The sequence below is a fragment of the Panthera onca genome, chromosome D3 (assembly GCF_046562875.1).
Source record: "Panthera onca isolate mPanOnc1 chromosome D3, mPanOnc1 haplotype 2, whole genome shotgun sequence".
NCBI lineage: Eukaryota > Metazoa > Chordata > Mammalia > Carnivora > Felidae > Panthera > Panthera onca.
The window spans coordinates 27698319-27809141 of NC_138350.1; the positions used below are offsets into that span (position 1 = coordinate 27698319).

At 43.8% G+C, this 110823-nt stretch overlaps 2 protein-coding genes across 4 annotated transcripts; both read left to right on the plus strand.

Annotated features, from left to right (window-relative positions):
• Positions 1 to 2256: 2256 nt before the first annotated feature.
• On the plus strand, positions 2257 to 105248 carry CLTCL1 (clathrin heavy chain like 1). Of its 3 annotated transcripts, XM_060612992.3 has the most exons (33): positions 2257 to 2542; positions 13165 to 13372; positions 25866 to 26134; positions 43077 to 43238; positions 45595 to 45708; positions 50040 to 50213; positions 51415 to 51612; positions 52632 to 52832; positions 52933 to 53085; positions 53690 to 53812; positions 55137 to 55274; positions 58791 to 58955; positions 59521 to 59701; positions 61041 to 61204; positions 62560 to 62685; positions 63223 to 63365; positions 63744 to 63978; positions 65986 to 66108; positions 68961 to 69106; positions 79688 to 79871; positions 82000 to 82192; positions 82813 to 82970; positions 88496 to 88660; positions 89999 to 90106; positions 92822 to 92989; positions 93066 to 93215; positions 96639 to 96770; positions 97138 to 97248; positions 97517 to 97687; positions 100614 to 100835; positions 103829 to 103904; positions 104454 to 104493; positions 104710 to 104811. In XM_060612992.3, the coding sequence occupies exons 1-32, from the start codon at positions 2501 to 2503 to the stop codon at positions 104471 to 104473; spliced, it is 4923 nt and encodes a 1640-aa protein (XP_060468975.2). In that variant the 5' UTR covers positions 2257 to 2500; the 3' UTR covers positions 104474 to 104493; positions 104710 to 104811. The 3 variants fall into 3 exon arrangements, with proteins under 3 accessions (XP_060468975.2, XP_060468973.2, XP_078291644.1); XM_060612990.3 differs by lacking the exon at positions 104454 to 104493 and having other exon boundaries at positions 104710 to 105248; XM_078435518.2 differs by lacking the exons at positions 2257 to 2542; positions 13165 to 13372; positions 104454 to 104493 and adding an exon at positions 13656 to 13770 and having other exon boundaries at positions 104710 to 105248.
• Positions 105249 to 105819: 571 nt separating this feature from the next.
• Positions 105820 to 109169, plus strand: SLC25A1 (solute carrier family 25 member 1). The gene is made up of 9 exons (XM_081790755.1): positions 105820 to 106005; positions 106346 to 106453; positions 106613 to 106712; positions 106791 to 106929; positions 107407 to 107491; positions 107633 to 107737; positions 107942 to 108057; positions 108146 to 108219; positions 108438 to 109169. The coding sequence occupies exons 1-9, from the start codon at positions 105921 to 105923 to the stop codon at positions 108550 to 108552; spliced, it is 927 nt and encodes a 308-aa protein (XP_081646881.1). The 5' UTR covers positions 105820 to 105920; the 3' UTR covers positions 108553 to 109169.
• The last annotated feature ends 1654 nt before the right edge of the window (positions 109170 to 110823 follow it).

Sequence of the window (110823 nt, forward strand, 5' to 3'; positions counted from 1 at the left end):
GCCTGAGTTCCAGCTCTGCAGAGGACTTCCTCTAAGTTGGAATATTTCCAGGTTCTTTCTATTCATCCTTGAGCTCTAGGAGTGGTAGCTAATTCCTACACTTGTAACTCCATGATAACTTGGAGCTCTTATTTTACCCTTGCAGTTATTTAATTAATAATTTCATTTCATGTTAACTCTTATTTATATTCAATTCCCTCTGTTCAAATAACTAGTGTGGTTTCTGTCTCCTAACTGGATTTTGACTGATACAGTTCACATCCTTGTCCTTCCTCTATTCTCATTTTACCTCACAATACAATTAGAGAATTTGGGGCCCACTTACAATATTGTACCAAGGCTTTACTGTCCTCTATTACATTTTCCATTTCTAGAATTTCTATTTGGTTCTTTTTCAAGTCTGCTTGGTCATTCTTTAGTTTCAGGTTTCCTGCATGTATTTTTTCCCCACAAGTATTTTTAAGCTGTTGCTTAGCTCTTGTAATATATTGAATATAATAATGAAAAAGTTGTTTGTGATAATTTCATTTTCTCAACTTTTGTGAGTCTGTATTTGCTTCTTGGTCTTCCTGGTTCTTTGTTGTAGTGGCTTGTTTCCCTGAGTGGTTATGTGTCTGGGACTGTCTGTCTGTCTATCTATCTATCTTTACCATGAACTGCTAATTTTCCTTGGAATTTTATTTGTAGGATGAAGGTCTGCAAGAGTAACTGTAAAATAGATACACTTGGTAGAACACTAAAGTGTACATGCATAAATATCACAAAATTGCCCTCCTCATACACTTCCATCACAGCATTATCCAAGTTTTTGACCTGCTGATGAACAATTTATATGCACATATATATGTGTGTGTGTGTGTGTGTGTGTATATATATATATATATATATATATATGTATATGTATATACAGTTATATATGTAAGTATATAATACGTAAGTCACTCACCAGCAGTGAGAGTACTAGAATCCTTAAATCAGAATGTTTAGTTCCTTTAGAAGTATAGACACACAGCGAGGTCCAGACTTATTAACAATCCTTTCATTTTGCTTAACCACAATTTTCTTGAAATTCTTCTAGGATGTAAGTTTTTAGTTTTGACCCTAAGCCTCACCCTCCCTGGGGGGAAGATGGTAGTGTAGGGAATGATACTATTAATGCTAAAGCATTTGGTGTACAGAGTACTTGGGGTCACAGGCATTACTGCCAACATGGAGAGATTTGAGTAGTACTACCCATGGCAAAAGTCGGCTCTATTGTTAGATGATGAGGCTACACAGATGTTGAAAGGGCAGTCTGCAAAGGTTTTGGCTGACACTGGAAAAGAGATTTAATTTGAAAGTAAGCAGTCTGTTTTCTTCTTTAACACATTTTTGGATGATACTAGATTATAAAGCAAATAATTGCACAATCACTGTGTTATTCACGGTTGACTATTAATTTCTTAAAATTACCAGTGAGCAACATGAAGCATACAGGGTATCCATTACACTGTGGGAATGCGTACACGGAATACCAAAGGTTTCCCTTCCCTGACAAACCTCTTTTTTGCAGCTGAGCCATCTGCATGCAAAACACATCGTCAAATGGTGCCTCAGAAAGCAACTGACCCCTGGGCAAAGCAGGTGTGGACTCTAGTTCCGGAACTGCTACTACTATTGCGTGACCACAGACAATCCAGGTGACCCTCAGTGGCCTTGGGTTGGTCATCTGCTGCTAGATGTGATCTTTGCAGGCTCTCCGCACTGATATTCTCATATAGCACTGTCTAGAAACTGCATGAGCCAGGAAAGGTTCCCTACAGGAGCGGGGTACACATACTTCTGAGATTCCTTTCGCGGTGGTTTTGGGACATCTGTGCCTGAATAAAAGGGTGTCTCTCAACTGTCCAGAGTTTGAGGTAGAACTTCCCCCATTGCCCGCCACCCCCTACATATGGTAGGCTCTAGGCAAGGGCAGTCCCGAGTCTTGGTTTACCTGTTTGAAAACCCTATCCCACAGGAAATTTGCTGAGGGCATCCCACGCCTAGTCCCCGTCCGTGCACACCTGCCCTGAGCAGTGGCTTGCTGCAGCCAGAGACTTAGTCGATCTTCCCGCGCACACCCTCCTGGGCACTAGCCAGGGGTTAGCCCGGAACCCCTCCACTTTCCCGCGCACACCTGCCCAGGCCATCTGCCAGGCGTTAGTTTACTACCCCTCCACTCTCCCGCGCACACCAGCCGTAACCACCACCCCAGGGAAGAGCAGACCCGGTCTTACTGCCGGGTTCCGGAAGTGCGGCTACGCGCGGAACTACTTTTCGCGGACCCTCAGGCGGCGGGCGGAGTGATTCCGCGCAGGGGCTATGCGGTGGGGCACGCGTGCCGGACGCGGGCCGGGGTAATGCGCCTGCGCGGCAGCTGCCGCTGCCGCTCGTCTCAGAGCGTGAGGGGAGCTGCCGCCACCGCAGCCACCGCCACCATCGCTTCTGTCTCCGCTGCCGCTTCGGCACCGCGCCCGCCATGGCGCAGATCCTCCCCATCCGCTTCCAGGAGCACTTCCAGGTGAGGCCCGGGCTCTTGACACCGAGGCCGGGCAGACTCCATTGCGGGTCGAGCGCTCCCTCTGTCAGCCGCGCCCCCGGCCACCCCACCTCTCCAGGGACCCGGCAGGAGCCTCTGACTGGCCGGCTGCCCAGACCTCCAGCCCCTGGCCCTCGACCCCTACTCGGGTGGAGGCGACGCAGCGCACAGACTCGGGCCGGCTGGCGTGGGGGGGTGGTGGGGCGGGAGTGCTGGTCGGTGTCGAGGCGCGCCGGCCGGTGCAGTGGGAGGGCGCGGTGGCCCGCACGTGCGGCCCCGCCAGGTGTGCTGGTCGCAGAAACCCGTTATCCGGTAGCGACGATAGTCCTTCCTGGGCGGCTCCGACCTCGATGGCATGCAGGCTGAGAGCGCCGGGTGATGGGAACCGAAGATCTGCCGAAATGTCCCCTTTCAGTGCCTATGGGAGCTTTAACCAGACTGACGAGCGGTGCACACGGATTCTAGTCGCAAGCTTTGTACCACTAAAATCTGTGTCTGAGCCTAATTTCCCCGTTTTTGCATCTCTCGACCCTTACACCTGAGTTTGCGTCTGTTGACTACCCCAGCCACTGGGGTGGTCTCGTGGGGAAGGATGATCAAATCGTGTGACCAAAGAGGAAAAGGGAGCATGGTGTGTTTTCATAACACCTTTTAATGCGATACCCCCTCCCCAAGTTTAGCTTTTTAATGAGGTCCCAGTTTGTTGTATCTTAAGTTCTCCTAATAGAGTTGTGCCTCACGAAAATAAAGATTGGCTGCCTGTGTTTGACCAAGGGTTCTGTACTGGCACAGTGTACATTTCACTCACATCACACGTACATGTCACACCTGTGAAGGCTGATATGATTCTCATTTTATAGATGAGGAGGTGGGGGCTAGATGAATAGTTTCCATTGTCTCTATGCTTTTTGTTAAATCATCACAATCCCATAAGACCCATATGATTTATTTTATTTTCTAGGTGAGGAAATCAAGGCACAAAGATGTCAAATAAGTGGTCCAGTCATTCAGGAAACAAGAGAGGGATTCAGACTCAGGTCTTTGTACTACACAGTGATATTCCAAGGAATGGGGTGGATTGGAAGGTCATGTTTTCACAGCACAGAGCACTTCTAACTCTATCCAAATGGGAAAGGCCCTGATAGTGACAGTCAGATCCTCTTATTATGCAGATTGGAAACTTGATAACCAGAGTATCCTGCTGTGGTCACTTGGTTAGTGATATAGCTGCAGATGTGTGGAGGTAGAAGTCTCCTGAATACCCATCTCCTGACAGTAATGTGAAATATCAAAATACTATCATTGCTGCTCATTATAACGATATAATAATATGATCATTTATTGAGCCATTTCTTTTGTAAATCACTATACTAATGTATTTTATAAATCTCATTTAATCTTTCTCATAACTGAGGCACAGAGAGGTTAAGTAATTCAAGTAAAATTACACAACTAATAAGTGACAGTTTGGGTTCTAACCCTGATCTCTGATTCCAAAGCCTGTGCTTTAGCCACATAAATATGTTCTCTTCGAAAGGCAAGTAAGCTGCAAGGCATTTAAATTCCTGTCGAAGTTCATTTCTTGAAGCGATACATTTTGTTATCTGGAAAATAGTTGTGGCTTGCAGCATACAGGTCATGTAAATGTGGTTTGTGGTCTCCAGCATTAACCGGGTGTTGAGGTTGCTCTGCATTCCTTGTTTTTCTAGACTGTACACTCTGTAGCTGCAGACATTTCAAAATTTCCGCTTGTTCCTTAAATCCCTGATCCTGTTACTCCCCCTTGCTGGCAGCAAATGATTGGAGAAACAAAAGCCATAAACTGAGATATTCCTCACCTTCATGCCTGCAGCCTTACAAACTTGTCTGCAGTCACTCTTTTCTGCCTTCCTTTTATCTCAAAAGTGGGGTTCCTCCTCTTTTCTGTGTTCTAGATCCTACATCCTTCCCCTTTTAGGAGGGCCTTGCTCAGTAGCATCTTCTCTTTCCTATGTTTTCATCCATTCCCTTGTGGTGGCTTCTTCCCTGGTATTGCCTCCATCTTTACGGCAAACAAACTTCTCCCTCTCTCCTATCTCCTTGACGCTCTTACCTCACAGCTAGACATCATGGAAGAATTACTTTATCCTTCCATCACTTCCCTTATATTCCTCAGTAACCTGCAGTCTGATTTTTGCCTCCACTGTTCCCCTGCACCTGTTCTTGCCAAGGTCACAAGTCGTCATGCAAACTTTTTTGTAAAGGACCAGATAGTAGGTATGTTAGGCCTTTGAGGGCCACATATTGTCTCTTGTCACATATTTTTCCCTTTTTTTAAAAATGAGAAACATTTTTTTTTAATTTATTTATTTGAGAGAGAGAGAAAGCATGAGTTGGGGAAGAGCAGAAATAGAGGGAAGGAGAGAGAATCCCAAGCAGGCTGTGCACTGCCAGCCCAGAGCCCGATGCAGGGCTCGAACCCATGAACTGTGAGATCATGACCCAAGCCAAAGTTAGACGCTTAACTGACTGAGCCACCCAGGCACCCCCTTCCTCCTTTTTTTTTAAACCATCTAAAAAATGCAAAACCCATTTTTAGTTGGGCCATGCAAAAACAGTCTGTAGTTTGCCAATCCCTGCTACAAAAAAATAATAAACTCCAACCCCAGCATCACAGACATCTGATGCATTTGACACTGTGCTTTACTGCCTCCTCATGTCCCTTTCTGTATTGCTTTTGGTTATACCACAGTGTCCCAAAGGTTTCTCCTACCTCTGTGCCCACACCCCAGTTTCCTTTGTGGGCTCTTCTTAGGCATATGCCTGGGGTCTTTCTTGAGCCCCTTTATCTTTTCATTCTGTATGCTCTACTGGGTGATTTGTATGTATTCCCATATGCTCAGTGTTTCCATGCAGGCTGCATATTTTTTGCTGAGCCTCAGAGATGCATGTGGGAGAGACAATAGCAGCCTTTGGTGAAAAGCACAGACTGAGGCCAAATGTAAGGGTTTGAATCTGGACTCAGGCCCTTACTGGTCAAGTGAATTAGGGAAATTTTGTAAACATTTTGTGCCTCCATCTCTGTAATTGTAATATAGAGATAAAAGGTATAGTTTTTACCTGATAGAGTTATTGTGAGGTTTTGAGTTAATAAATGTGATAAAATAAGGTGTGGGACAGTGTCAGTACATAATAAAATGTTCTGTTCTTGTCAGTTATTGGCATTATGACAGCTCTCTGTTAGATAAGGCCATTGCATGATCCGTAGGTTCTTCAAACATAACATGTTCCAAAATAGGGTTTTTCTTTCTCACCAAACATGTATCTTCTCCAGTGTCCAGCCATGAACCTAGGAGACAGCCATGACTTCTTCCTAACCTTTTGGTTCTTCTTTCTATTTATTTTGGGCATCATTCTGCCGTTCTCATCATAACTGATATGACCCCGGACTATGCCAACATTCCTCACCTAGATGACTGCACTAACTTTGTCTCTGGTCACCTACCTCAAGTCTTGCCCTCTGTTTTCTAGCACACAGGCAAAGAGATCGCAAAGGTTAAACATCTGCTTAAAGTTCATCAATGAACGCTTCCTTCTTCCAGGATGAAAATGCCAGACTCCCAAATGTCCTGTAAAGCCCTGCCTAATCCAGCACCTGCTCAGCTCTCTTGCTGCTCCCCCATCTTGTCCTCCAGGGCCTTCTCTGGAGCCCAGTATTCTTACCTGTGGGCTTTTGCACATGCTGTTGCCTCTTTCCAGAACATTCGTCCCCTCAGACATTACCCAGCCAAGTCCTACTTAGCCCTCTGGTATCTATCTGCTTGAATGATAGAAAGCTGTCCCTGATTTGTCAGAATTAGGAGCCCTTCCTGTGCGCCCCCATGGCTTTGGGGCTTCCTTCATGATGGAGGTAACTGTATGGTGTATAAGTGGTCACTTTCCTTACTGGACTGCAGGCTCAGGATCTCCTTCTATCTGCAGTTGTATTGTCACTGCCTGGTACATAATAGGCCCTGAAATCTTTGAAGGAATGAAGTCAATTTCATACTAAAATGTTTGTATAGCTGATGACTGATTAGTTAAAATGTAGATTGTCTAATGACAAAGTTGGTAGGCCTTTCTAGACACTCCGTATAGCTCACCTGTGACAATTTACTGTAAGTCTACTTTGTGGAGAGTACTCCTGCCTGTCACACTGACGTTTTGTTTCTGCCCCATTAAGTAATATGGTTTCTGTCTATCACATCACTTAATATTTGTGAATCTAATTGGGTTTTTTCCTGTTTTTAATTTTGGTTTGTTTCATATGAAAATTCTTTAAAAAAATTTTTTTAACGTTTATTTCTGAGAGAGAGAGAGAGAGCGAGAGCAAGCAGAGGAGGAACAGAGAGAGGGGAAGACACAGAATCTGAAGCAGGCTCCAGGCTCTGAGGTGTCAGCACAGAGCCCAACGTGGAGCTCAAACCCACAAACTGTGAGTCGTGACCTGAGCCGAAGTCAGATGCTTAACTGACTGAGCTACCCAGGAGCCCCTGGAAATCCTTTTCTTTTTTTTTTTTAAGTTTATTTATTTTTGAGAGAGAGATAGTGGAAGTGGGGCAGTGAGTGAGGGAAAGAGAAAATCCCATGCAGGTTCCATGCTGTCAGCATAGAGCCTGACATGGGGCTCCATCTCACAAACTGCGAGATCATGAACTGAGCCAAAATCAAGAGTCGGACACTTAACTGACTGAGGTACTTAGGTGTCCCTCATAAAAGAATTATTTTTGTGTTTTGTTTGTAAAACTATAGTTAAAGAAAATTCTTGGGCCAGATTTTCCCCAGAGGAAAAACAATAGTTTTCTAATGGTCAGTGGGAAAGTAGAAATCAGTGTATAGGAACTTTTATTCTACAGTCAATTTTTCAGGAGTGTGCCCAAAGCAGAAGCTGTACTTTTATATCTAATGCATTGTAATAAAGCATTCCTTCCACTTCAGCTTAAGATTGCAGCAATTTATTTAGCTTTATTTATCCTGTCACCCTGGTTTTGAGAGGATGACTAGTTCTGCAGAAATATTTTTCTTGTATTATATGTACTGTTTGAACTTTTTTTTTATGTTTATTTATTTTTGAGAGAGAGAGAGAGAGAGAGAGACAGAGCACAAACAAGGGAGGAGCAGAGAGAGAGGGAGACATAGAATCTGAAGCAGGCTCCAGGCTCTGAGCTGTCAGCACAGAGCCCGATGCAGGGCTCGAACCCACAAACGGTGAGATCATGACCTAAGCTGAAGTGGGCTGCTCAACTGACTGAGCCACCCAGCCGCCCCTGTACTGTTTGAACTTTTTTTATATTCAGATATCTAAGTTTGAAGGTTGTTGCTGTTTGTGCTGAAAATAGAGACAGGACTAGGAACTAACGACACCTTGATTCAGAAGAGGAATGGCTGTAAGAGTTTTGAAATGTGGCACAGCTCAATAAACAGAGAACATATAAACATGTTCCCTCAAGGTTTCAATTATGTAGCATATCTCTGAGGTGATGTTCTTAACGATACAGAGTCTAAATAAAAATAAAAAAACAAACAAACAAAAAACATACAGAGTCTGCCGAGGTGGTCTATTTTACATATAATTTACTTATAGGAGCAAGGTGGTCACTAGTCTTAATCAGTGCTTCCCAGCCCATCTCTGTAGGTGCCTACATTAAACACTAAATCAGAATCTCTGAGAAGTGAGGACTTTGGCCTTTCTTTCCAGATGAGTCTCACACGCAGCTGGATTGAATCAATCTTTAGTCATTCATAATTAAAGAGTTTGTTGTTTGAAGCCTTTTACATGTGAGTAGGAAAGGCAGCACTCTAAAGAGTAGATTGAGCTTGAACTGAAAACAATTCATGAGCACCTGCGTCTGCTGGAGAGACCCCTGGGGAGTCACTCTGAAAGGTGACAGTGTACTCACAGCCTACTACATGTTTGGTTTAGGTTGCCATTTTGTGAAACGGTTTTTGGTACACTAAGACAAACAGCAGGCTCCTTGTGTACTGAAATTGTTGTGCACCCATATAAATGTTTTTAAGGTCTTGTGTAAGCTGTTAAATTTTGCCTGTTGGTAGACTGATGATCCTTGTATTGGAAGTAGATACTAGGCCAATCATTTACCTTCTGACTTTCTTATTTACAAAGTGGTCACCCAGGGTGTGTGGAAGGGTCAGCCTTTGTGAGATTGTCCACAACAGTGGTATGGTAAGTGAGCAAATATTAAACGAATTTGGGCAAGGGGTGCCTGGGTGGCTCAGTCAGTTGGGTGTCTGACTCTTGCTTTTAGCTCAGGTCATGATCCCAGGGACATGGGATCAAGCCCTGCGTTGAGCTCCATGCTGAGCGTAGAGCCTGCTTAAGAGTCTGTTTTCCTCTGCCCCTCTCCCTGCTCGTGTGCTGTCTCTCTCTCTCTCTCTCTCTCCCTGTATGTATGTATGTGTATGTGTATACACACACACACACACACACACACACACACATATATGTATTTTATATATGAATGAATGAATAAAATCAATTTGGGCAAGTCCTCTTTGGAAGAATAAATTATGATCATAGAACATATTTAAATGTTCAGAATCCTTGAACTGCACAAGATTCTCAGTACTTTTTGAGTTTATTGGATTAAAAGAGTTACTATGTACTAAGATCTTAGTCAAGGTCCCTCTCCACCAGTTTCTTAAACATTCTGTAGCTGGGGCAAAGTCTGCTTGGAACAAGTTTTAAAGTAATACATACACATAGGAAGAATAGTATAAATGAAAATTAAACCTTTCTGTTCAAACTTTGGGTCCCTTTTCCCAGAAGAAACCACTATTAAGGAAACCATATCTCTTTCAATCCTGCTATGAAATTCCCTCCTTTTACTTTTGTAACTTAACAGAATTTGAAGATCTTTCTTTTAAGATTATATAAAGATTGCAGCATATATTTGACAGTATTGCTTACTGATATTCTTCTGGGGCAGTAGTTGTTGACACCCTGTCCCCCGCCCCCCGCCCCCCATCCTGTAAGTATTTCATTGCTTTCTTCGTGAATCTGTTGCTTTCAGTCTATTCCATATTTTCTTCTTTTGCTTCTCTTGCTTAAGGCCTGCTGGTGGCCTCCATGCCAGGGAGAGATTACCATAACTCTTGGCTGGCTGAAGAAGGATGCCGCAGAGCTGGGCTAGCAAAGTTCAGTGACAAAATTAGTATTCAAGGAGATCTTGACAGGCAGGCATCCAACTAGTTGACATTTAACACGTATAAATATAGGGTCTTATGTGTTGGTTTTAAAATACAGAAAACCTACATTGGTGTAATTTGAGAGAGGTTCTGTAAAGCACTACACAGATGTAGTTTTTAAACTGTTCTGAACTAATCTAGTCTTAGAATTTTAGGATAGTTCTAGAAAAGACCTCTGTGTCCTCATTCTTCATAGGTCCTCATTCTTCATAGGTCCTCATTTACAAGGCTCCCTCTTTAAGCTAAGAGAAAGCTTGTGGTAAGTTTGACATACAAAATCTATTTTTAAAAATTAAATTATTTTCTTGACTGCCTAAAACTAGTAACTTCTTTACTAATTAATTATTGAATGTCCACCTGATGGGCACTGTGATAAGGCAGTGAATGAGCCTGAGGAAACATATACAGAAGGAGAAAGGACTAGCATCTTCAGAGACAAGAGACATGAAAACCTGGGATATTATTGCAACTGAACATTCTGGCTCTTTGGTATGGTCAGTTGGTGTTTTCACCAACAGCCCTGTATAAACACAGCTGCAGCCTTCCCAGTCATACTGTTGTCCCTAAGCCCCTTAAATATAGAAACCACAGAGTTGTCGGATGAGTAATTTCTTTTTATGTTTTCCCCAGTGTCAGATTTGAATTTGGATTCATTTAATTGCAGGTCTTAAGAACTGAAAAAGATTATTAAATAATATCTTGTGTACTTTTGCTTAACTTGTATATACGTTGTTTTAAATGTGTAGCTGTGTTGCCTTTCAGAATAATTATTCTAGGAATCAGGAGTCCTTAGTTGTAGCTATTAACTAATGAGAAAACATGACTTTGGGCACACCACTTCTCTGGGACTCTGTTTCTGCATATAGAGTAAAACTCAGTGGTATTTGCTATTTTATATGTAAAAGTTCTTTTTTGTGGGATTGTCCTGTGTTTGGCATGCCTGGCCCCAGCCCACTAAATACTAGTAGTGTTCTCTAGTCATTGTACAATTCAGATTGCCCCTGATTGTTTCCAGAGACTGCAGGATACTGCCCCTGGTTGAGAACCACCTTCTTCCTTCTAGTTCTAATAGCCTCTGACTTATTTTTGGGTACACTGTTCTCAGCTGTTAAAACAGCGTCTTCCTTTGTGAGGTACTTTTACCTTTTCCAAGTACCGTGAATGTGTGTATATGCTTTTGTGTAAGGAACTGGACATAATCATTAATATTTAAGAACTTACTGTACTCAAGAGATTGGGTACAAATTCTTGATGATATTTGGAGTTGAAATCAGAATGTTGCCATATTAACCCAACATCCCCAAACTAAGAATAAAGTGAAAATTTAGAAAATGTAGGCCCACTTAAGTGTATGGCTCTGAAATGTAAAGATTTTTTTTTTTTTTTTTGAAATGTAAAGATTTAACAGTGTTGGGTGTTGGGTGCTTGAGTGTTAGGGGGCTCTCCAAATGTTACTATATGCTTATATAGTATAATGCTTATTTAATTAAAAAAAAAAAAAAAGGAAGACTAGGTAGGTCTCCTGGGAACATTCTTTCACCCTGTTGTTTCTCTCCCTCTCTCTGCCCCCAAAGGAACTTTTCATTGTCTCCCTATCAGCAACTTCATATAGTTCAACCTACTGATAATTGTTAGTCTCCATGGTCTGTGGGCTCTGGATGGTGTGACTATATCTTATATATCTTACTGTTTTCAGAGTTAGTGATTAGCAGGTAGCATGCGTTCAGTACTCATGAAATTAATGTATGAAAATTACTTGCTGTGAGAAAGTCTCAACTTTGATTCACTATACTACTGCATTTACTACATTAAGCTCCTGCTTCAGATGTGTGAAAATAAAATGTGAATTTCAAACAAGACAGTATTGTGGTTTAGAATACAAGCTTTATTCACACCTGTCTCCATCATTAATCAGCAGTGTGGCTTTGGGAAGATTTCTTAACCTAAAAGTCTTGTGTTGTACTAGTGTAAGTTGTGCATAGCATACTTCCCTCCTGGGTTAGCAGAAAGGTCAGATAAGGTGACCTGTTGTCCTGCAGCCTGCTCAGCAGCTGGAATATTAAATATGTGCTAGAATCTGTACCACAAGAGACAAATAAGATATAATCCTTGCTTTTAAGGAGTTCATTGGGGAATAAAATGTAGAATAAAGAATTATACTGGCAGTATGAATAGCCTTATTTGTGCTTCTTCTAAAGACTGATCATTATTTTTAACAAGTGGTTCCCAATCTTTGTTGCTAGCATAAACTTTTATACAAGATCACACAGGGTAACTAAGAGTCTAGTCAATAGCAGTAAGGTTTGGGTTGAGCAGAAAAATGTTTAGAAACAAAGGTGCCTTGTAAGGTAAATTGGGGCAGGGGAATTTTATAGATATAAGCATGGTTCTCTTGAGTGTGTGTTTTCCCAGGGTTTTTCATTGAAGTTTATCTCATTAATAAACTTGGTTCTTATTTAAACCAAGCACTATGTATAAAGTGACCTTTGAAGAAAGGTGCCTGATTTAAGTTTTACACAAGGTCAAGCAATCCATCTACCTCCAAAGATGTACCAGACCTGTTGACTTTTCCTTGGACATGCCAAGAAATATTTAAACTGACTGAGAAATTAAATCAAATATGATATGTGGGGTTGCTTTAAGGAAAAGAAAAACTCTTGGCTAGATCTTTGTTACTGTTTGCTTTTGGAGAAACTGGTTTTTGTCTTCTTCCTTTCCCCTCTTTTCCCCTGCCTTCACCTCTCCAAGACCACCTTCTTGCTGAGGCTCTCCTCAACTGTGGGTTTATCTGTGAGTTATTCTTTGTGGGCTCCTCCACCCCCTCCCAGCTGATGTCTACCTGTCTGTATTGCTCAAGGCATCCTTCCCTCTTCCTGGCATTATCCTTATTCTTGTGTGTTTTCATCAGTCTGTATGATTATAAGCCCCTTGAGATTTGACTCACAGCCTCCTGTTGATGCATTGCCTGTACCTATTAAAGGTATAGAAATACAAGTCAATGTTTGCCTCAGTTATTTAATGACAAGTTTTTTCTAAACTCCTTTTCCTTAAAAAGTTTATTTATTTTGAGAGAGAGAGAGAGTGAGCACAAGGGAGGGGCAGAGAAAGAGAGGGAGAGAGAAAATCCCAAGCAGACTCTGTGGTGTCAGCGCAGAACCTAACACAGAGCTCAAACTCATGAACCATGAGATCATGACCTGAGCGGAAACCAAGAATTGGACACTCAGCAGACTGAGCCACCCAGGTGCCCCCAAGTTTTTTCTAAACTCTTGTTTTACTTTTCTTCCTTCTATTAGACTTTGCTAAATAATGGACTAGATATACTGTGTTTCAGAGAGGAAAAACTTAATTTTAATCAAATGTTTTCTTTTTCTCTTTAGCTCCAAAACCTGGGAATTAATCCAGCCAACATTGGATTCAGCACACTGACCATGGAATCTGATAAGTTTATATGTGTCCGAGAAAAGGTTGGTGAGCAGGCACAGGTAGTGATTGTTGACATGAGTGATCCAATGGCACCAATCAGACGGCCCATCTCTGCAGAAAGTGCCATCATGAATCCAGCCTCTAAGGTGATAGCTTTGAAAGGTAAGCCTGATAGTATTTTCAGAAAGGAATTTTACCTCACTTTACCTGATTTGTTACCTTACATATCAGACGGCTGTCAATAAATTTACAGCCAAGTGTCATCGATAATACTAAACTTAATTATCGATAATACTAAACTTAATTACAAAAGTTTTAGCCAAGGCTGTTTTGCATACCTTATTTAATGAGAGGCCCATGAGCACCTGGGCTTTTTGTGACATCATGCATACTGCTACATACATGAGGGAGTGCATGCCCAGTGTCTCATCCTCATGGCTGCTACATCTGGAAAGGCCAACACTACTCTGCACATGTTTACCAGTTGGGCTATGTGGTGCCCTTGACCTCATAATGGGCTGCTTTACAGTGGCGCTCCAGGGATCCTAGAGTATGCCAAGGTACTGCTTCTCTTGTGAAACACATTGAGGACAGTATAGTTGTTGATAAATAGAATTTTACTTCCCCTGAACTCAGGGGGATGTTGGATGCTTGAAATCTTCTAGTTACTTTGAGAATATAGAATCTATGATTTGGGAAATTGAAAGGATTATGTATATAGTGGACTTGTTAATATTTAATGCAAAATGTATTATCACTTACCTTGAAAAGTGAAAACTCTTTCTGGAGCTAAAATTTGTGAATGCCAAATATTAGCTTTGCCTGTGCTTCTGTTTTGTTACAGAAATAGGGTCTACTTTGTCCTTTCAGTAAGTAAATGGACATATGGGAGTTATAACCTTTCTATTTAAAAAAAATAGCTAAATTTTTTTATTCAGATGACTTTTTTTCTGTCAACTCTATTTCTCATCAAAGTATTTTTTTGAACATGTAGTGTAAAAGATGTAAACTAATTTTAATTGAAGAAATTGCTAACTTTTATGGATTTATTTATTTATTTATTTATTTTTAAAAAGTTTATTTATTTGGAGAGAGAGAGCAAGAGTGCCCCTGGTGGAGGGACAGAGAGAGATGGAGAGAAAGAATTCCAAGCAGAGCCCAATGTGGGGCTTGATCCCTGAACTGTGGCATCATAACCTGAGTCAAAATCAGGAGTCGGATGCTTAACAGACTGAGCTACCCAGGCACCCCTATGGATTCTTCATGATTGTTTTGGTTCTTCTGCATTTTCTGTTTTGCAGTACTTTTTTTTTTTTTTTTAGTTAACTAATTTTTTAAAAGTAGGCTCCATGCCTAATGTCAGGCTTGAACTCATGACTCTTGAGATTGAGAGTCACATGTTCTACCAAATGAGCCAGCCAGGTACCCCTATTTTGCAATACTTTTGAGAGACCTTATCTGTTGTGGTGTTTGCTGTTTGGTATACTAAGCGGGTCTGAGAGACAACCAGCAATTTAGTCTTCCTGGTCCTCTAATATGATTCTCTATACCGGTGTGCACTGTGGATCTCCTAGAGGGAGTTGTTGGAGTGTGGTAGGAGAGTGGAGAGAACTCGGTATTTACATGCTCTCAATCCCTCCAACCGAAGTGGCAACACACCCGAAGTTGAACAAGTTGGGTTTACTACTTGTTTAAGTGAGAGAGAAATCACACCATGGGGAGCTGGGAGGTGTCACAGTATTAATAGAGAGTGTTAGAAAGAAACTTTTGTAGGATTTGGGCTTCAGTTGGGTGATTTGGGGGATGGTCTAAGGAAACAGGAGTTTGCTATAGATTGGATGTTGTTAGGGTCACCTAGGTGGCTCAGTCAGTTAAATGTCTGACTTCAGCTCAGGTCATGATCTCATGGTTCGTGAGTTTGAGTCCCGAATTGGGCTCTGTAGTGATAACTCAGAGCCTGAAGCCTGCTTCAGATTCTGTGTCTCCCTCTCTCTGCCCTTCCCCCATTCTCTCTCTCTCTCTCTCTCTCTCTCTCTCTCTCTCTCAAAAATAAACATTAAAAAAAGAAAGATTGGATGCTGTTAGAAAGTGGGGGTAATTTTATGATTAGGTGTCTCAGTAAATCTTACCTATAGGGGAAGGGCAGACTAGAGTGAGGATAAAGCTGGAATTGGTTAAAGAAGTAGCAGTCATGCATTTCAGCCAAGAGAATGGCTGTTTGGTATTTTGTGGGTTTCCCAGTTACCTTGTTTTTGTCTGTACTTAGATAAGATTCTGAAGCAGCCTTGCTTTGTCTCACTTTATCATGGTCTCAGAGGGACTTGTCTGAGGTTGGTGTCCTCTGAGATGGTTTATGTCCACTAGGAGAGCAGTATGGTTTGACTGTGAGGTCTGGCCAGCTTCCTGATGGCAGGCGCTGCTCTTTTTTTTTTTTCTCATTCTCAGTGTTCATATGAATTGCTTCATCTATGGCAGTTGACTGCTATTTTCTTTTGCATGAGGAAGTGTGAGCTGTGGAACCAAAGTTATATAATTTTAAGTATTTATTCTGTTTTTATTACAATCTTGTGGCTGTTAGGATAACCTTGGACCCTTGTAGTACAAATTTTTGGCAAGTGTTGGTGGTGTGTTTCAAAGACCCTAGACCAAAATAAGCAAAAGTGTCTTAAAAAAAAAAAAAAAGATATTTGTACAATGGCTAAATTTAATTAAATTAAATTTAAAAATTAAATTTAATTTAATTAAATTTAAAATTTAATTTAATTTAATTTAATTATAATTTTATTGTTTCACATGACTTAGTTCCATAGGTGCCAGTGTGAAAGCATGAAAGTGAAGTCAAGGGTCCTGGTCTTAAATCTCACAGACTACCCATTTTGGCTGGTGAAGTCTTGTGATAGGAAAAGGGCTCTTCATGAGATGTACCTCTTTTTTAAAAAGGTCTGCCTTGGGGCACCTGGGTGGCTCAGTCGGTTAAGTGTCCGACTTCAGCTCAGGTCACGATCTTGCGGTCCGCGAGTTCGAGCCTCGCGTCGGGCTCTGGGCTGATAGCTCAGAGCCTGGAGCCTGCTCCCGATTCTGTGTCTCCCTCTCTCTCTGCCCCTCCCCCATTCATGCTCTGTCTCTCTCTGTCTCAAAAATAAACGTTAAAAAAAAATAAAAAGGTCTGCCTTTGCAGTCTGTCCTTTTATCTGGCTGAGAGCTCCTGAGGTCCTCAGCCCATGCCACTGCCCATCCTTCTGGAGAAGCCTGGAGCAGATTCACTTACCCACACTTTCTTCAGACTGTCTCTACTGATGCTTTTGTAGTGAATATTTTAAAACCAGAGATACATTTTTACCCTTGACAGGAAATGGGGGTAGAATTCCTCATCTGTTGCTCATCATCTTAATGAAACATTAACACTCTAAGTGAGGGATAGGTAACCTGTTGTTTTTGTACAGCCCCAAGCTAAGAATGGTTTATATATTTTTAAAAAGTTGTAAAAACAGACAAATATGTGACAGAGATCTTGTATGCCCCTATAAAGAAGTTTCCTGACTACTTGCATTATTGGCCCGAGTATATTTCTTACTGTTATTATGAAACATAGCACTTTGAGTAGTCATTTGTGTTTCTTTTTACAAACTCTACCTTTTCCCCTTAATTTTTAGAGGTAGATTGAGTATAGGCTATACAGTGCCAGCCTAGCAGTTAGCACTTGACCCAGGTCGGGAGGGGAGAGGTGGTGGGATGGTACCCCCTTGCGGTAGCACATTCTTCACCCTGACAATTGGAATCTGACAGAGGATTCATTCCCAAAGGAGGTTGGTCCCTTTTATTTTTTTTTTAATTCTTTTTGTGTCACTAAATATTTTGTACCTCATGTAAAACAAGTCCTTTTTAACCAGTCTAGTGACAACTTGACAAGTTTTTGAATTAGAGGAAATTTCTTATATGATCCCCGGCTATTTGAAACTAAAAGGTACCTCTATCCTATAGTTGAACTTCTAATCCAGTCACTTTTTTCTTTCTTAACCATTTTTTTCAGGTATAATTTACATGCCAGGAAATTCATTTATTATAAGTGTACAGTTCAGTGACTTTTAGTAGATTTATTGAGTTGTCAGGGTGCCTGGGCGGCTCAATTGGTTAAGCGCCCGACTTTTGATTTCAGCTCAGGTCATAATCTCATGGTTGTGAGATCAAGCCCTGAGTTGGGCTCTGCACTGAGCATGGAGTCTGTTTAAGATTCTCTCTCTCCGTCTCTCTCTGCCTTTCTCCCAAGTGCCTGCACACGTTCTCTCTCTCTCAAATAAATAAATAAAAGTTAGAAATAAATAAAAAATAAAAGTCAGTGTTAAAAAATTTATTGAGTTGTGGAACTATCACCATGCTCTGGTTTTAGAAAATTTCTGCTATCCCAAAAAGTTCCTTTGTTCCTGTCTGCAGTCATTCTTCACTTCTACCTTTAGCCCTAGGCAGCTACTGATCTGTTTTCTGACTCTGTGGAGTTGCCATTTCTGGACATTACAAATAAAGGAATCATACAATATACAATCTTTTACATCTGGCTTCCTTCAATTAGCATAGTATGTTTCAGGTTCATCTACATTGTAACTTGTATCAGTAGTTAGTTCATTTTTATGGTTGAGTAAAATTCCAACTTTATTATTCCATGGATATATCGCATTTTGTTTATTCATTTATCCGTTTAGGGACATTTGAATTGGTGCTAGTTTTTGGCCATTAAGAATATTGCTGCTGTGAACACTTTCCTACAAGTCTTTGTAGATGTATATTTCCATTTTTCTTGGGTAAATACCTAGGAGTAGAATTGCTGGATCATACAGTAAATTTTTTTAGTTCTTTAAGGCACTACCAAACTGTTTTCTAGAGTGACTGTACCATTTTACATTTCTGCCAACAGTGTATGAGGAGTCTAGTTTTTGTAACATGTATGCAACACTTGATATTGTCTTTTTTATTAAAGTAATTCCAGAGGCTACCTATGGATACCTCATGGTGGTTTTAATTTGCATTTCTGTAATGCCTAATGATATTAAGTGTCTTTTCTTTTCATGTTGTTATTTGTCATTTATATGTCTTTTTTTTTTTTTTTTTTGCCATTCATGTATCTTGTTAGAGAAATGTCTTCAAATCTTTTGCCCATTTTTTAAAGGTTTTTTTTTTAAGTTTGTTTACTTATTTAGAGAGACAATGTGAGCACAAGCGAGGGAGGGGCAGAGAGAAAGAGAGGGAGAGAGAGAATTCCAAGAAGGTTCTGCTCTGTCAGCATAGAGACCAACTCGGGACTCATTCTCACCAACTGTGAGATCATGACTCACTTATTGGGCTCACCCAAATCAAGAGTGGAATGTTTAAACTGGCTAAGTCATCCAGGTGGCCCTGCCCATTTCTTAATAGGCTTATTTGTCTTATTATTGAATTTTAAGAGTGCTTTGTATATTCTGGTTATAAATCATTTATCAACTGTGTGATCTGCATATATTTTCTCCTAATTTGTAGCTCTTCTTTTTATTTTCCTAATATATCTTTTGAAGAAAACATTTTTTATTTTTGATAAAGTCCGGATTACCACTTTTTTTCTTTAATGGATCTTGATTTTGGAGTCTTACCCAGGAATGCTTACCCTAGGAGTGCAAAGTCATGATGATTTTCTATATTTTCTTCTAATGGTTTTATGGTTTTAACGCTTACATGTAGGTCCATAGTCTGATTTAAGTTACTTTTTGTGTATGGCATGAGATAAGAATGTTAGGTTTTTCTTCATTTCCTCCTCTTCTTTCTTCTTCTTTCTTCTTTCTTTCTGTTTTTTCCTTTTCTTTTTCTTTTTTCGGTGGAGTAAGGGCATTCAGTTGTCCCAGCACCATTTGTTGAAAAGACTCTTCTTCCCCATTGAATTATCTAGGCAACTTTGGTAAAAATCAGTTAACCATATAAATAGAAAGACCTATTTCTGGACTCAGTTCTATTTCATTGATCCATATGCCCAACCTTGTGCCAAATACTTGATTACTATGGTTTTATAGTAAGTTTTTTTTTTTTTATGTGTATTTATCTTTGAGAGAGAGCACAAGCAGGGAAGGGGCAGAGGGAGAGGGGAACAGAGGATCTGAAGCTGGCTCTGTGCTGACAGCAGCAAGCCCAGTGTGGGGCTTGAACTCATGAACCGCGAAATCATGAGCCTAGCCAAAGTCCGGATGCTCAACTGAGCCACCCAGGTGCCCCTATGGCTTTGTAGTAAGTTTGAAATGAGGTAGTGTTGGTATTCCAACTTCATATTTTTCAAAATAGTTTTTGAAACTATGAAACTAGGTCCTTTTAATTTCCACTTAAGTTGTAGGATCAGTTTCTACAAATAGCCTGATAGGATTTTGATAGGGATTGCATTGAATTTATTAATCAATTTGGCAAGAATTGCCATCTGACAATATTGAGTTCTCTAGTCATTTAACATGGAATGTCTGTTTATTTAGATACTCAGTCAATGATGTTTTACACTTTCTTTTTTTTTTAATTTTTATTTTATTTAAAAACATTTTTTTAACATTTATTTATTTTTGAGAGAGAAAGAGACAGAGCATGAGCAGGGGTAGGGGCAGAGAGAGAGAGAGAGAGAGAGAGAGAGAGGGAGAGGGAGACACAGAATCTGAAGCAGGCTCCAGGCTCTGCCAGCACGGAGCCCGATGTGGAGCTCAAACTCATGAACTGTGAGATCATGACCTGGGCTGAAGTCAGACACCCAACTGACTGAGCTACCCAGGTGCCCCGAATTTTTATTTTATTTTAGAGAGAGAGTGAGAGAGGACACAGGGGAGGGGCAGAGAGAAGAGAGAGAGAGAATCCTAAGCAGGCTCCATGCTCAGCCATGGGGCTCTATCTCACAATTCTGAGATCATGACTTGAGCCAAAATCAAGAGTTGAACACTTAACTGACTGAGCCACCCAGATGTTCCTGTTTTACACTTTTGGTGTACAAATCCTGATATAGTATGATACACATAGTTGATACACATTACATTAGTTTCAAGTGTATAACTTAGTGTGATTCCACAAGTCTGTACATTATGTTGTGCTCACCACAAGTATAGCTACCACCTGTTACCATACGGTGCTATTATATCATTGACTGTATTCCCTATGCTGTACCTTTTATCCCTGGGACTTATATCTTCCATAGCTGGAAGTCTGTGTCTTCTATTCCCCTTCACCCATTTTGATAACTGATTTTTATATACACATCTGTATTCTGTACAATTGCTAAACTTCTTTATTCTTAGAGTTTTTAGTGTGTTTCTTCAGATTTTTGATATACCACATCATGGTTATCTGCATATAGACAGTTTTACATCTTCCTTTCTCATCTGGATTCTATTCAGTTTATTTCAACATTGCATTGGCAGAATAGAAGTGGCAAGAACATGAGTGCCTGGGTGGCTCAGAGGTTGAGTGTCTGACTCTTGATATGGGCTCAGGTCATGATCTTGTGGTGGTGAGATCAAGCCCCACGTTGTGCTCTGTGCTGCCAGCAAGGAGTCTGCTTGGGATTTTCTCTTTCCCTCTCTCTCTGCCCCTACCCTGTGTGTGTGCATTCTTGTCCTCCCTCCCTCCCTCCCTCCGTCTCTCTCTCTCTCTCTCTCTCTCTCTCTCTCTCTTTCTCTCTTTCTCTCTTTCTCTCTGTCAAAATAAAAATAAAAAAAGAAGTGGCAAGAACAGACATCCTTGACTTATTTCTGAAATTGGGGAAATAATTTAGTCTTTCATCATTGAATATGATGTTAGCGGTAGGTTTTGGATAGATGAACCCTTTTTTAAGTTGAAGAAGTTCCCTTATATTTTTATTTTGTTTAGAGCTTCTATCATGAGAAGGGGTTGACTTTTTCAAATGCATTTGATGCATCTGTTGAGATGATCATATGGTTTTGGGCCCTTAGAGTGTAATATATTATGTGAATTGACAAACCAACCTTGCATTCCTAGAACGAATCCCTCTTGGTAATCGGGTATAATTGTTTTTATGTATAGCTAGATTTGGTTCACTCATATTTTAAGGACTCTTCCATTTTTGTGATAAGTGTCTGTGGTTTCTCGTGATGACTTTGTCTTTGGTTAGTATTCCCTTACAGAATGACGTGGGAAGTGGTCCCTCTTCTGCTTTCTGAGTTTGTGAGAGACTTCTTATTTCTATTATCTTTGAATATTTGATAAACCTTAACAGTTAAAGGCTTCTGAGTTTGTGTTTTTCTTTGTGAGATAATTTTAAACTAAGAACTCAACTTCTTCACTTGTTGTAAATCTGTTCAGATTTTCTTCCTTGTGTCAGTTTTGGTAATTTATCTTACTAGGAATTTATATACAAGTCATCTAAGTCTTCTAATGTGTTGGCATAAAATTGTTCATACTCTTCTTGTAATCCTTTTAATTTCTTCAAGATCACCAATGGTGTCCTCTCTTTTATTCCTGATTTTGGTAATTTGGGTTTGTCTTTTTTTCTTGATCAGTCTGAGGTTTGTCAGTTTTCTTGATTGTTGTGAAAAGCCAACTTTTTGTTTTATTGATTTTTCTGTATTACTTTCCTGTTATTTTTCCTTGATTTTTGCTCTACTCTTAATCTCTGTATTTTTGTTCCTTTGGGTTTTGTTGGCTCTTTCTGTAGTTTATTAAGGTGGAAACTTACTTGATTTGAGATCTTCTTTTGTAAGTACATTTTTAAAAAGTATTTATTTAAGTACTGTATCTGTACACCCAACATGAAGCTCAAACTCACAACCCTGAGATTAAGAGTTGCATGCTGAGCTAGCCAGGAGCTGCTGAGGTCTTCTTTTAAGATCTTGACATTTAAAACAGTATATTTGCCCTAAGGGTTATTTACATGTGTGTTGTTGAATTTCCAGAATTTGGAAATATCCCACACTTTTTTTTATTATTGATTTCTAATAATTCTATTATAATCAGATAATTTATTTTATATGATTTCAAGTTTTAAAATTTCTTAAGACTTTTTTATAGCCAGCATATGATCTGTCCTCAAATATGTTCCAGGTATACTTGGAAAGAACATATTTTCTTGTTGGGTGATGTGTTCTAAAGATGTCAGGTTGAATTGGACAGCAGTATTCAAATATATTTTTCTGTTTAGTTGTCTAATTATTGAGAGTGGGGTATTGAAATCTCCAACTTTTTTTTTCAATATTTAAAAATTGTGGCTAGATACATATAATGAAATTTATTATATTAACCATTTTTTAGTGTAAGCACATTCATATTGTTGTATACCCATCACTACCATCCACCTCAGAACTATTTTCCTTTTGCAAAACTGAAACTCTGGACCCATTAAACAATAACTGGGAGAGGAAGGAATGAGGAACTTCCTCTCTCAGTCCCTGGCATATACCATTATACTTTCTGTCTCTACAATTTTGACTACTCTAGATACCTAATATATGTAGAATCATACAATATTTGTCTTTTTTTGACTGGGTTATTTCACTTAGCATGATGTGTTTCTTTGTTTGCAATTTTTTTTATTTAAAGTTTATTTTGTCTGAAATTAACCACCCTGCTCTCTTTCAATTTTCATGGAGTATCTTTTTTCATCCTTTCACTTTTGACCTCTTTGTGTCTTTGGATCTAAAATGAGTCTTGCTAGATAGCATATAGTTGGATCACGTTTTTGTATCTGTTTTGTCAGTCTATGTCTTTTGATTGGAGAGTTTAATCCATTTACATTTAATGTGTACTGATGAAGGACTTCTGTCATTTTACTATTTGTTTTCTACATACTCTATGGCTTTTTTGTCCTTCATTTCTTACATTACTATCTTTTCCTTATGTTTACTTGGTGTTTTTTTGTTTTTGTTTTTGTTTTGTGTGAAAACATTTAAACTCCTTTCTTGTTTCTTTTGTGTATATTCTACAGCTATTTTCTTTGTGTTTGCTATGGAGACTATATTTAACATTCTGAAGTTATAACAATCTAATTTGAAATTATACTGGCTTAACATTTTTTATGCAAAACTTTTATTTTTTATCTTTTTAATATAATTTATTGTCGAATAGGCTAACCTACAGTGTGTAAAGTGTGCTCTTGATTTTTGGGGTAGATTCCCATGGTTCATCACTTACATACAACACCCAGTGCTCCTCCCAACAAGTGCCCTCCTCAATGCCCATCACCCTTTTCCCCTCTCCTCCACCCCCCCCCCATCTACCCTCAGTTTGTTCTCTGTGTTCAAGAGTCTCTTATGGTTTGCCTCCCTCCCTCTCTGTTTGTATCTATTGATAACATACAAAAACTCTGTTCCTTTACATCTCCATTCCCACTTCTTTTATTGTCGCAGAATTACATCTTTATACATTGTGTATCCAAAAACATAAACTAATTATTATTTTTTATGCATTCATCTCTTGAGTTATGTAGAAAACAAAAAGTATAGTTACAGACTAGTACAATAATACTAGTTTTTAGACTACTCATTGATTTTTTAATATTGGAGTCTATTAAATCATGTTGAAAACAAAAGATGGAGTTACAAACCAAAGTTACAATAATACTAGCTTTTATAATTACCCATGTATTTACCTTTATTGAGATCTTTATTTCTTCAGATGGCTTTGAGTTACTATCTAATGTCCTTTCAACCTGCAGGAATCCCTTTAGCGTTTCTTATAAGAGTGCTAGTGGTACCTGACTCCCTTAGCTTTTGTTTATCTTGGAATGTTTTAATTTCTTCCTCATATTTGAAGGACAGTTTTTCTGGATATAGGATTCTTGATTGAGAGGGATTTTTTTTTTTTTTCCTTTTTAGTGATACTACAGTTCTGTTTAAAATTTTATTTCCGGGGCGCCTGGGTGGCGCAGTCGGTTAAGTGTCCGACTTCAGCCAGGTCACGATCTCGCGGTCCGTGAGTTCGAGCCCCGCATCAGGCTCTGGGCTGATGGCTCGGAGCCTGGAGCCTGTTTCCGATTCTGTGTCTCCCTCTCTCTCTGCCCCTCCCCCATTCATGCTCTGTCTCTCTCTGTCCCAAAAATAAATAAAAAACGTTGAAAAAAAAATTAAAAAAAATAAAAATAAATAAAATAAAATTTTATTTCCAAATTGTTTGCTGCTGGCATCCAGAAATTCTGTTGGTATTTTTGTATATTGACCTCATATCCTGCAGTATTGTTATATTCACCTAGTAGTGCTGATAATGCTTTGTAGATTGGTAGATTCCTTAGGATTTTCTTTGTAAACAGTTATGTTGTCTGTGAATGAAGGCAGTTTTACTTCTTTTTTTTTTGTTTTTATGCCTTTTACTTTTCTTGCCTTATTGCATTAGCTAGGATATCCTGTACAGTGCCAAAAAAAGCGGTCAAATAATCTTTGCATTGGTCCTAATTTGGGGGGAAGGAGTATTTCATGTTAGTTCTAAGTTTTGCATAGATACAAAGATCAAAACTGCGCTTTTTATCAGAGGTGGAAACAATATGAATCTCTTACCAGAGGATGGATACTAAAGCATGTTGTCTAGAACCTAGTTCTAGCTAGGGTGCTACCCACATGAGGTGGTTTAAATTTAAATTAATTAAAGTTAAATGAAAGTAAAAATTCATTTTCCTTAAATGTGTCTTACCAGACACATTTCAAATGCCTAATAGCCACATGTAGCTAGTGTCTTCTGTACTGGATAGTGCTGGTACAGAACATTTCCAACATTGTAGAAAATTCTATTTAACAGCACTGGTCTAGAATTTAAGATTAAATGACCCTGTTATGTGGACAAGTTGTTTAATTTGAAGGGATGATAGTATTCTTTCCTGAAAGTTGGAGATGCCAAAGAAAGATTGTCTTATTGTTGTTGCCTTATCCTGAAAAATATTTTAAAACTAGAAAAAATCAATTTAAAACTGATTCGCTTGATAGTTGCTTCAAAAGAACTAATTTCTGGGGCACCTTGGGTGGCTCAGTGAGTTGTCTGACTTTGGTTCAGGTTATGATCTCATGGCTTTTGAGTTTAAGCCTTGCATTGGGCTATGTGCTGACAGCTCGGAGCCTGGAGCCTGCTTCAGAGTCTGTCTCCCTCTCTCTCTGCCCCGTCCCCACTTGCGCTTTGCCTCTCTCTCTCTCAAATATAAATAAACATTAAAAATAAAAAACAAAAGCACTGATTTATGATTGTTATTCATATATTATACATTTACACACTTTTACATTCTTCTGAAGGAGGCTCTTCTCAATATTGAGACATCAAGGTGTGGTTAATTACTACTCAGGCAACTTTCTTTCCCCTCTTAATCAGATTAGCTATAAGTTTTACAACTTAAAATAATATTAAAAGGATTCAGAATTAAGAGTATAAGAATATGGGGGCTCCTGGGTGGCTCACTTGGTTCAGCGTCCAACTCTTGGTTTCAGCTCAGGTCATGATCTCACTGTTCATGGGTTTGAGCCCCATATCTGGCTCCATGCTTATAGTGCTTGGGGTTTGCTTTCCCTCCTTCTCTCTCTGCCCCTCCTGTGCTCGCTCTCTCTCTCTCTCTCTCTCTCTCAAAATAAGTAAAATAAACTTTAAATAAAAATAAATTAATAAATAAATAAGAGTGTAAGAATTTGTCTTTCAAATTTTCAATTTATCCTTCTCTAATCTCCATCACATCAAATACTAGCTGGAAAGACACTTCAAATCTTTAATATTGAAATGAAGAGTAAAATGAAGTCTCATACCATGGCAGAAGAGGTGATTTTCTGGAAATGGGTCTCTGTGAATACTGTTGCCCTTGTGACTGAGACAACAGTCTACCACTGGAGCATGGAAGGTGACTCTCAGCCTGTGAAGATGTTTGATAGACATGCCAGTCTGGCAGGGTGCCAGATGATCCACTACCGGACTGATGAGTATCAGAAGTGGCTGCTCCTCATTGGCATCTCAGCTCAGGTAAGCTTTTGGCTGCCTTCAGGGACTGGTCTGATGGAGTGTAAAGGTGTAATATTAAAATTGGTATAGGTGTGAGGCAGAAGAAATAGGTCCCAGCCTAAAAGAATTAGAAATTAACAAGAAATCCAAACTTTGGGTCATATAAGAATTGTAATTTAACTTTGGCCCATTAACTATACTGTATTCCATTGGGTTACTGATATTCATTCTATAAACTATTTCTGGCACAGTTTTGAGAAGTGAATTGTTGAGGAATTTGGTAGAGGCACTTGGAATTTATAGGTTTATGGGAAGTAGTTTTGGGGCTTTTTTAGGGCTTTAATGGAATGTTACTAATTCATATACTTTTATAATGAAAGCAGTAACTTTCTGCTGTGCTTCCTTTTTTCATTCCTGGGGGCTAATTCAGTTACCAGATACTTGATACTATAGGATGTTGGTCTTAGATCTTTATTAGCTAATTCTAGCCATTGAATGGTCTTCCTTAGCCTAGTGGGGAAAGTATAAATGTGGAATTCTAGCACTTAGAGAACTGTCAGACATTCGAAGAAAGTGCTGTGGGAGCTGTAAGAGAATACCTTAAGTCAGAAAGAGCTCATAACAGAGGGGGCCTCTAAGCTGCATTTTGCCGGCTATAAAAGTGCACTTGAGAAGGAAACTGTGTGCAAAGGCATGGAAGTGGAAGAGAATGGCTCTTTCTGTGAGTCCAGGGTCATCCACCTTGGCTGATACCTATGGGATGCATAAGAGACAGCTAGAGGGGCAAGGCTGAGAGATGGGTGGGGGCAAGACTGAGGTACATGCTGCTGGCAGTGGGAATTGTGCAACAGGTTTTAAAGTGAGAGTGATATGATTTATTTTCCTTCTCTGCAGCGTGTTGGGATAGAAACAATGCTGTCAGTGATATTGAGGAGGGACCACCATGAAGACTGGAGGCTGGGAAGCTAGTTGACAGGCAGATACAGGAATAAAGCCATGTAGTGTGTTCTGGAGTAAAGACATGTATGAGAAGGGTGAAGAGTGAGCAAAGCTGGAAGGAGTACTTCTCTCCACTTTGGAAGTCTCCTCCACTCTGCAACGCCCAGAAGAAGTGAGCCTAGAGATGAACTGGAGATGCAAGGGCTGAGATTTTATTTTCATTTTTTGTTTATTATTTTGCTAAGTAACCTCTATGCCCAACGTGGGGCTTGAACTCACAACCCTGAGATCAAGAGTTGCATGCTCTAATTGACTGAGCCAGCCAGGTGCCCTGAGGCAAAGCTTGAGATTTTAGAGATAAAATGGCTAGAACCTGGAGGTGCATGAGATGCCTCTCAGGGAGAGGAGAGTTGGATGATGGCCTAGCATTTGTCTCAGAATGAGGCATAGATGAGGGAGAGTTGAACCTCTGCTCTAACCCTTCATCTTTGTATTACACTGACGGGTTTGTCTCCTCAGATGATCTGGGGGTTCTTTGGTGTAATTTAAGGGACTTGCTTAGCCACAGAGCCTTTCCGTGATAGGCCCATGGCTTCCATTCAGCCCCAGTTACTTCTGGTTGTCAGGGCTGAGAGTTAAGCTGGAATGACAATATTATTGGTAGGAAACGTCACAGCACATCTGGAATAATAGATATTCCCATTGCTTCTACATGTGATATAACATTATAATAGTTCACCCATAACAGTTTGTTTGGGTCTAATTGCCCAGATTCCATAAAAGGAGTAATTTTACACCTAGGTCATTTTCTGTGGTGTATCATCTATTAGCTGGAATTATTGCCTCTTGGGAATTTTACTAACCCTAGATTAGATGCTGTTTATGGAGTTTTTCTCCTTTCTGGAAACTCTTCCTTTGGCTTTCCACTGAAAGGATTTGGATGTTGCTGACCCTTATGGGGGGCAGAGGTTGCAGACAGCTCAGGTGTTGGTAATGTTTGTGATGTGAGGTGTGAGGAGTGTACCTTACACAGAGCCTGCAGATACTGAGATGAATTGTGAGAGAGTCACGGACAGGTAAAACCTATATGACACATGCTGTCATGGTAAATTTCCAAGATGGTATTGGCATGAAAAGAAAGAATTGGCAGTCTACATATTCAGTGCAATCCCTATCAAAGTAACACCAGCATTCTTCACAGAGCTAGAACAAATAATCCTAAAATTTGTATGGAACCAGAAAAGACCCCGAATAGCCAAAGCAATCTTGAAAAAGAAAACCAAAGCAGGAGGCATCACAATCCCAGACTTGAAGCTATACTACAAAGCTGTAATCATCAAGACAGTATGGTACTGGCACAAGAACAGACACTCAGATCATTGGAACAGAATGGAGAACCCAGAAATGGACCCCCAAACGTTTGGCCAACTAATCTTTGACAAAGCAGGAAAGAATATCCAATGGAATAAAGACAGTCTCTTCAGCAAGTGGTGCTGGGAAAACTGGACAACGAGATGCAGAAGAATGAACCTGGACCACTTTCTTACACCATACACAAAATAAACTCAAAATGGATGAAAGACCTCAATGTAAGACAGGAAGCCATCAAAATCCTCGAGGAGAAAGCAGGCAAAAACCTCTTTGATCTTGGCCACAACTTCTTACTCAACATGTCTCCAGAGGCAAGGAAAACAAAAGCAAAAATGAACTACTGGGACCTCATCAAAATAAAAAGCTTCTGCACAGCGAAGGAAACAATCAGCAAAACTAAAAGGCAACTGACAGAATGGGAGAAGATATTTGCAAATGACATATCATATAAAGGGTTAGTATCTAAAATCTATAAAGAACTTATCAAACTCCACACCCAAAAAGCAAATAATCCAGTGAAGAAATGGGCAAAAGACATGAATAGACACTTCTCCAAGGAAGACATCCAGATGGCCAACCAACACATGAAAAAATGCTCCACATCACTCATCATCAGGGAAATACAAATCAAAACCACAATGAGATACCACCTCACACCTGTCAGAATGGCTAACATCAACAACTCAGACAACAACAGATGTTGGCGAGGATGCGGAGAAAGAGGATCTCTTTTGCATTGTTGGTGGCAATGCAAGCTGGTACAGCCACTCTGGAAAACAGTATGGAGGTTCCTCAAAAAACTGAAAATAGAACTACCCTATGACCCAGCAATTGCACTACTAGGCATTTATCCACGGGATACAGGTATGCTGTTTCAAAGGGACACATGCACCCCATGTTTACAGCAGCACTATCAACAATAGCCAAAGTATGGAAAGAGCCCAAATGTCCATCAGTGCATGAATGGATAAAGAAAATGTGGTATATATATACAATGGAGTATTACTCGGCAATCAAACAGAATGAAATCTTGCCATTTGCAATTACATGGATGGAACTGGAGGGTATTATGCTAAGTGAAATTAGTCAGAGAAAGACAAAAATCATATGACTTCACTCATATGAGGACTTTAAGAGACAAAACAGATGAACATAAGGGAAGGGAAACAAAAATAATATAAAAACAGAGAGGGGGACAAAACAGAAGAGACTCATAAATATGGAGAACAAACTGAGGGTTGCTGGAGGGGTTGTGGGAGGGGGGATGGGCTAAATGGGTAAGGGGCATTAAGGAACCTACTCCTGAAATCATTGTTTCACTATATGCTAACTAATTTGGATATAACTTTTAAAAAATAAAAAATAAAATTAAAAAAAAAAGAATTGGGGGTACCTTGGTGGCTCAGTCAGTTAAGCATCTGCCTGTTGATTTTGGCTCAGATCATGATTTCATGGCCATGGGATCAAGCCCCGCTTTGGGCTGCATGCTGGGTGTAGAGCCTGGTTGGAATTCTCTCCCTTCCTCTCCTTCTGTCCCTCCTCACCCTCGAAAAGAAGAGAGAAGAGAAGAGAAGAGAAAAGAAAAGAGAAGAGAAGAGAGAAGAGAGAGAGAGAGAGAGAGAGAGAGAGAGAAAGAAAGAAAGAAAGAAAGAAAAGAAAGAAAAAGAAAAGAAAGAGAAAGAAGAAAGAATTGATTTACTCTCCCTTTGTGAAGACAGGAGGGGAGCTGGAAGATCTCTCTTCGATAGCCTTTCATGCTATTCAAGAGTCAGGGGGAAAGTTATGCATTTTGAACCTTTATGTTGCTTTCAGAAAGAGTACCCTGGAATTATAGGACCTCAACCAGAAACAAAATTATTCACAGTATAGCCTTTGTTACTCTTCCCCTAGTTGCCCAAAATACTTTTGTTTTTGAATTTCCTTTTTATTCCATGAAGCTCAATCTTTGTACTGAATCTGATCTGGAAATGTGTTTGTTTCCCCAGAAATGATGATGTCTGAGGGGTTGGAATGAAGCTTTGAGCTAAGACTTATAAAACTAGATCACAGTTCATTCATTCCACACTTTATACCTGCCTCTAATACTTTCTCAAAAGCCTTTTGCTCCAGTTTGACCAGAGTACTTCAAGTGTTACTTTATTCTTTTAGCCAGAGGTCAGCATATTTTTTTCTATAAAGGCCCAGATAGTAAATGTGTTTTGCTTTGGGGGCCAAAAAAATACCATCTTTGTCACAGCTGTTCAACTGTGAAGTTTTAGTACAGGCAGCCATAGACAGTATGTAAATGAGCATGACTTCATGCCAGTACAATTTTATTTACAAAAACAGGTGGGACAAACTATACAGAAATAAAAAGGATTAGTGAGGGGAAAAAAAAGGATTAGTGAGGAATACTAAGAATATTGTATACAAATAAATTTGATAACTTAGATGAAAGGACTAATTCCAGGAAGACATAGATTACTGACATTGACTCAGGAAGAAATAGAAAATCTGAATAAGCCTATACAACAAGTTAAGACAGTCAACTAGTAATGAAAAAACTACCCACAAAGAACAACTCTGACCCAGATGGTTTCACTGGTTAATTCTACCAAATATTCAAAGAAAAATTAGTACTAATCCTTCACAAAGTTTTCCAAAATGTAGAAGAGGGAACACCTCTCAATTCATCTTGTGAGGCCAGTAGTACCCAGATAAAAAACAAAGACATCACAAGGAAAGAAAACTTCAGACTATTATCTCCTTTGAATATAGATGTAAAAATCTTCAACAATATACTAATAAACTGAATCCAGCAACATATAAAAAGAATTATATGTCATGACCAAGTGGGATTTGTCTAAGAACACAAGGTAAGGTTTAATATCCAAAAATCAATTAAAATAATGCATAATATTAATAGAATAAAAGACAAAAACCATATGGTCATCTCAGCAGACACAGAAAAGTCATATGATAAAATCTAACACCTTTCTTGATAAAAATGTCCAACAAACTAGGAATAAAAAGGAACTTCCTTAACCTGATAAAGGGCATCTGAGAAAAGCACACAGCTAACATCTTACTTAATAGTGAAAGACTGAAAGTTTTCCCCTAAGATCAGAACAAGACAGAGATGTCCACTTTTGCCACTTCTGTTCAACATTGGACTAGGAAGTAGCCAGAGCAATTAGAAAAAAAATAAAAGGCATTATGATTTGAAAGGAATAATTGAAACTATCTCTGCAGATGACATGATTTTGTATGTTGAAAATCCCAAGGTATCCAATAAAAAAACTCTAGAAGTAACAAGTACAGTAAGGTTACAGAAAGCGAGATCAATATACAGAAATCAATTGTGTTTTTATACACTTGCAATGGGCCATTAAAAAATGAAATTCCATTTATAATAGCATCAAAAAGAATAAAATACTTAGGAATAAGTTTAACAAAAAGTATGTATGACTTATATTAAAATTATAAAACACTGTTGAAAGTAATTAAAGAAGATCTAAATAAATGGGAAAACATCTCATGTTCATGATCATAATAGTTAATATTTTTAAGATGTTAATACTCCCCAAATTGATCTGAAGGTTCAGTGTAATCCCTATCAGAATACCAGCTAACTTCTTTGTAGAAATTGATACAAGCTGACCCTAAAATACATATGGAATTGCAGGGAACTCAGAACAGCCAAAACAGTCTTGATGAAAACAAAACAAAGTAAGAGGAGGCATACTTCTCAATTTCAAGGCTTGCTACACACAGTAATCAAGATAGTACAGTACAAAGATAATAATAGACATATTAGATCAGTGAGATAGAATTGAGAGTCCAGAAATATACCTTTACATTTATGGTCAGTTGATTGTTTTGGTAAGGATGCCAAGACAATTCAGTGAAGGAAAGAATAGTCTGTTCAACAAATGGTTTGGCAACTCTGGATATCTGTATGTACAAAAGCATGAAATTGAACTCCTACCTCTAACTGAGAGTGGATCAGACCCAAATGTAAGAGCTGAAGCTATAAAACTCTTAGAAGAAAACATAGGAGCCAATCTTAGTGACCTTGAGTTAAGCAGAACCTTTGTAGATACAACATCAAAAGCATAAGCAGCAAAAGAAAAACAGATAAAACAAAATCTTTTGTGCTACAAATAATACCATCAATAAAGTGAAAAATAACCATTTGGAGAAAATATTTCAAAATCAGATATCTAACAAGGGACTTGTATCCAGAATATATAAAGAACTCTTACAACTCAATAATAAAAAGGCAGATAATTCGTTTTACAAATGGATAAATGCTTTGAACAGGTATTTCTCCAACATGCTATCTACATGGCCAGTAACACATGAAGAGATATTCAACATCATTAGTCATTGTGGAAATACAAATCAAAAACACGATGTGAGGGGCGCCTGGCTGGCCCAGTCACTAGAACATGCAACTCTTGATCTCAGGGTCATGATTTCAAGCTCCACATTGGGGGTAGAGCTTACTTTAAAAAACAAAACAAACATAAAATGTGGTATCACTTCATACCTACTAGGATGGCTATGATAAAAAAGATCGACAATAACAAATGTTTCCAAGGATGTAGAAAAATCAAAACCCTCATAACATTACTAATGGAAGTGTAAAATGCACAGCATAGTTTGGCAGTTCCTCAAAAAGTTAAATGTAGAGTTAACATGTGACCTAGGAGTTCCACTCCTAGTTGTATACCCAAGAGAAATGAGATATACATCCACACAAAGTATTATACACAGAACATCAGGTTGGTGGAGAAAGGACCTTTGAAAATCTGCTCCATAAAAGCAGTGAGAACACTGGCAAAAATTCTCAAGTCAACTTTTTCAGAGTTCTGGAAGTTAACCACAGGCTTAAAAAAATCCAGAGAACTTTTATTTAAGAACATTTGCTGTATCTCAGAACAGCAAGTGTAGTGACATTTTATCTTGTGCTATTCCCATTCCCCTCTGTACAGCTTTCTGTTGATAGCCTTGAGAACCAATAGCTCCACAAATTGGTGAAATACAGCAATAGCTTCTAAAGGAGGCAAGAATGGTTTAGAGCTCCCCTAAAAGCACCTTTCCCAGATAAATGTCCTTATTTGACATGTCTAGCAATTTCTTGGAAATCTCCATTCACAGACCTTGTCTTTTATTTCTTACTCCGTGCAAACAGCCTTATCTCCTGGGACACTTACCATACACCATCAGTAGCAATTGTTTAACATCCAGCTGCCTGTGGGAATGATAGTAGTTGAGGCAAATAAGAAGCTGACTAAAAAATTAAAAAGAAAGAAGGCTGTGGAATGAGGTGTTTATAGGGGACTTTCAAAAGCTGCAGCATATATTCTTGGGAATCTGGAAGACCATATACATGCACAGGGCTGTGCACCTTCCCAAGAAAGAATTGACAAGGGCCTAAGTTCTCACCTCTGGTTGATCTCGAGGCTCTGTACAGGCAGGATGTAAAGGCTAAAGTAATATTGTAAGCTGCCTGTCAGAATATTGAAGACATGTCTCAACCCACACACACAATCTCAGCAAAGGCTGAGACTCAAGGCATTTATTTAAAGAATCTCTTTCAAATTATTAACTGACCAGTAAACTGAGTAGAGACCGCAGTGACCACATATGACAAAGAATACAAGCTTTACAGAATCAGTTCAGAAAATGTGCTGAGCAAACAACTACAGTAAGCCCAGGAAAGGGGGAATATCTGATTTCCAGAATTGTTACTTTATGTTATTTAAAATACCCAGCTTGCGGGGTGCCTGGGTGGCTCGGTCGGTTGGGCGTCCGACTTCAGCTCAGGTCGTGATCTCGCAGTGTGAGTTCGAGCCCCGCGTCAGGCTCTGTGCTGACAGCTCAGAGCCTGGAGCCTGCTTCGGATTCTGTGTCTCCCTCTCTCTCTGCCCCTCCCCTGCTCATGCTCTGTCTTTCTCTCTCTGTCAAAAATAAAAATAAACATTTAAAAAAATTTTTTTAAAAATACCTGGCTTGTAACAACAACAGCAAAAATGAAATGTGCAAAGAAACAAAGTATAACCCATACTCAAAGGAGTCAATAGAGACTGTTTTGAGGAAGCCCAGGCTTGGAGTTACTTTCAAAAAGACTTTACATCAGCTGTTTTAAATATGTTCAGAGAACTAATGGAAAGCATACCCAAAGAACTAAAGGAAAATGTGAGAACAGTGTCTCCCCACATAAATCATAACAATAAATAACTAGGAAAAACACATAACATACAGACTTGTCAGTTACTATGTTGTACACCTGAAAGTAATGTAACGTTGTGTATCCACATTGTATATTCATTATTGTGTATTCATCAATAACACTGTATTCAAAAAAGTGAGTTTTACAGTTGCATCAAAAATTTTAAATAAGAATGAATCTAAAATGAATATGTGAGCTTTTGCGTGCTCTCTCTCTAAAATAAAATTACAAAAAATATTGTATAATAAAAAAAAAAAACAGCCTAGAGGTTGCCTGGCTGACTCAGTCAGTAAAGCATACAACTCTTGATCTCAGATTTGTGAGTTCAAGCCCCATGTTGGACATAAAGCCTGCTTTAAAAAAAAAAGACACATAGATTTGTGGAATACCACTGAGTAGGCTAACATAAACATACTGGGAGTCCCACAAGGAGAGAAAGAAAGGGGAAGAAAGAGTATTTGAAGATATAATGGCCCCATACTTAGCAAATTTGATGAAAACCATTAATCTATGCATTGAAGAAGCTCAGAGAGATCCACACCCAGATATATCATAACTAAACTATCAAAAGGCAAAGAATCTTGACAGCAGTTATAAAGAAGTAAACTAATCTTGTACAATGGACTCTCAATAAGATTAATAACTGATTTCTCATCAGAAACTATCCAGGCCAGAAGGCAGTGGTATGATATAATCAAAGTGCTTTAAAAAATCAATGAAAGATTGGGGCGCCTGGGTGGCGCAGTCGGTTAAGCGTCCGACTTCAGCCAGGTCACGATCTCGCGGTCTGTGAGTTTGAGCCCCGCGTCAGGCTCTGGGCTGATGGCTCGGAGCCTGGAGCCTGTTTCCGATTCTGTGTCTCCCTCTCTCTCTGCCCCTCCCCCATTCATGCTCTGTCTCTCTCTGTCCCAAAAATAAATAAAAAACGTTGAAAAAAAAAAAATTAAAAAAAAAATCAATGAAAGATTGTCAACCAAGGATTCTATATCTAGCAAAATTATTCTTCAAATAATGGAGGGGAAATTAAGGCATTTCCAAGTAAACAAAAACTGAGAGAATTTGTCTCTAATAGATCTGCCCTATAAAAAATACTAAAGAGAATCTTTCAGGTTGAAGTGAAAGGATCCAAGTCAGTAATGCAAACCCACGAATAAATAAAGAGCACTGGTATGAATAACTATATAGGAAAATATAAAAGATTGCATAAGTATAGTTTTTGATTTTGACTTTTTTTTTCTTGTGAGTTAAAAGCCTACTAAAGCAATGATTATAAATCTGTGTTAGTAGGTATATAAAATATATGAATAATGTACTTTGTATGACAAAACTAAGAAGGAGGAATGGAGCTATAAAGATGCAAAGTTTTTGTATACTATAGATATTATATTGATATTAATCCAAATTAGATTGTTATAAATTAAGAGGTTAATTATAATCCTGAGGCAACCACTAAGAAAGTGATCTGTAAAAATCGTAAAAGAAATAATGAGATAATCAAAATGACCCACTAGAAATTATCTATTTAACACAGAAGAAGGTAGTAATAAAGTAATAGAGAAACAAAGAAGACCTAAGACAGAAAACAAATAGCAAACTGTCAGAAGTAAATCTTACCTTATCAGTAATTGCATTAAATGGATTCAACACTTACAGGGCAGAGATTGGCAGAATATTTAATGTTTTTTTTTTTAAGTTTATTTATTTATTTTGAGAGGGAGAAAGAGACAGAGCATGCAAGCAGGGGAGGGACAGAGAGAGAGAGAGAGAGAATCCCAAGCAGGTTCTGCACTGTCAGCACAGAGCCTGATGCAGGGCTTAAACTTACAAGCTGTGAGATCATAAACTGAGCCAAAACCACAAATCAGATGCCTAACTGACTGAACTGCCCAGGCTCCCCAGAGATTGGCAGAATATTAAAAAAATTAATAAAACAATAACCCATGATCCAACTATTTATGCTGTCTACAAGAGACACAGTTTAAATTCAAAGATACAATGGGTTGAAAGAAGAATGGGAAAGATACACCATGTAAATTGTACCCAAAAGAAGCTGAATGGCTATCTTAATATCAGATAAAATAGACTTTAAGATAAAAATTGTTACTAAAATCTAATATACAAATGTTCATAGCAACATTATTTATTTTATTAAGTTTATATTTAAATTCCAGTTAACATACAGTGTTATATTAGTTTCAGGGGTACTTACAGTACAACACTTGGTGCCCATAGCAAGTGCACTCCTTAATCCCCATCACCCATTTTACTCTCCCACCACCCTCCCACCTCCCCTCTGGTAACCATCAGTTACAACATTATTTATTTTAGCCAAAAGGTGGAAACAGCCCAGATGTTCATCAACTGATAAATGCATAAATAAAATGTATATTCCATACAGTGTGATATTTATTTGACAATAAAAAGAAATGAAGTACAGTTGACCGTTGAACAACATGGGTTTGAACTATAAGGGTCCACCTATACGTGGATCTTTTTTAGTAAATACAATATAGTACTGTAAATGTATTTTCTCTTATGATTTTCTTAACATTTTCTTTTCTCTAGCTTACTTTATTGTAATGAATGCAGTATATAATACATATAACATACAAAATGTATGCTCTTTGACTATGTTATTGCTAAGGCTTCTAGTCAACAGTTATTAGTAGTTAAGTTTTTGGAGAGTCAAAAGTTACAGGTTTTTGACTGTGTCAGGGGTCCATGACCCTAACCCTCACATTGCTCAAGTGTCAACTCTACTAATATATGCTATACTGTGTTTAACCTTGGAAATATTAAGCTAAGTGAAAGATACCAGCACAAAAAAACACATATTGTATGATTCCATTTTATGAGACATTCAGAATATTTATGGAGATCAAAAATGGGTAGGTAGTTGCTTTAACTGGGGGTGGAATGTGGGAGGTAGGAATGGGGATTGACTGCTAAATGAGGTTTCTGTTAAGGGATGAAAGTACTACAAATTACATTTTAGCGATGGTTGTACAATCTTGTAAATAAACTGAAAAACATTGGATAGTATGCTTCAAATGAATGAATTATGTGATATATGAATTATATCTCAATAAAGTTGTTAAAAATACCTTTAGGAATCATACTTATTTATAAGGAGATCATCATGTTTGAGAAATATTTTAAAAGAAAAGATTGTGGGACACCTGGGTGGCCTAGTCAGTTAATCGTCTGACTCTTGATTTTGGCTCAGGTCATGATCTCTCAGTTTGTGAGATCAAACCCCATATGGGGTTCTGCGCTGGCAGTGCAGACCCTGCTTGGGATTCTCCCTCTCTCTCTGCCCCTCCCCCACTCATGCTCTGTATCTCCCTCAAAATAAACATTTAAAAATAAATAAATAAAAGATTATAAATCACAATGTTACTTATTTGTGTTTTACTGGCAAAAATAAAAACCAACAAATAAAAAAATCCAACCTTCTACTCTCACTGTACTTCTGACACCAAAGATGCTAGCTTTTCTACACCAAACAGTTCTCTAATTCTCTAATTCTCTGTGGACATCAGCTAGAGGTCCAAGAATTAGTACAGACTCCACAGTTTAAGGGTTCAATCTCATAAGACTGCCCCCATGTCTTCAGATGCCAGCCTCAAGCCCAGGCCACCAGTACCTCTGACCAACAAGCTGTAAATCAGGGGTTCCTGCAACCTTAGGTTTGATAATTTGCTAGAATGGCTCATATAGCTCAGGAAGTTACTTTACTATTACTGGTTCATTAAAAAGGATGTATATTAAAAAGGAGCTCTCTGAACTCTAAAATTCAGGGGTTTTTATGGAGATTTTCATTGCTCATTGGTGATTAACTCTGTCTCCAGACCCATTCCCTTTCCTGGAGGTCAGGGTGGGGTGAGGCTGAAAAAACTGTTAAGTATGCCTTGGTCCTTCTGGTGACGAGACCCCATCCTGAAGCTATCTAAGACCCCCCAGCCACCCAGTCATTCTCATTAGCCTACAAAAAACACTTCTAATCACTCTGGAGATTCCAAGGTTCTTAGAAGCTTTTTTTCTGACAAAGACCCACCTATCACTCATATCACTTAGGAAATTACAAGGGTTTTAGGAGTTGTGTCAGGAGCCAAGGACAAGGACTAAATATGTATTTCTTATACTACTACTCACACAAGCATTCAACAACAACAACAAACCTGTGGGCATAAGGATAGACATGTAGACCAGTGGAATAGAACTGAGAGTCCAGGAATAAACCCATACATTTATGGCCAATTGATTTTTGACAGAGGTGGCAAGACCAGTCAGTGGGGAAAGACTGTCCTCTTCAATAAATGGTGCTAGGATACCAGGATATTCACATGCAAAAGAATGGAGTTGGACTCCTACCAAATACCATATATAAAAATTCAACATGGATCAAAGATCTAATATAAAAGGCAAAACTGTAAACCCTTGAGAAGAAGTCATGGGAAATGTTCATGACTTTGTATTTGACAATGGATTCTTAGGTATACCACCAAAAGCATAATCAACAAAAGAAAAAATAGGTAAATTGGACTTAATCAAAATTGTCAAGAAAGTGAAAAGACAAACCTACAGAATGGAAGAAAATATTTGTAAATCATATATCTGAGAAGAGTGTAGTATCTGGAAAATATAGAGAACACTTGTAACTCAACAATAAGATGTCCCAATATTAAAATGGGCAAAAAGAGTTCAACAGACATTTATCCAGAGATACACAAATAGCTGACAAGCACACAAAAAGATGTTCAACATCAGTAGTCACTAGGGAATTGCAAATCAAGACCACAGTGAGGTACCACCCATTGGGATGGTTGTAATTTTTTTAATGGGAAATAACAAGTATTGGCAAGGATGTGGAGTATTGGAATCCTTGTACATCAGTAGTGGAAATGTAAAATGATTCAGCTCCTGTAGAATACAGATTGATGGTTCCTCAAAAAATTTAACATAAAGTTACCTTTTGACCTAGCAATTCCACACCTAGGCATGTACCCAGGAAAAATAACGAAAACATGTCCATGCAAAAACATGTCCATACACAGATATTCGTAGCAGCATTATTTGTAATAGCTAAAAGATGAAAACAACCCAAAAGTTCACCACAGGATGAATGGATAAATCAAAATCTATACAGAAATGGAATACCACTCAACCCTAAAAAGGAATGAAGTACTGATACAGGCTACAACATGGATAAACCTTGAAAACCTCACTGAAGTGAAATAAGTCAGACACAAAAGGCCACATATTTTATGATTCCATTTATATGAAATATTTAGGTATCTACAAGACAAAAGATTAGTGGTTGTCAGGGGCTGGGGGGAGGGGAGATGGTCCCTAACTTTTAATATACACAGGGATTTTTTGAATAGTGGAAATGTTTTGAAACCATATAGAGGTGGTGGTTGCACAATATTGTGAATGTACTAAGTGTCTCTGAATTGAACTCTTTAAAATGGGTAATTTTATGTTATGTGAATTTAATCTCAATAGTAAGGAGACAGGAGGAGATAGGAGGGTGGATTTTGGCCCACATGCCATTGTTTGCCTACCCCTGTCTAAGCATTTGCAAATACTTCCCTTTGTTAGAGCTTTTCTCTTCGCCTGTGACCTCTTACTCCAGCCTCCGTGTCACTAGGAAGCCTTCCCTGACTCAACAGACTGTGTGAGGTCACAGCATTTCTCTCTATCCTGGCTCATAGTAGTCAGCACCCTGTATTGCTTGCTTCCTTGCTAGAAACTCTTATCATGTGTCCTTAAGGGAAGGGTCTGGGTCATACTTTCCTTTTTTTTTCTTCTTTTTTTTTCCTTTTTTTAACTTTTTAATGTTTATTTTTGAGAGAGAGAGAGAGAGAGAGAGTGAGTACAAGCTGGGAAAGAGCAGAGAGAGAGAGGGAGACACAGAATCCAAAGCAGGCTCCAGGCTCTGAGCTATCAGCAGAGAGCCCAATGTAGGGCCTGAACCCACAAACCATGAGATCATGACCTGAGCCAAAGTCCAACACTTAACCAACTGAGCCACCCAGGCACCCATATTCACTTTCTTATCCTTAGCCCTTCACATGGTTCCTGGCACAAAAGAAAGCATTTTTGCATTCAATCTTTGTCAGCTACAATCCTCAACATGCCTTTTCCCAAAGCACACATAATACTCAGCACCCCCATGAGGTAGACTTTACCAGGCAGGAGCCTAAGCCTCAGAAGCAGGTCACAGACCCAAGGCTACACCTGGAGCCTCTGAGTGGGTCCATGAGGACAGGCAGTGCAGGAATCCAGGTCTGTCTTGATCTGAGGTGTTCTCTCTGCTGCTTCTTTTCTTCTTCGCTTTAGTTTAGTCTTCTCTAGCATTGGGACTCAAAGGCATTATCTCTATATCGTCTCCAATCTTCCCACCCTCCCCTGGGAGGGTGAGTCTTATCCTATACTTACTCTCATTTAAAAATTTTCTTGTTCATTCTGTTGTTAGAGTGTACACATTTGTATTTATCTACAAGTTGCTCCCCTACTTCTCCCTCTTCCCAGCCCTTGGCAACCACTGGTCCACTCTGTCTCTGGATATTTCATATATGGAAATCATGATATGTGGCCTTTGTGAGTGGCTTCTTTCACTTTGCATGTTTTCAAGGTTTATCCATGTTGTAGCATGAATTGGTATTTTGTGTAGTACTTTCACACAAGTCTTCCAGTAGAAAAGTACAAAGGAGGGGCGTCTGGGTGGCTCAGTCGATTAAGCGTCCGACTTTGGCTCAGGTCACGATCTCGCGGTTCGTGAGTTCAAGCCCCACGTCAGGCTCTGTGCTGATGGCTCAGAGCCTGGAGCCTGTTTCAGATTCTGTGTTTCCCTCTCTCTCTGCCCCTCCCCCGTTCATGCTCTCTCTCTGTCTCAAAAATAAATAAACGTTAAAAAAAAATTAAAAAACAAAAGTACAAAGGAAAGGATCTTTAAAAAGAAAAAAGTTGAAGCCTTTGTCCCCCCTCCCTTTTTGCCTTTGTTTCCCTTTTTAAGGAATGGAGGTGGGTGGCAGATACACTAAGGATCTGAATTTTACCCAGATTGCATGGGGCTCATTTGGCTGGGGTGGTTATTTGAATGTTGAGGTCTAAGAGCTTGAGCTGTGGTGCTGTCATGTCTCATTTACTTAGCTTTTTGAGCACTTGACATTGGGTACAAATGTATTGAAATTCTTTGCTAGAAAATGTAAGTTCTAAGTTTTATGAAAGATATTAGCTTTATTGGGTTTTATTAAATACTATTTTTGCTATTTATAAATTTCAGAAAACCCAATTTTCAAAATTAGCCAATAATCTCCTGATTTAATTACTCTTTATACTTTAGAGTTTGTCCTCCCAAGACTTACTTTAATTTTTTTTTTTTTTTGAGAGAGAGAGAGAGAGGCAGAGTGCAAATGGGGGGAGGGGCAGAGAGAGGAAGACACAGGCCCCAGGCTCTGACCTGTCACCACAGAGCCCAACGTGGGGCTCGAACCCATGAACTGCGAGATCATGACCTGAGCCAAAGTGGGAGGCTCAACTGACTGAGCCACCCAGGTGCCCCTCCCAAGACTTACTTTATTTTTTTAAAAAATTTTTTAATGTTTTATTTATTTTTGACAGAAAGACAAAACATGAGCAGGGGAGGGGCCGAGAGAGAGAGAGGGAGACACAGAATCCGAAGCAGACTCCAGGCTCTGAGCTGGCAGCACAGAGCCCGACGCGGGGCTCAAACTCACAGACCGCGAGATCATGACCTGAGCCGAAGTTGGATGCTCAACCGACTAAGCCACCCAGGCGCCCCTCCCAAGACTTACTTTAAAAAATTTTTTTTTAACATTTTATTTATTTTTGAGACAGAGACAGAGCATGAACGGGGGAGGGGCAGAGAGAGAGGGAGACACAGAATCGAAAGCAGGCTCCAGGCTCTGAGCCATCAGCCCAGAGCCCGACGCGGGGCTCGAACTCACGGACCGCGAGATCGTGACCTGAGCCGAAGTTGGAAGCCCAACCGACTGAGCCACCCAGGAGCCCCACCCAAGCCTTACTTTAAATGAATATTTACATGTGTGTGTGTAGAATGTGTGTGTGTGTGTGTATTTATATATTTATGTATTTATTTACATATACAAACCTTGTATGTGCACTCAAATATACACAAACATACATATATGCATACCTGTGTGTATACACACATTTTGCATTTAACAAATTGGGACCATCTATCTTAGTGTTTTGAAGTCATATTTTTTCCCTGGTGTTTGCAGCCATCTTTACACATCAAATTTAGAGTTATATCATGTCTTTTAATATCTAATAGGCTTATTTTTTATTAGAGAAACTAGGTCAACATGTGAAACTTTCATTTTAGGAACATTTAACAATTTATATCTTCTCTTTTCTCTTTCGTTGCAAAATGTCTTTTCTTAGCAAAACCGTGTAGTTGGGGCAATGCAACTCTACTCTGTGGATAGGAAAGTTTCACAACCCATAGAAGGCCATGCCGCTGCTTTTGCAGAGTTCAAGAGTGAAGGGAATGCCAAGCCTGCCACCCTTTTCTGCTTTGCTGTACGTAGTCCCACAGGGGGCAAGGTAAGATCTCCACTTTCTTTTCTCCCTTGGAAAAGTGTCCTGAGTCAGTGTTAAGAGTCTGTACAGTGTAAATTGGTAGCCACTTAGTCAGTGATCCAAAACCAGTTTATAATTGGGAGTGGGGAATAGTCTGCAGGTGCTTCGTATAAATGAAGGCTTTTACAGTATTTAGAACAACTCATCTATTGTACATGTTGGTGGTTTCACAGCCAGTCTTTGTAAAGTCAGTGACGTGAAGTCACCTATCAATTAATTGGTCCCTTTGCCCTAAATATCCTCTTTCACAAAGTCTACTGAGCATGGGCTAGGCACACATGGTTTCTGCTCTCACACAGTAGTCTCATGGAGGCGACAGCTGTGAAAGAACCACTGTATGCTATCCTGATGAAAGGCACAGGTCCTATGTGGTTCTGCCTAGGTGCTGGGGTTGGGGTGGGAGCTGCAAGGAGAAGGCCATGCTCTGGGAGCAAGTTGAGTTTTATTCAGCTCGAGTACATGGCTAGCATCTGTTTGGCAGGAGTGCCATGGGCAGAGCTGTGAGGTCTAAGAGTTCATGATGTCAGTGAGACCTACAATTCCAGGGTTGCATCACTCACTTGGAAAGTGGACTGAAAACATGGTCCTTATCTCAGTATACTCTTATCATACTTCCTGAACTCATTATTTTGGGTTGGTCACTAGCCCTGAAGTATTCCCCAAAGAAGAAGAGCACTGGATCAGTATGTGGCTTCCTAGACTTCCTCATCTTGAATATGGCTAATTGTCTCTCATGTAATAAATATCATGCCCTCCTTAATTGAGAACCAATAGAAAAATAGGAGTCAGGCAAAAATATCAGCCTACTCTGTCACCTTAGACTGAGGCTTTCTACCTCGTCACAGACAGCCGGGCAGCCACAGTCACCCTTGAAAGAACAGAACCCTTCCTGGCCGAGCTGCCTGTGAAGAAGAGCACAGAACAAGCACCCCTGTAAGACAGGTGTGCCTGCTTATCTCCTGCACTCAGCTGTCAGGAAGGCTGGTCCCCTCAGGGCAGTCTTCATGACAGAGACCCCCACAGCAGCTGTCCCAAAAGCCACCTATATTCTGTGGTTGAATCTCCCCTCCCCTGCCCTAGTGGCAGGTGAGGGTCCCTTCAGTGATTTCCTCAGCCTGTGCCCCTTGCACAGGCCTTCCTTCTAATCCAGCCCAGCTGCACTTATGGCTCTCTAGTCTCATATGGATCCCAGTTTTGTCTGCACTCCAGTCACTTGTTCCTTTCTCACAGGCAGGTACCACTTGTCCATAGTCTCACCCTTCTCTCACCACCTCCCAAAGAAGCCTGGCTTCTTTACCCAGGCCCCCACTTCTGTTGGCAGTGCCACCATCCTTCCCAACTCTTAAGCAAGAAACCAGAGTTCTCAAGCTCCATTCTGTTTGTGTTGCCACTGTCCAGCCTCTAGCAAGTCTCACATCTGTAGCACATGAGTCTCTTGTTACCCATATTTGGGTTAGAGAATAATAGGTCCTCAGACCCACTCCACCCATCAAAAAGAATTTCCCCAAACTACCATCTCTCTTAAAGTGCCCGTATGCTAGGAGTTTCAGTCTCCCTGCATCTTAACTCACAGTGGCCCCTGCTCACTTGCTACATCAGCCCTCCCCTTCTAGCCCATCTCTCTGCTTGCCTCAAGCCTCTTTGGTGTTTCCCTTCTCCCTCTCTGCTAGGCCAAATCCAAACTAAGTGTATACTCATAAGTTTCCTCTACTGGACACCCCCTCCAACCCTCATTGTTTCACGTCTCTGATCCACCTCCACTCATGATTTTTTCCCCAGCCTTTTTCTAGCTGTGGTACCTTTTTATTAGATGAGAGGAACTTGAAGCTGTTCTGATAAAAGCAGGGACAGAACTTGTCCACTGTCATTCTTTCTGATTCTCCAAGGATTTTTATGCCCCCCAGCATAACCTTAAAAAAACTCTCAGGCCTTTGGCACGATCAACTGTCTTGTGAGTTTGGCATTCAGTTACATGATCTTGTCAGTTGATGTGTGTTAGCCTGAGCCCATGTCCAGGAGAGCTTGTTTCATGGGCATTCACACTAATGGCCAGAGAGGGGGCAAGTGACTCAGCCAACATGCTAGAACTAAACTTTGCTCAGGTTTCCTGGCATTGGTTTTTCCTATTGTCCTTGGTAGCGGGCAGTAGGTTAGTGAATAGCATGAGCACTCCAACCAAGAGATTTTCTTGTCTTGTTTGAATGTAACTTTTATCATTAGTCTTACAGAGCATGGACTATGGCTGTACTTAACTGTATATTAGTTAGCATTAGTCTGCCACCAATATGTTTCCTTGGATTGACCTAAATCTCTTATCTAGTTGCACGTAATCGAAGTCGGACAGCCTGCAGCAGGAAACCAGCCTTTTGTAAAGAAAGCTGTGGATGTGTTTTTCCCTCCAGAGGCTCAGACTGATTTCCCAGTGGCTATGCAGGTATGAATGTGCTGCCTGCTACATGAGTTAGAACAAATCACAGATCTTGGGTGGAGGGGAACAGCAGATAGCAGGTTCCTGTGCTTCAGAAGAATCCCAAATAGATACATTAGAACACAGAGAAGATAATGTCAGTGTTCATGTTTTAACTCATGCTGCCTTAACAACAGTCTGGAAAGGAGCACTCTTTTCTACAAACAGGACTTTGTCCAACACATACCGACGTCCCAGACCTTTCCCTTTTTATTATGAAAGATTAAATGTTCACTGTAGTACCAAAATATAAAGAAGAAAACAGTCTTCTCTAGCTGAACCAATTGGCTGTAAAATATATCAAAGATTTCACTATTGGGGCGCCTGGGTGGCTTGGTCGGTTGAGCGGCCGACTTCGGCTCAGGTCATGATCTCGCGGTCCGTGAGTTCGAGCCCCGCATCGGGCTCTGGGCTGACAGTTCAGAGCCTGGAGCCTGTTTCGGATTCTGTGTCTCCCTCTCCCTCTGCCCCTCCCCTATTCATGCTCTGTCTCTCTCTGTCTCAAAGATAAATAAACATTAAAAAAAAATTAAAAAAAAAAAGATTTCACTATTTATTATATTTAAAAAGTTAGACACATCTTTTCTGAACAAAATTGGAATCACATTATATATGTAAGATCATACAGTCTACCCCCCCCCCCATTTTTACTCAGTACATCGTAGACATTTCTATAAGGTATGCCATTCTTTGTTAATATCTTGGGAAGTAAACATTTATTTTTAGGGATGTAGTATAATTGTAGGATAGTTTAGTTATTTGCTTTTTTCTGTTCTCAAATATTTGACAATACTTAATGATGCTTTCTTTTTTAATTTTTTAATATTTTTTAAGCTAGATTTCTAGAAATAGTATGTGATCAAATGCAGTTTTTTTCCCACAAAGTGAAATTGGCCTTTTCTCTATCTTACAAAAATACATATTGTCCATTAATTTCCAATAATATCAATAAACATAATAGTAGAATTAAATATCCACTGAAATCCTACCCCACTGATAACTGTGACTGCCCCCTTTGGAAGTATCTTTGTATGCATGCATTTACAAACATATACGCAAATAGAGTCTTATGAATTGGCTTGGCACTGGCCTTGGGCTTTATGACCTTTTCTCACTATGTTGCAGACCAACACCACTCCAATAAAATGCATATAATATTTTAATGTCTATATTATCTTTTCTGTAGATGTGCCCTAATTGATTTAGACAATCCCCCATTGGGTATTTATAGTGAATGCTTCTAGGAGCATTATTGTCCATATATCTTTGTGCATCAGTCCAAGGATAAACTGCCACATGTGAAATTGCTGCGTCAGGGGCATGTGTACAACCACACTGGCTAGTTCCTACTCCTGCCACCACCTCCCTGATAGCTGGACAGTGTCCAATGAGCTTCATGTCCTTCCTGTGGTTAATGTTGAGGTGGAATGAGTTTACCACTCATATGCATCTTGTTAATTACCTCTTCCTGATCTTGGCAGTTTTTCTCTTGGGGGTCTTTATCTTACTTGTAAGAACTCTGTAGTTTTTGGATACTAATGCCTGATGTATTTCAAATAAATATTTTTTCATAGTCATAACAGAAGTTTATTTGGGTGTGTTCCACCTTGTAGAAGTTTTGCATTTTTATGTGGCTTTGGTGTCATGTTTTAAAAAGAATTCTACACCCCAAGGTGAAGAAAATATTCACCATATTTTCTTCTATTACTTTCTTAGTTTTATTTGCTTTTTAAAAAATTATTTTTAATGTTTATTTTTGAGAGACAGGGACAGAGTGTGAGTGGGGTTGGGGCAGAGAGTGATGGAGACACAGAATCCGGAGCAGGCTCCAGGCTCTGAGCTGTAAGCACAGAGCCCAACATGGGGTTCAAACTCACAGACTGCCAGATCATGACCTGAGGCAAAGTTGGATGCTTAACCGACTGAGCCACCCAGGAACCCCAGTTTTATTTGCTTGTTATGTAAAAATCTTTGACTCATCTGGGATTTACATTGATAAAGAACAGGATGGAGAGCCAATTCTTTACCCTCATCCTGTATCCCAGTATAGCCAGCTGGTTATATTAACATTGTGATATGAAATACCTACTCATTCATGTTAAATTCTTATATGTTTGATTCTACTTCAAGATTCTCAGTTCTGTTTGTTTTTATTTCTTCCTATGCTAGTACCCCACTTTATTTTTTGCTACCATACTTTGATTTTTTAAATTTTTTTAATGTTTATTTATTATTGAGAGACACAGAGAGACACTACATGAGCATGGGAGGGGCAGAGAGAGTAGGAGACACAGAATCCAAAGCAGGCTCCAGGTTCTGAGCTGTCAGCACACAGCCCAACGTGGGGCTCGAACTCACAAACTGCGAGATCATGACCTGAGCTGAAGTTGGACGCTCAACTGACTGAGCCACCCAGGCACCCCTACCATACTTTAAAATTACTATAACTTTGAGGGGTGCCTGGATGGCTTGGTTGGCTAAGCCTCCAACTTCATCTCAGGTCATGATCTCATGGTTTGTGGGTTCAGGCCTATGTCAGGCTCTGTGCTGACAGCTCAGAGCCTGGAGCCAGCTTCAGATTCTGTGTCTCCCTCTCTCTGCCCTTCTCCCTCTCACTCTCTGTCTCTCTCTCTCAAAAGTGAATAAACATTAAAAAAAATAATAGAGTAAAATAATAAAATAAAGTAACATAATGATAGGTTTGGGGCGCCTGGCTGGCTCAGTTGCTGGCTGTGACTCTTGATCTTGCAGTGGAGATCTTTAAATTAAAAAAAAATTTTTTTATGTTTATTTTTGAGAGAGAGAGACAGAGTGTGAGCAGCAAGTGGTAGAGAGAGAGGAAGACACAGAATCTGAAGCAGGCTCCAGGCTCTGAGCTGTCAGCACAGAGCCCAACATGGAGCTCGAACTCATGAACCACAAGATCATGACCTGAGCTGAAGTTGGATGCTTAACCAATTGAGCCACTCAGGTGCCCCGAGATCTTTTAATTTTTAAAATAAACAAACAAATAAAATTACTCTAGGTTTCATAATAATTTTTTTTTTTTTAGAGAGAGAGAGAGAGAGAACGATAGCACAAGCAGAGGAGCAAGGGGGAGCAGAGGGGCAGAGGGAGGGAGCAAGAGGGAGAGAGAAAGAGAGAGAAAGAGAATCCCAAGCAGGGGTCACACTCAGTGTGGAGCCCAGTGGGGCACTTGATCTAACGACTGCAAGACCATGACCTGAGCCAAAATCAAGAGTCAGATGCTTAACCAACTGAACCACCCAGGCACCCCTATAATAACTTTTTTGTTAACATTTATTTATTTTTGGGAGAGAGAGAGAGCGAGTGAGCAAGTGTGCAAGTGGGGGAGGGGCAGAGAGAGAGGGAGACACAGAATCCTTAGCAGGCTCCAGGCTCTGAGCTGTCAGCACAGAGCCCAATATGGGGCTTGAACTCACGAGCTGTGAGATCATGAGCTGAAGTTGGATGCCTAACCAACTGAGCCACACAGGCAGCCCCCTTATAATAACTTTTTAAAGTTTATTTTGTTTTTAGTAATCTCTATACCCCACGTGGGGCTTGAACTCATGAACTAGAGCCCTGAGATCAAGAGTCACATGTTTTTCCAACTGAGCCAGCCAGGCGCCCCATACAATAATTTAATTTGGCAAGTTAATCAGTCTTTCTCCCACCCCTTCAGAATTTCTCATGTGTTAAATCTTCTGTAGGAGTTAATACAACTTGGCAAAGGTCAAAGGTTACTAAATGGTGGTGGAGGGCAAGCTGAAATGTGAACACAGTGTATGAGGTCTTTTCCCAGAACTTTCCCCTGATTTTATGAACTTGCAGCTTCTTCTAAAAGGATTTGGTAAGGAAGTAAGGAGAGGATAGTTATACCTGAAAGATAAATGAATAGCCTAATTTATTGGACCTTTATTTGAGAAGAGTTGGCCAAAGTATTGGCTTTAAAACTATTCTCAAGTGAATAAACTGAGGGTTGATGGGGGGTGGGAGGGAGGGAAAAGTGGGTGATGGGCATTGAGGAGGGCACCTGTTGGGATGAGCACTGGATGTTGTATGAAAACCAATTTGAAAATAAATTTCGTATTAAAAAAATAAAATAAAAAAAGATAAAACTATTCTCAAGTGGGTAGGACTTGACTGGAATCAACTTGGGATCTATATCTCAGCAGCATAATGCTCCCCACCAATAGTAAGTGATCTCTTGGGCTTAATAACTCAAGATCTTTCATCATTTGTGAGCTCTTTTGCCCTATTTGGCTTCTTTCTATCTGTTCTGTATCTTCCTATAGATTGGAGCTAAACATGGTGTTATTTACTTGATCACGAAATATGGCTATCTTCACATGTATGACATAGAGTCTGGCGTGTGCATCTACATGAACCGTATCAGTGCTGACACGATATTTGTCACTGCTCCACATGAATCTACTTCTGGAATTATTGGTGTCAACAAAAAGGGACAGGTATGGAACTTGGAGGGTTCATCTCCTACCGTTTCCATTCACTAGGGACTAGAGCTTAACTTTTACTCCTCCAAGACAGTGGTCAAGTATAGTTACCTCCTGTTATTCAACTTATACCCATGTCTCCCTTCTACTTCTTGCCATTACTTTATATCACTCCTAACACAGGATCGATTCTGAGAAGAGAGTAGCTCCCTTACTGCATGAAGCTTCTCTCAGTGAAGCAGCAGTTCTGATACACACCAGGCCAGACACATACTGACTGGGGAGGGTTGAAAAGCAAGTACTATGCTACCTAAATTACCTCTCTCAACTAAAGTTAAATTTTTTTTAATGTTTGTTTTATTTTTGACAGAGAGAGAGAGAGAGAGAGACAGCATGAGTGGGGGAGGGGCAGAGAGAGAGGGAGATACAGAATCTGAAACAGGCTCCAGGCTCCAAGCTGTCAGCAGAGTCCAACATGGGGCTTGAACTCACAGACAGCGAGATCATGACCTGAGCCGAGGTTGGATGCTCAACTGACTGAACCACCCAGGCACCCCTCTCAACTAAAGTTAAAAAAAAAACAGTAGAAGAAAATCTGTGCTTTTTTTTTTTATTTTTTTTATTTTTAGTGTTTATTTGAGGGAGAGAGACAGAGTACGAGCAGGGGAGGGGCAGAGAGAGAGGGAGACACAGAATCTGAAGCAGGCTCCAGACTCTGAGCTGTCAGCACAGAGCTGGATACGGGCTCAAACTCACAAACCACGAGATCATGACCTGAGCCAAAGTCAAAAACGCTCAACTGACCAAGCCACCCAGGCGCCCTGAAAATCTGTGCTTTAAAGAAAAGAACATTTAAGAAGAAAAACTGTCGGTTCCACACCCCCAAATAGGTCATTTTGGCAGAGTGATCATCTTGAACACATCACTGGTCAATGTCCATGCAACTTTATTTTTTTTCTCACTTGGTATTTTTATAGTCTTTTAAAATAACTACATGGAATCCCATGCTGTGTCTCTACCATGATATTCTGTTGTGTTGCCATTAGGTGTTTGGCTCCTGTGCATTCTGTCACTGTTAGAGCCAACATTCTAGGCATACTCAGCCTGAGCTTTAGAATTTTGCTGATACTGCAGTACCTGAGAGCAGGATGTAGTAGTATGTGTATATGGAGCACTTTTCTAGGCTAGGCCAGTCTCACTTGTTGGGTCTTTATAGGTGCTGTCAGTTTGTGTCGAGGAAGATAACATTGTGAATTATGCAACCAGTGTGCTTCAAAATCCAGACCTTGGTCTGCGCTTGGCCATTCGTAGTAACTTGGCTGGGGCGGAGGAGTTATTCGTGAGAAAATTCAGTACCCTCTTTGCACAGGGGAGCTATGCTGAAGCCGCCAAAGTAGCAGCATCTGCACCAAAGGTAATGGCCCTACAACACTGTGTACCAATCTGAGAGTGAAATAAATTATAAAAGCATTCCACTACTGATGTTGGAGTGTGTTGCTGTTTTGTTAGTAGTTTTAGCTTTAAAATTTGTGCCAATGGCATGACAACAATGAGAAATCAACAAAAAGCACAATCCTGCTGCAACAACATTTTTTTATTCTCTTCCAGTTCTCATCTACGTACATACATACATATTTCTCATGCAGCTTCTTAGCTTAGGAAATACAGAACTGTATTATACATCAAGTAGTTGTACCCTGTTTTATTTAGTCATATTCTGCTCTCGACTTTCTCTGCTCATCTAGAGTGTAACAGTACTGCTTAGGGCATTTTTTTCTGTTTATTTCATTAGGATAAATTGTCCGAGGCCTAGATCTGCTCCTAAGTAAATAAAGGGTTTTGAGTTGCTTTTCATTGAAACGATTTCTTCTTTCAAGGGATACTTATGAACAAACCATTTCTAGTCTTCACGCATGACTTTTGAGTATTTTGAATTAGAACATAATAATGGTAGAACTTCACTATTGCCAGGCTGATTTAAAAGCCTAATTCTCACTGCAGCATGCTAGGGAGGAAGTTTCTTCCTAGAAGTCACCTGTGAGACTGAGACTCGCTGTGCTTGTGGTTTTTGCTGAAGGTGGAAGCCATTGCCTTGGTAGAGGACTTTCTGTCCCTGACAATTCTGTGTGGAATTTCCATCGGCAATTTTTTTTTTAATATTTATTTATTTTTGAGAGAGAGAGCGAGAGACTGTGGGTGAGTGGGGGAGGGGCAGAAAGAGAGGGAGACACAGAATCCGAAGCAGGCTCCAGGCTCCAAGCTGTCAGCACAGAGCCTGACATGGGGCTCAAACCCACAAACTGTGAAGTTGGCTGCTGAACCAACTGAGCCACCCAGGCACCCCAGCGATTTTTTTTTTTTTAATACAAGCGAATTAAGTAAAGGGACAGCCTTTGAGTACAGCATAACAACCTACATTTCCATTTGTCATAGGGAGTCCTGCGTACCAGTGACACAGTTCGGAAGTTCCAAAGTATTCCCGCCCAGCCTGGGCAGGCCTCTCCTTTGCTCCAGTACTTTGGAATCCTCCTTGACCAGGGTCAGCTCAATAAACTTGAATCCTTAGAACTTTGCCGTCCAGTGCTTCAGCAGGGTCGCAAGCAACTCTTAGAAAAGTGGCTGAAAGAAGATAAGGTACAAACACTTATGAAATCACAGCCCTCAGCACAGTTATTAAACTAGATCACAGGTTCCTCTGGTCCTAATCTTGCCCTCTCTCTTTGGCACACCACAGCTGGAGTGTTCAGAAGAACTTGGAGATTTGGTTAAAACTGCTGACCCTACACTTGCTCTGAGTGTGTATCTTCGGGCAAATGTGCCAAGCAAGGTTATCCAGTGTTTTGCAGAAACAGGCCAATTCCAGAAAATTGTCCTCTATGCCAAAAAGGTAATACATGCCTAACCATTAGCATTTCACAGATAATGAATTTGTGGTAGGTGGTTGCTGATTCTGAAGTTTATAAAATACCCTTCCTTCTCTGGAAGTGCTTTGGTATGAGTTGTCGGTGTTGCTGCTAGCATCTGTCATTCGGTGATAATGATTCTCTTCTCTTCAGTTTTTTATTTTCCTGTCTTATTTTTACAGTCCTTCCAGTTCCCTTCCACTTGGGGATTTTCCTGTAATTTTTTTCTTTTTCTCCCTTCTCCCTCGTGCCCCTCAGCACCGTCTGTGTGTTAAATCCATGTTTTAGCGGGCTTCCACTGCAGCTTGTGCCCAAAGCTCACTGGACGACGTGCTGGGTTTCGTCAGAGCTTGCACACTGGTTTGGATGACTTCTTTATGGTCCAGGCTGTTTGTGTAGTTGATTGTGTCTCTGCATACATGGCAGCGCCTTGAAGTGGATGTTGTATTTGGCAGAGATCCTGCACATACGCATGCTAATATTGCTCCTCATTTCTTTGTAAACACAGGTTTAAAACAAAGGATGGGAGCTTTTTTTTTAAATACTCAAGGTGTTTTATTTTTTTGATGGGTGTTACCTTGCCTCTAGGTTGGCTATACCCCAGACTGGATCTTTTTACTGAGGAGTGTGATGAGAATCAGCCCAGACCAGGGCCTGCAGTTTTCTCAAATGCTAGTGCGAGATGAGGAGCCATTGGCCAATATTGACCAGGTGAGCATGAGTTGTTTGGGATAGCTTTTTATGGCTTTGTATAATTGTCAATAAGATTCCTTTTTATTTGTTTTTCTCTTACCAGTGTCTTCCAGTCTAAAAAAATCTGATGTATTTTGTCTTCTATTCTTTTATTATTTGAATACTGTCACTTACCTTTGTTTTGAAGTATTTTAGAGGATTCATCTGTCAGGTTGTGAGAATGTTATTTCTTTTGTGTGGTGGTTGGTGGTGGGGAGTGAGGATGTCATTTTAAAATGGTAGCCCCACTTCATTATCCTCTGCTGACTAAGGCCACCTGAACTCTCTCTGTGTACTGGTTACGGTAAGTGCTCTCAGGTCTGTAGACTTTCATCCTGTGGGTGTTTGGCTCATCTGGAGTTAGGTGAACATGAGACCATTATTTTAGCATAACACACTTAGTGTGTAGACATAAACACATGTCAAGTTACCTTCAGTAAACTGGGTAAAATGGGCTCTGGGTAATACAAAGAGAGATGTAACAAAGGTTGAAGCAAGGCAAAACCAACAGCTTGTATAGATGTAAGTGCATTCATACTGGGTTGATACATAGTGGAATTTGCAGGTAGTTTGGAGATCATGTTGAAAGGGTTTGAGCCAAATTTACATAGATACCAAGGGGAAAGAAGACTCCAGATTACATCTGGTTTATATTTCATATTTCTAAAGTATTTTTAATATAAACTTTCTCCTGTACTTTAAATATGGAAACAGTTACACAATCAGTAACTTCATTACCTATATATCACTTCTTACTAAGTCTTATTCTTTAACTTCTATTTAACTTTAATGATCGATGTCTAAGTCAGTGTTTGCAGTTTCCTAACTGTGCCTGAATAATGAGAGTATAAGGGCTAGACACCAGGTATTGACTGCCTCTAGGATTTGATTAAGTAACAGATTGTTAAGATTGCTTGAGTCCCTTCAAAGTACTTCCTTTGATTTACTTGAATAAAAATGCCCTGTTGGTGAGGATGATATGGGTGATAATAATTTCACAAAATTACCTAGAAAGTAATGGCTATGAATTACTTGAATTTTGATAATGAGAAAATGCAGGACAACTGGCTGGCTCAGTCAGCAGAGCATGCGACTCCTGATCTCGGGGTTGTGAGTTTGAGCCCCACATTGGGTGTAGAGATTACTAAAAAACTAAAATAAAAACTAAAAAAAAAAAGAGAGAAAATGCAAGGGAAGGAACTAATGGTTGAATTTCTAAATGAGATTCAATTTCAGGAGCTATCTGAATAGGAAAATAAAATAGTTTCCTTTGGATCAATATGTGGCTTTCAATCTGTTTCAGATTGTAGACGTTTTCATGGAAAACAGTTTAATTCAGCAGTGTACCTCCTTCTTGTTGGATGCCTTGAAAAATAATCGCCCAGCTGAGGGGCACCTCCAGACGCGCCTTTTGGAGATGAACCTGATTCACGCACCCCAGGCAAGTGACATTTCTAGGCTCTAACCATAGGACAGAGCACCTGTTTTACTTCTCTGTGGGACTTGCACACCTAAACACAGTGGCTTTGGGCTGGGATGTGCTCATGCCTCAGGGGGCACTCTCCAAGACTTTCCTGCAAGAAAGTTCTAGAATCCATGGTGCAAAACTTTCATAGAGACTTTTGCACCTGGGACATCTTTTCTTTTCGTTTTTCTTTTCTTCATTGTGGTAAAGTGCACATAACAAAATTTACCATTTTAGCCATTTTTTTGAAGTTTTTTTAAAATGTTTATTTATTTTGAGAGAGCGAGAGAGTGAGCACATGAGCAGAAGAGAGAATCCCAAGCAGGTTCCACACTATCAGCTCAGAGCCTGACGTGGGACTTGATCCCACTAACTGTGAGATCATGACCTGAGCCAAAATCAAGAGTCAGATGCTTAACCAACTGAGCCACCCAGGGACCCCTACCATTTTAGCCATTTTTAAGTGCATGATTTAGTGGCCTTAAGTACATTCACAGTATTGCGCAACCATTACCACTGTATATTTCCAGAACTTTTTATAATCATGAACAGAAAATCTGTATCCATTAAGCAGTAACTCCCCATTCCCTCCCCCAGCCCTTGGTAACTCCTGTTTCGCTTACTGTTTCTATGAATTTGCCTATTTTAGATACTTCATATAAGTAGAATCATATGATATTTGTCCTTTTTTCTGGCTTGTTCACTTAGTATATTGTCTTCAGGATTCATCCATGTTGTGACATACATCAGAATTTCATTCCTTTTTATGTCTGAATAATATTCCATCATATGTGTATGCCACATTTTCTGTACCTGTTTATTTGTTGATGACACTGGGTTGCTTTCACCCTGTAACTGTTGCAGATAGAGCTGCTAGGAGTATTGGTGTACAGGTATCAGTTTGAGTTCCTGTGTTCAGCTCTTTGGGGCATACATCCAGAAGTGGAATTGCCAAATTATATGGTAATTCTGTATGTAACTTGTTGCAGTACCACCATACTATATTTCAAGCATTACACCATTTTATATTCCCACCACAGTATATGAGTATTCCAATTTCTTCATATCCTTGCCAACACTTGTTATTTTCTGTGTATGTTTAAAAAATAATAATATCTAGGGGCACCTAGGTGGCTCAGTAGGTTTAGCATCTGACTTCAGCTCAGGTCATTATCTCATGGTTCATGGGTTTGAGCCCCATGTTGGGCTCTCTGCTGACAGCTCAGAGCCTGAAGCCTGCTTTAGATTCTGTGTCTCCCTTTCTGCCCCTTCCCTGCTCATGCTCTGTCTCTCTCTCTCAAAAATAAATAAACATTAAAAAAATAATAATAATAGCTATATGGGGCACCTGGGTGGCTCAGTCAGTTAAGCATCTAACTTTGGCTCAGGTCATGATCTCGTGGCTTGAGAGTTCAAGCCCCACATCAGGCTCTCTGTTGTCAGCGCAGAGCCAGCTTCAGATCATCTGTCCCCCTCCCTCTGCCCCTCCTCCAGTCTAGCTCTTTCTCTCTCTCAAAAATAAATAAGTTGGAAAAAAATAGCTATCCTAAATGAGTGTGAAGTGGTATGTCATTGTGGCAGTGCATTTCTTGACCTGAAAATTGGCGGGAGGGCTGTGATTTAAATCACATGTATATGCCTTTTCTTTTTTTGGTTAATTTTGGATATGTATGCAGGAAAGGAGTTTGAAAAATTCACATCAAGCTGTTAACCACAGTTGTCTGAGTGGACAGGATTGTCATTCACTTTGTTCTTTACTCACTTGTCTTCCGATTTCTTTTTGTTTATAATCATATATTGTTTTTTGATTAGGAAACAATAATTGTTAATTATATTGTTCTGTGATTTCAGGTTATTCAAATCCACAAGTTAGCTGCTGTTGTGTGGGTCATATCCCACCTCTAGGAAACAAAAGTGTTATTAATTTGCTGTTTGCTGTTCTGTTGAACTCTTATGACCAGATGATTATGTGTGATGATAGTTTTTAATAAATGAGCTTGGAAAGGGGTGCCTGGGTGGCTCAGTTGGTTAAGTGTCTGACTCTTTTTTTTTTTTAATGTTTTTGTTTATTTTTGAAGGAGAGAGAGACAGAGCATGAGCGGGGGAGGAGCAGAGAAAGAGGGAGACCTAGAATTTGAAGCAGACTCTAGGCTCTAAGCTGTCAGCACAGAGCCCAATGTGGGGCTCAAACTCACGAACTGTGAGATCATGACTTGAACCGAAGTCGGATGCTTAACCGACTGAGCCACCCAGGCACCCCAACTGTCTGACTCTTGATTTCAGCTCAGGTTATGATCTCATGGTGAGTTCGAGCCCCCCATTGGGCTCTGCGCTGGAGCACAAAGCTTGCTTGGGATTTCCTCTCTCTCTTCTCTCAAGATAAATAAACTTTAATTAATTAATTAGCAAGCTTTGAAACAGAAACTAAGCACCATTCAGGAACTGAGCAGATAGACCCTAAGAAGAGCCCAAACCCTAAAGAGGGGTAGGCTAAATGGGCACAATGCCCAAAACATTGGGGCAGTTCTCTCTGGATCTCAGAGGCTGGATGGTATTTTCTTTCTTGGCCCTTCTGTGTTTTTTGAGTTCTCTAAACTGCACTATTACTATAATAAGGGGGAACCTTTTTTAAAAAAGAGGATAGTAAGGACAAGTCTTAAGGAAACAAAGGGCGGGGGCATCAGATAAGCATCAGATATTACAAAACCCTGCTCTCAGCACTTGGTGTGGATTTCCTCTGCAGAGAGCCCAGAATGTACATTATCCTGGAACAACATGGTATTAGGCTAGGTCTGTGGTCACCATGTACTTGGTTTGTGCTCCATATCCTGGAAGAAATGGGAAAGAGTGTGTGTCTCATCAAGACTAGCTACTTATTAGATACTGAGAGTCAAGTTTGGTTGTTGACCCACTCATTCTTAGTCCAGAGGTTGCTTATTTAAAGATGATATTAAGCCTCATCAAAATTCTTTCCAGGAGGGTTAGTTGTTTTTCAGACATCCCCACACACACCTAATTCTGCCTTTAACCAAGTGGAGAAATTTTGTGAACACCAGTAGGATTTATTACTTCCAGGTCTAATCGTGACTGTTGCTAGTCCAACGATTGAGCTCATTAAAGAAGGAGGCCTTCGTAGACTCACGCCCTCACATTGACCATGACCTTGCCATAGAAAACTGTACAAATGTGATGGCTGAAAAGTCGGAACAATAGCCTGTACTGATCCCAGTAACATGCTTTAGGGCAAGGCCTCAGCCTTATTATACACATCTGACTCTGCACCTAGGAGGACAGAGCCTTGTTCGAAGAGGCCCAGGTGACTTGGAAGGATGGCTAGGGCTCTGCTCAGAGGTGGGCAAGGATCTAGACCTTGTGAAGCCCTTCTGTTTCATGAGCACTGTTCTGGAGCTGTGTCGTGGGGGTGTTGAGCAGCTGTTCTTAAAAAGTTATTGCCACTGTTCAGTTTTTCTTCCTGACGTCACCATTTCACAGGTTGCAGATGCCATTCTTGGAAATCAGATGTTTACTCATTATGATCGGGCCCACATCGCCCAGCTCTGTGAAAAGGCAGGCCTCCTGCAGCGTGCGCTGGAGCACTACACTGACTTATATGACATCAAGAGGGCTGTGGTCCACACTCACCTCCTCAATCCCGAGGTATGGTGCACCCTTGGGGCACTCCTGTTGTGATTGGCACACATCTGTCATTAGGGTCACATGCTCCTGAAGTTTCCTGTGTCCATGGTTGTGGGACTGTGGCATGTGTATTCCCTGTGCATGAGCCTCATCACTACTATACACAGTTTTCATTCAACCCACACACAAGCTTCACTTGCTCACCCATGCATCCGGACCCACGTTACCTCTTTCTTTCCATTTTCTACCTTTGACTTAGCCTAATAGAGAAAACCTATTAACATTGACAGCTCTAGCAGGATTGTCTGAAACTATTAGCAGAAGCTAATAGGTATTACATTTACATTTACAGAATAAGTTTTAGTATCACCTGTGGGGTTTTGCAGGGTGTGTGACAGCTTGATGACTATTAAGGTTAGTTATCCTGAGTTTACTCCCAGCTCTTACTTTTTTACCACAGTCCTTTTAAGTGAAAATTCTTTATATTTTTGACATTCAGTGGGAAAAATTGATCCAGTTATTTTGCCAGTGTTGGAAACATCTAGGATGGTACTTAGTTGTGGATTAACTCTTCCTTGCTTCCTAGTGGCTCATCAGCTTCTTTGGCTCCTTGTCAGTGGAGGATTCTTTGGCGTGTCTGCATGCTTTGCTGTCTGCCAGCATCAGACAGAACCTTCAGCTGTGTGTGCAGGTAGCCTCCAAGTACCATGAGCAGCTGGGCACACAGTCCCTGGTGGAGCTCTTTGAATCCTTCAAGAGTTACGAAGGTAAACTTCACACCCTCCAGCCGACTGCACCTTCTGCTCAGGTGTTGGTGTCTGCCTGCCCAGCCTCACAGACTTCCTTCAAGCCAAGCCAATGTATTGGTCAATGGCAGAAGATTTCTGCTGTCTAGTGTGTTACCCAGCTTAGGTAGCTTTTTTGGCATTTGCAAAGGAAGCATTTAGTTGGTTGGCATTGGGGTGGGGACACTTAGAATCCCCCTTGTGTCCCTGGAGCCTCTGTAGAACTGAGCATCTGTCACACAGTCTGCTGTAGAGTTCACCAATAAGCCTGAGCCGGTGGCACTAGAGTGCATGGTTCTGAGGGGTGGCCCCTTTGGCTTCCCCTGAGTAACAGTCCCATGGTGGCTGAGCAATGTGTGGCTGCTAGGCTGGCTGGCCTGATTGTGGTTGGCTTACTTTGCCCTCTTGTGGGCATCACACCAAGAATTTGCTGGTAGGAGGATGGCTTTCCCAGATGAGGGTCTCTTGGGGGCAGGCTGGGGCAGCGATAGAAGCAGAGCATTTGTCCAGTGAGGTGTTAAGCCACTGCCCTGTGCCCAGTGAGGTTGGGATGTTAGAGGAGTGAAGCTGCCTTCAGGGAGCTGCCCTTGTCACAAGACACCATTGCAGGAAAGGCTGCAGCAGGAATTAGGTTGCACTGGGCGGGGAGATGGCAATAGAGTAAGGTTAGTGGGAACTGTCTGCCTTCAGGGTTCTGGTTCCTTCCTCAGGTTATAACCGATGACCTCCTCCTCAGGGATAGTGGTCTTCTCTGGTGTATCTTGTCCTGCTGTTGTCACCAGTACCTCCTGGCCAGCTCCTGTGACAGTTAGGAGATGGTTAGCTTCTGATGAACAGTGTTGCTCTGTGACTCACCATGCACCCCAGTCCACAGTGGCTCCATGTGTGCCATCAGCTCGGTGTCAGGGAGCAGACTCTGTTTGGAGGCTCCCATTGGAAGCCTCTGCTTTCCTGTCCCTGGCATTTCTTTTTAGAGCAGCAGTCACACAGCCCTCTTAAGTTGCCTATTTGAATTATTCTTGAAGATAACCACCTAGGGTATGCCTGGCGCCCCCCCCCCCCCAGATGGATTCCATATACACATAGTATTTCATACAAGAACATCCCTCCCAAATTTGATGGAAATCTGACCAGCTATTTGGAGGAGATGCCAAAGCAAAAGAACTTCACATAGATTTTGTAAGTTGTGAGTGGGTAATGGGTGCTGGGAGACTGAAGCACTGTTGTTGTGGGCTGGGCTGCCAAGGGAAAGTGGCCTGTGACTGTGGAGAAGGCAGGTGGATATTATGAGGGCGTAAGATGGAACAGTCTCTCTTTGTAGGCCTCTTCTACTTCCTGGGCTCAATTGTGAACTTCAGCCAAGATCCAGATGTGCACTTGAAATACATTCAGGCTGCCTGTAAGACAGGACAGATCAAGGAGGTGGAGAGGATATGCCGGGAGAGTAATTGCTACAACCCAGAGCGGGTGAAGAATTTTCTGAAGGTGAGTGTGTCCTGGCATTGCCTCCTTCCTTGAGCAAACCATCAGCCAGCTGCCCAAGAGTTGGAAAGCTGGCTTTGTCTCTACCAGTGTTCCCTGGATCCTTAGTGCAGAGCTCTACTTTGGCCTAAAATTCTTATAGGAGTCCACTGTTAATTTTACAGCCCTTGAGGCTGTACTCTTAATTATCTGTTGTGTGAATAGAGGGAGTTAGTTTATCGATGCATTATGTTTCAGCAACATCCCAACTGTGCCCCTGTTAATTAGGTTGGGAAAGTCTACAGAAACAAATAAGCTACTCAGTGCTAGTGGCATAAAAAGCAAGAAGTATATTTCTTCCTGATGCACAGATTGGGGTGGGTGTAGAGGTAAGTGGGTGGCTTTCCCACCACCTTTCAAGGACTAGGCTGATGGCTGTTTTGCCATCTTCAGCCTACAACCTTGAGAGTTGCCTTCCTAGTCAACTGGAAGGAAAGAAAATTCAGAGAAGCTGGTATAGGTGGTTTTTAAAAAAATTTTTTTAATGTTTATTTTTGAGACAGAGAGAGACAGAGCACGAATGGGGGAGGGTCAGAGAGAGAGGGAAACACAGAATCCAAAGCAGGCTCCAGGCTCGGAGCTGTCAGCACAGCCAGACGCGGGGCTTGAACTCACAGACCGTGAGATCATGACCTGAGCCGAAGTCCGATGCTCAACTGAGTGAGCCACCCAGGCGCCCCTGGCATAGGTGGTTTTTATGGGTGAGGCTGCAGGTGGCATGTGCCATTTCAATTCTCATTCCACTGGAGGAAACATATGGCCACGCCCAGAACTGCAAGGGTGCAAGAGAACCTGAGAAGTGTCATGTAGGTATGGCCAAATGAGGGGAGGCATTATTGTGGTGGACTGCAGGGTAGGCAACAGCGCCCTGCACAGGCAGCCGATGTTCCATAGAGTATGGCTGCTTGTCCAGAAAGGCAGCCCTTACCGGCAAGTGTTCTCAAAAGTGGTCCTTTTTCTGGTGCCTGGTCTGGGTCAGATTTATACATAATGAGTGAGCTGCTTGTCTTAACCCAAAAGGTAATGGCTTTTGGACTAATTTGGAATGTTATTGCCAAATTTAGCAGAGCTCTTTTCTTCTTTAACCAAATAGTACTGTCTTTCTGTTACTTGTTTCCCAAGACAAACACCTTATCCCCAAAAGCAAATACATGTACCTTAAAACAACAGCATGTCTAGAACAAAGTCTCACCCTTGAGTCTCCTTGGGGCCACTCTGCTAACAGAAGCAGTGCCATCTCTGTGCTGATTCATGGTCCCTGCAATCTAGCTCTGTGGGGTCTTCACTGCCTGCCTTGTTCTGTGCTTTTCATTACACAGGAGGCCAAGCTCACAGACCAGCTTCCTCTCATCATCGTGTGTGATCGGTTTGATTTTGTACATGACCTTGTCCTGTACTTATACCGCAACAACCTGCAGAAGTACATCGAAATCTACGTTCAGAAGGTACTGCTGGGACCATCACTGCCGGCTCCCAGGTGACACCCGGCTGCCTTTGTGCCTTGGTTGCTGGTAATAGTCTATACCTGAGAGGCTGCCTCTGACCCCTGAATGTATCTGAGACTGGTGGTATCTAAGCTTGGGCTGCCATAGCAGAATACCACAGACTGGGTGGCTTAAGCAATAGATATTTATTGCTAACAATTCTAGAATATAGACATCCAAGATCAAGGTGCTGACCCTACCACCTTGGGTTGGTTCTTCCTGAGACCACTCTCCTTGGCTTACAAATGGCCAGCTTCTCACTGTGTTTTTTATATGGCCTTTTCTCTGATTAGGGCCCTACCGTTTGACCTTACTGAACCATAATTATCTCCTTCCAGGCCATTCTTCCAATACAGTCACATTAGGGACTAGAGCTTCACAGTTTGCATTCCATCTACCACAGGAGCTCTTTCAGACAGCCACGTTGTCCAAATCTTTGGGGACTTGTAGCAGTGACCTGTGCCTGCAGCACTGAAGTCACCACCTTGACCATTCTAGGTCAACCCTAGCCGGATCCCTGCTGTGGTTGGAGGGCTGCTTGATGTGGATTGTTCTGAGGAAGTAATTAAAAACTTAATCATGGTGGTGAGAGGACAGTTTTCCACTGATGAGCTGGTGGCTGAAGTAGAAAAAAGAAACAGGTAAGGGATCCTAGCTCGGTATCTTCTCTTGCCCCTGGGTTCTAGTGTTTGTGGTTAAGCCTATGACTGATTTCCTGAGAGCCCTTTTCAGTTAGCCTCCAGGCCCCAAGACTGACTGTCTCTGTAGCTGGTCTTTCTTGTAACAAATCTTAGATCCAGTAGTGAGTTACTTGCTATTGGTATTGCAGATCTTTGGGAAAAACTTAACAATTGAAATCAGTTTGGAACTCAAGTCTGTTTTGGTCCCTAGAACAACCTGAAGTTAATGGAATGAGATTTTTGTTTGTTTCTAGAAGCAACCTTCACAGTTCAGGGTCTGCCCTGGAGGTTTTGAATGTTAGTTTTGAGACGCTTACGGTGTTCTTCCTTCTTTCAAAGGCTAAAGCTGCTTCTTCCCTGGCTGGAGTCCCGGAGTCACGAAGGCTGTGAAGAGCCTGCCACTCACAATGCTCTTGCCAAGATCTACATCGACAGCAACAACAGCCCCGAGCGCTTCCTGAGAGAAAATGCTTACTATGACAGCCGCGTGGTGGGCCGCTACTGTGAGAAGCGGGACCCACATCTGGCCTGCGTTGCCTATGAGCGGGGGCAGTGTGACCTTGAGCTCATCAAGGTGGGCAGCAGATAGACTTAACTGCCAGGTTTTGCTCTGGCTTCAAATGCAGGCTCTGTGGGGGCTCATGAGGGCCTCCTCTGAGCCCCACAATTGCAGGTCATTTGTTACATTTCTATTAACAACTTGGTTTCTTTTTAATTCAGATGCCTTGTTTGCTACCTGCTTATGCCCTGTTTGTATATTGTACTTATAGGTATGGCTGGCCCTGAGTCTGACCTGTCAGCCTTCTGCTGCAGTCCTCCTTGTTACCTAATGTCCTGAGGGCAGAATTCAACCTGTTAGCCTGACTCAGGAGGTCCTCTGTGAACTGCAACCCTGTCCTCGCCAGTCTGACTGCCTCCCCTCTTGCCTTTCTATCCTGGATGCCTCTGTCCCATTTGCCCTTGCACTACCTGCTCTTCTTTTTAGGGCAGCTTCTTACACGTGCCCTCACCAACTCTTCCCAACCTCAGAGCTCTTTCTGACCCCTCTTTGGAACAACCCCCCAGGTCTACTTTCCTCAGTCCTGGCTTGCATCTACATGTATTCAGTTAGTTAAGTATCAAATAGTGACCTAAAACTCCAGAAATCTCATGTAGGTGTACCCAATGTTTGTTTGACTGTAAGATCCATAGGCAGTTGGTCTGTTTGCCCTGAGCATCTCAGAATATCTGACAACATGGTAGAAACTCAGCAACTAGGGAAGGAGAGTCAAGCATACAGAGCCAAAACTCAAGAGCAGTGCAACAGTTTCTCATCCTGCTCTGGCTTTTGACACTGGCCATCCAAGTGGCAGGCTGGGTTAACATAGCACCTGCCTCGAGGGAGCAGGTTTGTGTGAAGTTGGGACTTTAGTTTGATACCATAAGCCACATTTTGGCTGAATTTACCACCTTTTTATTAAAGCTCAGTTCAGTGACCTCTCAGGGATCTTTGCACCCATCTGTCCTATCTGGTGATATACAGTAGACATCGCCTTTTAGTAAGGCAGAATTCAGACAAGAAAAAAAATGTTCATTAAGGTCTGATGTATCAGAAGGAGAAGTAAGATTTTAGTGCAGGCCAGAGTAGGCCTGCTCTTGGCCTCATGCCATGCATGTGTGAACAGCCTGTGGACACACACGCAGTGTGTGGACACACACACTTAGCCTTGTGCCTGGCATCTGGTACCCAGCCAGTCTGATTCCCACCAGGCCTTAGCAAGTGTCTCACACATTGAAATGTTCCAGTGGTGTTTGGTTTCTTGGAGATGTATTAGAGCACTAAAATAAGGGTCTCAAGTTCGATCAATGAAAGCATATTTTAAAGTTTATAGGCCTTGGGATGCCTGAGTGGCTCAGTCGGTTAAGTATCCAACTCATGATTTTGGCTCCGGTCATGATCCCAGGGTTGTGAGATGAAGCCCCATGTCAGGCTCTGTGCTAAGTGTGGAGTCTGCTTAGGATTCTCTCTCTCCCTCTACCCCTCTCCCCAACTTGTGCATGTGTGCACTCTCTCTCTCTCTCCCCCCTCCCTCTCCCTCTAAAAATAAAAAAAGAAAGTTTATAGGCCTTGAAATACTGTAGCATATATGCTGTTTTATATCAGTTCTGGGCTATTCTGATAACACTTTAGAGATGGTGACTATTTAAATTTAAATTAGCTAAAAATTAAAAACTTAGTTTCTCTTTCCTACACTGCATTCCGTAGCATAGACCTAGAACATTTTTATTGTCTCAGAAAGTTCTGGGCAGCACCACTTTAGGGCAACAGGTTGATGTTGAGAGGAGCTGCCACACACCCATACCCACTCTTAAGTTGTTGTAAACTGAGAAACTCATGTTTTGAGGTAACATATTGCTCTGAGGAGTTCATTGTCACCCCTTTGGGATGCTGCTCATCCTGTGTCGAAGTCCTATTACTCGCTTGGGTTCCAACTGACACCAAACAAGTGTCAGGGACAGAGGGAACTGACTGGAGTGGGTCCCCCACATAATGTCCATTGGTTGGCTGTTTGCGTTACACACACTAGTATGCTCATTTCAGGTCTGCAATGAGAATTCTCTGTTCAAAAGTGAGGCCCGTTACCTGGTGCGCAGGAAAGATCCAGAGCTCTGGGCTCATGTCCTTGAGGAGACCAACCCTTCCAGGCGACAGCTGATTGACCAGGTGAGGAATGGAAATGGGAGTGTATATATGCATGCCTGTGTTTTGCCTTCTCATTATCATGTGGCCAAAGTGACTAGTTGTGACGTTATGTCTGAAACATCTTTAGATGCATGACCAGACAATCTTGTGAATCTTCTCTGGAGTTGTTCATTGATTAGAGTAGAGTTGGCCCTGATCTCCAAAGCGGGAATGTGCTGCCCCAGTAAAAGGAATATCTAATGGCATGACTGCATGCTGGATCCTTAGTATTTTTTTAGCTCAGTCCCCATTGACACAAGATAAGTGGCTCTCAAGATTGTCTCAGCTAGATCTGCCTTTGTTGAGGAACCCCTGCACCCTTGTGACCATCCAGCACCTTCTCGGAGCTGGGGCACAATGCCAAGGCCAGGGCTCTTCCTGGGTGCAGCCTGGCAGGCTTCACTGGGCTTCCTGAAGCTTCGGGTAGCAGATGGTACTTCACCATCCTCACCTTCTGCTGGGCACACTTTTTGGAAGTGGGCTAAGATCAAAGTAGGAACAATATCCTGGTCCCAACAAGTGGGCTCCAGTCCTGAGTGGATCAGCTAAAGTGCCCCGACTCCTTTGTATGCATTACCAACCACTAGGTACACTTGTTGGGCTTCACCTGTATCTCCACTAAATTCACCTTCTTGTTTTCTGTCCACTGTTCCTCATGTCTGTGCCATTATCCTTTTCTTAATTAACTTTATTTTGGAACGCTTTTAGATGGATAGAAGCCTGTGTTATTTTGGATCTTATTATATCAACTTTGGACTTACCCATCTCTCAGATTCATCGAGACTTGACAAAGACATTGAGCAGCAAAGGGCCTGGGACAGAGTAGGTTTAGATTCTGCTAGAGATCTACAAATTTGCAGACAACAGGTATTTCTCCAGGTGTTGACCTGGCATGTCTTGTAGGTTATGTTGCATTGGCACAGGGATGAGCAGCTTTAACACTGCACTGAACTGAAGCCAGCAGGTACCTTTTGGTCTCCCTGTGTCTGTGAAGCTGCTGGTGCTCTCATTATATCTGCTGTGACTGAATATTCATAGCCGCCTCCTGGAGGCATTCACCTACTGTGCCTCTCTAATTAGAGGGACCACATGATGGCAGTGGCAGACTGCTTTTAGGTCTGTAGTAGAAGCTTATTATGGAAAGTTTACTTAGAAAAAGCAACTTCCTGAGGTAACTTAGGTTAGGCATCCTGTTGACTCAAATAGATGGTAAAAATATATTTTTGCCCTTAAAACAACCAGTGTGTATTTAAAGTACTCTTAAGGTTTTTAAGAATGGGCAGATACCATGATGGCAGGAAATGGTACTTCCTACTCTGGATGAATTCTGTGTGCTGTCACACTTCTCTTTTCCCTCAAGTATACCCTTTTAATTATCTCTCTGATAGCCCCTTTTCTCAAACAACTCTGCATAACTGTTAGGATTATTATAAACTCCTCAGAAGAACTTTTGTATTTTATGGTGCCATTTAGTATACAGTGGCCACTTGCAAGGTGAACTGGGCTGACTTTGATTCTGGTTCCATTGCAGCCCTCCTGTTTGCAGGGTGAAAGTTTATGGCCAGAGATGTCATATTAGCTGTGTCATACCTTCTCTGAGCTGTCTGTTCTCTCTCATTAATGCATTGCTATTCCCTACCCCTGATGAACACCAGAAACTTGGCAAAACTGATCCCGAAGTCACCAAAGGCCCCTGGCACAAAACACAAGGAGAATAAGCTGGCCATCTAGCCTGCTGTTATTTGGGAAGTGTACTCTTTAGAAAAATGTCTTTTCAGGGCACCTTGGTGGCTCAGTCATTTAAGCGTCTGACTAGATTTCAGCTCAGTTCATGATCTCATCGTTCATGAGTTGGAGCCCCACATCGGGCTCTGTGCTAAGAGCGCGGAGCCTGCTTAGGATTCTCTCACCCCCTCTCTCTGCCCTTCCCCTGCTCATGCTCTCTCTCCCTCAAAATAAATAAATAAACATTAAAAGGAAAAAAAAAGAAAGAAAGAAACGTCTTTTCCCCCAGTTGTGAGTTTTCTTGTAGGTGAGACACCCATAATTGGATGAGGGGTGTATGGCCAGGCTTTTGTCAGTCTTTCTCTAAGGGCGTGCTTCTGAGGGCTCTATAGTGCAGGGTACATTCTACTTCATGCCTGGAAGTGGGCTGGACCTCAGCAGTGTGGTGCTCTAGGCTAGCAAGACCTTCATTAGAATGGTGTCTTCACGGGCGCCTGGGTGGCTCATGGCTCAGTCAGTTGAGCATCAGACTTAGGAGGTTATGATCTTGTGGTTCGGGAATTCAAGCCCTTCGTAGGGCTCACTGCTGTCAGTGCAGAGTCTGCTTCTGGCTCTCTGTCCCCCTCTCTCTGCCCCTCCCTCATTTGCACTCTCTCCCTCTCAAAAATAAACAAACATTTAAAAAAGAAAAAAAAAGTACATTTAAAAAAAAAGAGTGGTGTCTTCATTACAGAAATGGAAGCCATTTTGCTATGAACAGTGACCAAAAAAAAAAAAAAACCAAACAAACAAAGATGAAAGCAAACATGCATTTCAGCTTCCTATTTAGTGCACTCTTACTGGCTTTGGAGTAAATTTACAGTATGGTCATTGGGGCAGAGATGAGTCTAACCCCAATTAGAGAAAAACTAACTGCCAAAATAAAGCAAACAGAATCCCTGAAACTAATGCCTTTAGACAAGCTTCTCTTTTTGCCTTGAGAAATCTCCTATGTTCTCCTGTGTCTGTTTCAGACTACCATGGAGGTATCCTTCCCTTCTGTTTAACTTCAAGGATAGTCTTGAATTGACTTAACTAACCAAGTTCTTTCAAATGATTTTTAAAACCAGGTGGTACAGACAGCATTGTCAGAAACACAGGATCCTGAAGAGGTCTCAGTCACTGTCAAGGCCTTCATGACAGCTGATCTGCCTAATGAACTGATTGAGCTGCTGGAGAAGATTGTTCTGGATAACTCAGTCTTTAGTGAGCACAGGTGAGGGTATGCTGAGGGTAGCTGCTAACTCAGTCAGATTCAAGCACCTGCCTGATGTTCACTTTTCATTACAGTTTTGTCTCACCTTATCTGCCCAGCCTTATTGGCTGCTCCTCAGACATGTAGCCAGTCTTCTCACTGTGTTCTGTATCTTCAGACCTACCTGTATCTTCTAACCCAACCTAAATCCTGCTTTTTCCAGGACACTGTCCTTCCTCTTGCTGCTCTGGCCTGCATTGTTCTTTAACCTCACTGCTAAGAAAGGGAACTAATATTCATTAGGGGCTACTATGTCCCAAGTATGTTAAACTCTTGAAATCATTAACAAAAGTTTGAAAGCAAATGTCAAGAAAATTAAATCTGGGCATGTATTAGGGAAGATTTGCTGGAGATGTAATGTAGAAGTATGATGAGTAGGAGCTTGGGTAGGAAGAACATTCTAGGCAGAAACAACAGCATGGACAGACACCTTGGAAGTAATAAAATGTGCTTCAGTATGGTCACATCCAGCATTTATCTCCACTTTAAAATTCATTATCAGGGGTGTCTGGACGGCTCAGTTGGTTGAGCGTCCAAGTTCGGCTCAGGTCATGATCTCACAGTTCGTGAGTTCAAGCCCTGCGTAGGGCTCTGTGCTGACAGCTCAGAACCTGGAGCCTGCTTTGGATTCTGTGTCTCCCTCTTTCTCTGTCCCTCCTCTGCTCATGCTCTCTCTCTCTCTCTCAAAAATAAGTAAACATTAAAAAAAAAAGGAGGAAGAAGAGCCTGCCTTGTAACAAGGCTTCAGAGAATTCTGAGATAACATTCCAAGAAATAATGAGCTAATAGTAAAAATATTGAAAAAATGCATAAGGAAACAAGGCTCTATTAGTAAGAACTAGCAATAAAACAGGGTAGACTCAGATCTGCCTAAAGGGACTATGGGTATTGGAATTATCAGGCACAGAATATAAAATTGAATGTAATGTGTTTAAGTACCCAAAAACAATATCAAGCAGATTTTTTTTAATGCCAGATAACTTTGATAAATAAAAATAAACTTACATAGTTGGATTTGAAGTAAACTCTAAATGGGTTTAGTGGCATTAGAGAATAAATGAATGGAAAGATAGATGTGAAGAAATTGCAAGAATGTAGCCAAGACACACAGATGGAAAATGTGAAAGAGTTTAAGAGGTGCACAGGTTAAAGGAAGACCTAATCAGGGCCTCAGAGAGAACAGGGAATGAGACACTGTTTGGAGGGAAAATGATGGAGATTTTAACAGAACTGATAGTTTAGTTCTCAATATCAGGAAGACCAGCAAATCCCAAGGAGGATTAATTTTTTTAAGGTTTTTTTTTTTTAAAGTTATTGTTTTGAGAGAGAGCATGTGAGCAGGGTAGGGCCAGAGAGGTAGGGAGAGAGAGAATCCCAAGCAGGCTCCATGCTGTCAGCACAGAGCCTAGTGTGTGGCTCAAATCCATGAACTTCAAGATCTTGACCTGAGCTGAAACCAAGAGTCGGAAGCTCGACCAACTGAGCCACCCAGGCACCCTAGGAGGATTAATTTTTTAAAACCACCATTACACACATTATAGCAAACTGTGGGACATCAAAAAACAAAAACAAAAACTTTTTTAAGCACCCAGAGAGAAGATAGATTACCTATAAAGAAATATGAATTAGCAGACTTCTGAGCAGCTTCAGTAGAAGCCAAAGGATATGGGATGATATGACTCAGAGTGTATAACATAAGGTTAATGAGAAGTTGGAAATAAAAAAATAAAGGTAGGCAAATGCAAACCTAAAAATTCTGGTATTATACTGACATTGTATGTTAATATACTATGACATTTTATGTTTATATGTATATACTATAAGGTCTTTATTTGTATCATACAAAATAGACTTTAAGGTAAAAACCATTGTTGAAGTAAAAAGAGCCAGTACAGTAGTCCCCCACTTACCCGTGATGTCATGTCCTATGGTTTCAGTGATCATGGTTAACCATGGTCCATCTGAAAGCAGACAGTGTGTCAGAAGTAGAGTAGTAGCCTAACACTGTGTCACAATGCCTACATCATTCACCTCACTTCATCTCATCACCTAGGCATTTTATCATCTTACTTCATCACAAGATGAAGGCTGAGTCCAGTACAATAAGATATTTTGAGAGCAAGAAACCACATTCACTAACTTTCATTTATGATATATTATAATTGTTCTATGTTATTATTAGTTATTGTTGTTAATCTCTTAGTGTGCCTGGGGTTTATAAAATAAAGTTTATCGGGGCGCCTGGGTGGCTCAGTCGGTTGAGCGGCCGACTTCGGCTCAGGTCATGATCTCGCGGTCCGTGAGTTCGAGCCCCGCGTTGGGCTCTGTGCTGACAGCTCAGAGCCTGGAGCCTGTTTCAGATTCTGTATCTCCCTCTCTCTGACCCTCCCCTGTTCGTGCTGTGTCTCTCTCTGTCTCAAAAATAAATAAACGTTAAAAAAAAAAACTTTATAAAAAAAAATAAAAAATAAAAAAATAAAGTTTATCAGGGGCGCCTGGGTAGCTCAGTTGATTAGGTGACCGACTTCGGTTCAGGTCATGATCTCACAGTTTGTGGGTTCGAGCCCTGCGTTGCGCTCTGTGCTGACAGCTCAGAGCCTGGAGCCTGCTTTGGATTCTGTGTCTCCCCCTTTCTCTGCCCCCTCCCCTGCTCATACTCTGTGTTTCTCAATAATAAATAAACATTAAAAAAATTTTTTTAATTAAAAAAAAATAAAGTTTATCATAGGTATGTATGTGCAGGAAAAAAATAACAAAAAATAGGATTTGGTACTGTTTGTGGTTTCTTTTTTTCTTTTTTTTTTTTTTTTAACGTTTATTTATTTTTGGGACAGAGAGAGACAGAGCATGAACGGGGGGAGGGGCAGAGAGAGAGAGAGACACAGAATCGGAAGCAGGCTCCAGGCTCCAAGCCATCAACCCAGAGCCTGACACGGGGCTCGAACTCACGGACCATGAGATCATGACCTGAGCTGAAGTCGGATGCTTAACCGACTGAGCCACCCAGGCGCCCCCTGTTTGTGGTTTCAAACCCCTACTGGGGGATCTTAAAATGTATTACCCACAGATGTGGAGGACTACTGTATAGAATGATGAAATATTCGGTTCACCAGAAAGATAATTCTGAACTTGTATATACCTAATAATAGAGCTTCAAAATATGTCAGGCAAAAAGTGACAAATCTGTAAGAAGACCCAGGCAAATTCACCATATGGGGAGATCTTAACATACCTCTCCAGGTAATTAATAGAACAATTAGCTTAAAAAATGAATATACTAGGGGTGCCTGGATAGCTCAGTCATTAAGCATCTGACTCTTGATCTCAGCTCAGGTCTTGATCTCAGGATTGTGAGTTTGGGCCCTGCGTTGAGGGGCCAAGCTTTTTTAAAAAATGAGTATATTAAGAAGTATACATAAGGGGTTCCTGGGTGGCTCCGTTGGTTAATCATCCAACTCTTGATTTTGGCTCAGGTCAGGGCTCTGCTCTGGCAGTGTGGAGCCTGCTTGGGATTCTCTCTTCCATCTTTCTCTCTGTCTCTACCCTGCTTGGTCTCTCTTTCAAAATAAATGAACTTGAAAAAAGGTTTTTTTAAGTATATTTAAAAAATGAGTGTATTAAAAAGTATAGGGGCACTGGGGTGGTTCAGTCGGTTGGGCGTCCGACTTCAGCTCAGGTCATGATCTCGCAGTTTGTGAGTTCGAGCCCCGCGTCAGGCTCTGTGCCGACAGCTCAGAGCCTGGAGCCTGCTTCAGATTCTGTGTCTCCCTCTCTCTCTGCCCCTCCCCCGCTCGTGCTCTCTCTCTGTCTCTCAATAATAAATAAACGTTAAAAAAATTGTTTTTTAAAAAGTATAAAGACAATACTAAATATATTTCTTAAAGTAAATAAAAACAATATAACTAGTGACAGTTAATGTGAATTGTAAGCTTGGGGCACCTGGGTGACTCAGTTGGTTAAAGCATTTAATTTTTGCCCAGGTCATAATCTCACATGGCTCAAGTTCGAGCCATGCATTGGGCTTTCTGCTGTTAGCATAGAAGCTGCTTTGTATCCTCTGTCCCCCTCTCTTTCTGTCCCTCCCCTGCTCATTCTCTCTCTCAAATAAATAAACTTTTTTTCTAAATGTGAATTATTGGAGCGCCTGGGTGGCTCAGTGGGTTAAGCGTCCGACTTTGGCTTAGGTCATGATCTCAAGGTTCATGGGTTCGAGCCCCGTGTCAGGCTCTGCGCTGACAGCTAAGAGCCTGGAACCTGAGCTCTGTGTCTCCCTCTCTCTCTGCCCCTCCCCTGCTTGTGCTCTGTCTCTGTCTCTGTCTCTCAAAAATAAATAAACATTAAAAAAAGATTTTTTTAAAAAAATCAAAAAATTAAAAATTAAAAATAAAATAAAAATATGAATTATAAGCTTACTGGAATGAATTTACATATATTCAACAAGTAGACATGGTTACTAAAGAAAATCAGAAGACAAATAAATGAAAGAGCAAACTTCTACAATCTGTCCACTCAGCCATTATAAACAACTTGATGTAAATTCATGAATGATCACATCATCTTGAAAGACATTAGTTTTACCCACATCACTCAAATTCATTGCAATACCCTAAAACACTCTATTTGTTTACTTATGAAACTTGACAGGAAGATTTTAAATTTTAAATCAGGGGTGCCTGGATGGCTCAGTCAGTTAAGCATCCAACTCTTGGTTTCAGTTCAGTTCATGACCTCGCGGTTCCTGAGTTTGAACTCTGCATCAGGCTCTGTGTTGACAGTGTGGAGCCTGCTTGGAATTCTCTATCTCCTTCTCTCTCTGCCCCTTCCTCTCTCTCTCTCTGTCTCTCACCCTCCCTCTCAAAATTAAATAAATAACATTTAAAATTTTTCAAAAAAACTAAATTTTAAATCAAAAAGATAAAAGGCCAAGAATAGTGAAGATGCTGCTAACACAAATAATAGATCACCCAAGATGTGAGAGTAGGTTTTGGGATGACAAGGTACTTACTCTGATCTAGAATAATTACAAAATTTAAGACATGGTGGTTTGTGCAAGGAATAGAAAAACGGACCATAACAGTAGAGCAAAGAACCCTAAAATATGCCCACACATATGTAAAAAACTTAACTTGTAACATCTGGCTATGCAGATAGAAGTAATAGACTTTTCAGTAAATAATGTTGGGACAATTGATTACCCATGTGGGTGAAAGTTAAAATTGGACCCCTATCCTATACTCTGTAAAGATTTAAATGTAAAAGTTAAAACTATAATGTTTTTAGAGTTTACGTTTAAAAGAAGAATATATTTGTGGCCTAATGAATGCTTAAGTCAGTTGCAAAAATATATAGACCATTTGTGAAAAACTTGCAAAATAGGACTATGTTAAACTTAAGAACTTTATCATACTAAGATGAGAAAAAGGGAAGCTACAAGCAGAGATGACATTTGCAACATACAGAACCAACAGAAACTAGCATGGAGAACATACAATAAAAGAAAAACTCCTGATAACAACCTGATAGAAAACTCAGCAAAGCACTTGAATGGTCCTTCAGCAAGAGGAGAGATAGCCCCGTGAGTCTAAGGCAGGACTGCAGCCTCATCAATCATCAAGGAAACACAGTCTGGCCGCTGTGTACTGCCCCTTTCCTCCTGCAGAGCAGTGGGGATCTAGCTCTCCTAATCAGCCTTGATGAGAATGTCGAGCAGCTGGGCCTCTTATATGCCCTGTTGGGAATGTTTTGTTCCTCTTGGAAAGCAGTACATGTTAGAAGGTGTTTCCACTCCTGGTTCTGAACCCTGAAGAAACTCAGCTCACATGTATCAGGAGACATATGCAAGAATGCACAAAACAGCACAGTTTCCAGTAGCAAAGATCTCAGAGCAGTCCAGATACCCATCAGTAAAAGGGCTGTGGTACTGTCATACAGTGGAGTACCTTGTCACAGTGGAAATTAATGCTTATCCAACAGCATGGGTGAATCTTGGACCTAATTTCTAATACTTTTTTTCCCTTCTTCCCCGCTTCTTTTTAATTATTATACAGTAAAATTGGCCTTTTGTGAGGATGTACAGTACTAGGAATTTCACACATGCCTAGATTCATGTAAGTAACCACCATAGTTGGGGTACAGAACAGTTCCCTGACTCTGTGAAACTGACTTGTGCAAGCTGCCCTTTACATTTGTAGCTCCTGTACCCCTGACAGTCACCATCTGTCATTTATCACTATCATTCTAGTTTTGCCTTTCCAAGAATGTCATGTAAAAGGTATCACATACTGTGTAATCTTTTGAGACCTGGCTTCTTTCACACCTTTGAGATGTATCCAAGTTGTTGTGTGCATCAATAGTTTGTTCTCTTTTATTGCTGAATAGTGCTCTGTTGTATGAGTGTACAACAGTTTGCATATCTGCTTGGATATGCAGATCGAAGGACATTTGGATTGCTTTCAGTTTGGGGTGCCTATGAATATAGCTGCTATAAATGTTTGTGACCAGATTTTTGTTTGAACATACCTAGCAGTTGCTGAACCATTTGTTATATGTATGTTTAACTGTTTAAGAAGCTGCTAAACTATTGTTTTCCAGAGTGGCTGTACCATTTTGCATTCCTACCAGCAGTGTGAGAGAATCCTAGTTGCTCTACATCTTCACTAGCACTTGGTATTAATGGTATTTTTAATTTTAGCCATTCTAATAAGTGTATAGCAGGATGTCATTGTGGTTTTAATTTGCATTTCCCTGATGGGTAATGATGTTAAACAATTTTTCTTGTGCTTACCTGCCATCCATATATCCTCTTTGGTGAAGAGTCTCTAAATCTTTCACCTCTTTTTTATTTGGGTTATTTGGTTTTTCAGTGTTAAGTTTTGTTCTTTATTTTTTTTTAATGTTTATTTATTTTTGAGAGAGACAGAGTGTAAGCAGGGAAGGGGCAGGGAGAGAGAGGGAAACAGAATCCAAAGCAGGCCCAGGCTCTGAGCTGTCAGCACAGAGCCTGACGCGGGGCTCGAACTCACGGACCACGAGATCATGACCTGAGCTGAAGTCGGCTGCTCAACCGACTGAGCCACCCAGGCGCCCAAGTTTTGTTCTTTAAACAGTCTGAATTCAAGCCCTTTGTTTTATATGGGATTTGCAAGTATATTTTCCCAGTGTGGAGCTTGTCTTTTTATTCTCCTAATAGCACCATTTGCAGATTAAAAGTTTCCATTTTGATCACGTCCACGTCATAAACTTTTCTCTTATGGTTTGTGTTTTGGTGTTTAGAACTCTGTGCCTAATCCTAGGTCAAAGATTCTTTCTGGATTCCTTCTAAAAGTTTTATAGTTTTACATTTTACCTTTAAATCTATGGTCCGGCATCCAACAATGTATGAAGTTAAGCTTGAGGTTCATTTTTTTACATGTGGATATCCAGTCATTCCAGCATTATTTGTTGGGTCCTTTCTGCATTGAATTCCTTTTGCATCTTTGCCAAAAATCACTTGGCCGTGTAGTGTGATTCCTCCAACTTTATTCTTTTTTTTAATTTAAATTTTAGTTAACATACAGTGCAGTATTGGTTTCAGGAGTATAATTCAGTGATTCATCACTTACATATAAAACCCAGTGCTCCTCACAACAGGTGCCCTCCTTAGTACCCATCACCCTTCTAGCCTATCTCCCACCAACCTCCCTCCATCAACCCATAGTTTGTTCTTTATCATTAAGAGTCTCTTGTGGTTTGTTTCCCTCTCTTCTCTTTTCCCCCCACTTGCCATACGTTCATCTGTTTTGTTTCTTTGATTCTACATATGAGTGAAATCATATGGTATTTGTCTTTCTCTGATTCACTTATTTCACTTAGCATAATACATTCTAGCTCCATCCACATCATTGCAAGTAGCAAGATTTCATTCTTTTTGATGCCTGAGTAATATTCCTCTGTGTGTGTGTGTGTGTGTGTGTGTGTGTGTGCGCGCACGCGTGCGCGCATGTGTATATAAAAGATATACGCGTACACACACACACACACACACACACACACACACACATAGTACATCTTCTTTATCTATTCATCAGTCAGTGGACATTTGGGCTTTCTTCCTAGTTTGGCTCTTGTTTTGTTTTGTTTTTTTATGAATTTTATTGTCAAATTGGTTTCCATACAACACCCAGGGCTCCTCCCAAATAGGTGCCCTCCTCAATGCCCATCACTCCACATCTGCTAGTTTGGCTATTGTTGATAATGCTGCTATAAACATTGGGGTGCATGTACCCCTTTTGAATGTGTATTTTTGTATCCTTTGGGTACATACCAACTGGTATAATTGCTAGATCATAATGTAATTATATTTTTAGTTTCTTGAAGAACCTCCATGCTTTCTCCAGAGAGCCTGCACCAGTTTGCATTCTCACCAACAGTGCAAGAGGGTTCCCCTTTTTCTACATCCTTGCCAACACCCATTGTTTCTTGTGTTGTTAATTTTAGCCATTCTGACAGGTGTAAAGTAGTGTCTCATTGTGGTTTTAATTTGTGTTTCCCTGTTGATGAGTGATGTTGAGCATCTTTTCATGTGTCTGTTAGCCATCTGGATGTCTTCTTTGGAAAGGTGCCTATTCATGTCTTCTGCCCATTTTTTTAACTGGGTTATTTGTTTTTTGGGTGTTGAGTTTGATGAATTCTTTATAGATTTTGAATACTAACCTTTTATCAGATATGTCACTTCCTGATATCTTCTCCCATTTTGTAGGCTGCATTTTAGTTTTGTTGATTGTTTCCTTCACTGTGCAGAAGCTTTTTAACTTGATAAAGTCCCAATAGTTCATGTTTGCTTTTGTTTCCCTTGCCTTCAGTGATGTGTCTAGTAATAAGTTGTTCTAGCTGAGGTCAAAGAGGTTGCTGCCTGTATTCTCCTCTAAGATTTTGATGGTTTTCTGTCTCACATTTAGGTCTTTCATCCATTTTGAATTTGTTTTTATGTACAGCATAAGAAAGTGGTCCAGTTTCATTCTTCTGCATGTTGCCATCCAGTTTTCCCAACACCATTTGTTGAAAAGACTGTCTTTTTTCCATTGGATATTCTTTCCTGCTTTGTCAAAGACCCAACTTTATTCTTGTTCAAAATTCAGAATTAGCCTTGTCTGTTATTGACAGGGAAACCTCCTGGAATTTTTATTGGAATTGCATGAGATCTATAGACCAGTTTGGGGATGGACAGTTGCTATTTTTACTATGTTTAGTGTGAATACAGTGTGTCTCTCCATTAGATCTTTAACTTTTCTCATCAGCATTTTATATTTTTTAGTATCTAGATCATGTACATGTTTTATTAGATTTATACCTAAATATTTCATGCTTTGGGAGCTATTGTAAATAGGTACAGGGTTTTTTTTTGTTTACAGTTGTACATTGCTGGTATATAGAACCCCAATTAATTTAATGGTTAACCTTGTATCCTGATATGTTGCTAAGCTTACTTATTTGTCCTAGAATTTTTTTTCTTTATAGATTCCTTGGAATTTCTATCAATCATGTTCCTGCAAATAGGGACAGTTGTATTTCTTCCTTTCTAATCTAGATGCTTTTTATTTATTTTGCTTGCCAAACTGCCTTGACTAGAGCCTCCAGTAGAATGTTGAATAAAAGAGGGGAGAGTGGATATCCTTGTCTTCTTCCTGATCCTAGGGGGAAGCATTTGGTCTCTCACTATTGAGAGCTGTGGATATTTTGTAGATGGCCTTCATCAGATTGAAGAAGTTTCCTTGTATTTCTAGTTTGCTGAGAGTCTTTATCATTACTAGGTGTTGGATTTTGTCACATGCTTTTTCTGAATCAATTAATGATGATCATGCTGTTTTTCTTTTTATGATTCTTAATATGCATTACATTCATTTTTTCCCACATTTTTAATAAGGCAAAAGAAAACAAGTTTTATAAGAATGTATTTAGTATGATTAAAGTTCAAAAACATGAAAAACCACCTATATTGTTTATATACACAATTTATATGGTAGAATTATAAAGAACCACAAAGAACTAATAGAGGCACAGTTCAGGAAAATAGGCATCTGTGAAGTGGGAGCAGAGGCAGCTCCTAGAGAACCCACAGCCGCCCTCCAGTGATTGGGGTGCTCTGATTTCTCCTAGCTGGTGCTTTCTCAAGACTTTGGACCACATATACTTCATAAATATTCTATTGTATCTATTCACCAATCATGTGTATGTATTTTAAATATTTTTTTAAATTTATTTTTAACATTTATTCATTTTTGAGAAACAGAGACAGAGTGTGAATGGGGGAGGAGCAGAGAGAGAGGGAGACACAGAATTCGAAGGAGGCTCCAGGCTCTGAGCTGTCCAGAGCCTGACACGAGGCTCAAACTCACAAATTGCAAGATCATGACCTGAGCTGAAGTCGGACACTTAACCAACTGAGCCACACAGACACCCCTTAAATATTTTTAAATTGGAGGTCTTGTGCTGGTCAACCTTCGAAAGAGTGTTGTGTACAGCTTTCATTCCTGTGATACTGTGCTGACCACCCCTTCTTCTCAGGAATCTCCAGAATTTGCTGATCCTGACTGCCATCAAGGCAGACCGTACGCGGGTCATGGAATACATCAGCCGCCTGGACAACTACGATGCCCCAGACATTGCGAACATCGCCGTTAGTAGCGCACTGTATGAGGAGGCCTTCGCCATCTTTCGCAAGTTTGATGTGAATGCATCAGCAATCCAGGTGAGCTGCTGAGTGCTTTCATGTTAAACCCTAGTGCCTTCTGGTTGTCCGATATGTCTCTCAGATTCTTGTGCTCTTTTCTGCTCCTCAACAGTAACCCATCTTCCCAGCCTGTTGGCTTCTTCTCTGTTGGGTGCTCCTGCTGTCTGGCAGTTATCCCCACTTCCTGGTCATTCCCCTAGACTTGGGTACCTGATGCAAGGTTGTGTGGTCAGCCCTGGTGACTGAGGTGTTCTGATTGTCAGGGGCCCTCACATGTGACTGCTGCAGTTCTTCACCCTCTGCTGCCTCAACTCCCTAGAGCAGTCCTGCCAGCCCTCCTGCCCGTTTTCAACCCCACCAAGAGCCCTTCCCTTAACCCTCCTCCCTTTCCTCCCAGTCTGTTGGCCTTTTCTGGTTTTATTTCCAAATGGATTGTAAACCACAGGACAGATCACTTTAGTTGCTGTCTTACCAAAATTCTCTATGTCCTTGCCTCTTCCCTTACCATTTTTCTGTATCTCCTTATGAAATCTCAGATCTATAAGCCCCCCTTTTTGGTTCATACATGGTCTGTGGCCTTGCTGTGAGATCAAATCTATATGGGGTGGGGAGGGGCAACTGCTGTACCCCAGCCCTCCAGACTGTCCTTCAAGCCTGTGTTCTCTTGTTTTTTTGTTTGTTTTTTCATTTAAGTGCAAGTTAGTTAACATATAGTGTAATAATAATTTCAGGAATAGAATTTAGTGGTTCATCACTTACGTGTAACAGCCCGTGTTCATCCCAACAAGTGTCCTTCTTAATGCCCCTCACCCCTTTAGCCTTGTGCCCACCCAACACCCTACCAGCAACCCTCAGTTTGTTTTCTGTATTTAAGAATCTCTTACAGTCTGTCTCCCTCTCTGTTTTTATATTATTTTTGCTTCCCTTCCCTTTTGTTCATCTGTTTTGTATCTTAAATTCCATATGAGTAAAATCATATATTTGTCTTTCTCTGACTTATTTCACTTAGCATAATATACTCTAGCTTTACATACGCTGTTGCAAATGGCAAGATTTCATTATTTTTGATCACCAAGTAATATTCCATTGTATGTATGTGTATACCACAACTTCTTTATCCATTCATCAGTCAATGGGCATTTGGTCTCTTTCCCTACTTTGGCTATTGTCCGTAGTGCTGCTATAAACATTGGGGTGCATGTGCCCCTTTGAAACAGCATACCTGTATCCCTTGGATAAATACCTAGTGGTGCAATTGGTGGGTTGTAGGGTAGTTCTATTTTTAATATTTTGAGGAACTTCCGTACTTTTCTCCAGGGTGACTGCACCAGTTTGCGTTCCCACCAGCAGTACAAAAGGTTATCTCTTTCTCTGCATCCTTGCCAACATCTGTCATTGCCTGAGTTGTTAATTTTAGCCATTCTGACGGTGTGAAGTGGTCTCTCATCGTGGTTTTGATTTGTATTTCTCTGTTGATGAGTGATGTTGAGCATCTTTTCACATGTCTGTTAGCCATCTGGATATCTTCTTTGGAAAGGTATCTATTCATATCTTTTACCCGTTTCTTCACTGAATTGTTTTTTGGGTGTTGAGTTTGATAAGTTATTTATAGATTTTGGATACTACCCCTTTATTTGATATGTCATTTGCAAATATCTTCTCCCATTGGACCAGCTGCCTTTTAGTTTTGCTGATTGTTTCCTTTGCTGTGCAGAAGATTTTTATCTTAATGAGGTCCCAATAGTTCATTTTTGAAGCCTGTTTTCTGCCTGATGAGCTATCTCACTCCCTATAGTAGCTCTTTGAGCCTTTTTCCACCCTATATGCCCCATTGTACTATCTTACCAGGATCAGGAGGCAACTTCCATATCCTCTTCCTGGCCCAAAAAGCTTAGCTTGGCTGTCCATTTCTTTATGCCTTTTCGTTGGAGTGTCTCTTCTCTGCATGGCATATTCCTCCTATATAATAGATCTTGTCCTTTCCCTCCATTCATCATCTAAGAAATACTTAATGCCCAGTTGCTTTGGACTGAATTGAAATGGTCACGCAGCTTTAGGCAAAATGTAGAACTAAACAAAAATCCATCTGCTCCATGGAGCTGACTGTGTGTTGTGGAGAACGAGAACCCTCTTGTGTAACCCCTAGGTCCTGATTGAGCACATTGGAAACCTAGACCGAGCATACGAGTTTGCGGAGAGATGCAATGAACCTGCTGTGTGGAGTCAGCTGGCCTGCGCCCAGCTCCAGAAAGACTTGGTGAAGGAAGCCATCGACTCCTACATCAGAGCTGACGACCCTTCCTCTTACTTGGAAGTCGTTCAGGCAGCCAGTAGGAGCAGTAAGTTAACCTCTCCCCAGGGCTCTGCTTCTCACTGGTGTGAAGCCTGGCAAGACAAGGATGTCACCCTCCCAGGAATTTGCACATATTATACATCCAGAGATACTGGAGACACTGCTGAATGAAAATTTTTCGAAAGAACCTGAAATAACTGTTAAACTCTGTTAATGACACTAGCTCTTCAGTTGAATGTTAACTAGGTACTAGCTCTTTGGTTGACTAGACAGTTTAAGCACAATGGATAGCATTATCGTGGTAATCTTAAGGTCAGAAACTTAGACCCAGAGCTTCTTCTGGCCTTTGCAGTTGACTGTGGTGCTCACTTCTCCAGGGGCTGGAATAAGCATCCTGTTTCCTGGTGAGGTCTTTACTTGGTGAAATGCAGGTCCCCATCCTCAGGGTCAGCCCCCATGTGGTTCTGCCCTTTGTGTTTCTCCCACCTGGGATGGAGTTCTACTTATCAGGCAAACAAATCCTTCTAGACCTTATCTGGAGCCCAAGCCCTCACTAGAGCAGAGTGGGAATGTAAACGTCTTAGCTGAGGACAGAATGGGAGGAATTGAGCCTCCTGTTTAAATTTAGCAGCTCTGAATTAACCTATTTTTGTTTTCTGTCTTTAGACAATTGGGAAGATCTGGTGAAATTCCTACAGATGGCCAGGAAAAAGGGCCGTGAATCCTATATAGAGACTGAACTTATTTTTGCCCTGGCTAAAACTGGTCGCCTGTCTGAGTTAGAAGATTGTATTAATGGACCCAACAATGCCCACATCCAACAGGTAGGTCATGCCCTGGGGACCATGAACTGCTGCACATAGGTTCAGGGATTTCTCCCTAGAGTGGCTCAAATATGCCACACAGTGAATTAAGTCCTTTATTACTGTCACTGGTATGGGAGTTAAGGCCACTGGCTGTGCACATCAGAATGATTCTCCTAGAGAAGAAAGTGTCAGGACTATGTGCCAGTGTTCTAGCTATTCTTGCTGGAGAGCAAATTGAACTGAGCAATTGGCCAGGTAAAACAGATATGTTGGAAATTAATAGCTTTTCCATATGTCAGCAATTATCAAATAACATAATGGGAAAAATATTTTTTAAAGTCTATTTATTTTAAGAGAGAGAGAGAGCACAAGTCAGGGAGGGGCAGAGAGGGAGAATCCCAATCAGGCACTGACAGTGCAGAGCCTGATGTGGGGGTCGAATTCACAAACCGTGAGATCATGACCTGAACGAAAGTTGGCCATTTAACCGACTGAGCCACGCAGGCACCCCAAAGATATTTTTAAAAAAAATTTTAATGTTTATTTTTTTGAGATAGAGCATGAGCAAGGGAGGGGCAGAGAGAGAGGGAGATGCAGGATCCAAAGCAGTGTCAGGACTGCTGAGGTGTCAGCACAGAGCCCGACGGGGCTCAAACCCACAAACCGTGAAATCATGACCTGAGCTGAAGTCAGATGCTTAACTGACTAAGCACCCCCCCCAAGCACCCCAAAAATATTTTTTAAAGTAGGAATAACATCAGGGAGCCTGGGTGGCTCAGTCAGTTAAGCATCTGACTCTTGATTTCAGCTCAGGTCACGATTTCATGGTTTGTGAGAGCAGCAGAGAACCTGCTTGGGATTCTCTCTCCTTCTGTCTCTGCCCCTTCCCTACTTGTCCTTTCTCTCTCCCTTTCTGTCTCTCTTTCAAAATAAATAAACTTAAAAAAAAAAAATGAATAACACAAAAATGTTTAAACTCAACTTAAGGAAAAATGTTAAATAAAAAAAAGATCTAAAGAACTGTAAAGTCTGCTATTTCCTCAGGTAAAGTGTTACCCCTAGAAAAAGTGATAGAGATGAAGGGATAATGGAATGTATTCTAACCCCTCTTAAAAGAAAACACACACTTTACTGAAATAACACAAAAGTGGACTCTTGATTCTTTAATTCAGAGTAAGAACCAATTAACTGGAAATTAGGTTGGGGTTTTAAAAGGGCTTAAAGGGGCGCCTGGGTGGCGCAGTCGGTTAAGCGTCCGACTTCAGCCAGGTCACGATCTCACGGTCCGTGAGTTCGAGCCCCGCGTCAGGCTCTGGGCTGATGGCTCGGAGCCTGGAGCCTGTTTCCGATTCTGTGTCTCCCTCTCTCTCTGCCCCTCCCCCGTTCATGCTCTGTCTCTCTCTGTCCCAAAAATAAATTAAAAAAAAAAAAAAAAAAAGTTGAAAAAAAAAAATAAAAGGGCTTAAAAGTTCATCATGTAATTTTATAGTTAAAATTCCAGATGAAAGGTAAAAGTTGAGAAGTTTTGGGGCACCTGGGTGGCTCAGTCGGTTAAGCATCCAACTTCAGCTCAGGTCATGATCTCACGGTTTGTGGGTTCGAGCTCCACATTGAGCTCTGTGCTGACAGCTCAGAGCCTGGAGCCTGCTTTGGATTCTGTGTCTCCCTCTCCCTCTCTCTCTCTCTCTCTCTCTCTCTCTGCCCCTCCCTGACTCATGCTCTGTCTCTCTGTCTCAAAAATAAATAAAAATGTTAAAAAAAAAGTTGAGAAGTTTTTTCCTTAAAAAAAGTTTTAAACATTTATTTGAATCTTTGTGTAAGGAAGGAATTTTTAAGAATATAAGCAGTGGAAGAAAGCACAAAGGAAAGTATCAGTTCATCTAATGCATAAAAGTTTTAAATATATGTATATTCCTAATCATGGGCCTCATAGGTCTAGATGTAAAAATAAATCCAAAGAAAGAAGAAAAGACCCACAGAGCCTTACATATAAATACTTAATTATTGCAGCATGATTTATACTATTAACAATTAAAAGCCAGTGTCCAAAAAAAAATAAGTAAACAACATCCACCAGTGGAATATAATACAGCCATTACAAGTATTTAGAGCCTTGTTTGTGATAGAAAAACCTTTCAAAGTAAGTTCCAGCTGAGTGAAATCCTGCATGTACAATATGATGAACGTATCTACCTGCCTAGAAAAATGTCCCAGGTGGTGATAGTGAAGAACTCAGGGTTACGGATTGGGCAGTACTATTCCATTTCCTTTCACTTGCCTGTGTTTGCCAAGTCTTGTTTTAATCGGTGACCATAACTTTTATAATTACCTTTATGATCAGAAAATTAATAAAGGTATTAGAAAATGATACCTTGTCCCCAGCAACATGGATGGAACTGGAAGGTATTATGCTGAGTGAAATAAGTCAGTCAGAGAAGGATAGATATCATATGTTTTCACTGATATGTGGGTCTTGAGAAACTGATCAGAAAACCATGGGGGAAGGGAAGGGGAAAAAAATAAATACAAACAGAAAGGGAGGGAGGCGAACCACAGGAGACTATTAAATACAGAGAGTGGTGTGGATGGGTGGATGAGGGATTTGGGGAGAGGGAAAATGGCTGATGGGCACTGAGGAGGGCACTTGTTGGGATGAGCACTGGGTGTTGTATGGAAGCCAATTTGACAATAAATTATATTCATAAAAAAAAGAAAAAATGAAACCTTGTCCAGAATCTCCCTCTGAATTCATAATAGAATTCTCCTGGCTAGTGAGCCTATTGTATATCATAGCCAGAGATGCTGCCCTGGGTCACACAGAAGGTATTTCCCACTGGAAGCTGGCCAGACTGGGAAGCCCAGATGGCTTTTTTTGTTCTTCGCCTCTGTTCATGGCGTCCCTAAGGCCCTGTTCCCTGCCTTCCACAGTCCTCCAAGGTGGGGTCAGTACGCTTCAGCCAGATCCAGCCCACCACCTGTTTTTATGTTTCCCACAGTCTGGCTTCTGGTGACTACATTCCCATGATGTCAACTAACTCATTTTCCCTGGATTGTCTATAAATTGGTAGTAACAACAGTCTTAAAGGATCATACACTTTGACACAACACTTCATTAATCCATCCATTCAACAAACTTTTCTTGAGCATCTGCCATGTGCCAGGGTAGAGACTGTGGATGCAGGTGTGACAATAGTAGTCAGATTTCTCCCTTTGTGGATCTTAAGATCCATTTGAGAAATTTGTGATGTGTTAAATGGTATGTGTTTAGAAGAAAAGTGCAGCAGGGAGGGGGGTGGGCAGTGTAGAACAGGTGATGTGGTAAGGTGGGCAGTGCCCTTCTAGACAGGTGGCTAGGAAGGTGTCCTGCAGGTGAATTCTTGAGTCTGCATCCCTCTGGGGGAGGAGACCTGAGTGCAGAGAGAACGGCCTGTGCAGGGGTGCTTTGAGTAGTGTTTGCGTGTGTTGCAGGAGCAGAGGTAGTCCAGGTGACTGAGGCAGTACAGTCAAACACAGGCTCACAGTTCAAGCCAAAGAGGGGAGAGGTGGTTTTTTGGCATGACGTGTCGGGACTTGTGGGCCACCAGCAGGATTCTGGATTCCACTCTGGGTGAGACCAGAGGACTCTGAGCAGAGGAGACCATGATCTGGTCTTAAGGGTTAATAGAACTCCTCTGGTTGCTGTCCTGAAAACAGACTGAAGCACAGAGTCAGAGGCAGTGAGAGAGATAAGAGGCTGTTCAGTAGCCCAGGCCAGAATCAATGGCCACTCAGAGAAATGAGTTAAGGTGAGTGACAGAGAGCTGGTGGTAAGCTTGGGTAGCTGGTGGAGTGTGACTGAGAAGGGGAAGTGAGGCAACTATGCCATGTGGGGCATGAGACAGTCCTGGACAGATGGACTTGTGCCTACTGAGGTGGGGGCCATGTAGGAGCCTGCCTTGGGGGCAGTCAGGACTTATGCAGACAAGTTCGATCTCAGCTTCCATGGGCATCTGTCCAACTGGGTACAGGAGTACAATTTCCAAGGAGAGTTTGGGACAAGAGCTATAAATGTAGCAGCCTTCAGTGTGCAGTTGACACTGTGCAGTGGGGAGAGGCTGAGGCCTGAGACCAGGCACCCCAACAGGGAAAAGTTGAGCTGGAAAGTGGCTGGGAGTGGGGACACAAAAGCAAGGGGTTGCACAGGGAAGCAAGTAGGGGTCTGTCAGGGAGAGTGATGGGTAAGCCAGATGCTGTGCATCCTGAGCTGGAGATGCAGCAGCGGTGACCCTGTTAGGGAGTCAGCAAGAGCCTAATTGCAGAAGCCCAAGAGGACAGAATGAAACTGGGAACAACTCTTAAGAAACATCTCTTCTAAGAAATGTGGCTCAGAAGGAAAGAGTAGAAGTAGAATGGTAGCTGATAGCTGGACTCAGATCTCAGTGAAGATTGGTTGGTTTGGTTTGGAGCTGGGGAAAACAAGTGATTCCTTAAGGTTGTAGGAGTGATTTAGTACAGAGGGAGAAATCTCTGCCAGGGGTTACAGAGGAGAGGGGCTGGGGTCATGTGCACAATGGAGTTGGATTTGGTGGCCAGGTGAAGGCCAAAGATGCAGCTAGGGGAAAGGCTCAGTCCTAGTGCTTATGGAAGGGTTCTTCTGGTTGTGTCTGTCTCCTCAGCTTGAGCTGCTGGATTTGGGGAGGGGAGATAGGAAATGGTGTACAAGGAGTAAGTACCTGGGTTGAGAATTGCTAGTGTTGGGAGCTCCTCTGGGATCACTGTCATAAATTGAAGAGAGCCTGGGCAGCACTTTGGGGTTCAGTTGTTTGAATTTAGCTCTGCAGTCCCAGGTGTGGAGTTGACAGAGAACCACTCTGAATAGGACTGGGGTTTGACTGAGTGAACAAAGCCAAGTATAACCAAGGGAGTGAGGGGAGAGTCACATGGCTTGCCAACAGCTGGCAAGCTGGGAGGAGAGTTGGCAGGGTATAGATGGGAGTGGTGGGGTGCTGGAGGCGGTGAGCTGGAAAGAAAGGGAGGTGGCAGGCAGAGAATGGGTTCTTGTGCTAGGCTTCCCAGGGGTGGCACCTGATAGTAACCCCCTGTTGTCATGAGGAACACAGGTCCTCAGAGCAGAGGTAGTCAAAGAAAGCTAAAGCTGTCTCGAAATGAGGGAGATCTGTGGATGACAGCAAGAACGAGGGCTGGTGTGTGATCCCTGGCAGGCTATTCTCTGGTGGGCAGCTGTTACTGGGGAGGAGGGGACTGGCCTTGAAGCAGCAAGGAGCACAGCTCTGAGGCCAGGCCTACTGGGGTACAGATGTGGGAGATGACAGCCAGTATACACAGGAGCAGGTAGGTGGAGACCACAGGCTCAGTGGCACACTTCCTTCTTCAGAAGTTCTGTGGTGGCCCAGGCTGCTGTGTAATCAGAAAGATACTCATCTTCTTTGAAAACAAAACACCTGTGTTCTTTGAGAACACCCCTGTCACTTAGAAACTTTAAACCAACTCTAGAGAATCTTACCATTTAAGAAGGGCTCAGAAAGCTACTCGGTTGTTCATAGGTTGGAGACCGCTGTTACGAGGAAGGAATGTATGAGGCTGCCAAGCTGCTCTACAGCAGTGTTTCTAACTTTGCCCGCCTGGCTTCCACCCTGGTCCACCTTGGAGAGTATCAGGCAGCCGTGGACAGCAGCCGCAAAGCCAACAGCACCCGGACGTGGAAGGAGGTAAGCATAGGAAGTCTCCAGGAGACCACTAGTCTCCCAGGCCTTCCTGCCTTATCCTTCCTTCCTCCACACTCTTGTGCCAGCTGGGATGTGTCTGGATGCCTGCCTTGTCCAGGTAGGATTCTGAGTCTTCAGGAAGGCTCAGAGACCCTCATAAGCTAGCATTTGTGGTTGAGGCAAAGGCCCTAGAGAACACTGTGTTCGACCAATCATCTCCCAGAAGTTGTCTTAATAGCATGGAATTATCAGTATGAGAAGTCATATCATAATTTAAAATATTTTTTAAAATCATATGACCTTATTAGTGGTATAATCAATGTAAGTTGGCATTTCGGTCTCTTGTAGTAAATTGGTAGGGCATGTTGTCTTATAGCGAGCTCTCTGATGATATCAGAATCCTCTGTGAGTAGAAAAATGTTTGTAAAGAGAAGTGCAAAAGATTTAGCTTCAATGAATCTCTGAAGTATTACTTAATAAAAGATTAAAACCCACCTAAATGTCCAATATCAAGGGCATGGCTAAATAGTGTACATATTGCAATGCTACCAAAATGAACAGGAGGTTACAGAAGAAGAGGTTTCAAGTATTCTGTGAGAAATGTGTAGTAAGTAGAATGTCAAGTGTAATTCCATTCTGTGAGTATGTGAGAGAGAGATCTGGTGAGTGCTATATAACAAGAAAAATAGTGAGTAACAATTGTGTCTCAGGGTAATGACCAGTTTTTGCTGGGTTATGTGATTTTTTTTTTTCTGGGTTTTCTGCCAGCTCTGCCTATAGGTATGAGGTCTCTCTTTAGCCCTTGAAAGAAGAGCAGCTTAAAGGCCCTTTCTGAGTCCTTTTGAGCAGAAGCCCAAGAGGTTCTTCCACTTCTCGGAGCTTGTCATTAAGTGCCCATACTGCAGAATGCCTAAAACAAAAGTTCAGTTTAAAAAATATTTATGAAAGCTCCTCCTGTATAAACAGTACTCAGATCTACTGTGCTCCATTGACAGTTATTCTTGAGCTTTGTAAAACTGTTTTCAAGTCCCAAACCTGAAATTCCAGCTTTGCTTCCCTGTCACCCAGAGAGACCTCCACATCTCAGGGTATAGAAGTAATTCATGATCCCTCTTCTCTCTGGTCTCAAACACCCCCTTGGCCTGCAGATTAGAAATGTCATTATTGTTCCTCCCAGTCTCACACAGCTCACCTTTCAGTTACTTACTTACTCAGAATCTAACTTTAAAAACGCTGTTTGCTGCTATTTCTTCATTTGTAGTTGCATCCCTGGAAGCCAGCTGTTGTGGCACTGTGCCCTTTCTTGGGAACACTCATGCTGTCTGGCCTTCCTTCCGATAGGTATGCTTTGCATGCGTGGATGGGCAGGAGTTCCGCCTTGCACAACTGTGTGGTCTTCACATTGTCATTCACGCAGATGAGCTGGAGGAGCTGATACGCTATTACCAGGTAATTAGTCTCTGGCCAGAAGTGATCTCTACTGGCAGTGGAGATGATTAGTGCAACTTAAATGCTCCAAATAAAGGGACACTCATTCCCTTATCACATCCATGGGTAGGCATACGAAGCACTGTCTCTATGGGAAAGCCTTTTCATGTGCTAGACATAAATCCATATGCTGTCCATAAATCATATTGGTATGTTAGATCTCTTGGACCTCACTGCTGGCTGGTATTTGTGTTTTTAACACAAATGGGGTTTTAACACAAAAGGAGTACGCCCCCTTCTCTTGGGTCCTTGGACCTTCAGAAGCCCAGACAGTGGCTTGCACATGTGGATAACCATTGGGTAACTTGCTGGGAACACTGTGACCCAGTCATGGCAGAGCCACAGCCTATACCCCAGTCGCCCAGAGTGTGTGGCCCACAGAGGGTATGATTATCAGGTGCCATAGAGACAGAGGACATATGACAGTCCAGGGGAGGGAACCCCAGGAGAACTTTGAAGGGTGGGAGCTGTCCGTGTCAGTGTCATAGTTAAGTTTCACTGTCAAGTGGTTGACACACATCAGTGTGTTTGGGGCCTGGGCCTCTGCTTATGGGAGTCCTGGAACTGTGTGGTCATACCTAGTGGGGTCAGCATAGCAGACTAAAGGTTTGATTTTGCTCAGCAGTACTGTTCCCATGGAACTCAAGCCCCAGCCTCTCTCACTGAGTGGACAATAAGGACTGGAGGGAACTTAGTGAGTCACAGGGTTCAAGGGGCCTGTGAGCTTGTGAGCATGGGTACCACTGGAGTCTAAAATGCCAAGCTAGGGGCGCCTGTGTGGCTCAGTCGGTTAAGCGTCCGACTTCAGCTCAGGTCACGATCTCGCGGTCCGTGAGTTTGAGCCCCGCGTCGGGCTCTGGGCTGGTGGCTCGGAGCCTGGAGCCTGCCTCCGATTCTGTGTCTCCCACTCTCTCTGCCCCTCCCCCGTTCATGCTCTGTCTCTCTCTGTCTCAAAAATAAATAAACTTTAAAAAAATAAAAAAATAAAATAAAATAAAATGCCAAGCTAAGCTTGATGACTTCTTAGTGACATATGCTTTCCTATTCCACAGAAGTTAGAGAAGTAAAACTATAAACAGAGAAAGTAATAAAGCAGTTTGGTGGCTTACAGAATACTTCATTTGTTCAGCAAATGGTGGAGTACCTGCCATGTGCTGGGCATTATTCTAGATAATGGTATCAGTGTACATAACAGAAAAACCCACATTCAGTTGAATTTACATTCAGTGAGGTTGACAGGCAACAAACGTCATGTTTGGAAGTGATGAGTAACAGCAACAGTGGAGTGCCTGGGTAGAGCTTCATGAAGGGGCCATCAAGGTCATACTAACTGAGAGGCCAAAACTGAATAGAGACCTCGAGAAATTGAGGGGTCTGGTCATGGGGATATTTGAGTGGAAGGGTCAGCAGCCAGGGCAGAGTCCAGAGGCAGGAATGTGCCAGGTATTTGAGGAAGGGCCCTGGGGGACACAGATCATCATGAAGGACTCACAGCAGGACATAGGACCTGAAGGTAAGGGGCCATTCTGGCTTGCATGTTGAGAATAGACTTTTCCTGGGGCAGGGAGAAAGGGGGAGGGGGCAGGTGGCAGCCGGGAGAACACTGGGGCAGGTGATGTGGGGTTAGAAGTGCTCAGGCGATCAGGTTTGGGGGGTGTTTTAAGTGTGCAGCCAAATTGATATGTTAGTGGATTGTGTGTGGGTGAGAGAGAAAAGTCCAGGATGACTCCATTTATTTCAGGCCTGAACAACTAGAGATAGAGTTCTCACCAGTGGACATGGGGAAGACTAAAGGCAGAGGCTGGTGGAAGGGAAGGACAGGGATTAAGTTTTGGACATACCAAGTTTGAACTGCCAATCAGATGTTCATATAGAGGTGCCAGAGGTGGGAGATGGAAACAGGGCCTGGTATTTAGAGAAGAAACCCAGCTAGAGAAATGAAATAGGACACACAGATGGCACACAGATGGGACATAAAGACACACAACTAAGTGAGGTCATGAGGGGTGATAGCAGATAAAGAAGAGCAGAAAGCGAGTCCAGGGCCCTCCAGCATGGGTTGGGATAAAGTAAGAAGAAGCTCCAGAGAACAAGGCATCTGAGTAGCTGTGCACAGGAGGGAGGGACAGTTAGCCAGACAGGGTCCTGCTGAGGAACTTGCTACAAAAGGGAGTAGAAAAATGGGATGGCACTGGTAGGGACCATGGGGTTAAAAAAGATTATTTCTGGATGGGAGAATTAGCAGGATGTTTGCTAAAGGCAAGCTGTGGAGGGAGAAGCTGATGCCAAGAGAAAAGAAGACCGTTGCTGGCCCAGCAGCCCCAGTAGGTGGCAGGAGCTGGGGCCTGGGTTCCAGGCTGGCTGGATCCTAAGCAGGAACACAAACAGGTACAGATGCTAATAGGGTCAACATAAGCTTTTGCTTCTGATGGCTTCCATTTCTCAGTGAAGCAGGAACAAGGTTATCCACAGAGTGAAGACAGGGAGTGAGGAGGGTGTGAAATAGCCCTCTGGGGATGACCCTTGAGGTTTTCTGGCATTAATGTGATGGGAACCAGTTAGACTGAGCTCAGGCATGTTGGCAGGCTGGAACCAGAGTGTATAACTGAGAGGGAGCAAGGCTGGCCACCCCAGGTGCATTTACCCCTACCCCAAGCATATCTGTTGGTCTGTCAGGATCGGGGCTACTTTGAGGAACTGATCTCCCTGCTGGAGGCAGCCCTGGGCCTGGAGCGGGCCCACATGGGCATGTTCACAGAACTGGCCATCCTCTACTCCAAATTCAAGCCTCAGAAGATGCCAGAGCACCTGGAGCTCTTCTGGTCCCGAGTCAACATCCCAAAGGTAATCTAGCCATCCTCGGGGTTCTAGCTGCCATGTGCATGTGTGGCACAAGCCTAACCCATGGCTGTCCCTGCAGGTGCTGAGAGCTGCCGAGCAGGCGCACCTCTGGGCAGAGCTGGTGTTCCTCTATGACAAGTACGAAGAGTACGATAATGCCGTCCTTACCATGATCAATCACCCTACTGATGCCTGGAGGGAAGGGCAATTCAAGGATGTCATTGCCAAGGTAAGAGAGTGCCCAAGCATCCGCTCCTGCCTGCTGTTGCCCAGCCTGTCCTGGGGGCAGGTGGGCCAAATGCCAGTGTGTGTACCTCAGGGCATGTTGCCATCATCTTGTCAGAGTCTCACTGCCCTCTGTGCAGGTGGTGGTGATTCCATCTGCACAAAGGGAACAGGGAACAGATGCTTAGGGTGGGTAGTGACTGGCCTAGGGCCCCACAGCTAGGCAACAGGCAGGGGGTGAGGTCCAGGACCATTCTCCCCACCCTGCTCTCACACAGGGTCCTGGACAGCCAGACCCTGGCGTTTGCTCTTCCTTCTGCCCTCTGGAGGGACTCCCACCTCCAGACCCGGTCTATATCATTTCCTATCATATTGTTTCATATTTTCTACCTTCTGGCATATTTTTTCTTTATATCTCCCCCTCCAAAACTTCCAGCTCCAGAGAACACAGGCTCCTGACAGAGGTGGAGTCATGAGCCCAGATCTACTGGCCTCTGGGTCCCCACTCTTCCTAGGAGCCTCTATCCTCCCATAGTCTAGTCATGCTAAACCAGGGTGCTTGCCAGGCTATTCCACTAGCTGCCAGATACTGTTGGAAGAGGTCAGGTCTGGGGGCATGCACCAAGCGGGCCTCTGCTGTTTTGTTTCTGGGATCAGAGTGGGCCTTGCCTCCAAGCCTCTCCTTCTTTGCGAGCTCTGTGTGTATATTAGAAGCCTAGGAGGTGAAGCTTTCTGTCATCAGTCTCTGGGTCTTTTGCTTTGAGTGTCCTCATTTTGTTCCAGTGGCTTTTCATGAATAACTTGCCCACAGGTCTCCTGTTTGCTGTCTGTCAGTGAAAGATAGCATTCTGACCATGTCTCTGTCGTGTTGCTCCCAAGGTGGGGGCACGGGCTCCTTACATCTGGATCAGAGAGCCATCTGTCTTCTGTTCCACATATGACTGCTGAGTGGAGGTGTGGGTGACAGGTGGGGTACCTACCCAGGTCTCAGCATCTGAGGTCACACACATCAGTGCTATTCAGCATAATCAGTGAGATCACTGGCCATTTGACACACATCCCACCCTGTACAGGGTCTGCAGGTTGCTAATGGAAGGGCAGGCTAATAGAAGAGAAGGCCCTAGCACACATGAATAACATGCTGGAAAACACATACCTGATCAGTTCTAGGTGTGCTTTTCTCACATTAACTTGAATGCTATCAGGGTGCATTTTAAAATTGATGATGTGCCATGGTTGAGGTGGCAGTACTTTTTGTTTCTTAGTGGTGTCTGGAGCGTTGGAGTTGTCCAGGCAGCTGATGTGGCCCATGACCCAAGTGCAATCTACCCTGATGGTGGTCAGGATCAGCAGATTCCTGAAGAGAGATGGAGGTCAGCATGGCGTCTTGGGTCCCAGGTCACATGCTCATGGACGAGACTGTCTTGTGGGAAAACAGTGTTCATGCAGGTGACATCTGAGTTCTGTTCTTAGTACAACACCAGTGCCTCTGCCTGTCTGCCATGTGGGAGACTCCTATGAGCTCAACATGTGGAGGAGAGAAGGAGGTGGAGGACACCAGCAGGCATGGTGGCCTGCCTGAGAGGACATTGTTGGTACTGTGGGTACACAACAGGAGAGCTTTAGAATAGCCTGGCCACAGGACTGAGTGGTGGAGGGCCAGGCAGGGGTGACCAGTGTTACATCCTGGCTCAGCCATTTGCTATCTCTGTCACTTTGAGCTGGTGTCATCACTATCAACCTCGGTGACCCCATCCATAAAATGGACACGTTTCCTGCCTGCCAAGTGTTCAGTGGCAAGTGCCCAGCCAACAGCAGGTGCCTCTCACAGGTAGCGCAGTGTCAGGAACCAGCGCACCCTAGCTGGTCACCCTTGAGCCTCAGTTTTCTTTTCTTCAAAATAGGAATAATGCCCTGTCCCTAGGCCTTGCGTAGTAGTAGCCATCCTTACCAACTGCACAAGTGGGTATGGCTGTGTTGGTGCTCTCATCCTGGTACATGGCTCCACAGGAGGGTGCCGTGTAGATGCCAGTGCCCTAGATGGGAGCAGTGGATTCTTTAGAGGGTGCCAGATGCCTCCAGATCAGCAGCTCAGTCCAACACAACACATGTCCATTGATCCACACCCAGAGTGGTGGGGCCGGCTCTTGTCCAGCTTCACAGTCACTGCAGTGGGGGAAGAGCATGGCCAATTGTGCTCTGTCTTAAGCCATCCAACCAGAAGGATATGGGACACTCTGGTCATGCTTTAATGAAGGCTGCAAGGACTTGATCAAAAGTCAAGGAAAGTTACCCAGTGTGCCCTTGCCCATCCACCCCACCTTATGTCCCCACAGTCCTTTCTGCTTATTACACATTTAGTCTGGCTGGCGACCATTGATCGGGTCCAGATACCACTGAGTAAAAGGGCCTGGCCGGAAGATTAGCAGTTCGAGAGCTCTGATGCAGTATGCCCAGGGGAGGGGGTGGGGGGCACTGCTCTCCTTTGCACCCACAAGGGCAGCACCACGGACCCTGAGGCCATTCTAGGTCAGAATCTGTGGTGACAGTGACTGCTCTGCTCTGAGGGGCACATCGAAGTTAGGGAGGGGAGAGGAGGGTAAAGTCAGTAACCAGCAAGAGTACCAGTAATGGGCAGAGCTATGGACAGTCATCTCCCCCACCATTTGGTCTGCAGATGTCACGGGCCCACATTGCTGCTAGCTCACCTGGACCTGGTATTACTAGAGAGCTCCCATGCGCCCACCCCCTCCACCCAGTATGGCTCTAGTGTTCCCATGCCCTGTGTGTACCCCTGCACCTTTGTATGTTCCTTTGGACATGCTCATCACCACTAACCTGGCACAGTCCTTCTGGAGGCAGGAGTCACCTTGCTCTCCTCTGAACACAAGGCCCTACAGTCAGCAAGCCTGGGAGGGTGGCCTTCCTGGGGGCACAGGGTCAGCCTGGAGAGACTCAGCCCTCCTCTGCCTACCAGGATGCCTGGTCTGAACATCGTGGTGTCTTGTCTGAGAGCAGTGGAAACATAACAGGATTTGCTGCTGCTCAGCCTGAGCTTCCCAGGGAGGACTGGGGGAATCTTGCTTGGATAAAACCATGTTTTGGTGTTTGGGTTTATCCTGGCTTGTTACCCCTCATGCATTCACTCAACAGATACTAGCTGAGCATCGACCCCACGTCAGATACTGCAATGAATCAGGAAACAAAGGCCAGCCTCTTAGGTCATTGAGATGCAAGTGCTGAGGAGAAAAATGTCACAGAGATGGGAAACGGGGCACATTTGGTCTTAAAAAGGGCAGTCCAGCCTCACTAATAAAGTGCACCTGGGCAAAAACCAGAAGTTCTGGTGGATTGTACGGCATCTTAGGTGAGTGGGGCAACCCGGGGATTGACATGGGCTGACCCTCAGCTCTTCCCTGACCTGCAGGTTGCTAATGTGGAGCTCTACTATAAAGCCCTGCAGTTCTATTTGGATTACAAACCTCTGCTCATAAATGACCTGTTGCTTGTGCTTGCACCCCGGCTGGACCATACCCGGACTGTTGGCTTCTTTTCAAAGGTGAGTCAGCCAGCATCCCAGGGCCAGAGAAGGGTGTGTTGGGCCAAGGTCATGTGAATGATAATACCTTAATAATCAATTTTTTAAATCAGTCCCCAGAAAATGTAAATATTAAATGTATCAAACTGCTTTTAGGTTTCAGATGTAGCTTTGTATTTCAGCCAAAATGTTCATAAATGAAATTGACATTTACTCAGTAACCCAGGAAGCTCTTCATGTGTTAGTGTGTGTAGAGCATGCCAGTTGTAGTTGTCCAGGAGACCTGGAACTGGGCTGTACACGCTGGTCCATCAGTGTGCCATGGGGCCCCAAACTTAGTGCCCTGATGACTTACCCAAGTGCCCTAACCATTCTCCTGACTCGTCAGGCAGGCCAGTTGCCCCTAGTGAAGCCTTACCTGCGGTCAGTCCAGAGCCACAACAACAAGAGTGTGAATGAGGCCCTCAACCACCTACTGACAGAAGAGGAGGATTACCAGGTGGGTGTGGGGTGTGTGTTCTATCAGAGGGAAGTTGCAGCTCCTTCTGTGCCTCAGGGACCCATGCAGCTAGTGTTGGGCACTCGGGGACTAGAGAGCCCTTCTCTGCACCAGCCCTCTTCTCAGAGGGCTGACCTTGCAGAGGAAGGGTTGTGGGCCCCATAGGCCCCACGGATGGATGGGGAGGGGCCTTTCTGAGGCCAGTGAGTAATTCCTGGTTGCCTGTTCCACTATGTCCCTCACCCACGGAAAGGCCACCTCTTTCTAGGGTTTGAGGGCATCTATCGATGCCTACGACAACTTTGACAACATTGCCCTGGCACAGAGGTTGGAGAAGCACCAGCTGATTGAGTTCAGGCGCATTGCGGCTTATCTATACAAGGGCAACAACCGGTGGGCCCAGAGCGTGGAGCTCTGCAAGAAGGACCATCTCTACAAGGTTGGTGTCCCAATGACCTCCCCACCCTGTGTGCTTCCTGATGTTTTGGGGGGTGTGAGATGGTCACAGCCCCCTACCAGGAGACATTTGTGGGGCGACAGGGAGGATTATGTTAAGGAGGAAGTGTTTTTAGAACACAGACTAAGGATCCTTATCTGTCATTAATATAGAGCTTCTTTAAAGTTATTTGGATTAAGGAGCGCCCAGGTGGCTCCACTGGTCAAGCTTCCATCTCTTGGTTTTGGCTCAGGTCATGATTTCATGGTTCTTGAGTTCGAGCCCTGTGTCAGCGCAGAGCCTGCTTGGAATTCTCTCATCCCTCTCTCTGTACCCCTCCCCTGCTTGTGTGTACGGATGCACATGTGCTCTCTCTTGCTCACTGTCTCTAAAAATAAATAACATTTTTTTTAAAATGGTATTTGGATCAAAAGAATAGCTCCCATGGAGTTGAATCTTTCCTGGCAGTTGTTTGTGAGTTTCGCTGTCCCAAACAGTGTGGCAGCATTCACTTGGCACCTATTTTGTTTTTGATCAATCCATATGTGGGGAATAAAAACACCAAAGTGAAAATCAAATTCAAAATACTTGTGTCTGCCCTTAAGCAGTGGCTAAGTACCATCCTCAGGTCTGGATCTGGATCTGGGCATCTGAAAGCCAGGGTGGGCTTCTTGGAGAGATCCCAGGCCCTTGAAGGCATTACCTTCGTTCCACCTGACCTCAACATCTCCCCAGTGGGGTAAAGTGCAATTGCACAAGAGGGCCATTGTTGTAATGTGCTGTGTGGCTAAGCTGATTTCCAAGGGTTCCATGTGCTGTTTCCCCTGGGGAGCCTTTTCTCAAGGCCATGAGCTTCACCTAAAGGTGTTAATCCCAGAACTGTCCTTGGCTTCCCTGAGTACCTTCCTAGGATGTGGGCATGCATCTCTCTCTCATAGCACATGGGCTGAGGCTAGAGAACTCTGGACATCAGGGGCATGTCAGGCTTCATCCCAAGTTGTTACCTCCAGTTTGGGACTGTTAGGTAACATCTCTTCACTTTTCGTGACAGTGCTCGTGGTCCTTCGTGGGGTGCTTACAGGACCCTGCAGAGGGAGCTCACAGACAGCTCATCAGGGTACTCACACGCTGACTCTGGGAGGTGGCAGCAGGGCTCCAACACACCAGAGGGAAGCTGCCCCCAGGTAGGGGGTCCCAGCTGCCCCAACCTGCCAGTGTGCACGCCAGCATCTTGAGTGCATGACCCCTATCAACCGGACAATGAGCAAGTGAGCAGTGTGTGAGAACTGCCAAAAGGGCATTTGTCCTCTTCCAAACCAGTCCCACTCCGAGCAACGTGTGCCACGAAGAGAATCCACAAGGACAAAGCCACAGGCAGAAAAATGTTGGCATACATTCCAATACCCTTGTTCTCAGCAAGGGTGACTCTGACCCCCAGGGGATTGGTTGTCACACGTGAGGGTGTGGTACTACATCTAGTAGGTGGAGGCCAAGGTGGTGCTGCAGAGCCTATGATGCACAGGCCCCGACCCTACACACAAGTGTCAGTCATGCCTTGGCAGCAGAGCCCACCCTGCATGGAAGTCCTGGGAGGATGGGTGGTTCACAGTGTGCCACCTGGGGGGTTAGTGAGTGGCCGGTGCTGGCTTCTAGGACAGTTGTAAGACAATAAGCATGCTTTCCAGATTGCAGAGGTTGGGTGTAAAAGCCCAGTGGTCACTCAGCCATCAGGGCAGCCACCTTGGAGAGTGTGCACTCTACCTGAGGAGCTGGCAGAGTAACTGCATGTGGGAGGCTGGGACTGTTGAGGAGCCACAAGACTAGAGGGGCATGAGGGAACATGTCAGGACATGGGAAAGTGAGGGTTAGGGGGCCCTCATGCCCATGAGTGAAGAACACTCTGCAGAGGTATAGTCACAGGCTAGGGATGGTGAAGGGCAGGGCAAGGACCTGGAGCAGGGCCCTGGCAAGTGCTGCCAGTGGTTTGGGAAGGAGGTTGAGGGATGGGGATGAGGTAGAGAGCTAACGCGTGCACTGGCAGAGTTTAGGTCATTCATTTCTCACCATTGTGGCTAGAAAATAGAAATTACTAATTTACTGATGGCTATCACTAGGCGGGTATGATTCTTTATGTTTTAGACAAATCTGCAAATGTGAAAGCGATTAGGGACTTTTGAAGGTACTTTTTTTATGTCAGGAAGAAAGGGAAAATTGCTATTTCTTTTTTTTTTTTTAATTTTTTTTAAACGTTTTTATTTATTTTTGAGACAGAGAGAGACAGAGCATGAACGGGGGAGGGTCACAGAGAGAGGGAGACACAGAATCTGAAACAGGCTCCAGGCTCTGAGCTGTCAGCACAGAGCCCGACGCGGGGCTCGAACTCACGGACTGTGAGATCATGACCTGAGCCGAAGTCGGACACTCAACCGACCGAGCCACCCAGGCGCCCCTGAAAATTGCTATTTCTTGAGCACTGGCTTTATCCCTTGTAGCTGCTGCATGTTGAGTCCAGAAGGGTAGCGCTGGTTGTTGACCCAAGCATAATAACCCCGGCCTTTACTGGAAGCCTTGCTAGCTCTGTTACCATCCCCTTTCAATGGGCAACCCCACGCACCCCCTCTGCATGCCAGTAGGGCTGCAAGGCCAGAGCCTGTCTCCCAGGGCACCTGCACCCGTGTGTGCCACCTCCCTCTTGGTATTTCGGCAGGTCTGTGAGAGTCTGCTGCCAGGAGTACGCTTGGTGCCCTCCATGGCTCTCCTGGAGCTGGTACTCCAGCCTACCAGAGGGCAGCCGAGGCACAGGGACCCTTCTGCAGGCGAGGATGTCCTTTGTGGGGCCTGGCACCATTCTGTGTCCTACCAACTCAGAAAGTGCCTCAGGTAGCACAAGGCAGAGTGGACCTGAGCTGTGCGTCTGCCTTGGTTGCAGGATGCCATGCAGCATGCTGCAGAGTCTAGAGATGCCGAGCTGGCTGAGAAGTTGCTGCAGTGGTTCCTGGAAGAGGGCAAGCGGGAGTGCTTCGTGGCCTCTCTCTTCACCTGCTACGACCTGCTTCCTCCGGATGTGGTGCTGGAGCTGGCCTGGAGACACAACCTCGTTGACCTGGCCATGCCCTACTTCATCCAGGTGATGAGAGAGTATCTTAGCAAAGTAAGTGTGGGCTCTGCTGTGGCTCCCTTGCCACCATGTGGCACAGCTATGACTCTAGCTCAGGTCTATAGAGGTCCTCTGATGGCCCGTGGCCTCTGGGGGACCAATCCAGGTTGTCCAACCAGCCCTGTCCACCTTTGAGAGATGCCTCGTGCCTTCACAGTTGAGTGGTTTTGTGCCTAATATTAACCTCTTCTAGAAAATCACCTTGGGGGCTCTGGGTAGAACTGAGCCCCTCCCCACAGGGGACTTGCATCAGGTCTCCCGCACACTGCCAGGGCACACAGTGGGTGTGTTTGCCCACAGACCAGGGCTCTGTGGGGTGAGAACAGTGGCACCAGCTGGCAGAGCTCCAGCACACGGTCCATGGGCTCTGTGTGGTCTGTTTACCTCTCAGCACGCCTCCAGTGGATTTTGGGGTGCATTCATTGGCAGACCTGTCGTGGTAACCCCCCTTTTGCCAAGCACTTAGTAGGAATGTTAACACCTTGACAGGTAGGTAGTCATCCCCTCTATGACTGCAGGTGTGGGTTCGGATCCAAAGCTGATAGATGAAGACATGGGCTCAGACCCACGTCTCCCTGGTCCTGAGGCCATATTCATGTCTTACTTTGTTGCTTCTGCCACTCTAGATGTCAGTTTGTGGCCTTGGTGGCCCACTCTGGCTTTCTTTGCAGGTTGATGAGCTGTTTAACAAGATGAGAGTATCTGATTTTAACTCTCCCTGTGTGTTGAAGCCCTAGGTCCCTGTCTGGGACCTAGCTGAGGCACTGTCCAGAGACCCTTGTCACCTAATCTGGTTTGTTTCTAAGGCTGCAGAAAAGCTGACGCTCAGCAGCACCTACTGGCCCATCCAGCCATACACCTATCCTTCTTCTAGCCACAAGGACACCCCACGATGCCAAGAAGCCACTAGGCTAGGGCCTCTTTCAGTAGTGTGAGGGAGGAGAGTGGCCTCTAGGAGTTAGTGTGGGGTTTATGGAAGAAACAAGAAGCACAGGTGTGGGGTGGTGGTGGGGTCTGGCTGCCAGCTTTGGCCTGTAAGGGCTTACTCTGTCTGCCACCTGCAGAGCCTCCTGGGAGCTGCCCAGCCCCTGTCAAGGGGTGCAAGGCCATCTCCCTGCTGCTGGAGGAGGGAATGCCAGAGTGTGTCCTAGTCCCATTTACACAGCACATCTGAGTGGGAGGTCTCCCAGGACTCTTCAGGGGATGGGGAGAGATAGTGCTGACCATGTGCTGACCATCTTCAGGCTACTAGGGGACATAGACTGGTTGGATTTACAAGAGTCCCTCGTTCCTCAACTACAGTGGATGGCAGCTCCTCAAAGGAAGTGTCTGTGCTGTGTTGGAGCTTGTCTTCAGAAAGTGCTCCATGGTTTCTGCTTTTCCCATCCAGAAGTTGTCTTAACCTGGAAGCAGTTTGTCTGCTGTGCTCCAGAATAAAGAAGGATGCATATGGCTTGAGTCTCTTCCTAGAGTCAAGGCCCATGAGTTAACATAAGAGGAACTCGTGCCACTCAGACCTTCATTACTGCAGGGGTTGGGACCTCCAGGGAGCCCCAAGGACTTGGGGGGAACACACTCCCTCTCTGTAGTGATGGAGGTCATCCTGGCAACCGTGTCACCTTGGTCAACACTGTGACTGCATAGCTAATTCAGAATGGGACAGTGTATTTGGTCTAAAGCTGCCTTCCTGCTGGAAGGAACTGCTCCCTGGCCCAGGGTCCCCAGACATGTCCCCTAGTCCTTGAAGAAGGCAAGAGCTACTGTGGCGCTTGGTCTCACTGCTGCCCCACATGCCTCTCGACCAGCACCAGGCTTGGTGCCTATCATGTTGGGGATAGGATGGACTCCATATGGGTTTCTTAGGCAGCTCTGGGATCTGGGCTGGGGCCCGACAGACTAGACTGCTCGGAGGTGGAAGGGCCCAGACAAGAAGACCACACCCCTTCCTGACTGGAGAACTTCACCCAGAGCCTCTTGATTCATTTGGGAAGCTTGAGGGCCATCCGTCTGAGAAAAACTCACATGCCCAAACCCCCTGGCTCTCCCAGTGGAGGGTACAGGCCTAGCTTAGACCTCAGCCTAAGTGTCAGCCAACTGAAGGCAGAGAGTATAGATTGCAAGTCCATTGCACTGTCTTGTTCCTTCCTCACCTCAGCTCTGGTCCCAAGGAGGGAAAGGGAGGGGAGCGCACAGGGCCAGTGACAGGGCTGTTCTGTTAGGGTTCTGGTGCCTAGCCTGATCTCTCCCAGGTCTGAGTGTACACAGGGCACATAATTTTTTCTTCTTTCTGACTTGAGTGCTTGTTTAGGGGGGTCCCAGACACACAGTTGCTGTTGCCCCCACTCGCATAGTGCTGTTTGCTCCTCAGGTCCCTGGCACCACTTTGCTCTGTTCCCTCTCCATCCATGTGTCTGCTGCAGCCTGTGGGTACCACGTAGGACAGCCCCTTGTGAAGCCTTGAGGAAAAGCAGGGAGGCAGCCTGACCTCTGATGGCTGTCCCTGCCCCCACCTCTAAGGTGACACATCCTCCCTGCCAGGTGGGATGTCCCAGATATGAGGTGACTGGTCTCCTCTGAAGGGGTGGGCAGCCTGGACTAGCTGGATGTAAGAAGTGCTACATTGTCTTGGCAGTACCCCTGTATCCAGAGGAGAACCTAGCCCTGTGAGCTGTGCTGCATGTGTAGCCTGCAGTCACTGGCCATTGCTCTGGTGCACCAAGCAGTCAAGTGCCCACTTGGAAAGCACTGGGCTGGAATTGCAGTTAGGGATCACCAGGGCCCCAGTGGGCACTCCATGTCTACCCAGTTACAGAGGCTTCACCTTGTGGATCAGGGGTCACTGCAGATATAGCATCTGCCCTGTAACCACCCTCAGCTCTGACTTTCCTGGAGGCTGTGTATTTGCCTCCCGGCCCCACATTCACCTCCTGGCCCAGACTGCAGGCAGCCTGTCAGGCAGGCACTCGAGTGCTCTTGCCTCTTTGCAGGTAGACAGACTGGATGCCTCGGAGAGCCTACGCAAGCAAGAGGAACATGTGGTGGAGCCCGCCCCTCTCTTGTTTGGTAGGTAGCACCCCATTGCCCCTAGTCCCCTGTTCCTAGGGAGGGAAGAGTAGGGAAAGTGATTCCCTGACTGGGCTTCAGATCAGAGAGGGGATGGACAGGGTGGGGGACAGAAGGACCACATGGCTGCTGGGTGTGGGGAAGGTCAGTGTATCCAGGAATGTTGAAGAAGCATGGCCATTGTCCTCCATTTTCTGAGGGCACCTGCCTTCTGTGAGGGTGCCCTTGCCTGTTCCTTGTGCCTAGCAACTGCCCAACTCTGAGCCGCTGCTGTGTGCTGCTCTGCCTGGTCCCAGGCAGCAAGGCTGCTGCTGGCTTTGACTTGAGAGCCTGCCTGGATGGCCTGGCTGTTGAGCAGACAAATTGGTTGGTGTCCACTGCACCAAGGCGCTTTGGGTTCTGGAGTGCATTGCAGGACTAACAAAGGCCTGAGGGTGTGGTGAGCACGTAGCAAGTGAGCCTGGTCTCAAGTCTCCTGCCAACTGTGTCTTCTTCAGGGTCATTGTGCCCCTACCACCACCACCATTAATGTCAATCTGGTTTTTTTAGATTTTGATGGGCATGATTGAGACCCAGCCAGTTGAGCTGAGTAAGTGTCCCATTTGGGGACTAGCTTACCCTCTAGCCTGGCCAGCCTCTGTGGCTGGCCCCACAACAGCAACTCCCACTGTCCTTGCCCCCAGGCACCTGTTCTCCAGTGCCTGAACCTTGGGTGGTCAGGGCTGGTCTGCCACGCTGCTCCTTGGGCCCCTGTCCTCTCCTGGGCAGCAGGAGCTCTGCTCACCCTCTGCTTCTCCCTCTGCAGGCCAGCAGCTGATGCTGACAGCAGGCCCTGCTGCAGGCCCTGCCCCTGCTGGCTTCCCCTATGGATATGCTGCTGCACCTGCCTTCGCCCAGCCTCCTGTGTACGGCTTCAGCGTGTAGTGGGCGCTCAGTGGCAACATGCCTCTATGGGGTTATTAACCTCAAGGAGCATGTCACTGCAGAAGCACAGAGGACCCTGATGGGCGGCAGGGACACCTGGACGTTATTTATTTTTGCTGAGGCTCAGGGATGGCCGCCTCTGAGCCATCCGGAATACCCTGAGGAGGCCAGGGGAGACACTGCCCAAGAAGACCAACTTGGGTGGACTTCTGCCTCCAGGTCCTCTGGCTGGAGCCAGGCATTCCTGGGGCGTTCTCCCCGAGGATTTCTTGCCCTTGGTGGGAGGGACACCTGGTCTTCACTCAGCACTGGCAGAATTGCCCCCTCCAGGCCACTCTGCAGACCCAACTGAACGAACCTTCTAACTAGCTCTGAGCCTCCTACTTATCATGAATATTAAAGTCGGTTTATCAAGGCAAAGCTTCCCTGCTTGGTGCTGGTGTGGGTAGCAGGGGACAAAAGATTGGCTGGGGCCTCTTTGGGGATGAGAACCTGCGTCTGCCCAAGGGGAGATAGCCAGGGTATATTGGGGGTCTTTTCCTGCGAGCTCCGCACGGAGCTCCAAATCCCGTAGCGGGAGTGGTAGCCTCACAGACCGTCGGGTGTGGGAATGCCAAACTTCAGGGATGGGGCTAGACCCCTGTGTCCCCGGGGTGGGTCGGCCCTTCTCTCCACCCCCAACCGGGGATCCGGTCGTTCAGGCAGCTGCAATGAGACCTGCTCCTTCTCGTGCCGGATTCTGCCTGATGCCGGGGCGGGTTTTAGAAACTGCACCTTGACCCACAGCTCCAGGCCCGGCACAGCACCGCCTCCCAAGGACCCCGGGCTCCGCTATTGGCTGGGCTGTCGACCCCGCCCAGGCGCCTGCCTCGCTTGCCCCGCCCCGGCCTCAGTTTCCCTGCCGGCAAAACGGGGCGGGCTGGAGGCGGGGCCCGGCTCGGACCACGCGAGGCGGAGCCCGGGAGCTGACGCGACCGCCCCGCCCTCCGGGCCATAACCGTTTGTCGTCGCCGCCGCCGCCGCCGACCGAACGCCGAGAGCCGGAGGCTCGGACCCGAAGCCGACGCCGGGCGCCCCGCCTCCCCGCCTGCCATGGCCGCGCCCCGCGCTCTGGCGGCCGCCGCGCCCGCGTCTGGGAAAGCCAAGCTGACGCACCCAGGGAAGGCGATCTTGGCAGGTGGGCCCCTCCGGGACGCGGACCCCCAGCTTGCCCTCTCCATCGGCCCCGCCGCGCTTCCGGGTGGGCCCGGGACGCAGAGTCCCCGCCTCACTTCCGGGTCGGGCGGGGGGCGCGGCCCCGGTCCTCAGCCAGAGCGTGGGGACTCAGCCTGCGGGTAGTCCCGCCGAACCTAGCCAGGACAACGTGGGTGGGGTGAGGGAGGCTGCCGGGCCTCCCCTACACCAGAGGAGCCGGACAAAGTCCGGGGCGGGGGAGGGGCCGGGGCGCCAGCGGCGGTGGGCGGGGCAGTCCGACCGCCAGAAGGTGGTCTCAGGGTCCGGGTCTCTGGTCCCCGCAGGCGGCCTGGCGGGCGGCATCGAGATTTGCATCACCTTCCCCACCGAGTATGTAAAGACACAGCTGCAGCTGGACGAGCGCTCGCACCCGCCGCGGTACCGGGGCATCGGTGAGTAGAGGGCTGCTGGCAGGGGACGGCACCGAGAGGGCTGGCACCCGGAGGGTACGGCCAGGACCTGCGCTCGGGGGGCAAACGAGGCGGGCTGTGGGGAGGTGCGAAAGGTGGTCTCTAGGGCGGTAGAGGGTCGCTGAACGCCCCCTCCTCCAGGGGACTGCGTGCGGCAGACGGTCCGCAGCCATGGCGTCCTGGGCCTGTACCGAGGCCTCAGCTCCCTGCTCTACGGCTCCATCCCCAAAGCGGCCGTCAGGTGAGGTGGTCTCCGGTGGCCGAGGGAGGGCATCCTGGCGGCTGCTGCCCTTCTCATCCCACTGCCTCCCATTCCCAGGTTCGGGATGTTTGAGTTCCTCAGCAACCACATGCGAGATCCCCAGGGACGCCTGGACAGCACACGGGGGCTGCTGTGTGGCCTGGGTGCCGGCGTGGCTGAAGCCGTGGTGGTCGTGTGCCCTATGGAGACCATCAAGGTGGGGAGGGTCTCAGCAGGTGATAAGGTGTGCAGAGGGGTGATGGGGTGGCGGGGACCATCCTGCCCTAGTGCTCCATGAAGACCATCGAGGTAGAGAGTGCCCTGCAGAAGCTGGGCAGAGTGTGCAGGAAGGGCCTCCTGTGGAGACTGGACTCTGTCCTGAAGGCAATGGGACAACTGACATTAGGGTTTTTAAAAAAACTTTTATAAACAGAAAGCATAAGATAACACATGTTTACTGCCTAAGCTGTGGCAAATACCAGCAAACATAACTGCAGAGACTCTTTAGTAAGGCCAACCCTCTTGTTTCCTGGGGCCTTGTGTCCCTCGGTGGCTTTGGGTGGCTCTTTCCAGGTGAAGAGCTGCATCACCAGCCCTGGTCTGATCTCTGTGGGCCCTAGGCCCACAAGCCAATGGGCCAGGTATGCCCTTCAGTGGCGTCCTGGAAGCCAGTGCCTTTGCTTCCCTCTCACAGGTGAAGTTCATCCACGACCAGACCTCCCCAAACCCTAAGTACAGAGGATTCTTCCATGGGGTCAGGGAGATTATTCGGGAACAAGGTGAGCTGTAATGTCTTCCTCCTCAGGTAGGGTCAGGTACCTTGGCCAGCCAGCCTGCACTTCCCCTTCCTGCTTTGGTGCTCTGGTGTGCCACTCCCCCACGAAGGCCCCAGTGTAACTCCGATGCCTACCTGCCCCTAGGGCTGAAGGGGACCTACCAGGGCCTCACAGCCACCGTGCTGAAGCAGGGGTCTAACCAGGCCATCCGCTTCTTCGTCATGACCTCCCTGCGCAACTGGTACAGAGGTATGTATCTGTTGGGTCCGCTGCCCCAAGACTCCACCTCCAACCACTCTGAATTAGGCTCTTCCTCTTCAGTCCTCTCTGCCAGGACCCTGCCTCCTGGGGCACCCACGTTCATTGGCTCCGGTGCATGCTCCTCCCAGCCCTGAAGAACCCTCCCTTTTGCCCTCCCATAATTTTCTGATTGCAACCCCCACCCACATCCAGGGGACAACCCCAACAAGCCCATGAACCCACTGATAACCGGAGTGTTTGGAGCTGTTGCTGGCGCAGCCAGTGTCTTCGGGAACACTCCTCTGGACGTGATCAAGACCCGGATGCAGGTGGGGGTGGGACCACGAAGGGGGTGGAGGGTTTGCTTCGAGGGGCTGGGCTAGCCACTGAGCCCTGTGCTGTGCTGCTGTCCTGCAGGGCCTGGAGGCACACAAATACCGGAACACATGGGACTGTGGCTTGCAGATCCTGAGGAATGAGGGGCTCAAGGCGTGAGTGGGGGAGGGGCAGGGCTGTGGTCCCCACCCCAGACCCTCCCTGGCCTTCTAAGCGGGCCTCACCCCATTCCTGCTGCCAGCCCCAGGCTATCCCCTAGGGCTCCTACCTTTAGGCACCTGCCCTTGTCCCTCCAATGTCAGGACCCACCCTCACTTCCCAGGGACGCTGTACTTCCTCTGCCTCCTCACCTCCTACCTCCCCCCAACCCCAGATTCTACAAGGGCACCATCCCCCGCCTGGGCCGGGTCTGCCTGGATGTGGCCATCGTGTTTGTCATCTATGATGAAGTGGTGAAGCTTCTCAACAAAGTGTGGAAGACAGACTGAGTCCCTTAGGGGGTCTGCATGGGGGTTGCCCCCAGGCACCTCCAGACCAGTCCCCACTGCCCTCGTCTCACGATTCCAGTGCAGTCGTGCCAAAAGGCCCCTTTTCCCTATTCCTTGCACTCCATGGCCTGGGTCTGTACCCTGTAACCATTGAGTCCACATGTCCCTTAGTGCTGTGTGTCCCCTGTGGTGTGTATGACACCACCATTGAGTCCATGTGTCTGGCCAAGGCTGGGTGACCCTCTGGCCTGTGAATCTGTGCCCACTTGTCCATGTGCTTACTCATGAGCCGTGTGCCTGTGTTTCATGTTCTGTGTCATGTGACCCTGTGCCCCGCTTCCCCGGGGTGCCCATGTGGCTTGGGTCCACGGCCCTGTAGCCATGGCCCGGTCCCAGCCCGGTGCCTTCCACCCTGGGCAGCAGGGGCACCTGTCCCGGCCTACCACAGCTGCCTCCGGGCCTCAGCCTGGCCTCACCGCATTCCAGGGGCTATGTGCCCCCTGCTTCTCCCGCCACTGGCCTTAACTGGCCCTTGGGCCCTCCCTCTGCCCGGGACAGGGTGGCACCCGCCACTCTCAGGACCACCCTCCCAAGGCCGAATAAACCGGATCCTGTTGCAGCTTCCTGTCCCTGTGTGGGCCCATCTGTGCACAGGTGAATAATGACGGCCTTGCCTCTGCAAAGAGCAGGCATACCCCCTCACCTGAGGACACTGACAGGGAAGCAGGGCAGCAGGCAGGCTGGTGGGTAAGCCAGCTATGGCCAGTGTTAGCCCCCAAGAGACCTGGCACCATCAAACCAAGAAACATTTAGACTCTGTCCAGGCCATGTTTGTGGCCTGTGAGCTAGGTCCTGCAGGGTCAGCAGGTGGGCATGCCCTCAGGGTCACCTGGAAGGCAGCACTGAGTGGGCAGAGTGAACTGCCCCACACCAGGGTTTGAGTCTGGGAGAGAGTGCTGCTGGGCGCGCCACCCTCCCCCACCCATGGTTTCTCTGTGAAGTGGTCTGTTTCTGGGGAAGTGCTTGGGGCATCCAATTTCTGGTCCCCTGAGTCTCTGAGCAGGGGGCCTTTCCTCACTCCTTTACCCTGGCTGACCCTACAGTAGGATGGGATAAACCAGGGCCCCTGGCTGTGTGGGGGCAGAAGGCACTTTCCTGTCCAAATGATCCATGGGTAAGAGTCATTCAAGGGTTTGGCTCAGACTGGGAAATAACTTGCCAACAGAGACTGTCAGTAAGCAGGTCTGGTCTCTAGAGCTGCTCCTTTAAGGGGAGAGTGTCCCACTGCCACAATCTACACAACACCCAGATCCCTGGACTCTGGGGATACAGGAGATCTGGGACAGATTGAGGGCCAGTTGTGGGCTTAGGGGGCACAAGGGAAACAGTTTTGAAGGACTGGCTGTGCACACTCAATGCTCTCAGGAGAAACCAATCTTGGCCACCACTGAGGAGAAAGGGCCCCACAGCAAAGCTTGCCTGCCCACGGGGGCCACAGGCTGTCTCCCCCACACACAGGGCATGCAAGCTCAGCCATAGGCCACTGGCTCTGGGCCTCAGGAACTTTGCTGTTGTGATGGGCAGTGCTGGCCTGTGGCACAGGCCACCAAGGCTAGGAAGATATACAGCAGGCAGCATCTTTGGGCAGTGGTAGGGAACAGAAAGACCCCTGGCTTCTCATTTCGTCACTATGCGACTTTGGGCAAGTCACCTAACCTCAGTTTCCTAATATGAACTGGGTTGACAGAAGAACCCACCTATCCCCATAAGGTGCTTAGAACAATGTCTAACACCGTAAACCCTTGAACATGTAGCTTTTTTTTCTTGGGGTTGCAGGAAGTTATTTGCAGAAGTTCCAGGTAGTTTCTAGAGCAGGCCAAGCCCAGCAGCTGAGCCCTGAGGGGACTCAGTGACCTCAATAGTGACCTCCAGGAATGGTATCCATTCACTGACTGCACACCAGCATCCCAGAGGCCTGTCCCCTTCACCCTTCACGGAGAGGATGGGGCTGAGGCTGCACTGACAGTAGGGCATGGGGACTCCCACCCATGAACAATCTAGCCCCCATTCCTCTCCCTCCAGGAGGGGCAGGGACCCTGCCATAGTCCAAGTGTCCTCTCCTGTGTCACACAGCACTACGTGGACAGCAAGTAGCCCAGCCAGAAAAGACTAAACTGGATTTGTGTCCCCAGGGCCTGTGATTACAAAAGAGCCACCCACCCTGGTGGAGGCAACCCCACCCCCTTCATTTATCACCTGCATTAGTAGGCA

Coding starts and splice junctions, on each gene's coding strand:
- SLC25A1 (XM_081790755.1), top strand. CDS start 105,921: ATGGCCGCGCCCCGCGCTCTGGCGGCCGCCGCGCCCGCGTCTGGGAAA. Junction 106,454..106,612: donor GCCGCGGTACCGGGGCATCG/GTGAGTAGAGGG, acceptor CCCCTCCTCCAG/GGGACTGCGTGCGGCAGACG. Junction 107,738..107,941: donor CCTGCGCAACTGGTACAGAG/GTATGTATCTGT, acceptor ACCCACATCCAG/GGGACAACCCCAACAAGCCC.
- CLTCL1 (XM_060612990.3), top strand. CDS start 2,501: ATGGCGCAGATCCTCCCCATCCGCTTCCAGGAGCACTTCCAG. Junction 82,971..88,495: donor ACAATGCCCACATCCAACAG/GTAGGTCATGCC, acceptor GGTTGTTCATAG/GTTGGAGACCGCTGTTACGA. Junction 93,216..96,638: donor TCAAGGATGTCATTGCCAAG/GTAAGAGAGTGC, acceptor CCTGACCTGCAG/GTTGCTAATGTGGAGCTCTA.